This window comes from Lotus japonicus, chromosome 4, assembly GCF_012489685.1.
Source record: "Lotus japonicus ecotype B-129 chromosome 4, LjGifu_v1.2".
Lineage (NCBI taxonomy): Eukaryota > Viridiplantae > Streptophyta > Magnoliopsida > Fabales > Fabaceae > Lotus > Lotus japonicus.
The window spans coordinates 63,435,082-63,550,775 of NC_080044.1; the positions used below are offsets into that span (position 1 = coordinate 63,435,082).

Sequence of the window (115,694 nt, forward strand, 5' to 3'; positions counted from 1 at the left end):
TGAAAAATGAAAATAAAATAGAGATCAAGTAGTAGTCTCATAGGAAAAAAGCTAACTAATCCTCCTTGTTATAAGTTGAACGTTGAGATATGGCAAACACACAACCCTCTAGACTATAGAAGATAAACACCATCGCTTTACTGCCAAAATGTGAGATGATTTCATCTGTATTAGTTTAAAAATTAAGTTAAAAAATCCAGACACGGTACATACACAAAGAAATAGAACTTGGATAGGAAAATGCAAGATTATTTACTCCACCAACATGAGCATCAATTTAGAAAACAGATTCATAGGTAAACAATGACAAAGATGCATCTATATGTGTTCGTTGGATGTACGTCCAGGTGTTGTTATATTTCGTCCCACCATGGTAAGAGTATATCTGAACAATATGCCTAAAGTAAGCAACTCTTGTAAATTGATCAAGCTCAAAAATTAGTAATCGATCCGTTTGAGATTTAAAAGTATATAATTATGTTATCATATCGGTTCTTGACAAAAAAAAGAATTCAAAAATTCTCAACTCACCAAATAAACTCATCTGAAATGGCAATCAAAAGACACATAGGGACCATTATTAAAAAGACAGAGAAAGAGGTTAAAACTCAAAAAAAATTAAACAGAACGAAGAACAGTAGGGATGATGAAGAAATATTCTCGAATGAGCCACAATTTTGACGTACCTGAGAATATTCTAACAAATATATCAAAAGAGGATGAGGAAAATAATCTAATTACTCAACAACAATTATGACAAACACTTACACAATTATCAACTTACACAATTATCAGCATCACATGCAGCAAGTTGCATACTCGAGTTATCTTCCTCATTTTTCCTCTATGCCAACCGGTTCACAGTAGAGGCATATAGGAGAGGAGATGGCTCATGCAGTATTAGTAAGGAGTAATCTAGGTAAATCTTAGATAATTAAAACAAATCTTTTAAAATTTTAATGTTTTATAAAAACGTTTCTCAGATTTAAAATTACCTTTAAAATATCGGTTTCAAGATTTGTTATGGAAATAAATTTTAGGTGAAGAAAAAGTTTATTTTTAGAATATTAATTAAGTTTTATGTTATTTTTATTGAATTTTCGGATTTTTATTTAATTAAGAATTTTATGAGTTTTTATTGTGATTTGGTAGTTTTTATTAATTAATTTTATGGTATTTTTATTGAATTTTTAGTTTTTTATTTAATCTAGGTAAATATAAGATAATTAGGGAAAATATTTTAAAATTTTAATATTTTATGAAAAAATTTATCAGACTAAAAATTACCTTTAAAAAATCGGTTTCAAGATTTGTTATGACAATAAATTTTAGATGAAGAAAAAGTTCATTCTTAGAGTATATTTTTATTAAATTTTCATATTTTTATTTAATTCAGATTTTTTGAGTTTTTATTGTGATTTGGTAGATTTTGATAGTTTTTATTAATTAAAATCCTAATCAAATCTAAAATTTAAAAAGGTAATAAATAAAGATAGATAAAAAGTACAAAAATCTAGCAAATCACAAAAAAAACTCATAAAATCCTGAATTAATTAAAAATTTGAAAATTTAATAAAAATACCTTAGAAATTAATTAATACTCTAAAAATAAATAATAAGATAAATTAAGATAAAATCATGAAATAAACAATTTAAATCCAAATCAAATCTAAAATTTAAAAAAGTACTAAATAAATATAGATAAAAACTATCAAAATCTAGCAAATCACAATAAAAACTCATAAAATCTTGAATTAATTAAAAATCCGAAAATTAAATAATCCGAAAATTAAATGAAAATACCATAAAAATTAATTAATACTCTAAAATTAAATCAAAAATAAATTAAGATAAAATCAAGAAATAAACAACCTAAATCATAATCAAATCTAAAATTTTAAAATGTATTTTTTTATGAGAATTAACCCGAGAATGACACGTGGAATTTTTTTTATGAGAATTAACGTGAGAATGACACGTCACCAAGAATTAACGTGTGAACGACACGTCACTAAATCAGCCTGATAGGAGTTCTTCTTTTCTAATATATATTGATTGATATTGATATTGATATTGATATTGATTGATATTGATATTGATTGATATTGATATTGATTTTGATTGATTGTACTTTTGGTTTATATAGTAGAAGAAAAAACACAAAATTCACACTCCAAAGTTTACTTAAGAAAAATCAAAGAGCTCGTTTGGCACGCCGTATTAGGCATGATAGTATAAGCTTATACAATACATTATGAGTTTATCAATTGTTTGGTGATGACATTGTATTGTATAAGCTTATCCATCAAAGTCCCCTTATACGTTAAAATGACGTATTATTTAATCCATCATGTGAGTGATGGATAAGGCATGATAAGGTTGTGACGTATAAGTCACCATCACCACCACCCTCTATTGCTGCCAACTTACACCACCATTGGCACCGCCACCGCCACCACCCGATCACCGCCGCCGCCGCCACCACCGCCCTACCGTCACCACTGGTGTTGCCACCACCACCACCACCGCAGCCCTACTGCCATCACCACCATAATCACCGCCACCACAACCCTATCACCACCACCACCATAATCGCCGCCACCACCCTATCGCCACCACCACCACCATTACCTCCACCCTCTACCATCGCCGCCACCCTACTAAGCCGCCACCGCCTTACCACTACCATAACACCCTATCGTCGCCAACACCACAACCACCATCGCTGCCACCACCGCCACAACCCGATCACCACCACCGCCACCGCCACCGCCCTACCGCCACCACCGACACCACAACCACCATCCTATCGACACCACCACCATAATCGTCGTCACCACTCTATTGCCACCACCGACACCACAACCACCTCCCTATCGCCACCACCACCACCATTGCCTCCACCCTCCACTGTAGCCGCTACCGCCTTACCACCACCCTATCATCGCCACCACCACCACCACCATCGCTGCCACCACCACCACCAACCTATCTCCATTGTCACCACCACCGCCACCAACACCAACCTACCACCATTGCCACTACCACCACCAACCTACCACTACTTCCATCACCACCGCCACCACCGTTATAATCACCTCCATATTTGATTTTTATTATATACCATTATTCAATACTTCATTAAACATAAAATTGCATTAATTTAAACGATATGGTAAATTATACAAAGTATGTCCAAACGCTGGATAGTATAAGAAAGTTGTCAGAGCTTATACTATCAGGCCTAATACTATCAGGTCTTATACTATCAGGCCTTATACTATACGTCGCACCAAACGGGCCCAAATATTAAACCAACAACTCGTATAGATATTACTTGGATTTATATGAGAAACTATTAAATTATTTAAATTTAAATTTGTTAACTAATAACTATAATGATTTACTTCACTATACAAAATACCAAATCTAAATATGCATTTAACTAAAAAAAATATCCTCGGCTTTTTTCCAGGATCAAAGCAAATTAGAGTTTTAGTGTTTTACAGTAACATTTTTTTATAAATGTTGGTTTGACAAGAACATATTTTTAAACATCGGAAAATGACCAACAGAAAGAAACTAATAGACGCTTAGGGAGTCATTCAACATAAGAATTCTAACTCTAGGGGACACATATGGTGATTTCTTGGCCAAATATAAAACTTGTTAAGGACTTTTGGAACTTCATTTTTGAGACGTTAGCCTGAGTTTCGCTCGATATATTTTTTTTTTCTCTTTTCCATTTCCTTTCTTTCTAACTTATACCAAAAAATAAAAGATTTATTTGATAGTTAATATTTATGAAAGTATTTACTCACCACAATAAAAATTAAAATTAGTAAAACATAAATGAATTAAAATTCCATAAACCAAAATCATACCTTTTTTTTGTTGAACGTGGAATAAGTCCAAAATCGTACTTAATTAAAAAATAAAGTTCTTTAATATTAAACAAAAAATATGAAATTTTGATTGCAAGAGTTTTTCAGTTTCCAATTTATCGTTACAATTTTGTTAGTTAGTCCTTGATCCCTTTTATAAAAGTTTCAGTTCTTTAAAAACTAGTATGTTTACCCGTGCCGATGCACGGGGGCATATTTCCAAATATATAATAAATTATTTTTAATATATGGAATTTTTTTGTGTATAAATGAAAAAAAAAATTTATTTGATTAATTTGATAATGATATTACAATATAATAAATTGTAAGATTTTTCTATTTTTTTTTCGTTTTTTCTATCTTCAAATAATTGTACACAATTTATAATATATAAAAGATGTGATATTTTTTGGTACATCGGACTGATAAATTGCATCATCCAGGAATTGATCTATGGACCTCTCCCACTCAACGAATGAAATTATAATAAAATTTTATCTTCTCTTATTTTTAATTAAAAATATTTTAATGTAAACGTTCTTCCCTTTCGAATTTATATTCACAATCAAATTGTAATGCTTCAATATTTAAAAAGTCTAGAAAATGTTTAACAATTATATTAAAACATTTTCTATTAGTTTCAACTTGAAGGTATTTTCATGCTAAATGTTCCTCATCGTATCAGCTTTTTAATATATAACCCCTCTCTCTCTTCTCTCTCTCTCTCTCTCTCTAAGCTAGATATGTTCATTTAACTCCCCGCGAGAGCCTCATATTCACAATCAAATTAAAGTGCTTCTGTATATCTACTCTCATTATTTGAAATTGGGAGACATATACTCAACCACAAAGGCTAGGTCAAGAGTCAAGGTTTGCACTACCCTTTTAAAGGATATCTATGCTCTATCTCTAGCCAATGTGGGACTTCTAGAAAAAGTACTGAAATTATAGCAAAACATTTTCTATTAGTTTCAACTTAAAAGTATTTCATGCAAATTGTTTCTTCCCGTATGAGCTTTTCAGCATATGTAACGTAAACATAATTGAATATAAGCTATATATGTTCATTTATTCCAATTCCTTCAACATTTCTTTTATATATATATATATATATATAAATACTTTTAAACATATAAAAAAATTAAAAAATTATATTGAAAATTATAAAAAAATTTAATGTTCTTCCCCATGTAATCTATATTTTTACAATCAAATTAAAATGGTTTTGTATATCTTCTCTTAAAATTATTTAAAAGTATGTAAAAAGTACTAAAATAATATTAGTTTCAACTTAATTTTAACATCAAAATTCTATTAGTTTAACTAAAAACAATTTTAGTACTTTTTATGGAAGAGAATATTAAATTATATTAAAAAATTTCTTTAATTTTTTTTAACTGTAAAATATTTTAATATAAATATTCTTCTTCGTGAGATCCCTATTTTCACAATAAAATTGTAAAAAATGCACTTTACATTCATTTAAAAATAAATACGGTCCAAGGATGAAAAATCAAAAATATAACCTGTTTACTAAAATTTATTTAAACTTTCTGTTAACTATAGTGGAAAATCAAAAAATTAAAATATTGACAAATATACCAAAGTATATAAATTCTATATTTTTTATATATCTTTATAAATATTTTTTTATTCTATATAGCTATAATGTTTAAATTTTAGTTTCAGAAAAACAATTGTACATCGGAAACATAAATTGCACATTTGGGGATTGATTCCAGGACCTCCCACACCCAACCCACATGTCCCCTAGCTCTTACCACTTTAGCTATCATTTGAGGACAAAAAAAACTTTTTAATATATCCAACCACAATATAGCTGACATAAATGGTAAAATTTATAATTCAAAAACTAAACAAAAATTATAATAATCATCCGATCCGATGTACTAAAAAAATTATAATAAAATTTATTTTTTAATTTTTGATTTTTGATTCTAGAATATTTTAAAGTTATGAATAAAAATATTTTAGTCCCCATGGAAGTTTTCTAGTTTTACCTTCTAATACTTTTAATTAATTTCTTCATAAATAATAGACTATATTTGTTAATTTATTTCAATGCCACGTGAAAAAAATTATAAGTTTTAAAGTTATGAAAAAAAATCTTTTAGTCCCCCGTGGAAGCTTTATAGTTTTACCTTCTTATGATATTCTTAATTAATTTATTCATAAATAAATAGATTATATTTGTTAATTTATTCCGATCCGGCGTGAAAAAAATCTAAGTTTTAAAGTTATGAAAAAAAAATCATTTAATCCCCTGTGGAAGCTTTCCAGTTTTACCTTCTAATTTATGATACTATTAATTAATTTCCTTCTAAAACTATTTTAATATTTTTGAAAATAGTTATCAAATAATGATAAAAATTCTTTACGATATAAATTTTAACTTGAAAAAAAAAATTCCAATAAATCTAGTACATCTACATTCATGCTCCACTGTCATAATACTTTTCTTCCACAAAACATATTTTTGAATATCAATCACCATATCACATTAGTAACATACAATGATAGTCATAACTCCCTCTAAACTTCAACTACAACACTATCCCCGTTGATATCTTTACATAATTTTTTTAATTCATCAGCGTAGAACCTGTATCATCTATTAGACAGAAAATTAGTGCTACTTTGAAGGTACGGAGAAACTTCAGAAAAATAAGATGATCATAGAATTGAGACAAAAAAAGCACATTAAATCAAAATTTAACAAAACTGAAAGAAAACAAAAATTTAGGAATAAAAACATCAAAGAAATTGTCCAAGTCCTGCAAAACAATGAGATATATTGTCCCAAAAAATAAAATCATTGATAAGATTAGCCATTAATGGAAGCCATGGCCAGCATCATCAGCTATTTTATTCCCTTTCTTTGCATCCCCAATTACACACTGTGAAATAAGAGCAAACACAATTCTTTGAAAATTCACAACAGATTCCACTAAAATGTTGTATAGCTTATTGTATATGCCAAGGAAAGGGGTGAAGGAGAGAGCCCGTGAACTTTGACCAATCTCCAACATGAGACAAATCGGGCAATGATCTCGAAATATTGTTCTTTCAAAACTGATTGCCTTCACGAACACCTTATAATCTGTTTACTCTTAGCAGGTTATTAATTCCAATTATGATTATTATGTATAAAACATATTCAACTAATTCACAAAAACAATAGAAAGGAAAGTATACCGTAGACAATTGAATTTAATTTAGAAGGGAAAGCGAAGTACATATATAACTTCACTAAGAACATTATAACATCAAGATCAATTTGAACCCCCCATGAAACACAATTGTTATGCCAATTGTTTTAGGTTTCCAAAGATTTGGCTTCCCAAGAATTCAAGGTATGCTATATCAGGTAGAGCTAGCTACTCCACTTGCCATTTCCTTTCCCTCCCTCTGCAATTAGCTTCTCAAAAACCAGAAACCCTAACCTTTGAGAGGCGCAGAGACTGAAAACCTAGATCAAATTACCAATCACAACCGAATTTGAAACAAAACAGATAAAAAAAAAGAAAACAATGCATAAGAGGAAAAAATCTTTCCTAGTTTCGTAAATGAAGAGCCTTAAAAAATTAAAAAGTAAATGGGATAGAAGCTTGAGAAGTGAGAAAATAAAGGAATTTAAAATATAAATCAATAGCTTGAAAAGAGAGTGAAACAATAGAATTGAAGTTTCTCAAATATAGATTTAAGACACCGGCCTTATCATGCTAGATTGAAAACAATGGAGTAGTGAAGTCATATATATTGACATTAATTCTCAAGATATGATTGATGGGTTAATCAACAAAGGGTAGTAGATGGATGCTGATCACTTCACATTTGATCCGGGTGAATGATTGTTAGCTTCATCATACAATTCTTTGGATATGCTACTAAAGTTGATTCCATGGCATTACGCGGAATGAATTTATCATGGGATCAAACCACACATAGTAAGTAAATATGTTTGAACACATACTGATGGCACCATATATATCATGAAAATAGGGAGATTTCATGCATTAGAACTGGTGCGAGTCAATATATATCATGAAAATATGGAGAATGCCAGTAAAAATTCAAACTCACGATATACTTCAACAAACATCCCGGTGTGCAGAGATTTCAGATTTTGCTCCTTATTAGGGGATTTCCGCATTCATGCATGGTAACCTTTGTTGAGTACGAAATCTGATGCAAGGAGAAGCAAATAATTCATAACAACAACAAAAATTGTGAGAAAGATGAGACAAAAATATATAAAAATACAAAACTGAAAACACAGACTATTGGAGAAAGAAGGATTAATGTTTTGAACCCTAAAGATCATGGGTTATTTATAGGTGAACCCTCATGAATTGTATTAAAGTGGGTTGGCAAAATATACCAATCAAAGTAATAGGCGATAGAATCTAAAAAATTTAACACATATTTTCAAATCATGTCTAGGGAATATGGACAATTAATATCATTGGATTTATTTCCAAGACCATTATTAGGCACGTGATTGTATAAAATAGATGAGATGTGCCATTCGCTATTTACTACTGGTCAGATTGGGAGACTCTATTTTCTATTTATTATTATAAACAATATGAAATTAGGAGATGGTGAGTTAGATAAGAAAAAGACACGTTTAAAATAAAAAGAAATCATAAAGGAAATAAAGAGGGTTTCAAATGGGAATTAATGATTCTTAAATCTGATTGGCCTTGAATGAGGTGGTTTTTATTATAGTTAAAATCATGGTTGAATTTATTTATCAGAAAAAATATGATTGGTCAATAACTTGGTAGTGCTTTTTATTATTGTGATCAGATTTTTTAAATGGTTTAAGTTGTTAAATATTGATTGGCTTAGAAGTAGGTAGTGGATAATTAATGTGAATAAATAATGAATGTTAGTCAAATTTAAGGTTAAAAATATTTCGAAAATAAAATAATTTGTAGGTGCTATTACATGGCTACCCTTAGATAAAAAAACAATTAGCAAAGATGCCCCTCTCAACTTTCCAAAAGTGGAATTAACATTTTTTTTTGATTTATTTTATTCTTGAAAAAATGCTTGAAACCTATCCTAATGCCTGCCAAGTGTCAATACTTTCCATCTTTTAGGTTCTCTTTTATATTGTACTAGTATGTATACCCGTGCCGATGCACGGGGACATATTTCTGAGTATATAATATGTTCCGGTCAAGAACATAGAATCAAGGCATGGTGCCTAGAGTGTGTGGAGTGTGATCGGAAATTTTAGAGAGATGAACTCCTAATTGTTTAGAGAGAGAAAATATAACTGAATTTGAATGTTGTTATTGCCAAATGAGCTAAGAGTCCCTTACAATTGGTACTTCCCCCTATTTATAGGGGCTGAGTTGGGCCTTCGCGCCTTTAGTTTGTCCTAAGGGGCCAGTTGGGCCTCGGGGTGCGATGCCCAAAAGATCTGGGTCTATCCCGTGATTAAGTGTGAGCATCCTGGGCGAGGGACCTTAGGGGCTCACCCAGTCCATAATAAATTGTTTTTAATATATAGAATTATTTATTTTTTATAAATGAAAAAAAAACTATAAATATAATTTTTATTTGATTAATTTGTTTATGATATAATAATTAATATAAAACATAATAAAAAAAATTCCATAATTGACTCTGGTTGAAGAATTTATTCACGAAATTAATTTGTTCATGACTCTAACATGAATAATGTGTGGATCATCTTTATAAATTCCAAACCAAACATAATGATTCTCTGTAATGTTATTCGCTTTGATGAATTTTTTCCACCCCTTCTTGAAGGTGCACTCAGACTCTTTTCTTGTGCTCCAAACCAATTCACAGTAAAATCTTTTGTTTTTCTGATCTCGTAGAACTAACTTGTAATGTTTCTGTATATCTACTCATAAAAATATTTAAAAATGTTCCTCTTCGTATCAGCCTTTTTTTATTGAACCTAAACATTAACAAATATTGACTAATTGCTCTCTCTCTCTCTCTCTCTCTCTCTCTCTATGTGTGTGTGTGTGTGTGTGTGTGTGTGTGTGTGTGTGTGTGTATATGTATAAATGACTTGTTATTCCAACAACTTGTTCATTTGGAGGCTGAATTAATCTATGTTGTGAGATTGTTATGCTGATTGGATGCTTATAAAATTTGAATTTAGCGACTCAATAATTTATTTTAGTTTCTCATCGAAAAACCTAAACATAAAATAATATAAGCTATATATGTTCATTTATTCCAATTGTCGTCAAAATTTCATATTGTTATGTTATTGGTTTCAACTTGAAAGCACTTTCATGCAAAATGTTCCTCCCCGTATGAGTTTTTTAATATGTAACTTAAACATAAATAAATATAAGTGAAAATGTTCTCTCATCTGGCTTCCGAATTTTCACAATTAAATTATAATGCTTCTATATATATTCCCTTAAAATCATTTAAAAAGTCTGAAAATTGCATATAACATAAACTTATTTTATCGAAAATGTCTAATAAATACCGTGGAAAATAGCACGACATATTTATCATAGTTTAATATATTTTTACTTCTAAAAATATTTAATTATAACTCCATCATCTGAATTAGTAAAATATCTGAATTAGATATTTCTTGACAGCAATAATAATAATTAAAAGTTATTTCTGGTCAAAACATGAAGAAATTTTAAAAATTCAAAATTAATAAGATTAGAATATTATATAATATTACAATAATATTTAAAAATCAGAATAATTATTCATAATTTCCTATGCTAAAATAGTTACAAAATTATCAACTTTTAATTTTTAAGAAGTTTATTTGAAATTAATAAAAATGTTAGTATTTGAGTTAGCTTAAATATTTTACCAGTTGATTAATGTATCAATACGGTCATACATAAAAAATATTTTATTTATAAAATTTAATTGAAAATCTTCCTTCTTTAGAGCCGTTTCTACCGGCAATTATTTGCACCAGCAAAACCTTATTTCACGTAACTTGGCTTCTGTTTGCCAATCAATGTAAGCAAGTAGATCTTCTAACCTGATTCATGCCAAATAAAGAGAGCTTTTAGTAACAATAGACTATCATATTGCGTGTAAAACAAATATAGATCAGTAGATCTATCAATAGATATAGGAAACCACATTAACTTTTAGGTGTACCAATTTCAGTGTTTTTGAACTTGTAGCTCTGCTATTAATTTGTAATTATGTAGTCATATCATCATACCAAGGTGAGAGACAAAAGTGTACATATTAGAAATCATGAATGGCCGGAGGGTGTTTGAAAGAGTGGATAAGCATATTTGCTCAAGGCTTTTTCAAATCAGGTAGAACCTTAACTCTTACTTTACCTCACAACAGGTAAGCAAAATTTGTCTAATCCAAACCATGATCACTATCCCTATAAGAGATAAATAACCAAAAAAGAAAATTTATTTCAAAGAAAGACGGTGTATATTCTATTGGGGGTCATAAGAAGAGATCAATGAGTCAGTTTATGAAACCAAGATCAAGATTATTCATAAGGTAACATTTTTCACAACTTTTCCACAAATGGGCGTGAAAGCACTTTTTGTATTTATTTACTGCATCAAATAGTTAAGTTTTGAAAAATCAATTCAATTTTGTATATATTTATGTTGCAAGTAAAATGTTACTCATGTATGAGCTTTTTACTATATAATTAATAAATATACACGAAATATGTTTATTTTTCCCTATATCCCTGTGAGAGCCCTATGTTCACAATCAAATTATAACGCTTATGTATATCTACTCTTTTTAAAAAGTATGAGTAAAGTACTAAAATGATAAAAAACAAAACAATTTTCTATTAGTTTCAACTTGAAAGCATTTTCATGCAAAATGTTCCTCCCCGTATGAGTTTTTTAATATGTACCTTAAACATAAATAAATATAACTGAAAATATTATTCCCTATATATTCCCTTAAAATTATTTAAAAAGTCTGAAAATAGCATATAGCATAAACTTATGTAGAAAATTTTATCGAAGATACCATGGTAAATAGCACGACATATTTATCATAGTTTTATATATTTTTCTCTATTTCCCCGTGGGAACCCTACATTCACAATCAAATTATAATACTTATGTATATCTACTCTTAAATTATTTAAAATGTTTGGAAAATGTACTAATACTGTTTTTGAAAATGTAAAAGGTTTAATTTCAAAATGTTCCCCAAATAATGCATTAATCAGCTCCAGGATAATTACAGATCGTGTGGCTCAGATTGCACAATTTGAAAAATAAAATGCGAAATACTCGAGTTAATTGCTTTATAATCAATCAATTTAGTTTATATTAAACCAGCATTTAATAGCTCTCTCAATTTTTTTTGAACAGCTCTCTCAATATTTAATAGCTCTCTATATTTGTGTCCAAAATTTATTATGCACAAGACTCCAAATATTTTTAAAATTCGTACTTTTTAAAAACAATTTTTCACCAAAGAATTTTTAAGTAAGAGATACACATAATAGTTAGTTGTTATTTTCGAAGTTCAAATACTTGGAAAGAAAACGGTTAACATCTCTAATAGTATTAATTATATCAAAGATTTTCTATCTTGATTATTTGTAAATTTAAACCATAAAGATTGGAAGTACTATCGATTTTTTTATATTTCTTTGGTGAAATTGATTTCTTTGAAAAAAAAAAGCATCTAGCACTTGATTTTACAAATGGATTCTATTAGTTTAAACTTGAAAGTATTTTAATGCAAAATGTTTATTCCTGTATGAACTTTTTAATATGTAACTTAAACATAAATAAATATAAGCTACATATATTCATTTATTATAATTTCCGTTAAAAATTGAATATCCATGAGAACACACTTCTAATTAATCACTACGGATAGGACAAATATCCTTGAATAAATCTAGGATCTACCAAACATCACCCACATAAAGCAAAAAATACATGCTTGCATATATGCACCAACATACATATCCAGTAAAAATACCAAGACTGATGTTAACCATACACCTAAAACATGATTAATATATAAGATGGATAGATCTTATACCAAGTACAGTACAAAACTTTAGTAGCACACAAATAGTGTTCCAAAGCCCATCACTTTTTAAACTAAGGGCTCGTTTGGTGCGACGTATAGTATAAGGCCTGATAGTATAAGACCTGATAGTATTAGGCCTGATAGTATAAGCCCTGATAACTTTCTTATACTATCCAGCGTTTGGACATACTCTGTATAATTTACCATATCGTTTAAATTAATGCAATTTTATGTTTAATGAAGTATTGAATAATGGTATATAATAAAAATCAAATATGGAGGTGATTATAACGGTGGTGGCGGTGGTGATGGAAGTAGTGGTAGGTTGGTGGTGGTGGTGGCAATGGTGGTAGGTTGGTGTTGGTGGCGGTGGTGGTGACAGTGGAGATAGGTTGGTGGTGGTGGTGGCAGCGATGGTGGTTGTGGTGGTGGCGATGATAGGGTGGTGGTGGTGGTGGTAAGGCGGTGGTGGAGGCAATGGTGGTGGTGGTGGCGATAGGGTGGTGGTTGTGGTGTCGGTAGTGGCGGTGGTGGCAATAGAGTGGTGACGACGATTATGGTGGTGGTGGCGATAGGGTGGTGGTTGTGGTGTCGGTGGTGGCGGTAGGGCGGCGGCGGTGGCGGTGGTGGCAGTGGTGGTGATCGGGTGGTGGCGGTGGTGGCAGCAATGGTGGTTGTGGTGTTGGCGACGATAGAGTGTGGTGGTGGTGGTAAGGCGGTGGCGGCTTAGTAAGGTGGCGGCGACGGTGGAGGGTGGAGGCAATGGTGGTGGTGGTGGCGATAGGGTGGTGGTTGTGGTGTCGGTAGTGGCAATAAAGTGGTGGCGGCGATTATGGTGGTGGTGGCGATAGGGTTGTGGTGGCGGTGATTATGGTGGTGGTGGCGGTAGGGCGGCGGCGGTGGTGGTGGCGGCGGCGACGGTGATCGGGTGGTGGCGGTGGTGGTGCCAATGATGGTGTAAGTTGGCAGCAATAGAGGGTGGTGGTGATGGTGACTTATACATCACAACCTTATCATGCCTTATCCATCACTCACATGATGGATTAAATAATACGTCATTTTAATGTATAAGGGGACTTTAATGGATAAGCTTATACAATACAATGTCATCACCAAACAATGGATAAACTCATAATGTATTGTATAAGCTTATACTATCATGCCTAATACGGCGTGCCAAACGAGCCCTAAATCACCTTACCCAAAGCCAAAATTTAATAAATGTCATGACACCACAACATAACAACATATATAGCAGAGGATATAACAACAAATGTCACAGCTGTTCAAAAAACCTCCTCTAAAATTCGTGAATCAACCATCAAAAGAGCTTTCAATTCATCCAAGCCTTGTTGCCTGACGCACAAAACACAAACTTCATCTCCCATTCTCTGTCATTCAATATTCTCAAAGGGTCCGGTTCCAAATCATCCATTAAAAACTAAAAACACATCAGCAATCTCAGGGTTTATAGACTCAATATGTAAAAATATAGATGAAAGTATAATGAAATAAACACTACATAAGCATATTCCAAATACATTGATTAAATCATAACCAAAATAGTGAATCAAAATTTATCAATTGCTGCCAAATAGATACTTAAGCTAGCTATTAAAAACCCTTAAGTTAGCCCACAATATGCAAAGACGTGTTCCCATAAACATCACATTTGTATCTTTGCATTTGAAGATGCATTTTAACACAAAACAGTGAGAGTAAGAGTAAAGCATTATCAATAAATAGAAACAAATAAGCTCAAAGTTGAAGTCTTCAAAATCTCAAATAAAAAAGAAGAAATCAGGAAATATAAGGTAAAAGAATGAGGAAGAAGAACAACAGAAAAAGAGGAGGAAAGGAGGAAATGTAGAAAAAAATAAAAGTTCAAGAGTGATGAGGGAGAAAAAAACGTTGTTGAGTTAAAAATTAAGAGAGTAAAATAACATAATCAGTTTTTTTTGGTAAATGACATAATCAGTTTAAGATAACAAAAACCTCTAAAATTTGTTCTTATCACAAATTTAAATCTGTAAAGAAAAACAAATTGATAAAAAAAAGTTGGCCATCAAAATCTAAAATTCAAACCTGCAATGAACCATCCTTGATTATGGAAATCTCCAACAATTTGAAACTCAAGAGAAAGAGTAAAGTCCACAAAGCGCCAAACACCCAAACATTTGGAAAAACTTCAAAATTATCCAAAACACTGTACTGGACCACTCCTTTCAGTTCTCATTTTATTCAACTTTCACGAAGAATCAAGCTACAAACAACACCGTTAATAAGAAGTTACAAACAATAGTCTCCAAAATAGCATGTAGATTCAATAATAAATGTCCAACCAAACTACAATTTGAAAAAAAAATTGTGATGAGAAAGGTAAATATGCTATCAAAAGACTCAACCAAAATACAGTAAAATGAAAGAGAAATCAATATATACATCAATTAGGAAAAAAGAATGAGGAAGAAGAACAACAGAGAAGAAGAATAAAAGAGGAATGAAATAGTGGGAAAAATATTAAAAATCAAACCTTGATGCGTTTTAGACGATTGAGGAAGAAGAACAACATATTGATTTTCGTTTTCCTGTCAAAAAGAAAAGTAAAAATTAAAACTTCAACACAACAGAGGAAGGGAGAAGATAGAACTAACTAACCAAATGGGTGCAGAGAAGTGATGAAGTGAGAAGGATTGATAGGAAAGTAAGATTATTGGAAGCAATTTATAGTTGAACATTTACGTTCATGTGTATTTGGGTTGGGAAAAACAAACCAATCAAGTGAGTTGTTAAATAATGTAGAGAGATTATGAGTTTTAAATGAGATTTTGAAAAGAGATGAATTTTTTCAAATAAATTTGATAGTGGCATGTCATTGGTTAGTATAGGAGGCAATTTTGTTTAATTATCAGATATCTAGAATTCAAAATGGATATAATAACATCTAAAATTGATTGGCTAGTTTCATTTCAATTTTCCATATACATTGAATTGGGTAGAAAACATAAGTACAATTCAATTGAGACTTTTTTTTTTTTGAACTTTTCAAATGGGACTTAATCACGATTAAATTTGATTGGGCATTATTGAGGTGAGTTTTTTTAGTCAAAGTAATAGTTTAAAGTCATTAATAGGAGGCATTAAACTGATTAAAATAATTCAAAATATAAATAAATAAGATGGCTTATTACCTGGCTACCTCAACTTAATTCCAATTATCAAAAGTGGCACTTTGAAGTTTCCTAAAGTAGTAATACTAATTTCTTTATGATTTTTTTTAATCCTAGAAAAATAGTTGAAACATCTCCAAATGGATATCAAGTGTCAAAACTTACCATCTTTTAGGTTCTCTTTTATACTATTTAGATTTAGATGAACACTTTTTTTTTTACTTAAATAATTTTTTCAATATAAGTGAAAATCACGACCGATCAGTGTAGAGTGTAGTCCTCACTTCTGGAATCTGATAAAGCGACTAGTCTGACAAATTTCTGAATCGAAATGGCGTTTTTCATGCGGAGGGTTGCGAAGGCCACTCCGATCGCCTTCAGATTCAGCGCCGGCGGCGGCCAATCCAACAACAACAACTCCTCCTCTTTCCGGCTACCCTTCACGGCGATTGCTGCCATTTCCGGCGCCGCCTCCCTCTTTTACTGCTCTTCCTCTCCCTACTTGGTAACTTCCCTCTTCATCGCATAGGGTTTTTGTTCTGGTGATTAGATGAGCTTGATTACTTGTTCAATTTGGTTTCTCTTTGTTGTGTTTCTTCTTTATGGTAATCGATTGTTTGTCATGTGAATGAAGATTAACACAATGGTCAAGTTTTCATGGTGGTGATTGTTTTGCAGGTTCACTCTGAACAAATTGCAGAAGAGGAAACTAAAAGAGATATTGGTGAGTAAATATATAATCGTGGGAACTCTTTAACCCTGTGAGATGTGATATTGTGAATTTGTGATGGCAGCATTTTATATTTATCTAATGGAAGTGGTTAAGGTTTTGGGATTGTTCTGCAACATAGAGGTTTCGCTGCGAAGAAATGACTTTGAATGCTTGTTTTCTGGCTTGCATTGTGATTTTGTGATTTCCTTACACTTTCAATGTGTGACAAGGAGGATTCTGGTTTTTTTTCTTTTGCAGCGCTTAATCCTGATAAGTGGCTTGAATTTAAGTTGCAAGATACTGCTAGGGTTAGTCACAATACTCAGTTGTTCAGGTATGTCCTTATGCATATCTTTAAAATGCATCACCATATCTTGTTAAATGTATTAGTTGTGACTTTGTATTCATCTGATGCTGTTATTTTGTTTTTCTCCTGTAAATTTGTTTAGCTCTTTCAACTAGTTGTTTATGTGTTACTCAAATGGAATGGAATGTGAGAATGTATCCTCCAGAGAGACAGTTAATCCCAATCCCTCTTAAAACTGAACTTAGCAGTGCCCCTCGTATCCTTCTATGGGCCTGAACCTATAAAACACTGTTCGTTAAGATGATTAGTACTCAAATAAATAACAGTATCAGGTGTCTTTTGGAGCTATAGTGATGCTCTAGCTGGCCGAATCTCTGCTTAAATATGTTTTAAATCTCTGATAATATTACAATGACAAGTTTATTTTTAAAATTTACAAACTAATCTTGTATGAAAAAGATTCTTTTTCAAAAGGTCCCTTAGTTTTCTATTTCATATGTTCTTTAAATGCAAATGTAGTGTTCCACATAATCAACCAAATTATAATACTCATCATAGGAACTATAATCTCCATGTAGGATGCAACATATGCACTTAAAACAGTGATAGAAATGGAAAACTAACAAAGAGACCTTATGCAAAAGAAAAAAGAATTATGAAAGACTATTTTTTTTAATTTAGAAAAGGGGGGGACCAAATGGTGAAATTACAATATTTAGAAAGATCAAAACCGTTTTAAGCCAAGAATCTTTGTGATCTCACTCCCAAACTCACCATGGTATATCCCTAAATCCATGTTCTAGAATTCTATGAGAAATCTGGGTATGAGCTTCCATGAGAGGAGCAATTATGCTTTATATTTAGTCTTGGGTGAGCTATTGGGTGAACAAACACGAATAATAATATAATTTTTTAACACACCCTGTCATGCACGAGTCCATTGTGCATGAAGCATTAACAATTCATAGACCCAGTACCTTTATGCTGGAATTCAACTTTTTATTAGAATAAAGAGGGGCGACAATGATTGAACTCCAGACCACTTAGTCACAAAGGTCCTGATGTTATGAACCAACTATCCTAAAACCATAAACAGATAAACTATTGGATGAAGACACCTGATTGGTTTTATATTATATTATTGGTAAAAGTGCTTGTTAACCAAGTACAAAACTGAAATGCTTATCATCACATGTACTAATTCAAAATCGTTAGCTGCTAATTTAGAGATCATACATGACGTGAATTAACCAATGTTGGACGTATTTGTTATCAAATACAAAGTGAACTCAATATTCTGATTAGTATTTAATTTTCATGTGTGGAAATGCCTTAACAGGTTTAATCTTATATTTGTTAATCTGTTTCTCTGTGACTGTTCCTCAGGTTTTCGTTTGATCCCACTAAGAAGTTGGGTTTGGATATTGCTTCTTGCCTTCTTACCAGGTGTGATAGATTTTCAATCACTCATGGTTTTGCTATTGGTACCATATAATTTGTTTTGACTACTCTATGGACTCAAAAGCATCTTTATAATTACAGGGCTCCATTGGGACAAGATGCAGAAGGAAAACCAAAATATGTCGTACGCCCGTAAGTTTTCCTGTTGAGAGTGTACTTTATCTCCAGCTCCTCCTTTATTATGGCACCTGATCCGGTAACGGTCAGGCCGTCTTCAGTCTATAATCTTCACAACTGTTCTAACATTAAAATAGTACTCTCTTAAATTGTGGGTTTCATTTGCTTTCAGTTTTCACTGTCCTTAATTTTCTGTCTGTCAATGACAGCCTAGTGTGGTTAATTAATAAAGCTTTTCAAAATGCTTGTTGAAAATTGAAATCACTCTTAACCCTAGCATTGTTGGTGATGAATTTCTATGAAAGTCATTCATATGATGTGCATTTCTACCACTTATGTTGTTGACCTGATCAAGTGAATTTAGCTATGAAAAATTAAATAAACTCAGATTGGAGGGCGCCGTATATTTTATTTTCTGCCTTATAAGATAGTATTATATTTAGCTTTTCTTTTGTACATTTTCCTTGGCCAAATCAGCTAGCCCTTCGTAATCCTGGAGTTTGGCCTTGCTACAGTCTCGCTGTCTCGGATAATCAATCAGGCCCCTCTTTATTGGGCCACCCGTAGAAGTTTAAAGTTCAAGAATCAACCTGTCCTAGTTGTGCTAGGTAAAAATAATATCAATTTTTGAAGTCAATCGGGCTTTATAGATATCTCAAGATGGACATGAGGTCATTTTCATAAATATCAAGTCTGCAATCTTCACTCTCCTAATGTCCAACCTTGGGTGAGAGAATGTGTTAAAATTAAGACATTTACTAGAGATAAGTCTGCAATCCCACGCTCCGGATGTCCAGCCCTAGGCGTGACCGGGTGTGTTAAAGTCTCACATTGATGTTAAAGTCTCACATTGACTAGAGATATGAACAACGAAGTTCTTTAAAGTTATGAAGCGTAGAGAAGATTATCTTTTTGTATTCTAACAGTTACTTTGACTATAAATCATAAAAGAAATAGAAAGTTGTAGAATAGTAGTATTTAACAATTATAAGTACGGCTAGCATTGTAAAATTACTTCAAAAATAGATACTGCAAGAAGTACATTTCACCAGAAGTAATAAATTATGTTGATTCAGATACTTCTGAAGCATAAGGTTGGAAAGGCCTAGGAGTTTTCTTCGTGTGAATCTTCCCCTAGATTCATCAGAAACGCTATGTGATATACAATTTGTATTTGGCTTTAGTACATGTATACAACTGAAGGGTTGTATATTATTGCTATTACTATTTACATTTGGCAGACGGAGAAGGTGTTGTCCTGGGAAGGTCAGAAAACAATAAAATACTAAACTTTCCACTCAATTCAAGATCATGCTTTAGATACTAGTAATTTCTTGCTTACTATTAATGCTTCATGGAGATTAATTTAGGAGGGTGCTTGTGTCTGAATCTTCAGGTATACCCCTATATCGGATCCAGAATCCAAGGGATATTTTGATTTGTTAATCAAGGTACGTCATCATTTATGGCGGAGGGGGGGATCATTGCTTTTCTCATCTTGTTGATCATCTAGAAGGTCATTTTAAAGAGGCACTTCCATGATTGACTTTCAATTTGCTGCAGGTGTATCCTGAAGGAAAAATGAGCCAACATTTTGCCAGCTTAAAACCAGGTGATGTGGTTGAAGTGAAAGGGTATGTCATTTGCAATAGCAATTCAAGATCAGAAGAATGCTTTCCAAGCTCAATTTGTATAAGAATTTTTTGTTTATTTTTCCAGGCCTGTTGAAAAGCTCAGATATACTCCTAATATGAAGAAGCATATTGGAATGGTAAGCATTTTCACACTGGTAGACATTGACAATGATGGGATCTGGTGTTCAATATCATCATTTCAATATCCATTAACATATAAGTTAAAATTGTTTGGTAATGGCAACCAGTTAAAACTTAAGAGTCACTAACATGCGTTTAAAATGGAAAAGAAAGAAATTCATTACTTCCTTTCCCCAAAAGTGTGTTTGAAATGCCTGCACTGTTCTCTTCCAAACATGTGCTTTATTGTTGTAACTCGCTTTTTTTTTTTGAAGTATTTTATTTCAATAGAATGATGTGAATGCATTAACTTCATAAGAAATATCTTATTGTTTCTTTCTTGTGCTACACCTACTTCATTACCTTTTCTCCATATGTTTTATTTCATCACTCAGATTGCTGGCGGGTCAGGAATTACTCCTATGCTTCAGATAATTGAGGCTATATTGAAGAATCCTGATGACAACACCAAGGTAGGAAGCAAACCTCTAAATTACGTTCCTCATTATGTATAGCTTGTCTTTCTCTGGTCTTTATATAATAGTCAAATACATAAGTTATGAATAATTTTTATTTAATTTGTTGTAACTGTTTGGGAGCTTGATTCATATTGTTGGCTATGCACTAGGTTATTTTGTAATATGTATGAAGTATTAGAAATTCTTTTGTCATAAACACAAGAATATCAAAGCTTATGTTGCCATTGTCCAAATACAGATATCATTGCTTTACGCCAATGTCTCCCCAGATGACATTCTGCTTAAACAGAAGCTTGACGTTCTAGCTACAAGCCACCCAAACTTAAAGGTTGGAGTCTTGTTTAGAGAAGTTAATATTGTTAGTCAATCTTCATTATTATTTTTAAATAAATTAAAACCTTTTCAACAAAATTTGCAGGTATACTACACTGTAGATAATCCAACAAAAAATTGGAGAGGAGGTGCAGGTTACATATCAAAGGATGTGGTTGTGAAAGGCTTACCTGAGCCTAGTGATGATACTCTTATACTTGTGAGTTTTTTCTTTTTGTCAGAATTAGAAATATAATATAAAACCATTACTCATGGTACTTTTATTTTTAACAAGACTCTTCTTTTAGTGTCGTTACTCATGTATTCAAATAATTTAAAACCTCCATGGAAGTTATTAACATTTTTCTTTTTGTTCTATTTGTGTAGTGTAGCATTAAGTATTAGAGAAAATTATTGCTAACTATTAGAGATAGTAAACCCTCCTGCAGTTGAGAGGTGGAGGTTAAATTAAACTGACCTCAATGGGATTTGATCCAAGGATGAGGTAGTCCCCAAGGGGATCTGATGCTACTTGACTCGAGGAGTTCTTGGGCTATTAAATTCAGCATTTAGACTCAATGCAAGAGACTTCTTCAAATGTTAAGAGGCTAGAAGCTCATTCCATGGAAATTTATGGCCCATTACACTTGACTGTTGTTCTTTCACTAAACTTCTGAAGGCTGAAGCAAATAATTTGATTTGTATCAAGAGGCTCATGTCAAAGTTTCTACTTTTTTGTATTATTTAATGTTAATGTTTTCAGCTTTTGTTGGTAAGGTTTATTGAGAATGGATTGCCGTGGTGGTTGTTGCAAAGTTTCCTTCTTATTCAAAAGTTTAGTAGTTAATACCCCAATCATCACCTGCATTTCAGGTGTGTGGTCCCCCTGGGATGATGAAACATATATCTGGTGAAAAGGCCAAGGACTGGACACAGGGAGAGGTATGAAATTAATTTTTGTAAGGTGTGTCTGATTCTATTTCCTGGATCTCTAAAATGATGCACTTCATGGTTGATTTGTGCAGGTTTCTGGCATACTCAAAGAGGCTGGATATACTGAACAAATGGTCTACAAATTTTGAGAAATTTAGGTTTCAAGCATCTGAACCAGGCACGCCAAGCACTAGTTGCTGTTGAATTCGTCTTTTGAACTGGTTTTCTATAGAAAAATAGTTAGCTGCTGATGAGAATTTGAACAGGAAATAAATCTAGAATTGCAGGGCATAGAGCGTTGTTGATTCTGTCTTTCAAATTTTCAAAATTTTGTCGACAATTTGCCACAGGGTTTTGTCTAGCATGGATGCTAATAAAGGGTGTATCTCGTGGGGGTAAACTCTCCCACTCACTAACATTTTCTTGAAAAGAAGTTAAGCTACACTTGCCTTCTAAAATTTGGGGTTTGGTTATTTGCGCTTTTGTTAAACAAAAATGTTTAGTTTAAGAAACACCTAAAAATCTAAAATAAGAATGTAAGCATTGTGAAAAGATTTAAAATGTCAAAATTTGTTCTAGTGTTTTTTCATCAATAAACAGTAATTGAAGAATAACTTTTTATTTTTCAAAAACTAAGAGGTATCTTTAAAAAGGGATGTAACACTTCGGACACTGGCATAGTTAGCAAATAGCTGGTTTCTTCAAGCAAAGATGACCAAATTGAGAATGTTGGTTTCCCGCTCAACAAATGATTTTTCCAGAGTTTGAACTTGTATCATCAACCTCACATGATCTAGTTTGTCTACTATTAGACCAAAGACTTTGTTGATGTCCTTGTTTTGAAATTGAATTCAAAAAAATTATCATCACTTATATAATTTGAACATAACTATTTTTGGTTTAACAACATGTATTATCTTTGAGACAATCCTGTCGATCCAAGTGTGGTAAAGGCCAAAGATCTCCCCAAGAGTGTCTCTTAAGGATCAAACTCTCATCCTCAATGATTCAAATAGACAATTTTAACCACTACGACCGAAACCTATTAGGTAAATTGCTATTCTATTTTAGGCATCATGCAATCAATTCATTCAATTGTTGATTATCATTACAATTGGATTCAAAAGATTTACTTTTTTATTTTTACATCGGAAATTTAAATTGCACCATTCAATGATTGATCTATGAACCTTTTCCTCCCCAAGTCACATGTCCCCCATCTCTTACCACTTGAGATAGGTCAAAAATTTACTTTTCAAACAAATTCAACTACATAATACTCATAATCATTCAATTCATTTTTCTCTCCAAAATTTGAACCCTGAATGAATGAAGACTTCAGCCCAATTTTGAATGACTTTGGATAATAAGCCCAATCCCAGCCCAAACAAACCATTCTTGTTTTCTGAATTCTCATTCTGTCATTGTCGCTTGCAATGCCATCGTCATCTGATTGACAACATCACATACATACATCATTCATTCACATGCTGCATCATCATCATCTGCATGTAAGAAGAAAACAACGAAATCGAAGATCAATGGAAATCAAATGAAATACCCTCTTCTTCTTCTCTGAAAACCCCATTCATTCATCCATCATCATCATCACCATCACCGTCCTCGCACAATGGATGAAGATTTGCTCAAACGCAACACCGATTGCGTCTATTTCTTGGCTTCACCCCTCACTTGCAAGAAGGTGAATTCATTCTTCGTAAATCGTTCCTTCAATTTCTGCATTCTCTGATTCGGTTGCGAATTGCGATGCATGTGTTTGCGATTGATTCTCTCTGCTTCCATGCACTTTCTGTAACCCTACATTTCACTTCGATTCTCGTGAACGCCAGTTTCCGATTCGATTTCGTATCTGTATCCATGTTTGTTTCCAGTGCTTGAATTGCACAATGCTTGCTATTCTGGGATTTATAATGTGACTTTTTTGTTGTTGTTGTTGTTGTTGTTGTTGTTGTTGTTGTTGTTGTTGTTGTTGTTGTTGTTGTAATTGTTGAATAATGATTAGTCTTGTTGATGTTTCTAGTTTGAGATTGATGCATTTCTCACTGTTTATTGATTTGATTTTCTCAGGGGGCTGAATGTGAGTATCGGCATAACGAGGTTGCGAGGCTTAACCCGAGAGATTGCTGGTACTGGTTATCTGGAAGCTGCCTTAACCCAACTTGTGCTTTTAGACACCCTGTGAGTTCTTCATTTCACTTCTCTTTGGGTTTCACTTGCATTTGCATTTTTGTTTGATCTTCAATTTCTAGCTTATGTGAAGTGCAATGCATGAACCTGTGATATTGTTTTATAACTTGATTTGCAATTTTTCCTGATATGTTTGGGTCTGCTAGGTTCGTGTGGTTGAATCGTTGTTTTTGTTTTGATTTAATGTATTATTAACCATTTCTCGAAGATATGCTGAATAATGGATATGTTAAACACTGAAATTGCAACATGGCTAAAAGCTGGCTTGTAACAGCAGTCAGCTCAAGCATTGTGTTTCTTACTCTGAAAGTAGTCAGTGCTGCTTGTTCAAAGGTAAAGTGACATATTTATAATAGAGAGTATGAAATTTTTAGGTCTTCACGTCTGTAATGTTTCTTAAAAGATCAAACTGAAGGTCCCCGGAGTTTAGAAGGTTGCACCGAATTTTCTAAAATCTTGAGTTATTATACCCATATTCCAGCTGAGCATGGGAAGAGATGTTTTGCTCTGTAAGTAGGGTATAATGATGCAACATTGTAGATCAAAGATGCAATGTTGTGTTATGGTGCATTTATGTTTTTGTTTGCTGAGTAATATAAAAAAATTCCGTGCTCTGAACACACTTCGTAATGTTTATTAAAATATCAAAGTGAGAGACACAAAATCATACATCGTCTCCATGTTTAGTATAATGATTGTGTTCTTCTAAACGTTTTGAGTTATACCCATTGTTCACCTGGGAATGGAACAAAATAGTGTCTCGCATAGTTTGTTCCTTGTCGACTTGTCGTGCTAAATTATTTGGAACTGTTGTCACCTTGTAGTCTGTCTTGATGATTTGGGTTCCTTAATTGATTTTACTTGGTTGAATAGATTTGATGATTGAAAATATCAAATGTATGATCTGGCACTTTGAGTTTACTGCATGCATAATATACAGTGAAATTCTTTTGGTACTCATATCTCTTTCACCCCCCCCCCCCCACTGAAAAAAAGACATCTATTACTGCACTTGCTCCTGTTTAATATTAATCTGTTAGCTCAGGTGTTACCTCTTGTCATTTTCATCTAATTTTTAAATTTTGTCAGCCATTGGATGGGCATACTGGAGGGCCATCTGAACCCGCAAAATCTTCATTGCCTCCATACAAAACAATGGTTCCCTGTTATTATTTCTACAATGGATTTTGCAACAAAGGTGACAGATGCTCATTTTTGCACGGGCCCGATGATAGCTTTCTTAGTGCAAAGCCTGTGAAGAATGACAATGGCAGCACTACTAGTACACTCAAACTAGAAAATAAAACTTCATCAGGAAATAAAACAGGTGTAGCATCAACACCAAGTGAAACACATGTTGACCAATCTTTAACTGCCTCAAAAGCTTCTTCTGATTTTAAACTTCAGCCTAAGGAAGATCCTCAGCTACCATTACCCGAAAATGTAGGACAAAAAGGTGATTGCCTGGAGCTATCTGCTTTAGACTGCAAAGCAGCTTCAGTGACTGGTTCAGACTCTCTGCTTCCAGATGATGGCTTTGTTCGTAAAACATCTGATTTACACACTGAAGAGAGTTCAGAGGAACAAGTGAATAGTCACATAGAGCCTGAGGAGCGGTGGGAATCGTCCCCTGGATTTGATGTTCTTGTTCAGGATGAATCAGAGATCTTGGGTTATGAGGATGATTCTGAATATTTACCAGTGCTTGATATGGATGACCAGGAACTGAATGAGCAATACTCAGGGTATGAATTTAAAGATCCAGCTGAGTATGATACTATGTGCCCGGACGATGATATTCTGTATGAACAAGGAACAAATGATGTTTACAGATGCTTCGATAGAGATTTTATGTATGCTAATGGTGGAAAAAACCATGCTTACACCAGAGAGATAATCTTGGATTCCATATTTTCCAGGAAAAGGATTCATATTTCGGATGAGATGGCTGCTTGTGACAAGAGCTTAGATCTGCGTGATCATCTGAGGGGACGTAGGGAGATTAATGGTCCTCCTGGTACAGATTTCTTAAGAAGGGATGAATCACCTTTGATGTTTCAAAACCAGGAAAGGCATCAAAGGCGTAGCATTCATCAGCGGCTAAGTAGAAGGTTGACATCAGAATTGGGATTTAGCACTATAGACTCGACTGGACAGGTTGAAGCTCTTTCAATTGCTAACAAGCATGGGGCATTTAGGCATTCCCAGCAACATAGGCCAAGAAAGCACTATAGAGAAAAGCAGCAGTTTCCTTCATCTAAAGTATCCAAGAAACCAGCTTCAAAGCGAAGGAGATTTGTTCAGGAATCCACTGCATTTTCAGGACCTAAGACTCTTGCAGAAATTAAAGAAGAGAAGATGAAGAAGGCTGAAGGAAGTTTGCATTGTGAAAGCACATCATCTGGTTTTGAGAATCCAGAACCTCTGAGTGAAATTGTCAAGGGCAAAAGGACCACGGGTTGAGTGAGAGATGGCAATACCTGATGTTTTTTCCATTTTTGTGAGTGGAAGGTTGTTAAGGCATGTGGTGGAGATAATAGATAGTAGATAACAAGTGTTTTGACTAGAAGAGGTATCTTCTGTAGTTATTCGGACCTAAGAGTGGGTTACTGATATGCGTGAACTTTGTGATTTTGGCCTACTCGTTTTTCTCGTAGAGCTCTACTTTTAAATAGATAATACTAATGAGTGATTGGAAGAACTTCTCTAAAATTTATTTAGCTATTTTTTATAACAAAAACATAAGTAGGTATTTGATTAATTAAAAAGCCGCTTATTTTGAAAAAAATGAATGTGATTTTTAGTCTGTTTATATTTTCGAAAATTTTTAGAATGTGAAAAAAAGTTAATTGTTTTGAGAAGCTATTTGACAAGTTATTATAATTCATTGAAAAATAGTCTTTGCTTCACATAAATTTTAAAAATAACCATGTTTATATAACCTGAAAACCACATTTTGCAAAAATAACTTTTAACATATCTAGTTGTTAATTTAAGCTTATTTAATCTGATAAAGCTTATTGGACAAACATTTGTTAAGATGTTTACACATGTTCTTCTATTGGTCAATGTTATTATTAGTTTATTCCCATATTATCGTCCCATTGATTACCGTTAGAATCAAAGACAGGGTCTTCTCCTAACATTTTTGACTTTTTTTTTCCTCTCGTACATTTAATTCTAATGGTTTAACCTTGAACCATATACTTTGAGTTCCTTCTACTCACTAGTCAATGCTTTTATATGAGTTCCTTAGGTGTCGAGGCCCTTATGGAGCTCAGCTCAGCTCTCTTGGCTGAGCACATGTTCTGGTGCACACTTGAACCCTTCACCCATGCTTGCCTCTTATAGGAATCCTGACTGCAAGAGTCCAAGATAGGTGGGGTGGTTCAACCACCTTGACTTTGGCAGCCGCCTTTCTGGACGCCGGTGGGTCATGGGTGTGAACACTTCTGGATGGTGGGAACCCCTTTCATACTTATGCTTGATTTACATTTCTAACAATGCTTTAATTTCAAAAGGACTTGCTTAATTAATTGTCCCTCTGACAATATGTGGGTGTATTGCAGCTTAGCAACTAAGAAACATGATTAGAAAAAGTAAGGGAGCAGAAGGAGAGAAGGAAGGGGCCGGTAAGAGAGAGGACGAGTCCTTTGCTCAAAGTAGTGCAAGTATCTAAGACAGATGAAGTTCCATCAATGGTTAAGCACAATAATTAAAGTCAGCAGGCAAAGGAACATGGTGGGAGTGATGATTTCTCATACAACACTCAAGAAAAGAAACATGAAAAATTTATGGGGTACATGTGGATGGATGGAGGAAATTCCAGCTTATAATCTACTGGGACCAATGTCATAACAGATCTCAAAAGGACCATACAAACATAAAATTTCATAACAGAAGAGATTTCCCTACATGAAAAAAACTCAGCAACAGCAGGATCAATAAATGTAGAACCAAGAGCATAAAAATGGTCCAGTATCCACCACAAGTAGAATGACAAATTTTTCTGAAGAAACAGGCAAGTTGGCAATGAAGTCTAATGAGATTGAATCGGTGCCTGTAATAAGCCTTGTGGAACTCTATTAAATGCTTGATTTGGTAACAAACTTGGCCTTTAGTGACAAAGTCACAAGCATATGGTGGGCTAGTATAAAGTAATTGTCTAATAGAGACATGTGCCAATGTTTCTTCATACCCACATGTCCATCTGTGGGAGAGTCATGGAATTCAATAAGGAACTAAGGATCATAGGGTGGAAAGTCAAAGCCAGAGGAACAAAAATACAATCCTTGTAATAGCATGTTTGTCATTCTAAAATTTGATGTTAAAGCCAAAATTTATATCAACAGAAGCATGCATTTGTGATGAGATGAACTTCTACATGTCTACGTACATGTATCTTTGAAAACTCCTACAATTGGTTTTGAAATTAGTATCAATTTCGGGGAGAAGATTCTATGAGTAGTTTTTTGTTCTTTTTGAGTTTTAGAATTTATTTTGATGAAATAGAAGTGGATCCAAGCATGATATACATGTTTGAATAAACGGTGAAAAACTACGGTAAAGTTAAAATCATGATCGACAACCCTAAAAAGTTAAAAAAAGCTACTCCTGTCCACTGTGATTTTAACTCAGCGTTGTTTTCCCGTGTATCTAACCTTGCAGATAAATTGATTATGAGAGAAAGAAGCTGAACAACAAGAGATGCTATAAATGACTAAACATGACAACAGAGTGGTTAAGCCCCAGAGTCTCACAATGTTAAAAGAATTGGAGTAAATGAGAAATGCATCCAGTAGTGAGTCAAAGCTAGCATTGAAGTCAAAAGAAGTTAATGTCTAATTAATGCTAAGATTGGCAACAACTATAAGCAACTAGTATAACAGATTAACATAAGGCCAAACCTAGCATTTAGATTCCCCTAGTGGTTTTTCTTGTTTATATATCCTTATTTGTCATTTTCTCCCACCTCATTATCTCTCCAATAATCAAAAGTCATCAACATCATCATTTTCCAATAGTTGTTAGTTGTTGTTCACAATTTCCCTTCAAATTCAACCATCATCACATAGAAAGATAGAGAGAGAAACAAGAGGGAAGATGGCTGAGGGTCTGCAGAAATCAGTCTCATCATTCAGAAGAAGTGGGTCTTCTGGGTTGGTGTGGGATGACAAGTTCCTCTCTGGAATCACCGACCAGAGCCAAAACCAACAAGAGAATGAAGGAGGAGGTGGTGCCAGAGAACAGAGACAGGGTCTGCAGAGGAGCAGATCAGGATCAGCTTCAGCTGGCCCATATCGGACGGTCAACGTTGCTCCGCCGTTGGAGGACCCACCTTCTCCGAAGGTAGCAGCTTGTTGTTTCTTTGGTGGGAAACAGAAGCCAGCTGGTGGCGGCGGAGCTGGAACGCGTAAAGCCAATACCAAGTCAAAGAAACGAAGGTGAAGGTGATGATGGTGCTTCTTAATTTGTTGAAATTTTCCAATATGAATACTAGTCTTTCATGAACATGTTTTGTATCCTTGATTGTTTCAATTTTGTGTTTTTGATTTGGGATTGTTATTTGTAAATTCCTAGGACATATATGGGTGTTTTTCTTTCTTTATGTGTGTGATAAGCTTGTCCAAATTTCATCATATCATAACAGGGTTTCTTACAGTTCCCAGAACATAAAAATCTCAGTGGTTTCTATGTTCATCCTTGTTTCATGGTGAAATATTGTCAATTGAGTCAAGGATTTTATCTTTCTCTTATTCAGATATGACTTTGAATGCACAAAGTTAATTTTATTGGGAGGCATAATTGAGGACAAGGAAGGAAGTTAGTAGTTACTGCAGTATTTGATATCAAAAGTATAGGCCAAAGAAAAAATAGAAGGATAGTTACTGCAGTATTTGATATCAAAAGTATAGGCCAAAGAAAAAATAGAAGGATATGAGGTTTATGTTGTTGTTGAACCAAAAATTGATAGTGTGATGAGTTAGTTAAATACAATTGAATGGACTATGAGTATGAGGACTAGTTCTTGTGCTTTGATATTTGATCATGTTAAAAAAAGAAAAGCATGAACTATTACTTGGTCGGGTCGACGCGACCAATCTAGTTGACCAGACCCGACTCAGCCAAAAGAACGGGTTGGGCTGGGCTGGGCTCGCGGGTGAAATCAAAACTAGGGGTTTGGTTAATGTTATGGGTTCGAAAATAATTTTCTCTCACACTTGCGATGCGAAGCTGTCTCATCTCTCACCTCAAAGATCTAATCAGTCGTCGCCTCCTTCCGCACCACCTCCAACCGTCGTAGCATTTGTCCTCTCACCGCTTGCCCTCTGTTCTTGTTCTTCGAGTCAGTTCCACCATCGCAGAGGTAGGTACTCTCTTCTCTTCTCTTCTCTTTCCCTTAGCCAAGCCAATCTTTGTGATTTTAGGTTTTGTTTTATTATGCATTTGATTTGGTCTATTCTCCTCTAGCCAACGCCACCATTGTGCCACCCTATGCATCTTCTGTTCGAATTACCACCAAAATTATATGAATTCTAGAATTTTTTCTTATTTGGGAATATTCATACCCGATCCTAACCAACCTGATTATTATTGGTTCGATTCACTTTGAGTTCCAAGTATAAAATGTAAAATTTGAACCGAACCAACCAGGGCTCTTTTAATTCGTTCAGATTTTGATTGGGGATCTAAAAATGACATGCTTTGATAATGTTTGTTTCTCTGCTCAACTTACTGCAGAATCACGCTTCTAATTAAAAGCTAAAAGTTGTGAAACTAAACACACACTGAATGTACAATTTGTTATTTTGTAGCACTTAGTGGTAAAAGCAACCAACCAACCTTAAACTAATCGCCTAACACAAACAAGACAAGACGCTCTGTGTGTGGTGGTTCTTGGAGAAACGTCCACCAAAGGGCACTTTGCACATGTTTAATTCAGATGATTAATTCTACTTCCTCTTTAACATTGTGTGGTAAAGATTTAAACTTATCACTTCATGCAATCTTTTGTGGCTCTTAAATTATCCAATTCGAGTGAGCTATTTAAATATGGTAAATGATCATACACTAAGACTTTTTTTTTTTTGAAATTGAAAACAAAATAAGACTTAGTTGCATTTTTTTATTTTTCTAGTATAGTGTATGAATACTTTAGGCCCATTTAGCTTTTTACGCTTAATTTAAGTCCCATTAGTTTGGTATATGAGTGATTTTAGTCCCTCTTTACACGATAGGTAGTAGTAGTTCTGTAGTTATCATTGACTGAGAAAATCATTTTCTTTGTGATTAGGTGTTTCAAACTAGAAGGAAAGATTTAAAACTAAAACATATGAAGGTGGTTACATCCTATATGGGGAAAAACGAAAAGGAAGGCATTCCTATAATGCTGAATTTGTATCTTCACTTTTCTTAACGTAACCTAATTGAATTGGTTTTAGCTTATAAAAGGCAAAAACGGAACAACAAAACGTACATTTAGCAACCAACACGGGCATGCCAAAAACAACTAAAATCCACATGACACAAACATTGAAAAGGACACTACAATGGTGGAATTATAAAAATGCCACCCCCTCGACTCCGGAAAATTTGGGTATATATTTGATATTTCTATATCTTAAAACATGACACCTAACATGTATGGTAAATTATTCTTAATTTTAATTTTTTAAAGGCTTAAATAAGTTTTTCGTCCCTATCCTTTACAAAATGCTTGGTTTTCGTTCCTCGCCGGAGCAAAGGTGGGTTTTAGTCCCTAACATTTGCCAAAATATTTGGTTTTCATCCCTCCGAAGCTCTAGGTCAACGCCGGAGCTCCGATTGCCCATGTGACATTGCCACATGGGATTAATGAGGCCAAGTGTTATAAATTTTTTTAAAAAAAGGAAATAAATTGATTAATTTAAAACCCTCCTAAACATAGAAATTTAACCATTATCTTCATCTTCAAAACTCAGGCACCAATAATTCCCTTCATCTTCTTCTTCCTTCTTCTCATCCCACTCCCACCCAACACCACCATCACCAGCGAAACCCCCTCCACATGAGCACCGAGGCAAGTTAAAGGATGGTGTTACTGGTCATAGATCAACCTACAGACGACGCCGCATGTGGCAAAGTTGGGAAGCGCGTGGGTAAAACGAGTCTTCTCTTGTAATGCGTGAATGAGCTGATGGGTTGGGCTTGCCTTGAATGGGCTAATTTGGCCAAGGCGAGATAAGTGGTGGGTTCACAGGAGGATTCTAGCGGCGACGGTGAATGGGAACAGAAGAAAAATGAGTAGAAGAAAAATGTGTTCTAAATTAATAAAAAATTCGATGAGATATCTCTTGTTATCATGACTGAATTATAAACCAAATGAGCTGTGCTCAGATTCCCGGTCCATAAGAAAATGAAACCCAATTTTATAAGCTTTCAGATTTTATACTATTACTAATTTGACACATCTGAGGGAAAAAACAAGGAAGCAAAACCAAAAGAGAATCAATTTGTATGAATGAAACTTTGATTATATTTAAATTTTCATGTACAAACAAACATCTGAATACAAACTTTGCCAGCATGAAAAGTCGTTGCTATATCTCTCTATATATGATAATATATATTATGTACCTCAATCCACCGCCTTCTTAACTTTGGTCTTGAACAGTAGAATGTATAGATTTTCCATTGAAAAATAAAGAAAACACCCCCTTGAATGTGTCACAAAAGAACCAAAACCTGAGCCTACAATGCAATGCCAAACCGGACCATAGGCTTTATCAAACTCCTGCACATGAACATAACATGTAAATTTGTAATCAAATGAATTTACCAAAACATTTTTATTTTGGAAAAAGAGAAATTGTATGTGCATATTCAAATACATGACATAAAATTACAGTGTGGCAAAATCATGGTGGGTAAAAGCAAGTTGCTTTAATTTTTGTTTTTTTCCACCATAATTTTAGCTTTAGGGAGATTTTCTACTATGTATACAAGTATGCAATATATTTTATAAATCTTGCTGACCAAACACATAAATGAAGAAACCCTGTTTAATTATTTAATTCTGCTGTGCACATGGACTTGAGACTCTACCTGATAACTAATATTATTATATCATTAATTGGATGCATTTTTTTTCTGAGATCAATAGATGCATGATTAGCTACAACATTTGGGGCATGGGGGTTGAACACATGGGGTGTTGGGGAATTTTGTAATTCAGATTCAGATTTGATCAGATTAGCTTCTGAATGGTCAAGATCATAAGATCCATTCATAGGTGTTTGCTAGATCAGTGATATAAATATTGTATTGGACCATCTTCAATTATTCTATCCAATAAACACAGAAAGGAAGAGAGAATGAAAGTCTCAACACAAGGTTTCGTCTAGTCACCTTTCACCATTAAATCTTCTGTGGGGTTCATAGAACATATCTCAATCATCCAAAGAAGCAAACTTCCAAAAAGAAAAACCAAAAATATTCTCAATAGCATTCCTGGCTTTTGCATCTCAATCTACTGAACTAATAATTCTAACACCTAACTCCATACCCCTACAACACCATATTAAAGGGAATTTTGATGAAGTGAAATTGAACTCGTATTCTCTGCTGCCTATGCAGCAAACTGACAAGTGTTTACAACTTTTGACCAGTTTAACTTTTTACTAACCAATCTAAATCATTTAACTTAAGAATCAAGGCTAAGTACTTGCAGTAGGGAGCTATAGAGAAAATGGCGGCAGAAGTTTTATATTGAGTGAAATTAACCAATACCTTAATTCAAGGGTCATCAATGGTGAGGTCAAATTAAAGCATACTACAAGAGAAACTGTATCTATACTAGATTATGAAATATAAGTGATACCCAATTAGGAAACTATGTAATTAGCATTGCATTATCAAATTATATCTCTACTCAGATTCTCCTATACATACCTTCTTTATGTTATGAGCTATGTGTTTGCTGCTAAACTTTTCCTGGCTATCATGTGTCCTTCTAGCGCAACGAAAGGCGTGCACTTGCATGAAGCTTGGCATGTCTGAGACCAAAACCTTCACCTGAAGATATGCAGCCACAGAGGAAAATGTTTCAATTTGAGACACTGATTTTCTTCCCTCATCAAATCCTCCTCTTGCTTTTTCTGCTGCAGCATACTTTGTTTCAATGTGAGACACTGATTTTCTTCCTTCCTCAACTATGATCCCTTTTACAGCTGGTGAAGATGATGCCTCTATCATGCTTGACACTGATTTTCTTCCTACCTCAACTATGATCCCTTTTACAGCTGGTGATGATGATGCCTCTATCATGCTTGACACTGACTTTCTTCCCTCCACAAATCCTCCTCTTAATCCTAACTCTAAGCAAGATGTTGATTTCCTCGCCTCAACAAATCCTCCAACTTCCAAGTTTCTGTTGCCACTCTTTTCAACATTATTCAATGTTCGAGTCGGATTTCTTATCCTTTGCAACCAGCTTCGCGACTTCGATTTCTTTTCCTTCTCCACAGCATGCTCTAGCTCTTTGTTTCTCTGGTTTCCATTTCCAATGCCAACTTTGTAAATGTACATGAACCCTCTCTTGTCTTGGTTAGCCATTTCTGAGGCACACTCTTTAGAGAATCAATGAACAACAATTACTAGAACCACCACATGGAAACTACTAATGAGGCATTGAGAAATGCAAATACATACATATATAAATGTTTGACAGGGTATGTTTTGGAATCTCGAGCAATTATTATAATAATGCTTATTGAGAAGAAGTTGACATATTTGTAAAGGGAAACCCATGTGTTTGTGCCTGTGATCAAGGATGTAATAACAAATGAGAGTGTTAATATATTTCACCTATAAGATTTGATATATATTGGTCTGATGCTTCAAAATCGAATAATGATTAGTCTCTGGGGCATTTTTGTCCCCCAGTGGCATGCCTCTAGACAGCCAGCATACACGGACCCCTACCCTTGCCACCGTCTATTTGTTGGGTACCCCCATAAAATGGTCACTATCTTGTATCTGCCACTTTGTAGTTTCTACATTTTTCCCCATGTCTTTAGCAACAAGCATGAATGCTTACACGTTGTTGGATTGATATCGTTTTGGGGGTTAACCAACAATCAATAAGGACCAGGAAATAAGTTTGGTTGAACATTTATGAGAAAGAGATCGACTCTTTGGTAATTTGTGGTAAGGTTTTTGGACACTAGCTAGCACACCACACAGCATAGGCAGATGCTGTGATTTTGAACCTACGAAGTTAGTTGATTCAAGTCGTACATATTCGATTCAGGTTCGGGACTTGTCTATGGAAATAACCCTGTTGGGAGAGTTAACTCTACCAAAATGTGGATGTTATCAGGTCAAAATGGATTGCCTCCCGTGGAGGACATTTGTGAACATTTATGAGAAAGAGATTGACGAACTCTTCGGTAATTTGTGGTAAGGTTTTGGGACACTAGCTAGCACACCACACAACAGATGTTGTGACTTTGGACCAATTCATGGTTGATTCAAGTTATAGATGTTTGATTCTCCTTAAGTAAGGTTAGAGACTTGTTTATGGAATAAACAGCAATGTGAGAGCTAGTCCCACCATGATGTGGATGTTATCGGCTCGGAATGCACTGCCTCCTGTGTCACACCAAAAAAAGATTGAGATAGTTCACCCACTGCTATCAATTAAACTATCAAGCATCAAGTGTGCAGATGCAGCTAAGCTTCCACAAGAAGAAATATGTGAACAATATTGCAACAGCTATGATTTGCAAGATTGATAATTCTAATCAACAAACCCTTGATAAAAAATTAACATCAAGACAAAAATGAAAATAGACTGTTAGTTACAACTTACAATGTATGGAGCAATGAAATTACAGGTCAACTTGACTACTTGAACAACCCTTTAAAATAGGATTATCATTATTGTAGCAGCACAATAATCTTTCTATTCTTCTGCGGCTCTTTGTCTTTGTTATTATTACAGAAACATGTCTGATATATAGATTAAAAGATTAGGGCTAAAATGAGATGAATCGTTTCATGTGAGTTGTGAAGTAAAATATGTTTATGGGTTTGGCAGCATTGTGATTTTAGTAGCCAGACAGTGCTGCAAAATTCATAAATCATGACATACCTTCCAAACTTCCAATTTTGTTTTGTGTGCAGAATAAGTCTATGGGCTACGCTGTTACCCCACAACTGAATTTGTTATGTGGACTGTGGACCACTTGATTCGTTGGTCTGAGATGAGGATTTGCAGGGGGTTCATGAACCAAAGGAGGTGAAGCCAGCAGTAATGATTTTTGCACAGAATAGTCAAATATTTGGTTTGGTTTTACGAAAAAGATTTTGAGCACGCTCAAATTAGTAACAACCACCAGGAGACATTCCCCTTTGCGGCAATTTTTTACCGTCACAAAACTTTACGAAAGTTAAAAATCACCGCTAAGTGAGATGTGTGCAAGTGGTACACTACTATTTAGTGGGCTACGTATAATCACTTTTGGTGTTATGTGAGACTATATTGACCACTCTTAGTCTTAGGTAAAAGGGGTTCTCTACGGGTGATTTAGTTTCACCCTAGTTTTGTCTAAAAAAATCGACAAGAACGGCTCGTTTTAAACAAATGGGACCAAAATTAAACTATTGTGTTAGTTCACGGACCAAAAGTGCAGTTAAGCCAACAAAATAACAATTAGAGTCCCTTGCATACTAGTATGATCCCTCCACTTCTACCTCCTTAGACTTCCCTTCCTTTGGATCCTTTTCCTTCCTAGAGGTTGTTGCTCTAGCTCGGGAATAGCTTGGTTGGGAACGCCAGCGGTGCTCCTAGACAGTCATGTGTGTGGGGAAGAGACCCCTTTTATAGAAGTATACATGATAAGAGGTCCATCTCTTTGAGGGACAAGAACTAGTACTACTTATCAGACACATTTCACTATATGTACACGACCTTGCATAAGGGTTCACCTCCCATCTTCTTTGAACCACAAAATCAATGTGTATTGAGCCACTAGAGAAACTGGCATCATCAACTATGTCTCGGCACTAAAAAGGGAGTAGGACACCAACAAACAAAATATAAATCAATCACAATAAGATAAATATATCAATGTGCATGAATGCATCATGTCCAGCTTCGATATAGTAATCCAAGCCAGTGTTGTGATATGTGATACAATCCACTTTGTATCACATCACACTCAGGCTGAAGTACTAGTCCTAACCTCTTTCAATCAACACCACACATGATATACATGAAGGGCCACAAATCATCTTCAAGAAAGTATTGGGAACAAGTGAGTCGGATTCCTACCTCAAGCCACCTCTTTACGGACTAGAAGATCATATTGGAATTTTGTCTTAATTCTGAATAAGGACTCCATCTACTCGGAAAGTCTCCCAAACCTGAGATAAAGTCCCCAATGGCTGCATCATTACAACTCTTCCCTCAAATTTCTCAGCTTAAGCCATTGGGACCAGGTTGTGCACATGCGATCCACATTGGGAAGTTTCCTTTCTCAGTGGTTATCCCTTTACCTCTCACAAGACACAAATGACACAAGATAATTTTCACATATTAGATTGCAATCATCCCACCTTATCCTTCATTTCATAAGAATCTCATAATTGATAATTCTCCCTCAAAAGTTATGGGATCGCGTACCCCAATGTTTGCAACAATGGATTTGATGCGCACAGCTATTTTTCTTGTGCGTGTGTTAGAACATAGAAGTTCCATGTTTCAACAATTGAGACATTTTGAGGAATTTTATGTTTTAATCTTGATCATTTACGTTAGATCAAATAGTCGGGAGACAGTCATATCACTTGAGATGTTGTTAATATTTATATAAACTAGATCTATTTGAGGAGAGGGGGCACTTTTGAAATCTTGCTACAGCTAATTAAGGAGCTAAAACTATCTACTGGCAAAATTTTAAAGAGAGAAGGAGACTCAAATTCTTGAAACGGCTGGGGAAAGAGAATCATTAATGTTTGTTAGAAAGCAAATGCAGTTCCTATCATGTGGTTAATAAAGGCATCATGGTAGGAATTCAATCCTATCCCTAATCAATAATCATAGACTGAACACAAGGAGAAACATTAACTCTTATCAAATTCAAGACATTTTTCAAGCGCATCAGTGCATCAGGCCACAATCCGATGGTATAGTTGACCAAAGCATAACTAACAATTTTTTTAAAATTAGTGTCAAGTGGCAATTTTTTATAATTTTAAATTTAAATTTAAAAAACCAACCATACTGCATACATGTGTATGTGTAATCATTACAAGTAAAAAAGAGGTATGCATGTAATCTAGATTTTTCTGAGAGAGATGACTGATGACATTGATAATCTTGTTAAAGTGTTTTAATTCATACTACTACTTGTTTGATAATACACATAGTATTGTATGTTGCCTTTTGTATTATCCAATATATTTGATCTCCAAAAAAGAAAAGAAGTTACTATCAAGCATTTAAGTTTTACTTTGGCAGTTAGGAGGCTCAAACAAAGTCATGAATCATTTTCTGTCCTGGCTAGGTGCCCTTGCGTGGCTAAAGTCTCCCATGAGGGAAAATAAAGCCCGAATTGTCAAAAAGGATGCCCCTTGTGCTTAGTAACGGCAACTTCAGTCATAAATGAGTAGTTAGCTTTCATTTATAATCTTCTGATTTCTAGGAAAAGGAAGTTGAACTGAACTACGTTATTTTGTTCATTAATTGAGTCAAAGAGAAACGGAGTTCATAATTTATATATATATGAGCTCATTTACCCTCCTCACTCTCGTTCATTTGAGTTTCTAATAGTGAAAGTTGCAGAAATGGGAGCTCTTTGCAGCCCAAAACATCTAACTAGAACTTCATGTTGTTTTGGACTGAAGGGAGCTCCTAGTTCTTTACTTTCTCGGTGCTCAGTCTACAACTCACAAATGCTCTACAGTGCTTGTCATTAGTATTAGATGATGACTTTAATTCAAGTTTGTGTGAATGTTATCGGCCAATTCAGATTTCACGAATTCTATCATATGTAAGACTGTAAGTTTTGCAATAAATATAATACTGCGTGGTTAAGTTTAGTAGTAGGTTTTTGCAACGGAAGTGCTATTTTTTGTTCTTTTCTTCATGTTCAGATTGACACAAATTGGCCATAAGGCTCAATATTTCTCAGCTAGCCCAAAGGTCTTACAACCAAATAAACACCTAGCCGAGTAGCTAAGGAACATCTCGTCCCATTGCCGAGCGGATTTAGCCAACGCATTAAATGAAGCATCACAAAATAAAAATAATCATCATCTCATCCAAGCTTCTTAGAGAGACCTCATATAACAAAAATAGTGATCATGATTCATGATACAAGTTTGATCGTTTATTTACTCAAACATTACTCATTTTACCAACTCATTGTTTTATCTAGGCTACAAGATTTTCTATCTATTCTAAAAGTTGGATTAAGCACCAGAGTGCCTTTTGCAGGTATACCTCGCCGTTCCTAGTTGAGCTCTGTCATGGTGGTCACAACCGCAACTAGAGCATTCAGCCTACCACCATCACGCGAAGATCAGAGGAGTGTATTGTTCAATTTCTAGAAGAACATTTCATTTCCTCTGTTTCATTGTTGGTGGAATCATAGCAATGGATCATCTATATATATCACCTCACGTTTCCAATTGAATTAAAGAGAGAAAGTTTTCTGCTAATTTTACTTTTCACAAGAAATTTTATTACTATACAATTTTATACAAGAATTGATGGGAATTGTGGTCAGGGCTAGTCACCACCACTTGTTAATTACAAACTACATTGGGATCATTTGTTGAATCTGGTGCTGGTGATGTTGATTTTGAATATTGCAATTGAAACGCGAGCAAGACCATACTTTATCCTCTGATAAAGGCACTACTGGGATGCTGTCACAGTTGCAGATTTCAATCATGGAGCCATCTGGGTCATGGAAGAATAACTGATCAACATAGATTCCGCTTTCCTCTACTTTGCTCTTCACATACTCTATCTTCAATTGCTGCAGTTTATTCTCCACTGCTGCTATATTTTCACACTATACACAAAAAAAACAAATAGTTTCATTTACATAAGTACGCATTATATATAAATGATCTACACTGGGAGTCTGGATACCGAAAGTATGAAAATAGAAAAATAACACATCCCGGGGTTTATTTATGGAAAAATAAACATTTTGAGACACTTTTCTGTTCCCCACAAGTATCTCATGATATGTTACTTTTCTATTTTATACTTTCAGCTGACTGTGTATTCAAACGGACTTGGAACATCAAGAGACAAAGTGAGAAAGATACTTGGAAAGAGATGTGGTTGTCCTTTGGATTAATATGAGCATGCTTGGGCATGCCTTCAGGGTCATTTGATTGGAGGAGGTGTATGCCAATGCCATAATTGAATAACCTACAAAGAATCATAAATCAAATTAACCAAAATAGCATTCAATTAAAATTGCAAATTGTGTTTGACTAAATGTAATTGAGGCTCTCACGAATTTTGGCAATGATGTATACAATCATGTTTCAAATGATCAAACATACCATGCACCATTGAAGTCTAATGAGCTAGGCCTCTTAATTGGAATGAACCCAAGAACGTTTACATAAAAATCAACAGATTTTTCCACTGATCCACACACCAATGAGATATGATTCAATGACTTGAGTTGCAGGGGATTGGCCATTAGGTCCTTCTGACAAACAGGCAGAACAATGAAGAAGAAAACAAAAAGAGAATCAGGTTCTGAAGGTTATGGCGGTGCAAACAAAAACAGGCTTAATTGTATCAAGAATATTAATTATGGATTGGATAGAGATATCTATATATTTATAGGGACTTGGTGAGAAGAGAAGACTCTGAAATTTTCTGTTGCATGTGTTAGAAGTTTCATGTTTCAAGTTTCAACAATGGATATTTGATGTGCACGTACAGCTATGTTTTACACGTAGATTTCTTGTCTGGTGAATCAGGTCTCGACAGATCAAAACTTATCTGGTTTTTTGACACGTCAGTAATTGTTTGTCTTGGTCTATTCTATTCTCTATTGCGTTTGGCGGCTGAGAAACTCTCTGTCACTACTGAAGGGATCAAAACTTGAGATAAGCATTGCATTCCTTATGAAGAAAACGTGCAATTGCTGAGACGATTGTGTGCAGGAAAAGCTACCAACAACGAATTTTCAATGAACTAACATCCTCATCCAATGTTGGCAATGTCATGGTTTTAAATTTTAGTTACAAACTTACAGGCGGCATACATGAATGTGGTTGTGGTTTTGACTAAGCTATTACAAGACGGATGCAATGTTACTTTATTTAAATTTTGTACTAAGTGAATAGAAATCATATTGTTATATTTTTTATCAATACTGGATACTTTTTTAAATTTACATCATCTCTATAAATAATTTAAAAACTATAAAATTATAATTATTCTTACAAAAATTATATATAAAGTTTTTCAGTTTTATTGGAGTTGGATTTAGAATTACGTGTGTGGTTCATCATACCCATATTGATGCCTATGTTAACCAGGCGACCCTTCCATAACTCGTCGTTATGCACATCACCCATCGCACGATGTGCGGTAGTTAGAGCTAAGAGGGACAACTGTTCTATAGTATGGTTCACGGGCACATACCTATGCCAAGTTACAATTTATGGACTCACACAAGGGACACTAGACACAAATATTCTAACCCCCGTGAGATATTGTACATCCTTAAACCTGCCTATATCCTCCAAGCGGCTTAATCCCTCCCATTGACTTGGGCCACACAATTCAATGGCTTTCCCAATCGAATCCCTCGAGGCCAGAGGCCCACTAACCAAGGACTATTCATCCTTCAGAAAAGGTGAACGACATTTGACCCATGAAATCAATGAGCACTATGTGAACCACACGATCGATGCATATAGGCCCTTGGGTAACATTGACCGAACCTAGGATGGTTCTCCTTGGCTCCCTATATGACCAAGAGTCGAATAAACCAAGGTTCACACAATATATTCCAACCCATACTCATCACATGCTCTTGGTAACTTGGACTTCAAGGTGCCTTCGCAGAAGGGCTACACTCGACCTTAGAGCGACTGGCCAAATTTGTCTAATCAAGAATCCGAGGAATATCGTAATTTCATTTGATTGATTTGGCATGACCCCCCTCCACGTGAATGAACTTCATCATCACCACCACGTTGCTGCCTCTCGTAGTAGTAGACATTGTGGAAATTAATGATGTCGAAGATGTCATCTACATTAAATAGGGGATATCTTTTCAGATTCAAACTAATTCAGGGACTTTTTCTAACATCCCTTGGTGGAATTGATGCTGTGAAAATGTGATTGTTTTAGCCAAGTTATAATGACTCTTCTTCATTAGGTGTTTTAAACTATTCATGTGTTGCGTTCGTTGACTCCTCATATTAATGAAAGGTTCCACCTCCTAAAGATGTTTGTATTAGCTACGATGGAAGTGTTTCAGATAACTCATAACGTGTTGGTTTTGGAGACTTTCTTCGTGATCAAAATGACAATCGGGTAGTAAACTTTACTGAATCGCATGGATACAAGCTGCCGTCAAGAGCATGCCTTACCGTTCATATTAATTACAAGGTTACATGTTACACTCTAAAATTTATATTTACAATCTACCCTAATACTTTTACTTTTGTGATTAACTTAATTTTTTATAAAACACATTTTTCCAAATTCTTAATTTTAAAAAAATATAAGAATTGAGTTTATAGAGTGGGTTGTCTCTTTCCCTCAGACATCAAGGAACTGTTGTTCCTCCGAGTCCGACGATGGACGACGCCATGTCATTGCAGCTCTCACTCGACAAGCTCCCAATCAAGCGTTTGGAGTCTATCGAAGAAAACGGATTCGAACGATTCCCTTCGTAAACTCAGACTCACTCTCTCTTTCTTCTTCTAAATTTCTCAAAACCACTCTTTGGAATTTGAACCCTAATTTCACATTGCAGTGATGTTGATAACGAAGAGAAGCGACTCTCGTTGATCAGGCGAATTGACTTCGCTTGGGCCGTTGAGAAGGATGAGGAGAGGAAGAAGCAGAAGAAGAGCTCAAAGGAGCCCTCAACACCATGGCAATGGCAGGGCATGATCGAGAATTTGCAGTTGGCTCATCAGGAGCTTTCTGTCATCATAGATCTCATCAACACTGTGAGTACTTCAATTTATGTTGCTTTTTTGATTTTGCCTGCATTTTAGGAAGAAACCCTAGTGAGAAGTTTAGTTTGTTTATGTGAATATCTGTTTGTAATGATGAAAGAGATTTGGTTGAGGCTATTTGGTTTTTTATGTCTACTAAATTATCCATTTGGAACATGCTTTGGAGGGAAAAGTTTGTATGTAGATTACATAAATTAACTAGTGTCATTCAGCCCAGAATGAAATTAAGGGTTGTTAGTTATGAAGCATGGGTTTGCTGCCACACAAATTGGGTAGGAGTATGCGTTGGTACGTACCAAAACAATTAATTTTTTTTGGGTATGGGTACTTATGACTATGCTTGATTATTATCAATTATTAAACCCTATATGTCAATACTACCTGCCCTTTGCCTTCTCTTTAACCGATTGTCCTTGGCCCATCATTTGTCCGTTTGCCGCACATAATCACTGCCTTACAATGCCAGAGTAACTAATGACCATCACTAGAGTCTTAAATTGTGGTCTGCAACATTAAATGCGCAGTAATATTGAGGTTGCAAGCGGCGCCGCTTCCGCAAAGCGCCGCAATTGTGGTGTGAATCAAATTCACCTGTTTCTCCCGTAACTAATCCGTTTTTCTACCGCAACAGTGTTGTTTTTACCCCGCAACAGAACGAATCAGCTGCAATAGTGTTTCCAGTGGCGATCGGTATCTGAAACCTTGATCGAATTTGCTGTCCTTTCCTGAATTCTTGCTTGCATGCAGATCCTCCAACGGTGGCGAGATCTGTTTCTGGTCTGGGCATCTGGCTGATCCGGACTTCTGGATGATCTGGTGGCTAGTGGAGACTGGAGACGGGGTCATCGCGCCCCTGTTGCGATGCTGGTGCATGTGAGCGATGAAGTAGATAGAGATGAGGAGGGTGAGTGAGGGTTTGTTTGTGATTTGGGAGAGGTGAAGAAGAGCTAGTCATAGAGAGGCAGAGGCTATTTGTGTGGGTTTTAATTGATTGAATGTTTGGACTTTGGGGGAAAGATCAAAGAATTTAAAAACTGATCCCAAAGAGAATGTGTAGATCAAAGAATTTAATTGATTGAATGTTTGGACTTTGCGGTGTGAATCAAATTCACCCGTTTCTCCCGCAACGAAACCATTTTTCTACCGCAAGAGTGCCGTTTTTACCCCGCAACAGAATGAATCAGCCGCAACAGCGTTTCCGGTGGCGATCGGTCTCTGAAACCTTGATCGAATTTTATGTCCTTTCCTGAATTCTCTGTTTCTGATCTGGGGGTCTGGCTGATCTGGACGTCTGGATGATCTAGTGGCTGGTGGAGAAGCAGTCGTTGCGTCCCTGTTGCGGAGCTGGACGGTGAAGCTGGTGTGCGTGTGAGCGATGAAGTAGATAGAGATGAGGAGGGGGAGTGAAGGTTTGTTTGTGATTTGGGAGAGATGAAGAAGAGCTAGTCATAGAGAGGCAGAGGGTCTTTGTGTTGGTTTTAATTGATTAAGTGTTCGGACTTTGGGGGAAAATCAAAGAGTTTAAAAACTGAACACAGAGAGAATGTGTGGGTTATGAATTTTGATTTACTGGTTTTTTTTTTTGTTATGTGTGGTCGTGATTGCCAATTTTCTCAGAGGTCTAGTTAATTAATGTGTTAAGTAAAATGGAAACAAGTTAATAATTAAAGTTGGATTCTCTTGTCTGAAACCTTAATTGGAGGGAATGAAATAGGGATAAAATTATGGGAGGAACCTTTTTAGAAAATGAGGGAGGGAATGTGAAAGGTTTTGAGGTAAAGGTATGCGAGTGAATTTCTTCTTACTTTTTTGTTAAATATAATTTAAACTATTAATTATAATGATGCAAAGTCTTGAAAATTAAATAAAAACGAACACGATACTATAGGTAAAAGATGTAGCAATGATTACAATAGTTTTAGAATTTTTTTTACACATTTTGCGAGCGTAACACGCATTGCAGCGACTGCATCGACCGCAGCAACCGCAACCTCAACCTCTACCTCAATTTAAAGCCCTGATCATCACTTCATCACATGAGTTCTTGCATCATTTGATCTTAATGAAACCTTTGGTGTATAACCCAGTTATTTGCATTCTGGGGAGCTACCATATGTTGACTATTGTCTAAGTTTTTTCTTCTTCTTTTGTGGTACAGTTGGTTATAATGCAAGCTATGTGCAGACTGACAATGAAGATATGATGTTTTGTTGAACTTGTGCATAGGTGGAAGCAAACGATGCAGTGACTGTGGCTAGCATGACAAGGCCAAAACTATTGCCGAATGAAGCATTGTCTGACCTTGCTGTATCTGCAGCCACCAAGCTGCAATGCTACCGTGTAAATATTTTTTTTCTAATAAAAATTGCACTATTTTTATTTTCAGTTTATTTATTTTCACAACAGTAAGTTAAGTTTCCTTTCCAATGAAGTTAGCTTAAATTCTTTAATTAAAAGCATGCTTACAACTTGAGGCATCTTGCATGTCTCATAAATTGTCCATGACAAGCAAAATTGGTTTAGCTTTGTCTAAGATATGAGATGAAATCTTTATCTGAACTCCCTTCTCCATGCAGCAAGTTGGGAAATATTTCAAGCAATCTGCCAAGGCATTTGAACAGCAGGTTGCTCGGGAAGCTAGGTTTTATGGTGCCCTTATCAGGTGATTTTCCATTCGTATCTTTTTAACTTCAATACACTTATTTGGGTCAATGTTAGCAAGAAATTGGAAAACATATTTAGATCTTCGGTAACTGCATTTATTCGCCTTCAATAGCTGGCTCTTATATAATTTAGCAAAATTCCTATATTCATTTCGTCAAGGGTTATTGTTTACTAGCTTACATCACTACCTAAGAACCTAACACATGTCCTAATAAGTGAACAGGTTGCAGCAAAACTGGAAAGTAAAACGGCAACGTCAGCCAGCTATAGGTCCAGGGAATGAAGGCTTCACCTTTGATCTCTTTGATAACACTTATGACCAAGCAGCTATTATCCGGTCATCATTGATGTCCACTGTTCGTGTCAATCATGATGCAGCTGGAATGCTGGCTATAAATGTGTCTCCTAATTCATGCCATTCTCTCCAATTTGGTTTTGTTGGTACACAATCAGATGATACACAGGGGAAATCAAATGAAAACAAATCCGACAGTGAGCATCACTTAGGAGAAACTGGCAAAGAATCTTTAAGTGATGAAGGTTGTGTTAAGAAAACAAATTCACTCCTTCGAGAAGTTCATAAAGCAATTTTCAATGAACAGGTAGATTTCTTCTTTAATTGTTGTTGTTGGTTGGCTGTGTCTAGTTTGGAGTTTGTCCTTTTTTCATACGTTGAACATCTCCCTCTTATTGGTTTGTTGCTTTGGTACTTATGCTTGCAGGTGTTTGATCTGGTGAATCGTGAAGCATTTAACACATCTACAGTTGTCAGTGTGACCGGAATACGGGAAAATTATTTGCAATTAAGCTTAGGTCAACGAACCTCTGTGTACTTATCTTTAGTGTCCTCTGGTCAAGATCATACTAGAGTTGAAGGTGAACTCACCAATAATGTAGAAAATGCAATTTTACCTTTTGAATCTTCTGATGGAATGAAACATGATGCCAAATGGAACACCATCAAGAAGAAAGGGCAGTTTTCCAATTCTACCTGCTATGAGATTTACATTCAACAGATTTATCACGAACTTATATTTGGAAGAGGTAGTGAAAAACCAACTTCCTCTGGTAGTCGTTTATCTGGTGCACAGGCAAAGGATGGATCCAGTCTTCTTAGTCATTTTTTCATGTCTTTGGCTCATAGGATCTTTTCAACTAAAGTTCTTGCGGAACTGGAAAATGTGGTATTGCTCTTTTGAATTAGAGTTAAGCTGCTTGTAATGTAAAGTGGACATTTTTGTTTAATGAAGCCTTTGGTATCTGTAGGTATGCAAGGTCCCATATCTCCAGCTAATCTCTAATCCCACATGGCATTCTCGGGGGTCATCATGGACACTCTTCATGGAGGTTCCTCGGTCTATTCTTCGTGGTAGCCAAATCAAAACAGTAGAGTATTGTGAGAAAAACACTATCAAGCGTCAGTTTTGGACTAAGGTGGTGGTAAATGATGATTGCATCATTGTCAAAGCAGAAGGTTCTCCTAATGTTGCAGGCTTGTTCAAGGGAAAGTCTGAGGAAACCCACTCAATAAACAAGTATAACTGCAACTTAGCTGATCTTGGTGTGGTCATTTTGCAGCAGGTAAAAATGAGGGAAAAAGTTGATATCATTGCAGTAATATTTGTATTTGTAAGTAGAGAATTGCATTCATGTAGTTTGCTAGGATGTACTTGAGAGTCTTATATGTGATAATGGATGCTTATTATTACATTTGAAATCATACAGGTTGCAAGCCAAATTATGAATTGGCTCCATCAGGAAGCTTTGATGGTAGGGATAAAGGTGAATCGGGACTTTTTAAGCTTATCTTTTGAGCTGGAGCAGGGGGAAACCCTTGGCTTAGTTGCAAATGTGGATCCAGAAGATGTTGAAGGCGGTATATCTTGGTGGTTGGTCATGGAGGACAGTTTTGCAGAGGAGCAAAAGCTTCACATAAACGCCACCAATGGTGCATCTGAGTATAGGAAATTTTTAGGTCACTTGTCTCTTGATTTGTTATACGCAACGCTCATGGACTTCGTTAGCTTGTGTAGTGGTGGTAGCGGCCAATGAAGTTTTTAATCTATGTTTTCTGGCACTTTTCAAGTGGTAGATCTTCTGTTTGGTTTAAGTTTTGGCAAACCCAAACTCATGTTTATACCATACCAAACTTAGTTAAAAAATGAGCTACTGGTATGTGCAAGAAATTAAACTTATTGGGAGGATTGTGGCTTCTGCCAGCAGCCCCTTTTGGATACGTCCGGCCCAACATTTCATTCTACATGAACTATCCATCATTAGTTTAGTTATATACTTATATTATGCATATATTGCTCGACTCCCTTTAGATATTAGGTTCTCCCGCTTCGGAAGTTAGCCCCTTAAGGATGTGAGTGTTCAATGCTTGAACAGATTGCTTCCGGTGGAAGATACATGTTTTTGATAGATTAATCTAACAGTTAGTACTGAATCCATTTATCATTGAAGTACTTTGGTAAAGATTTGTAGTTGGTGCGCATAGCCCCACGGTGAGTTTGTAATCAAATGTCCTCTTTCTGTGTGTTGAATGAGTAGATTTTTAAGCCTAATCAGTAATCACCCTGCACCACAGAAAACTGATTGCATTAGGACTTTAAAGGCTCCCTTGCTGCAAGAGTGCCACAAAGGTAGCTGTCATATTGTGGCGGCTCCTCTTGTCATGGAGCTAGCTAAAGTCAGGGAGGGACCATGACCCCCCACCTCCTCATTAAAAATATAATAATAATAACTTTCACATGTTTATAATGAAAAAACTTAATTTGACAGTTGGCTTTTCTTCAAAGGCTAATTTTTGAAAAATAAGGAAAAAATATTAATAATTTCACGTGTTTGATTCAACGTATGGATAGCAAAACGTTCTGTTGGCCATACATGAGCTGGAATTCAAGCATTCACTTGAGTATCAAGCAAGAAATGCACATTGCTCCTTCCAAAAAAAGGGTGTTGGATGAAGATGCTATTATACAAGATATCTTTTTGGCAGAAATAGATTAGGGGAGCTGTTATGCTTTTTATGAGAACCTACCATTGAACCATCTCAATTATTATACCAAAAATGATGTCATTAAAATATGAAATAACGATATAATGATAGACAAATTCAATGATAGTATGAAAATAAGTTTTCATTCATTCACACATTTTTTACTCTATAATCTCATTTTTATTCATTTTATCTTCACATTTTACCTTCTTATTCTATCACAACAAATATTATATATCTCATTTATCTTTCTTCTTTACCAATCTCTTTTTTGGTGTAGCTTAAATTGAAGCGCGAAAGGAACATTATTCTATAAAAATTAAACTAACAAAGTATTTGAAAACTGATGGTTATTACTTACTACATAATTGTACTTGATCATGTTTATCCAATTACAAAAGTAAACATGCGCGCCAATAGCTAGCATGCCTCCAAGTCATATATCACTTATGGGGATACTTAGAGCATAAAAAAATTAGAAACAAAGATTGAAGTTAAAATGAGAAGAATTGTTTGTAAGTAACGTGCCTTTTTAGTCCATAAAAATATTACTAAGCATGCCAAATAAATAATTCCCATTGTGAATGATTTATTGCTCTTACATATCATCTACCGACATAATCTTCCTACCAAAAGCGATAATCGAACACATAACCTTTTAATGAGATGTGATATGTCATTACCGAGTAAGCGATAATCACACTACCAAGTACCAACTTAATCATACAAATATCATTATCATTGGTCCACATTTCTCTTCACATAGTTTTCTCAATCCAATAAATGAGCATTAATCAATTTCATAAAATAAACCAAAAGTTGAAAAATATTTTTTGGAGTAATAATATCAATGACTTCCTAAATAAGCACACGAAACGTATCAAGAAATTTCCTTTTTATTTTGAATGGATGAACTTGGAACAAGACTACCGTAACTCTGATACCTTTGTCCTCTCAGTACTCTTTCAGGAGAATTCATAAACGCTTCCGCATGCGCCACCCTCTGTCAAAATCCTCTCTTTCTTCAAGATTCACCGTTTTTGGCCCCTTAATCCAACTGGGTTCTCTTCAATTTCTCGTAATGGGTTCTCTTCACTTCCGCTAGATTATCCAATCCCCAATTCGTTTTGATCATTATTGGAAGGATTTTCATTTTCTTCAATGGATTTTGGAGGTGGGAACAGTCATTATCGAGTGTGATCGATTTTGGGTTGACCTTTTGATGTGTGACGATGATTTCTATGTCTCAATTGGTTCAGTGTGTGCCATTGTTTTTTTTTTCATGAATTTGTAGATTCTGAATCTTATTTAGCTGTAGATCACTGCTAAATTCTTGGAGGGATTAAATTTTAATTTGTGGGGTTTAGGAGATCAAGGGTGTTTTATTTTTTTGAATTTTGTGGGAATTTATTGCTTTTGCTGCATGATTGATTGGTTGGTTTTGGGTGAGGATCTAGAGAGGTTTTGGTGATTTGTTTTGTTGTTACTGGTGGGTGTGGTGAATGTTGTTTGTGTAATTTGTTGGATTGCAATGTCTGGCGGAACACCGGTTAAGGGAGGTGGATATATGAGGCAGAGGCATAGCCAGGGATATGGCAGTAGTGGTGATGACTTGGAGGATGATGCATGCTCCAGGCACCGTCCTTTTTCGCCTCCAAGTCCTCCGCGCAGGACATGGATTGAGATGCTGGAGAATTTTCTTTGGCTTGCTTCAGCAGCTTTTGTTCTATACTATGGTGATCAGCATTCCAATATGATATATCTCCTGTGCTATGACGATCGAATTAGAAGGTAACAACATTCCAACTTTACTCTAATGCATGATGGTTTGAATTATGTTTTTAAGTTGCCATCGGAACAACAGTGATCTCGAAGTTCATTATTTCTTTATAATTAGTGTACTTGCTGTCCATGGATTATTATTTTACAAAAGATGGTTGCAGAAAATGGTGCTTGAAGCCTTGACTAGGTTAACCCTCATGGCTTGACTTTGGGGGTATAGTTGTTTGTGAACATGTTAAATATGTGAATTATATGGGGTTGAATATATTTAAAGCTGCTTAAATATAATAGCATATTAGATGATGGTCTTGCTAACTATGAAGCTCACCACAATGTGAGCACCAATGATATTGGTCAACAGTGTTTAAGCTCTTATTCCTCTAAATTTAGCTTTCAAACAACTTATTGATTGATGCCCCTAAATGGTTGGAGGTGAATATTACTAGACCAGAGTACCAGACCATGAATGCAAAGGTCAAATCGAATCATCGATCCTGAACATAAAAGCAGTCAATAACCCACATCACAATCCTGTAATTGTTTTTGGCTATGCTTATTAACTCCTAGCTATCAACTTGTACATATCTTCTATGGATATATTAAGTGTTGTCATAATTAGCGTAAATATATCGTATTATAGGACAGAATATTAGATTTAATTCTCTCGTATATACAGCTGTAATATCGGGGTAGTTATTAGGACAGATTTTTTTTTCATTTTTACCTTTATTATCATTAATTAGGACTTATGTACAACCGGTCTATTAATTAGTTTTTATAATTTATATTAAATTAGTAAAGGAAACTAATTTTCTTCCTTCCTTTCAAGTTGATAGCAAAGCTTGTTCCACACTCTAAAGGTTAACTTGCATTCATTGCGGCAATTCTCCACTTCCTTCATTGTAGTCCTTTGGGCCATTTGCCATCTCCAGCACCTTCTTTATGCTGTGTTGTTGACTTCAAAAACACCGACCCAATTGTGAAAATCGAGATTCTACGTGGGATCAGAGAGGGGGTGCAAGATCGTAAATCGGATCTTAAGATTCTACCATAGATAAAAAAATACACTTAAACATATACATATCCATAAAAATGCATAGATAGAGAAACTATCATGTAAATCCTATCATTAAACTATAGTCGAAATAAAAATTCATAAGATTAACACCAAAATAAGTCATAAACTAAATCCATAACCACAAGATGTACGCTAACGTGAAAGTAAAACACAAAAGAATTAAAAAACCATAAATGTCCAGTAAGATTGACCAAAATTTTACCAATAGAGGGAAAAACTTCCAGCACCTGTCAAAAGCTCTGACCATATCCCACGAGAAAGAGATTACTCAACCGATTACACAACTGATTCCGCTCGGGACAGGGGTGTGGAAGCGTAAAATCATGGAATCTTACGACCTGAATCTAAGATTTTACCAGATCCCATGGAAAAAAGATTACACAATAGATTCAGCTGGGAACAGGGTGCAGAAGCGTAAAATCGTGGAATTTTAAGATTTTGCTAACATGCTGACCACCATTTAGCAGGTTCATATGCTGCTGTCCCCGCTGTTTGCCGTCACGAACCTGATCGATGACCCCACCAAAAGTAGTGTCTCCCTGAGACTGGCCCGTCTCCGGAGGCCTTCGCTGGTTGGACATCTCAAATACTCTCACGCACACCTACAGCAGGTTGTTCTTCACTCACCGGTCCATTTCATGCACTGCCCTCTCAGCATTGTACAACGCCGCTGACGGTACCTGTGTACTTGTCAGCTCATTCTAAGATCATTTTGGGGGCTGTCATTCAGATTCCCTTCCCTGTTTGTCTAGGTGTTGTGTAATCCAAGCATCCTCTTATATACAGCATATTTTTCCTGATCAGTTTCTGTCTTTATGGCTGACATGGAATTCATTGCGACATCTAAAAGTCCAGTCATCACCTTGACAGGTCCAACGTTCTCCACTCAGACCATTCCAGTAGCTCCTCCTTTAAATCCTAATGTGCAGTGAGCCCCAGTTACTTCCACTTCTTTTAAGGCCTAAGGGTTGTAGAAAAATGGACCACATTGAGGGAACTGCACCTGACAGGAAAGAAACTCAGTTTGCTGTCCGGGATGATGAAGACTCAGGCATTATGACTTAGCTTTTGAATTTGAAGACTCCTGAAGTGAGTAGAGATTGTATGTTCCTTCATTTTGTCTGTGAAATTCGGGATACTCTTCGACAAACTTTCTGCATGAAGCAGGACATTGCAACTTGCTATGAGTTTAAGACTAAGATTTTCAACACTAAGCTAGGACCCCTATCTGTTACAGAATATTACGGTACTTTCAATGGCCTTTGGTTTGAATTAGATCAATACCAAAACTTGAAGATGGAATGCAGCAAAGATTATTCCACCTTGGCTAAGTTCATCAAAAGAGATAGGATTTTTTCTTTTATTTTTGGTAAGCAAAAGAGATAGGGTTTTTGACTTTTTATCAGGTTTGAATGTGAATGTGGTCCTATATGACTGCATATTCTGGGAAATTAGAATCTTCCATCACTTTCAGAAGTCTCCTATACAGTTTGAGGGACGGAAACTCGTAGCACTGTTATGCTTGATGATAAATCCATTGATGGGTCAGCCCAAATAGCAGGTAGTCCACTGTGGTCCTCCAAATCTAGCAGAGAGAAGCCTTGGTGTTCCTACTGCAAGAGAATTTGGTGTTCCTTCATGGGAGGGAGCTGGTCATTAGCTGTATCAGAGGATTTTTAAGGGTGTTAAACATAATCAAGCACATGCCACTATTCAAGTTCTACGTCCTGGAACGAGCCTGTCAAGGTGGATGTTGTTCATGCAGCCCTGAGCAAAGCAGAGTTGGACTGTCTATGCACCTTCATTCAGCCCCTTAGTTAGCCATCTAGATCTTGTTCTCTAGCCATCAATGGTAAGACCGTTTGTTCTAAATCCTAACTCTGTCCTTGTAGATGTAGTGATGATTGACTCTGTGTCACCGGTCACATGAGTGTTCATCTCAAACATTTTGTCTTATAATTCCGCGTCTGATAATCATCACATACAAGCAAATGATTGCTTCATGTCCCATAACTCTCAATTGTGGTACCATTGAGCTTCCTTTCTCCTTACAGTCGAATGATTGCTTCATGGCCTATAACTCTCTAGTAACCAAGGACCAAAATTGTTATGTAACCTTTTTGACTCTTATTGTATTATATCTTCTATATTCCACGGGTAGGACGATTGGAGTTGCTAAGAAACAGGGAGGGTGTACTTTCTCACAAACAAAAGAACTCATGAAGATCCTTGTCAGATGTTATTTTCCTGTCATCTTCCCAATTCTGAGTATTCTGCTGTCTCTCAAGTTTGGCTTTAGCACCAACATCTTGGACATCGTTAGGGATATGGTCCAACAAGTGAGGGTAACAAGGTTTGTAGATTATGGAAGGCCCGATATGGGTTAAAGCATTCACCCAAAGCTTGGTTTGGAAGATTTGCAAAAACAATGTTGTCCATAGGATATTGACAAAATCAGGGTGATCATACCCTCTTCTCTAATCATTCACACAAATGTAAACTAACAGTTGTATCATACCCCCGTCTCTAATAATTCACACAAATGTAAACTAAGAGTTATACTGGTGTATGTCGATGACATTATTGTATAAGGTGATGGACATAGCTGAGAAACAGTTACTATGGGAGAAATTAGCTGCTGAATTTGAAATAAAGGATCTTTAGAAACTGAAGTATTTCCGTAGAATAGAAGCAGCTGACTCTAAATAGGATATCTTTATAATCCAAAGGAAGTATGTAGTAAGTATCTGTTAGATCTTCTTCCGGAGAAGGGAAAACTTGGGTGTAAAGCTACCGGTATTTCTTCTGAGAAGGACCATATAATGGGAGATGAAGAGGAGAACCTCAAGGTTGATAAAGCTCAATACCAGAGGCTGGTATGGAATCTAATATAGTTAGCACTAACCATACCTGATCTTGCATATATTTTTAGTGTCGTGAGTCAGTGTATGCCAAATCCAAGGACTTTAAGAACTTGCAAGTTGTAGTCGGTTTCTTGAATATCTTAAATCTACGCTAGAAAGAGGGTTATGTAAAAGAGGTAACGTTTAACTATGGAAGTATATACAAATGCTGACTACGCAGGCTCCATGATTGACCGAAGATGTATGAGGTTATTGCATGTTTTTTGGTGGAAAACTGGTTTCACAGGAAAGCAAGAAATAGAACGTAGTAGCTATGAGCTATTATGGGTGAAGATTGTGTTATATAATTTAGAGTATGCCATGAAAGTCCTATAAGGTTGTTATGCGATAAAAACCAGCTATTAATGTTGTTCATAGACGAGTTCAACATGACTAGACAAATCACATTGAGATAGACTGACACTTCTTGAAAGAAAAGTTGTATAGTGGTTTGATAACATTTCTTCAAGACTATCTAGCAGATGAATTGACTTGGGGACTCCCACTGAACAATTTCAGGAACTTGTCCTCCATTGCAAACTGAGAATAATTGATAATCCATTCACAAGCTTGAGGGGGTTCTGTCATAGTTAGTGTAAATATCTTATTTTAGGACATAATATTATATTTTAGTCTCTTACTTGTAGAGCTGTAATCAGGATAGTTGTTAGGATGTGTTTTGTTCCTTTTTACCTTGATTATCATTAATTAGGATTTATGTACAATGGGTCGCTATTTGAATGGACCTTTCCCCTCTCTGATTATAAGATAAGAATCTGGTTTCATGATGTATGCGTGTAATTTGAAGATATCTAAATTTGAAATGACGAAGAAATCTGTAAATTTTGTAATTGTGGTGATTCTTAGAGATTCTAAAACATGACTTCATATCAGTATCACAATTTTCATGATCTTCTCCTTAGTTCTTTTGCAGACTGCCTTTATATCTTGGGCTGATAGGTATTGGTTTGAACACATTGATATTCATTTATACAAGTATCTTAGCTTGGAGTGTTCGAAGGTTTGATGAAAAATGGGGATTAAAGAAGTGGGAAATAACAAGTATCACTGCGTTGCCATTCGCCACTGTATTTGGAATCATCTCTTTTTGCATGTAAGGAGCAACTGTGTCCTCTGTTTTTGTTTCAATTGCATGTTATGTTTTACTGTTTCTCTGTTTTGCCAACTGCTTTTCCTCTGCCTCTCCAGGTTCTCCTTTGCTTTGTGGCCAATATGGAGTTTCTTGACGCTTCCTCTTCTGGTATATAGTTTTGCTTTAACATTTTCTATTATGTTTTACTCCTACCCACCTTGTTCCTAACCACTTTATTTGCTCTCATTATGTTGTGCAGTTTACACTATTCATGGCATGCATGGTAGTAATCCCTTATCTCATTTTCGGGACACTACGGCCTCAATATGATGAACTCCGTACAGATTAGGCCTCACGATTCAAATGAGGAATAGTACTGACATAGATAAAGAGTTTCTAACCCATGTCAACGATTGATTGGTAGATGTTTCTTTGTGGTGGTTTGAAGTTTTGTCTCCAAGTAGCATCATTGATGTACTTACCTGTTATTGGTCTTTGTTTGCTACACTCACAGATATAGGACTTCCGGTTTAGGGTTTAGTTCTATCAATTGGATGCTTTCTGTTGATGATATCTTCACAGGTTTTTTGCACAATCCGTTTGTGTATGTGTTTATTTTCTGCTGCATCTTCATGTTAAAAGAGAGGAGCTCAATATTTCTGATTCATTACTCAAGTCTAAAATGTTATGAGGAATTTATTTGCCCGGTTCCCGTTGAAGCCAACGTGTTCAAATCCTACATTTCTGATTCACATTAAATTCAATGAGACAAATTTTAGCTTCTCCTTTGGAGCTTTAAGATACTTGAAATCACGTTTGTCTTGACTCTATTGTCAAACTAAACATGCACTTAGCATCAGATTGTTTACATCGTTGCGTTGACACAAAAAGTCATATCCCAACACATTGAGAAGTAAGATTTTCTCACATTGCTCAAACGGTCATCAACGTTCAGTTATGGAAATCTAAAGGAGTTACTTACCGCTGGGATACGGATGGTGTGAAATGTGATCAAGGAAAGTGCTTTTTTTAAAGTAGTTACTTTTGAACTCCTGACATGATAATGACCTCAACTTTAAGAAAATACTGGTCCGGTTAATTGGCCATGTGAGGGATATGTTAAAGCTGCATCAACCACCTTTATGTAATTTGACCCAAAAAAAGGTTCACCATAGTGCATGTTTGATTGTAAATTTGGACACAAATGTGGAAATGGAAAGGGAATCCGAACTAGGGATGGCACCCACGCAGGGCAGGGGCGGGGAGTGCCTTCCCGGTCCCCGTCCCCACATCTTTCTTTTGTCCCCATCCCCATTCCCCGCGGCGGGTTGAATTTTCACCCCGTCTCCATTCCCCATCTCCCCATGGGCCCCCACGGGGATCCTTAACATGCCATTAAAATTTTAAATTAAGTTGTAAAATATACAAGTTTTAGCAATAAATTTAAAGACCACAAGTGATAATGCAACTACATCAAATTCAAGATAAATATATGATAAAGTTTAAATAAAATTCATCACATAATGTGTGAAGTCTACAAAATGAACAATATGTACCGTAAATTACAACATTCAACTCATAAAAAATTTGAAGCCCAACACCCAAAGTATTCTTTCGAGCATTCAACTCATCTAAAAAGTGAAGTCTGTATCATAAGTAATTCAATATTTATAAGTGTGTTATTGTATTTTAACTTATATATATGGGGCGGTGACTCCGCAGGGCGGGGAGAATGGTCTCCATCCTCGTCCCCAAATTCTTATCAGGGGGGTTTTCGTCTCCGTCCCCATCCCAACGGGAAAAAATTTCTCAAGGTCGGGGTCCCAAACAGAGCAGTCCCCACGGGGATCCCCATCTTCAGATGAAAATTGTCATCCCTAATTCGAACACATAAAGAAGTGGACAGAAAAATAATATGCGAATAAAATACATTCCTATATATGCTACTTTATAGTAATTTTATCTGAAAAAAATATTATTTGACCTTATTTTATTCAAAAAATATTCATTTTTAAAATATAGAATTAAAGTGATGAGCGTGAATTACTGGAAACATTTTTACATTAATATTATTATTGTCAAGAAGCGCTACCATTGCTCTTTAATTTCTGAAGCGCAAAAAAAGCGCTACTAATCTTAATCCTATCACAATACAACTACTCTCACACACACAAAAAAACTACTATTTGGTCCTTACGGCCCAACACACAATCATTAGCCCACACACATCTAACCCTAAGTTATAATAGTTCACACTTTATAAGGAAAATGGAGGTGGCCGCACAGGGGAACACAGGGAGAAAGAGAAAGGAAAATGGAAGAGAGAGAGAGAGAGAGAGAGAGAGGGAGGGAGGGAGAAGACGAGGATGGAGTAGTTGGGAGAAGTATACGTATAAATAATTCCCGATCTTTCTCTCGATCTCTTTCTCTTTATGTTGATGATGATATCTTTATATGATCAAATATAAAGCTTGAAATTGTTCAGATCTGTTGATGATGTGTCTCGATTTATTGATGATGTTGTTGTTACAGGATCATAGGTAAATCTTGAACTTTTCCAAATCTGGATTTGTTGTATCTCTTTCTCAATCTCAATCGCATGCCTTGGGTGTGGGTTGAGGAAAGGTTTTGGAAGCACAAATTTATGGATTTGTTTATGTTTATGTTGGTTATGTTTTTGTTGGTTGATGATGTATCTCGATTTGTTGACGATGATGTTGTTACAGGATCAAAGGTAAAGCTTGAGCTTTTCCGAATCTGGATATGTTGTTTTTGTCTCTCTTTCTCTTTCTTGATCTCTTTCGCATACCCTTGGTGTGCATTGAGGGAAGGTTATGGAAGCACAAATTCGCATACAAGATCGAAGTTAAAGCTTGAACTTTTTCTAGATCTGTTGATGACGTGTCTCGATTCGTTGATGATGATGTTACAAGATCATAGGTAAATTTTGAGCTTTTCCAAATCTGGATTTGTTGCTTAATTTCTCTTTCTCGATCTCCATCGCATGCATATGGTGTGGGTTGAGGGAAGGTTCTGGAAGCACAAATTTATGGATTTGTTTATGTTTCTGTTGGTTACATTTTTGTTGGTTGATGGTGTGTCTTGATTTGTTGACGATGGTGTTGTTACAGGATCAATGGTAAAGCTTGAGCTTTTCCAAATATGGATATGTTGTTTTTCTTTCTCGATCTCTTTTGCATACCATGGGTGTGAAATGAGGGAAGGTTATGGAAGCACAAATTCGCATGCAAGATCGAAGTTAAGGCTTGAACTTTTCCAGATCTATTGAGATATGTCTCGATTCGTTGTTGATGATGTTGTTACAGGATTATAGGTAAATGTTGAATGGATTTGTTGTTTAATTTCTCTTTCTTTTTCTCGATCTCTCTCGCTTTCTCGATCTCCATCGCATGCCTTGGGTGTGAGTTGATGAGGGAAGGTTTGGGAGCACAAATTTATGGATTTGTTTATGTTTCTATTGGTCATGTTTTTGTTGTTTGATGATGTGTCTCAATTTGTTGATGATGATGTTGTTACAGGATCATAGGTAAATCTTGAACTTTTCAAAATCTGGATTTATTGTTTAATTTCTCTTTCTCGATCTCCATCGGATACCTTGGGTGTGAGTTTAAGGAAGGTTATAGAAGCACAAATTTATATATTTGTTTATGTTTATGGTGGTTGATGATGTGTCTTGATTTGTTGACGATGTTATTACATGATCAAAGGTAAAGCTTAAACTCTTCCAAATATGGATATGTTGTTTTTCTTTCTATTTCTATTTCTTGATCTCTTTCTCATACCCTCGTGTGAATTGGGGGAAGTTTATGGAAACACAAATTTATGTGTTTGTTTCATTTTATTTCTTAATGCTTAATTTTTTCATGACTTTCCTTATTCTACAGGTTAGTGAGAACAAGGGTTCATTTAGTCAAGACTAAGGTGAGCCTTATTTTCTTATATATATGATATTATATATTGATTTTGGTGTTAGATTATTCAATATACTAATTCATTCATCATCTCCCTAGTTGTACAAAGCATGTTTATGACATTGGCAAATGAGATGTCATGCTTCACTAATGACATGAAGGACTGCATGCAACTTTATGATCTCTTTAGTTTTAATTATGTGGATTTCCATTACACTATGACTAATCACTTTTATATCAGATTTTGTTGAATTGAAAGCTCACACTTATTTATTCACATTCAGGTTTCACTGAAGTTTTGAAGCAAAATTTGAATCGTTATTAGCTTCACTAGTTCAGGGATCGGGGACCAAGACATTATGCTGAAACATCACTAGTGCTTTATCCTGAACCAAGTCAACCGCCACATCAGAGTTCTAAGAAGTGTCCGGCGAAGAATCAACGCCTGGCTTCTCCACCACTGGCTGCAAAATAATGCCCGCCTATGTCTCCCCCAAAGCACTTGCATCTGAACCTGCATTCGCTCCATCTCCAGAACGAGAATCGCTAGAGCGTGATGAACCAACTCCTTTGTAAACAAATACAACACCCTTACCCACGTGAGTAATCCAGGGCCCATAAGGGAGCTGATCACACTCTTCAACGACGTGATCCAGGAACCCACAATGATAGCAAAAGTTGGAAAGTTGCTCGTATTTGAACAACACTTCAAAAGGAACAGTTTCCCTCTCAATTTCCATGAGAAGTTTAGTTCTCATAGGAACAGTAATTTCCATCCACACCCAAATACGAAGAAGTAAATCTTTGGAACTGTTTGAACGGTCTCAGTCAATGGTAGCTCTTTCGCGGGTTTCATTGACTGGGATCGTTCAAACAGTTCCGGAGATTTTCTTCTTCGTATTTGGGTGGGGGTGGACATTACTGCTCCTATAAGAACTAAACTTCACATGGAAATTGAGGGGGAAACTTTTCCTTTTGAAGTGTTGTTCAAGGTACAAGCAACTTTCCAACTTTTGCTATGGTTGCGGGTTCTTGGATCACGTCTCGGAAGAGTGTGATCAGCTCCCGTATGGGCCCTGGATTACTCACGTGGGTAAGGGTGTTGTATTTGTTTACAAAGGCGTTGGTTCATCGCGCGCTAGCGATTCTTTTTCTAAACTGGAGTGAATGCAGGTTCAGATGTAAGCTCTTTGAGGGAGACGGAGGCAGGCTTCGCAGCCAGTGGTGGCGAAGCCATACACTGATTCTTCGCCAAGGACTTTTTAGAACTCTGATGTTGCGGTTGATTTGGTTTAGGATGAAGCGGTGATGTTTCAGCACGATGTATTGGTCCTTGGTCCCTGAACTAGTTATATTTTCTTTCAATTAAACAATTTGATTTAGTTTGCCTTTGGAAAGGGATATTAGCATGGTTAATTCTATGTCCTATTAACATATTAATCTGCAATTCAGTGGTATAATTAATAACATACTTGAGCTTTGAGTGTGCATGATGTGATGTCTATCACATGAATGTTTTTATGATTGGGAACTGTAAAGTTTGGTCTTTTAATGTTTAGTCCAGTATATTATTCTGGTATCACAAACGTGCCAATATGTAGTTGCAGTCGATTGTGGTTGTGGTCCTCCATACTTCATCTGCTTTGGTCAAAAAATGCAAAGTGGAAGACAATGCAGGGTCGACCAAAGACATATGGTTTGGTAAATATGAATGTAGTAGAATCATTTTTCATTTTGCTTTGCAACATATTTTGGACATTACTTCGAAGATTTAGATGATGACTTGCAAGATAGCCTTTATGGTTTCTTGGAAGTAAGGGGTACAGATGATGAATTGCCCATTTTCTTGCATCAGTACATGAAACACAAGGATAAAACTGAGTTAATAGGAAGGATGGAGAGGGTTAAATCTTTCATTGAAAGGGAGTAAAGGCTTTAATATTTCAACACACTACAACAAAAACTACTTTTAGCGACAATCTTATAGTGGTAAAAGTACTATTGTCGGCATTTTATGTAAAAAAATACACTTGTTCTACGAATTGTGAACTTGCCATGATATATAGGTTTCCCCAACAAAAAACGGTGCTGTTAGGAATTAGCCTTTATGTTTTTTGGTATTTGACTTCTCGAGCCATTGATTTAGAATTCATTAATTGAGTGTGTTTTGTGATAAAATATACTTTTATATCATTCTTAAAAAACAAATTCATTCCTTTAAATTTATCCATGATTTTTCATTTTTTTCTTGAGAGGTGCGTGAGAAATTAAATGGGATCAAGATGAGAATTACATCTCTCCACACCAATTTCTCCTTCCTCAAAAAGGAATTTGTGCATACCATTATTGTCAAACATACACTGAATTCAGTTCTTTTTATATAAACAAAATGGAACTGTTTGTGATAGGGAGATGTTGGAGGCTTCGAATAAGACTTTGCTTTTATGGAATGGAATGAGAGCAATAGCTAAGTATGATTGGGACTATTGCGTTTTATGGCAAATCTCTATATTTTGTTAAGGTGATTAATATATAGATAGTAACTTTCTCGACAACGATAAGATTGAATAATGCAGCTTTTTTAAAAGTGCACATGGCCTTACGTTGTTAGATTTCTAACACCTCTCGAGTATGTTCAAATGAATCGGACAATTTGTTATGGTTTAGAATTTTCCAATCAACCAAGCTAATAAGCAATGTATTATATGATATGATCATATGATATTTTGTTTTATCATTTAGCTGTAGAGACAACAAGTAACGGTCAAGGAGTTCAGGTAGAGATCCATTGTAATTAGAAAATAGTCTATAGTAATATGCATCACAGATACAGAACATCATCATGATGAACTTGTGAATTGTTACTGATAGTGGGGTTTAATCAACATCTTTTTTCTCCATTAGCCGATCTGTCTTGAACTTTTGATTACTGTATATAAAGTTTTGAGCGGAAAGAAATACAGTTTAGTGGGGCCATTTTAGTTACTTCATGTAATGGAATTATTGCTTCAAATGGGGAATATTATAAAGGAGATTGTCTGCTTAATGGTCATATATGGAGGTTGAAAGATTATAACATGCTCCTAATAGCATGTTTGTAAATTATTGTATAGTTGATTTTAAAAAGCAAAATCAGTTCTGGTAATGAAATCTCAGTGATGTGGAAAACTATGGCACACTCGAGATACGAATCTTTGGAAATAAGGTAGTGTGCTGCACCCTTATGCCATATAGTTAAGGAGTTAAGAATTAGGATATTGAATCCTATTAGATATTAGTAGCATATTTTGGAAAAACTAGCTAGCTAAAAGATGCACCTTGAAAAATTAGTTCAGACTTACTAGAAGAGAACTGGATTAAATCCACGCGTAATTTATAATGATGGATATATTTTTTTGGTGTAGTCAATGATGGATGAATATAACAAAGTGAACAAGGTAATGCCCACCTTTATTAATTATTAGAGTTGAACCTCTGTCATCTATGGTTTACGTAATGATATTCAATATACTTCTTCACTTTTAATGATAGTTGAAGCTCAGGAATATCATTGGGAGGTTGATGATGATAAGGGGGAAACACGTGACAGTCATCTTATTGCTCAAATATGGTAGGACTAGGACCTTAGTAAATTTAGATGGAAGAAATGTCACTTAAAAGCTTCTTTTTCACACATTTTAATATGGGTTGTCTAATTAATGACCCAAGAAAAGTTTGGTTAAATAATTCATCATCCAATCACATTGAAGATAAGTGAGTTGAAATTTTTATATTTTATTTCTTAATTTATTTCCAACTCACTCATCTTCAATGTGATTGGATGATGAGTTATTTAACTCAAACTTTCACAAGAGTTATTTAGACAATACCCTTTTAATATATTTTTCACAATTTGTTAATTTTATTAAAAAATCACTCTAGTTAGATAATATCAGTTATAAAATAAATGTGTTCGCTAGTTTTAAAAAAGAAAAATCACAAAAAAATATGCTAGCATTTCTCTTTATAATAATAAAGATGGACAAAACACTTCCACCAAGAACACACAGGTCAATATAAATGGGTTTTGAGGACATTCAATCAAAACACATTGCAGTTTTTTATAATACACATAATTTGTGGTGGTTTAATATATGATTACCTCTCGCATCATCTTGCTATTGACCTAGCAATATTCTTATGTTGTCTTGACATTCAATCCAACATCTCATCAATAAAATGTGATTAAATTTTGATTAAATGTTAAATTGTCAAGTAATAATGAGATGCAATATCATCATTGAGATAATTTAAAATGATAACAAGCTTTGCATGATTGTTACATAAATCAAAAACATTATTGGGCAATTGAAATTAAAATACACAATAAAAGGACTCCAAATCCAATCAAACTAACTATGTGTCTAGAATAACAAAAGAAATCAAACAGCAAAAGTATGTGTAGGTACACTAGTTATAATTAACCAATCAGAATCAAAATAATTTTGAGAGCAACAAGGAGGGAAGTAGCAAGTAATTAGTAACTCAATGGTAAAACCATCATCATGGGCCATGGCCCAGTTTTAATCATATGTAAAGGTTGATAGGACACCCACCACCACCGGTACTAGCCGGCCAAGATAACTACCAAATTGCCCTTTGGTGGAGTAGGAATAGTGGCATATGATGTGTGTGTGTGTGAGATCATGGAGATGCACTGAAGTCATGCAAAATCTCAGCCTATTTTGAAACACAAATGTGATTTCATATGGAAAAGGATTTCTAGCCGTCAAGAAATTTATGTATTCACGTAATTTGAGTCATTCAATAAATTAATCTGAATTCATACATTCACATAATCATATGAACAATTGATCATATTGTGTGACTGCGTGAATGTAGGATATTCATAACCGAGTTTTGTTAGAGTATTAAAATTATAGTACTATGTTGAGTTCCACGCAAATTCACATGTAGTTCAACAAAAATTCAAATATACAATTATATTGATTTTTTTTTGGTATGGTAATTGTTTTTTTTTTTAAATGGTATGGTAAATTTAGCGTAAGGGATGATGCTTCATTTCAAGGTAGAAAAAATCAAATAACCAATTATCCTAATAACAAGTTGTTAAATAAAGATTCGAATTTACGACCTGTTAAATACGAGATCTGATTATAGTCTCTGTTGAACCACCCATTGAGCTAACAGTTATATTGTATTATTAAATTAATAAGTTGGTTGGGGGAGTTTTTTCTACATAGGTGGGCTCATATTATTTTGTCTATGAATCTTTGTCTGTCACTATTCTTCCTTGGGTTATGTTACCCTTTTGCAATGTTCAACTCAGTTGAGTAGCTGTTGCATGGGAGTTTTGACTTTCCCATTCCAAAACCCCTCCAAACAAAACAAAAGCTATCTTCCAAACCCAACTTGTCAAATGTCTCCCTTTTTTCTCCAATCTCCCATTTGCAACCACCAAGGTGTCATGTCATGTCATCATTTCTTCTCTCCTCTTTTCATGGTTTTGCTTTGATTTGCTTTTTCTCAATTTTCTACTACTAATTCTCATTTCTCTCTCTTTTTACCCTCCCTTCTTCTACTACTAGTTCTCTTGTTGAACACACTCTTGTGCTTGGTAGGTGATGGGCCCTAAACAGAAACTCCACTGAACTTTGATGGGAAGAACAACCAAAGTTCTCTCTTTTACCTCTTTCTGTGCTACCCCTTTGCCCCAATTTCCCTCTGTCTCACAATTTAGGTTTTTGCCCTCTTTTTACTCCAAAGATAAGATTTTTAGGGAATTTGATTTGACTTTGATTCTTGGCAATTTTCCATTTGGAGTTTATTGTATTCCTTCCACATGGGGTGTCATTGAATGATCGTGTTGTTTCACTGGCTTGCATAGTTCAAATCTCCTTCTCAAATCCCAATTTTGTAGTGAGTCAAAGTGAATTTGAAGAAGAAGAAAAAAGGGGTTTTAGGACTAGATTCTCTCGAATTTCGTGATGGGGATGAAGTTTGAGCTATGAAGACTTGATTTGTGAGGTTCAAGTCCAGGGAGTCATCTTTGGAGCCCAGGAAGATGGACAGAGTTATTCAACCTCCTTTGGTAATTTGCTTTTTGAGCTTTTTTTATCCTGTTTTTCTTCACTATTTTGCATGCCACTTCATGTTTTGTTCATAGCTGAATTGGTTTGACTTGCTTCTTTTGTATGGTCTTTTCTTTGGAAAGGATGGGAACTCTAATGTTTGGACCATTGGAGTTTGGTATTCATGTATCCAAGTCACTGGTGTAATTGTTGAATTTTACTTGCTCTAATATGCTGCTTGAATGAGCTTCAAAAGTTTTTTTTATCTAATTAAGAGCTTCAATATAGACTTTTTGTTAATGAGGTTGTAGAAATGAAGGGGAAACTTTAGGGGTCGATGCTCGAAGATTCTGGATGTTGTAAGGAGATGAGATTTTGTTCTGTTGATTGCCATTACTCGCTTAACGTTTATTATGTTACCCTTCTAAGTTATATCTTTGGCATTTGAGCCTCCCTGAAATATTGGTCAAATACTACTCTCTGTGTCAGTTTCTTTGAATCACTGAGAAATGAATACAAGTATGTGTTATAATTGGAGTGTTTAGATAGGGATAATATTTAGCATAACCCCCTGACAATTTTCAGTAATCCGAGATCACTTGCTAAAAAACAAGTGTGGTTTTCATCCTGAATTTTTGAGACTGTTGGACATGAAACTAATGGATTAAGTTGCCTTCTAACATGTACCAGTCATTTCTGAGGCTTGAGATTTGAGTAATGTGACATATTGCTATGGACTTGATGTGGGTCTCATTACATTAGACCTGCATTTTCCTTATTAAATTATTATTTGCATGCACCAGCTCATGCAGTTCATTTTTCACAAAAATGTCATAAAGCTGATTGTAGAATTTATTTCCTATATTGTAAAAGATAAGGTGATATGTATATATGACTTAATCTGAACCTGAAAGATTGCCCTCATATTAATTGTATGTTCAATCTATTAGTAAATAAGATGCTATATCTGCTGCTTCTGGAGTATTGTATACACAAGAAGCTGAGACATTTATGTTGTCTCATGTTTGAGTTCGCAAATCATAGCTTCACGTACTAAAAAAAAGATTGTGCTTTCATTTTTATTAAGAAAATAGCTAAACAATTTTCTGTTGGAAATGTGTTTGCAGGTTGATACGACTGCATGTTTATGCAGAGTAGATACAGGCCTGAAAACTGTTGCTGGGGCAAGGAGGTATGTCCCTGGAACAAAGCTTTGTCTTCGGCCTGACATTAAACCGTCCATTCACCCAACTAGAAGCAAGCCGGCACGCGGTGACCGAAGCCGCAATCAATCCCCTCTACTTCCTGGACTCCCTGATGATCTTGCTATTGCTTGCCTAATTCGAGTCCCACGGGTTGATCACCGTAAACTTCGGCTAGTCTGCAAAAGATGGTATCGTCTTTTGGTTGGTAACTTCTTTTATTCTCTCCGCAAGAGTCTTGGAATTTCAGAAGAGTGGATATATGTCATTAAGAGAGACCGAGATGGGAAAATCTCGTGGCATGCTTTTGATCCTGTGTACCAATTATGGCAGCCCCTGCCTCCTGTTCCTAAGGAATATTCTGGAGCTCTTGGTTTTGGCTGTGCTGTTCTCAATGGGTGCCACCTCTACCTGTTTGGCGGGAAGGACCCACTAAAGGGATCCATGAGACGTGTCATCTTTTATAGTGCTAGGACAAATAAATGGCACCGTGCCCCAGATATGCTTCGTAGGCGACACTTCTTTGGCTCCTGCGTCATAAACAATTGTCTGTATGTGGCTGGTGGGGAGAATGAGGGGGTGCACCGATCCTTAAGATCAGCTGAAGTGTATGATCCCAACAAGAACCGATGGTCATTTATTTCAGATATGAGCACTGCAATGGTCCCTTTCATAGGAGTTGTCTATGACGGGAAATGGTTCCTGAAGGGACTTGGTTCTCATCGGCAGGTTCTGAGTGAGGTCTACCAGCCAGAGAATGATAGCTGGTACCCTGTTTATGATGGAATGGTTTCTGGCTGGAGGAACCCTAGCACTACCCTAAATGGACAGCTCTATGCCTTAGACTGCAAGGATGGCTGCAAACTTAGAGTTTATGATGAGGGTAGTGATTCATGGAGCAAGCATATTGACAGTAAAATGCATTTGGGGAACTCGCGGGCCTTGGAGGCTGCTGCTCTTGTCCCTCTCAATGGAAAACTATGTATCATCCGGAATAATATGAGCATTTCCCTGGTTGATGTCTCAAAAATAGAAGATTTGAAAGGATCTTCTGCTGAACAGTTATGGGAAACGATTGCCGGTAAAGGACAGTTCAAGACCTTGGTCACCAATCTTTGGTCTAGTCTCGCCGGGAGAAACCGACTCAAAAGTCACATAGTTCACTGTCAGGTTCTTCAAGCTTAGAGGTTGTACAGTGCTAAAAAATCAACCAAGGTTGAGTTTGTTCATGTGTTACAGCATCTCATCTTGGTTTTATATGTCTGTGACAAAGTGGGCCAAATCTTGCAGAAACAACATGGTGGATTCTGTTGTTGCATTTCATCTCAATTTCTTGGGATAATGCTCATCACAAGAGGTGATATACATAGATGAGATGGTTTATTATCCATATAGTGCTCTACATATATTGATACAAAGCTGTTACATTTTGAAAATTGAGTAGGCTGTTTACTATCATTAGCTTGTGCTTTGTATTGCTGCCACCAATGTGTACCAGGATGATAGTTTGGATGGGGGAGAATAATAACTAAGTCAGTTTGGTTTTCTTATAAATCTGAGGGTGAAAAATTCAAGAGTTAGTTTTGAACATAATTTTTCAATATAAAACTTATCTATGAATTTTTCACCCTCATTTTCTGTTGTAACATCCAACTGACCTCAACTCTTAACATGTACAACTCTTGCATTGCATTTTCATGTACATGTACATGTACAAGTGGTATCGAGATTACTGGTGAAAAAGGTGGTGGGGTTGCCCTTGAAGTTTTGTACTATGATCAAACACTATATATAGACTATTTGGATTATTTCTGTGCCTCTCAAACTGTGTCTGCAACTTTTGTTTGTGTAAACTAATAAAATCAATTACTTTTTCGTTGGATCAAACAATAATTTTATGTGAACTATAATCTAAACATGATGTTGCATTGCCAAAGTGAGAAACCATTGCATTAACCATCAACTCATGGCTTGTTAGAAAAGAGAATTTAAGGGGAGGGGTGGAGTGCATGTTTTCCTTCTATAATTGATTCTGAAGCCAGAATCAATTATTTGGAGAAGCTTCTGATTGCAGCTTCTGGATTTCAAAGTTGACTCATGAACGAAAAACATACATAAACATCAACTCAGCTGGTGTGATCATTAGACTTTTTTGTTAAATGAACATTTGACTTTTTGTGATGCCACAACTGTGAGGTTAGGTACATAATACTTCAGCTGAATTTGTTTTGATTGGAGTATTATCAAGAGAGGATTTTATATCTTATTACGTACTTTTTAATTATGATTAGGTTTTTGGGCACTCTTACATAAGCCTTTTTAATAATCAATGTTTGAATGTCAAGTTTGATTCTTTACTTTTTGATTCTAAGGTTTTGGTTATTTCTTTCTCATTCTCAACAAACTATTTGACGTTTTTGACATTGAACATTTCTTCTTTTTTTAGTTTCAAATTTAAAATTTTACTTCTTATTATTCTTTTAAATGTCTTTTTTAATATTGTTCAAAATTATTATATTATTTAGTCAATTTTTTAATCAACCTACTCGATAATAAAAAATTTGCTCTAAATCTATGATCATCCATTCTCCATTTTCTTCTTTATTTACATATAATAAAGCATTGACATCTTCCAATATCTCATATGTGAAAGCACACAAACAAACAAAAATATTGGTTATAACTTATGAAGTTAGTCTTCCATTTGTTATAACTTGTGACCGATTTCTCAATTAACACTACACACACCTATCATAGATTTTCCACCTAAAATATTTAACTTTTGCATTTTGGTGTTGCTTTAGTCGATCAAGGCCACTTGCTAGTAGATTAAAGTCATAGATTTAATAAACTAACTGTGATATTTAGTCAACTAAAACCACGCTTATATTATTAGATCTCAAACTTAGTCAAATAGAACTTAAATTTATCGTTATTTTGCATGCGAGCTGACTAACTAAGTTTAGTCGAGTACTCGAGACTAATTTCATAATATATTTATCAAATTTTAGAGTATCTTATAATATCTGGGACTTATCTTAGAGGAATCAAAGTAATTTAGATAATTTTCTAGATTTGATTTGTATACTTGTTTCTTTATTTAATTAGGATTATTAATCTACTAATTACTATGAATATGGTTAAGTTCTTATCTTCTAGTGAACTCAATTATTCACAATGTAATCTCTAATTCATTCCGCTTCTCTTCCTATTCCTCTTTTCTTTACATTGTTTCTTTTTACATACAGTACACTTTTGAAGATTTTGGACATCAATTACATGAAATCCAAGAATCTCAAAATTGAAAATTCAATTCAAGCTCATGCATGTCTCCAATTTATGAAATTTCAACCCAAAAAACAAATTAGTTTCATGTAGTAACAAGGCCGGCCCAACACCAAATGAGGCCTAAAGCGTATTTTAATTTTGGGGGCCTTGAAACATGTTTGATCTAATATAAAATTTTGTTAATTTTAATTTTGGGGGCCTTTTTTACTTAAGAAAAAACAAAAAAAATTGGAGGCCTAAAGCCCTTGCTTGGGTGGCTTTACCCTTGGGCCGGCCCTGTGTAGTAAGAAAGAAGAACTCAGAATTTAAGGAAAAACCATAATAATAATCACTAATTGTCAAATTCCCAACAAGTTGGGGTGTTTACAAGCTAAGGTTGTTCGATTTAAGGTAAAATAGAATTTGAAATGATAAAATTTAATTAATTTAGTTTAGTTAATTAATTTTTTTAGCAGATCTAAACTAAATCAATCCGATTAAAACCAACAAGTATGAGTGCTTACGAGTTGATTTGGTTTGAATCATTGAGTTGATATATAAAAAATAAATCTCTAATTCTTACATTTACATTTAGTAAAAAAATTAATCTCATGTCATTACAAGGAAAAAGAGTTCTTGTCAAATCAATTCTAAATATTTATATCAATTCAAAAGTTCTCAAGTTCGTCGTCTCAAATAAGCACGAACCTAATTAAGCTGCTAAAGAGACGAAGAAAAATATGAAGGCTTTCGTTTCTGGGTTTGTTTTCTGTTCACTAGAATCTTTCAAAAAAAAATTCAATTATTTGGAATTGTGGGTATCCAGTGAAGTGTGCAAATTTTGTGGATAAAATTTGAAAGAGTTTGAACATTCTTGTGGCCTGTTTTGTTGGTTAGAGGACTATTCCTCAAGAGCTTGGCCAATTGGGTGTTGAAGAGGTTTTCAGGTCTTATAGGCATGTGTTTTTGAAGTTATATGTGATTTTGATGGTTTAACTATATTTTTTTCTCCATGGCCGGGAATTAATTACGTATGTTCTTCTAGAACTTTCACCAAATCTGATCTTTCTATGGATGTAGGCTAACACATGGTGGTGTGTGCAATGTCCATGGCAGAGCACGACGCGGATGTACCTGTGTAAAAGGGTCTGACGCTCAAGTCAACTTCCGAATTAGAGAGATGATCTTAAAGTCTTATAACAATGTTCATATAGTCAAATAATGATTAATGCTTATATAATTAATCAAACATGTATTTATAGAGTATAGTGTGACATATAGTTGAGGCGTTTGGCCTTAGTGAAACCTTTGAGGATGACGTCCGATATAATGGCTACGCTTGGGAAGTTTTTAAGTGTTTAATGATTGTGCCAGCTTTGTTTCACTAGATTGCTTGTTGGACGAGATAAATCTCGCTTTGGTTATCATGGTCGGCCAACAAACAGTCACTTGATTATGAGCTCTAGGACGTGCAGACAATATTACGCCTGATGGTCATCTGAGGTGGCCATAACATGAGTATTTATCAAGAAAATAGTTAAATGGAGATGCAACGTAAGCCAACACCCGAAAGTATACTCCGCTACTAGTCTCTACAAGCTTGGGTGGTACTTATAATTTGGCTAGACAAAAGAGTTTAGGAACACGCTAAAGGTTCTAATCAGAATCTAAAGTGAAGTTAAAAGATTTGAAGATAACCCAAAAAGTAAATGCTCCCAAAATGCACACATGTGTCCTCTTAAACAAAGGTGCTTGTGTCTGTGCCGAGCATCCTGGTGGATTTTTCATGCATACCTTCCTTTTTTTGAACTTGAGATAAGGGTTCCTTTAACCAATTTTGAGACGAACATCTTAGCCTTCTTTGCATTGCCCCTTCATAGTTGTGCCCAAATTCTTAGAGTTCTGTAAGAGGTTTTCAAGTCTTAGACCATGGCAGGAGGTGTCATTGTATTTTTTGGTACATCTGCGTGCCGCATATCATACAACCTAATTACTAAAAGAGGGTAATCTAATAATTTGGGTATGTCCAAATGATTCCTAGTCCCCCAATCTATTACAAACACATCAGCCACCACGAAGGAGACAAACGTCTTGTACGCCTCATACACCACTGGACTCATCCCCACAGGGATTTGAGATACTTTTCCAACTGAGAGTATACTTGAGTACATGCCTTGGTATATTCGGGGTATCACATTCGTGCATCATACCTAACTCTATACAGATGATTGTTGGTGTTGCGGTAAGTTGAGTGTCTATATGTAGAAGTAGTTGCCCATGATTATGATTTTACTTTTATCATTCCCTCACATCGAAATAGTGTTCTTTACAGGCTGCCCTGTGGCGAGTGGAGGAGTGGCTGAAAAAGGCGATAACAACTCATGATCCATCTCTATTTAGAGGACCCTAGCCGAGTCGTAATGAGAAGGGCCTTGGAGTTGACGGCGTGGAGGACCACGACCAGCTTCGTATATCAACAGAGGAACAAGAGAGTTGCATCCGTGTTTACTATTTAGTTCATTTATGACCATTGTATTGTTGGATATTTAAATTTTCAACTTCGAGTATTTTGACACATTTTAAAAAGTTTAAAATTCCATAATGGTCAAAACACATTTTGTGTTTTCAAGTTCTCGAAACTGTTGGAATTTGTCTTTCGAGAATTGCAAAACTCGTACACATATCACAAACTTTTACATTTTGGAGTTTCAAGATCTCAAGACATGTGACTTATTTTAAGAATTTGACCTTCGAGAATGTTACACAACTAAATATATTTTGGATTTTATATCTTGGGTTATGTTTTGGGTTTTAATTCCTAAAACTTTAACCTATCATACTTTTTGAGTTGTCGGAACACGATAGTTAATTTGATGGAGTACTAGAATATACTATCTCTGGTCCAATTTTATAAGAGCCACAAAACTACCTCACACAATTTAAGAAATTACGCTAAAGTAGTTAAATGTAATAAATTTATTCTAAATTAATGTTAATTTTTTAAAATCACCCTTATCATATTATGTGCAAGTAGCATAGAAAAATGTAATTAGCGTTGATGAGCCGGACAAAAGAGAATATAATCAATAACCTGCACATTTTACTAGTTCAAATTATTAAGAATGATAGTGTCCAAAAATAATTAATATCGTATACACAAACTTCAATTTAATTCTTACAAATATAATTAAAATAAATACCTCATTTGGTTCTTATAAATAGAATCGAATGTAGTATTTATTGTAATAAACAAATGAGAAATTGAGTGGTAAAAGAGTTAAATTTAACTTTAAAACAAAAACAAAAACGTACCTGATCCAATTGGGCTCTAGGATCATGGGTTTCTAGGGGCTAAGGACCCGTGATGATTGCCCAGCATGGGGAGTTTGTTTTACTCATCCATTTTTTACTATTTACCCTTCTAAATAGCATGTTTTTAGTTAGAAAAATATTTTTAGGAATAGTAAGAAATTTATACAAAGAAGAGACAATCAATAAATAGTTAATATCATCATCCAAATTTTTACTAGTAGTATCCAAAAAAAAAAAAACAATAAATAGCATCGTGAACCTGCGAATGAAAAAGGAATTTGAAGTCTCTTTTTGTGACCTCTGGTTTCTGTTGGTAACAGCAACATCACACCAGCATTCAATTCTCCTCCTGCAAATACCCACCCTCTGCCCCCTATGCAGCTACGCACCAGCTTTCTGTCCAATCCCCTTTCGCCACGTGTATAACCGGTCCCACCATTGCAGAAAAAGATACTTTACGTGACCAAACTGCAAAACAAACAAACGATCTCTCTTCCCATCTCAAAAACCCAAATTCAACTCACAAGTCACCACCCTTCATTTTCCTTCTCCAATAAGGTATGTTTCATTCAGGCTTTAAATTAAACTACTCTTTAATATAATAATGTGATGTGATTTAATAATGTCATAGATAGAGGAAAAAGTGGAAGAAATAAGAGATATAACTTGTGATGTAATAGAAAAAGTAAAAAGATAAAAGTAGAAAATAAGTGGATTTAAGATAAAAAGAAAGTAAAGTGAGAAAGAATAATAAATGAAACTCACTTTCTACTATTTTCTTTCTTTCTCTCACCCGTCATTTTCATTCTCACTTTATTATTATAGTTAGAGCATCTCCGATTATATTCCTTCCGGTCCTATTTATAAGCATGAAAGAGAAGAAAAATCTTGGTCCTTTTTATAAGAACCAAATGAAAGTTTGAGCTATATTAATTATTTTTTTCCAATGATGCCCTTATTAATTCTAGCTTGTAAAATGTGTCTCATTAATTATTCTCTCTCTTTCCCACTTTCCAACACTAATAACAAAGGGTAATTTTGGAAGTTTATTTTGATTCAAGACATATTTAATGCATTTTATCTAGTTTAACTACATTTCTTAAACTATGTGATTTTTTTTTTGCTGCTTATAAATAGGACCGGAGGGAGTAGTTCTTAAGTTTAAAACTAAAAATCAGATTCTCAAGTATTGGAGATGACTGACGTTGAGTTCTTAGTTCTTGAAAATAAGAATTAGCTCTTATATAAGCAACTTTATTTTATGAGTTCTAAAAAAAAATTCTTATCCAAATTGGTTTATTACTTTATGGGTTTTGTAAAAGTATAAATAATATGGTGTGGTAAGACTAAATGAATCGTAGTAAGAACTAATAACTTATAGTTGAAATAAAATCTAAAAAAATTGCTTAAGCACATATGACAATTATGCCATGAGGAAGATAAATAAATAAAAGACACTCATTGGTCTTGTTCATACTTGATACATGCTCAAATCAAAACTACACACACACTATTACTATAGCACTCTCTGTTGTGTTCCTGTCGTTTTCTTCAACAAACCGTTTTCTCTACTCAAATCAAAAACTATACAAATCACCAACAATGGCATGGCCTGATCCTTCTTCCACCCCCTTCACTCGCAAACCAACTCGTCCCCCTTACATTCCTCCTCACCGCGCCAACGACGCCGTTTTCCCTCCTCCTCCTCCGAACACCGATCCTTCCTCCTTCCATTTCTCCAACCCCAACCACTACGCCTCCCCCCGCCCCCGCGGCCGTGGCCGCGGCGGCCACTTCAATGGTCGCCAGTTCCCCCGTTCCGATGACCACCCTCCTCGCCACCATCACAACCCACCACCACCACAACAACGGTTCCCGGTCGAAGTGGACAACAACATCAACAGCAACAGCAACCCCGCCGGCGACGTCGCGAATTTCGATGCGTACGAATCGGTCCCCGTCGAGGCCAGCGGCGAGAATGTGCCTTCTCCGGTTGGTTCGTTCGCGGAAACTGAACTCGATGAGGATTTGAAGAGGAATATCGAGCGATGCAAGTACGTGAAGCCCACGCCGGTTCAGCGTCACGCTATACCCATTGTCGCCGCCGGACGCGACCTCATGGCCTGCGCGCAAACCGGGTCTGGTAAAACGGCAGCGTTTTGCTTCCCCATTATATCTGGGGTTTTGAAGGCTCGTTCTGGTTCTGGTTCTGGTTCTGGGTTTTCTTCCATTCCTCGTTCTGATGCCTTCGTTGCATACCCAACTGCTCTCATTCTATCTCCTACTAGGGAGTTATCTTGTCAGGTTTTTCCTTTACCATTTTTGCTCTGTTGAGTTTTCTTCATTTTTAGATCAAAACTTGCTTAAATCTCTGTTTGGTTTAATGCTAGATACATGCTGAAGCAACCAAGTTTGCTCATCAAACTGGAGTGAAGATTGTGGTTGCTTATGGGGGTGCTTCCATTGTTAAGCAGGTTTGTGTTTCATTTTGAGGCTTGTTTTCTGGTTGTACTAGTGTTGATTGCAATTTTCATTGTTTGATGACTGAAAACAGCTTCAAAATTTGGAGAAAGGTGTTGATATCTTGGTTGCTACACCTGGACGCTTGGTGGATATTATTGAGAGAGAAAGGGTTTCATTATCGAAGATTAAGTACCTTGCTTTGGATGAAGCTGATCGCATGTTGGACATGGGTTTTGAGCAGCAAATACGCAAGATTGTGCAGCAGATGCACATGCCTCCTCCAGGTGTTAGACAAACAATGCTTTTCAGTGCTACATTCCCCACTGATATACAGGTGAAGTTGTCTTTTGTGACGATGTTCTTCTATATGCTTTAATGGTTGTTTGGTTGTGTTTAGACTCTTTCAGTTGGTTCATGAATTGTATCATGTTGCAGAAGCTGGCTGCGGATTTTCTGTCAAACTACATATTCCTGGCTGTTGGAAGGGTTGGTTCGAGCACTGAACTTATTGTACAAAAAATTGAACTTGTACAAGATACAGACAAACGAAACCATCTTGCTAACCTTCTGTGTCGTCAAAGGGCAAATGTAGACCATGGGAAGGTAATGATTGTGTTTTTTGTTAAATGGGGGATGCTTTTAGTTGCTATTTTTATTATGTTAGCTCCAGTTTCAGCTTGTTTGTTAAGTATTGTGTGTTCAGGAACTGATTTATTTTAACTGTTCTCTGCAATGCAGCAAGCCCTAACTCTTATCTTTGTTGAAACAAAGAAAGGAGCTGATGCTTTAGAAATTTGGTTGTCCAGAAATGGGTTTCCAGCTATTGCAATACATGGTGATAAAGTTCAAATGGTTAGTGTCTTCTGGATCCATTGCTTCCTTTTTTCACCTAGTGTACTTAATGGGAATCCTCTGTTTGTGCTATATTGCATTGGCTACTATTGCAGTAAATTTGGCTTTATTTTGTAGAGATTCTTTGATCTCATGCATGCAAATGATGATTGCAACATTTGATTATGTGTTACTTAGAATAGTTGTCAGGGTATGAAATTATTCAATGATTGTACCATTAAGCTCTCCTCTAATATTGTTTTGCCATTTTTGTCATATTATTGTAATTTGATAAAGTAATATCTTGCTACATTGTATATGTAGGAGCGGGAGCGAGCTTTAAGATCTTTCAAACGTGGTTTCACTCCCATTTTGGTAGCAACTGATGTTGCTTCCCGGGGTTTAGATATACCACATGTGGCTCATGTTATCAACTATGATTTGCCTAGAGACATAGCTGACTATGTACATAGGATTGGTAGAACAGGCCGTGCTGGTAAATCTGGACTAGCCACTGCTTTTTTCAGCAGCAACAAGAACCCTCCTATTGCAAAGGCTCTTGTTGAAATTTTGCAGGAAGCAAAGCAGGAAGTTCCGGCTTGGCTCGGTCAATTTGCCGAGGGCTCATCATCTGGTGATCGTGATCATGGACCTCCGAGGCGAGGCAGAGGCAATTTCGGTGGTCGTGATTTCCGTAATGTCACTCAACCTGCTGTGGAGAATTACAACAACTACTATAATACTTATGGCAATGCTGACCATTATGTGGAGCCTTATGTCACTCAGCCTGATACAGTTTATGCGAGCAATAATCATTATGATACCTCTTATGACTACAACAACACAAACATCCCTAATTCTGTTTATGCAAGCAGTAATCATCATTATACTGATCCTAATGCTGAGTTTTGTGGAGCTGGGAGGGTTGAAAATGGGCCTTGGGGTCATGCATCTGTTGTTGCTACTGGATGGGACTAGATTGATAGTAGATGGCTCATTGCTTCTTTTTGTTATAGGGGTACGGCACCTTGTATATTCTATATATACAGTGATGCTGAGGTGCAAGTTGAGGTAGTTTAACCCTGTATATCCTTTAAACTAATTAGCTGCTTTTTTGGGGATGCATCATCTGGATCTAAGGATACATTGATTTACCAGAACCTAAATGTATCCTATATTTTGTTTTGCTAGAACCTGTTAGCTTTTTGGGGATGCATCATCTGGATCTAAGGATTAAGGATACATTTATCAGTATTTTCCTTATTATTATTTTGTGACTTTAATTCTCACCATTGATATTAAAGTTTTATTTATAACCAACTCTGTTTGACTGGCTGATGTGAATCGATAGAACTCAAAAGTTTGGGTTCCCCGCAGTTTATATGATTTTTTGTGTCATTACCATTGGTTCTTTAATGAATAATCATAATGATATGCTCTTGTTTTTTAGTTGAGCAAACTATTTTTTTTATGAAAGTCAGTAAGCATAAAAAGAAGCATAAATGCCTTCGTTTCTGTGGTGTAATTTTCGAAGAAGCAAAATAAAAAGCATAAATATGTCATTTTTATGTGGGTCCATCTCCTCTCATTTAGGGCATAAAAATAAGTTATTCCAACCACTAATTGAATTGTTTTATAGACATTATTACTATTAATAATTGTGATGAGTAATTTTACCTTTTTATGTTTTGTGAAAAGGAAAGAATTTGAAGAGAGAGAGAAAGGTTTAGGTGTTTTTAAGGGTAAAGATTAGGGTGGTCCCTTTTAATTTGGGACCACCGGGGGTCCATTTTGAAATCTATGAATATTTTTTAGATGAGTGGTTATGATTGAATTCGAGATAAAAGAGGAAAAACATAATATTCTCATTCTTGAAATCTCTAAATTTTCCCACTACGCCCTCGTTCTCTTTCTTTGCTTCATGAGGAAGACTTTGCAAGCCTCACAAAATTATCTCCTTTCCCTTATTGTTGGACAAACCACCACCAAGGAGCAAGGTCAAAGGCCACACCGTCGGAGGGAGGGAGAAATCTGCAAGCTCCACCATCTCCTTCCATTTTTTCGGTGAAGTTTATTATGAATGACGTTATTTGTGTCATGGAAGGAGGAGGAGGACAACCTAGAAACCACAAAAAAATGTTATTCCATTCAACTTAGACCTATAAATGGTTTTTGTGGCCAGCTCGTTGAGTTTTAGGGAAAATGGTCGCCACCACCGAGCTCTTGGCCATAAGAGCAAGATGATTCACTACTTAGTTTCAGCTTCGGCGATAGAGTTGCTGCATCTCCGTTGTGAACCGCCGCGATCTGATGAGAGAAGAAAGTGATGTTCCTTAGGAAGAAGAGGTGAAAGTGAACAGCGGAAAATGAAGAGAGAGATGCTTCTGAGGCACCGAGGAAGGTGAAAGTGGAAGCTTTTTGGAATTTTCTTGGAGGAAAGTGGAGACCCATGGTGGTGGTGATGGTCTCAGCCATGGTGGTGGTGTTCATGAGAAAGAAGAAGTGAATAGAAGACCAATAGTAAGACAATGGAAGTGAGATGAGAAAAGTTTAAGTGGAATAAGTTTAGTTTGGTTTGCACAAAATCTGTTTTGGAAAGTTATAGGTGTATTTGGGTAAAATAACTTTATTAAACGTTGGTACGTGCTTATAGATAAACAACAATCTAATAATTGTTTATGGTATGAGATAAACTTAAAAATAATCTTCTCAAAACCTAGCATATGTAAAAACATTGATCCAATCTAATAATTTTTCTTTTTATTTTCAATTAATTTTTTCAAATTTTATTTATTAGATTGGATAGGTTGAAAATCAGCAATGTGTGTATACTCTTCAAATACAGTCCAAAAGCTCAATAGAAGACGGATCACTTTTCAAAAATAACAATCAAGTTGTGTATTCTTAACAAAGACCAGAGACAACATATGAAATACATTGTTGTGAATGAAATCACCATGTCTATAGTTACATGAAAGAAACACCCTGGTTGAAATAGCCAAATATCTAAGGAAAAAACTAAATCTGCATTACCAAAATTGGCGCGCTGAGTTCATTCCCTCGTTCTATAAATAAACATTGGCAATCCCATGGAAATAATTTGCATTCATCCACTTGTTATTCATTCTCACATGTTGATTTAAGTTGTACATGTTTGATTTCCCTTAAGCAATGTCTCATTTTCAAGTATAGTGTATGGAAAACCTCCTCATTCCGATAGCTAGCCCCACTCGGATGTGGATGTTTCCGATTCAAACAAAGATGCCTCCAATGGAAAATACATGTGTTGTACCCAAAAAATGTACACTTGTCATTCATGTTGTTCATTTTCAACAAGTATCTTCTTGCAAGCTTCATAACACATGAAAGAGATTCCAGCAGCAGGAACTAACTTCAAGCAGCTTGGTCCCAATCCTCTATACAAACCTGAAACCCCTTCCTTTTCAAGTATACTCATGAGTGCATGAAGCATGTTGCTGTACTGTCTTCCATTCAGTGCCCCAGCTTGCATGTGCTTCCTAGCCACCTCAAGTGGAAATGTTGCACTGCTTGAAAATGCACCTGCAGCTGATCCAATCAGAAGAGTCATCACATTCCCAACTTCCTCCTTGTTGAAAGCTTTCTTGTAACCTTTCCTAAGTGTGTCATAAGCAAGATAGTTTGTGGCAGCATAAGGGATCACACCAATTAGACTAGGGGTGAGGCCTCTGTACAGTTCTGCAGGACCTTCCTCTCTAACAATTCTCATAAATGCATCTAAAAAGTTTTTGTACACTCCTCTCTGCAACCAAAGAAGTAATGTCATCACCAACTTACATCACTGGAAACTTAAATGCATGTTTGGATCAGCTTCTCTTTTCTTAGAATCAATTCTGACACTGGAAGCTACTCACATAAGCTTCTCCCCAGAATTGATTTTGACTTCAGAAGCAATTGTAGAAGAATTTCCAAACATGTGCTAAATGAAAAAGATATAAGGTCTGTTTGAGTGCATACCTGAACTGTGAGGCGAGTTTTGAGAAGCTCAAGAGGATATGTGCATAAGGTAGAGCTAACTCCAGCAACCGCACCTGCAATTGATGAAGGTGGAATTGGGATTTTTGGTTGCTCTCCAGGTTTTGCAGATAATTGCTTGTTGACAGTATCATAGGCATATAACTGCATGTTCCACCAGATTTCATTAACACTTGTATTGAAGTTTTAGGCTACAAAATGAAATGATAGACTTGTAGTTGATCAAGGCAGAATAAATGGTTACACCTTAATGCTGCTAATCATGTTTGGTTCTACGGGGAGGAATTCCATAATCATTTTAAAAGAGAATGTGCAAAGTATAACTTCCTAGTGTTACCGTATTTTGGATTTGTTTACCCATGCCAATCCAAGCACGTTATTAGACAAAAATGTGATGTTATCATGTATGTTAAACCAAAGGTTCCTCTTTCTTAACAATCCAAGTGAATTCCTAAGTCACTTACATTACAGGATTCGATATCCTTTTAAAATTGATTCTAACGTCAAAATTAACTCTGAAGAAAATCTTCTATGAGTAGCTTCTTAGTATTAGAATTGATTCTAAGAAAAAGCTGATTCACACATGCTATAAACTAAATACATTTAGGTTTTTAGCTTCCAATGAATCAATCAATCAAGTCATTCCAGATAATTGAAATTCCAGATAAAAGTTATGGTAATGTCAAATATCAATAACTCACATCTACCAACATCTAAGATCATGTCTACTCACCTCAATAGCCTTGCTTGGCGCAACTCGGATGATGTTTACAAAATTGCCTCTGAACAAGCCCTTCCATCCATCAGCTTGCATGATAGATTGAAACACCTGAGCACTATTATGGCCACAGCTCCCCACCATCAAATGAGTCCTTATCGTCTCCAATGGCGCCACCACAGTTCTTGACACAGCACCAGCAATTGCTCCACTCATCAACCTTCTTAGTGAAGGGTTTGCAATCTTAAATTTCAACTTAAACCCCTTCATCTTTTTCCCCTTCAATGCAAGACCTTCCTCAGCAACCTCACCATTCAATAATCCTTGAATCCCCGCAGCTCGAAAACCAGTTTCAGGCATTAAAACATATTGCATGGAAGAATTCACAAGTGGAAGTTTGGCGCCACTGTCTCTAGCAGTTAGAGGAGGATTTGGTGAAATCCCAATTCCAAATCCTGCTTGACCAACGCTTGCAAATAAGCCAGTTGGATGAACATTGCCACCATGTGAATCCCATTCAAGCTTTATTCCAGAGCTGCTTATCACTACATCTTTATCTTTATAACCAGAATCTAAACCTTGCACTTGCACCTTTCTTCCACCCATCACTCTTATTCTCCTAAGCAAGCTATTTCCTTTCCTCCAAGCTTTCAATACAGTGAACTGCTTCTCTGCTAGAAATGGAGGCTCTTAAAAGCACAAAGAGAGCTTGGAACAAATGGGCAACCAGGAATATGCGGATATTAGAAGAGATAACATGAACTAAGGTGAAGTGGAAAAGGTTAGTTGTAAAGGGATTTTGACGAAGAACACTAGCTAGAAGCTCTGTTTCTATCACTTACTCTGCTTTAGCAACAATGAGAAGAGAGGAAGAGATGGTGTAGTTTTCAATGCTATCTTAACCTGTCTGCGTGTGGGAGTGAGAGCCAAAAATAATTCAGATTTATTATCTTAAATGATGCTCAAATTTTCATTTGGAAAAATCTAAATTATCCATTTTTTCTGTTGGATTAAGGTCATTATTGGCCACAAAAGTTGGATAAAAGGACAGAGGAAAATGGAGAAACTGAACAAACATAGATACGAGTTTACGTTTGGAGGGACTCCTATAATACACGTGGCTAATGAGATATTGAGATATCATCTGTTTTTATGCAAGCCCAAAATAACATGCTAAATAATGAGCAAAGAACAAAGGATTTAATTTACATGCAATTTGTCATATATTTAAGGATTTTTTTTTGGTATATAGGAAAATTAAACAACAAAACTAAGGCTCAACCATATATTTAAGGATTGATTTGAAAAATCAATAAGGAGCTCTTTCGTCTATTAAAAAAAACGAATTGATTCATACAAAAAGGGGAATTTGATTATAAGGAGAGTAAATAAAAGGACACCAAATGATAGATTAAATAATTGTCTACAAAACTTCAAAAATAGTAAAACAGAGTTCAAAAAACTCTACACCCTGTGATAAAATCTAAACTACTGTTTTGGTTTTGCACTGCTTTTCTTGAAATCTCCTTTTCCACTGCTTTTCTTGAAATCTCCTTTTCCACTGCTTTTCTTGAAATCTCCTTTTTTAAAAGGCTTCTTCTTAGGTTTCAATTTGCTGTCAGTCGATGAAGCCCTAGCTTTATCATTATTTCGTTTTTTCTCCTTCTTCACAGTTTGCACAGTGACAGCCTGGAGTGCAAAAGAATTATAAAAAAAAAAAGGTAAACAAAAATGGGTAAAATTTGAAATCTATGTAACTAGATGACAAGCAATTTACCTTGTTGACATTGAGTATGTCATGGGAATTCTTGGACATGATCTTGTTCAATATTTTTTCAGTTTGCTGCCTCTCGAGTGATCCCATCCCTGTTCCTTCTGCCACCGGCAGGAACTAGATGAAAACAGAACAAAGGAAGCTAATTAGCCAATTTCATGAAATATGGGGGCTTCTATATAGAATAATTTATATGGATGAGAAACTGATTTCTGTAGCAGCACATTGTACAACCTTTCGATATTTTCCTTTATGCTGTGGAGGCTTTTCACCCGCCAATTTCTTGTCAAATTTCCCACCACTAGCTGTTGAAGTTGCAGCAATTCCTGCAACATTACCTAATTCATCCTTGGTAACTTTCTTGGGTGCTGCTTGAGTTCCTGTTATAGGCAAAGCTGTAGCAGCCAACTGAACATGGCTGTAAAAGATTCATTCAGATCTCATTACAAGATAAACAGCATGAATATGTGCAAAGAAGGGTGAGAAAAAGAATAAACATATGTATTTTGGAGAGTACAAAGAGCTAAAGGTCAAAACCCTCCACATAAAACTATTAGGAATGCTACCAACAGAGTCACAGAAATGGTTTGAAATGGTAGAAACCATTTCTGAACTAGTACAAGGTTGACACTCCATTTTTTTAGGAAGCTGCTTGTGGATTTTTCAGTGTTCCTAGAGTTGGGAACATCAACACATATGACTGAAACAGAGAAATAAAAAGCTGAGGCCTCTGACTCCACAACGGCCGTTTATTTTAAGGAAAGGAATCAATGATCCATGAAATAAATTATTCAACTATAAACCTGTGATGCATATCATGACGAATAGTAACAGATACTACAAATGCGCCAGGCTAACTGGAAAGGGTAGAAAAAAACCTTGGTAAAGCACCAAATTTTGCAGCTTCTTTCAAGTTCTGTAGTCGGTTTTTCTCCTGTTTATCAACTCTGTTCCTTTTATTTTCTTTTCTTTTGGCAAAAGGATCCTCTGTAGGATCTGCAAAGAGTTACAGTATCAATAAATGATATACCGTCCTTGTAGATTTGATCGATGTATAAAATCACACACCCAGAGAATGATAACTACAAGCATGCACCTAAATATGCACTGAGAAAATGATAGAGATGATAACATATGTTAGATAAATATTAACAGCAATCCCATATGGCCACACAAGACGTTAACGTAATATTTAACAATGATTTGAAATAGATAATTATAAACTACAATCTACCTCAATAAAGATAGTCAAAGACAAGAATCTTCAGGTCCAACATGGAGTATCAAGCACATACATAACAATTTGCCAAAAAAGGTACAAAAACATTTTCCAAATTTTGACGTTGTCACTGAATGCAACTCTATTAAATAGATGCATGGTATAATACTCTTGGAAACCCAGAAAGTCAACTATGGGCTACAATTGAGTATTGGGAGTTACCCCATATATTTAAATGTTCATATTTTATAGTTTGGATCTTCAAATGCCTAAATGGTGTGCTTCAATGTAAAATTTCCATTTAGCTTGTGCTGTCTGAGCATATGTGCCTTGTACAACTTTACCATGAATTGTAGAAAGTTAAATTTCAACCTATTCCTCTCAAATGTTTCAGTTATGCACCTCCAAGGGTGTCTACACACCATACATTGCCATTAAGAGAAACATGTAGCAGTGATTTCAATATTCATTCCATAATGACAAAAGACATGTTCAATTATTTACCGTCAGTTTCCTTTGCTTCAATGATAGGCACAGCATCTTCATCATTCGCACGATCATACCCGTATCTGCGTTTCCAAGTTCCAGATTGTTCATCATACAAAACCTTGTCTTTCTTCTTTTTTTGTATGCCTGAAAAACAACACAGTAAGGTTCGGCTAGTAAAAATAGGACAACAAACCAAACCCCAAATCAGACAACCCAAACAATGCGAAAAGAGACAGCATTAATACAATAAATAATACATTATATGAGAGCTACACATGCAACATCATGACTAACCTTTCTTTTTGGCAAAAGCTTCCCATTTAGTAGGAGGCTTTGGTTTTGGCAGCTGAAAAGCATTATAAAACATGATGAGCAAATTACTCAATACTCAAAATAACATCAAAACAGAGGCAAGTGTAAAACTCATTGCAAGACCATAATTATATAGCTATAGGCCCCGTTTGGAAGAGCTTATTTGAGCTTATTTGATAGCATAAGCGCTTGTGTAAGCCATAAGCTGTTTTGAGCTTATTAAGCTACTCAGGATAGCTTACGAAAAAGAGCTCATGCTTATATATAGCTTATTCTCAATTTATTTCAATAAATTTATAAAAATAGTGTGCGCTTATGGTCGCTTATGACCATAAGCGCTTAATTAAGTTGTTTTCCCAAACGGCACCATAGTATGTTTAAGAAACATAAAGTCATAACATTAACTATAAACAAATATATAATTGTAATGTGATTAACAAAAGGCTTTATTGGGCAGTTGAAAATTTGCAACTAGGGAGAATGGGGTTACATGTTTTTCTCTGGGCAATCTGGTGAGAGGTGCAGGAAGCTTAACAAGGGGTCCATCAACATCTTCAGTAGCTGGCAGAGTAAAGAGGGAATCTGCAATAGCTTGAACTAGCTCAGTGCCTTTTTGTAGAGCCTGCTTGACGAGATCCTCCCTGGAAAGAGGTGGTTGAGTAGGGAACGTGTGATGAGAATCGAACGCCATCAGGTGACCCAGGTCCACCTCAAACACCTTCTGGTGCTCGACGCCGTCAATCTCCATCTGCTTCAAACTTCAACAAATCAACACAAATTCAATCAAATAGTTAACAAACAAGCAAGGAGAGCACTGAACGAGCGAGAGAGAGAGAGGGATACCTTAAGAGAACCGGCGACAGTGGGCGGCGATGGGCGGAGAGCGGCGCTGCGAGACTAGTTCTTTCCGGTGGGGGAGGCGGGAAGGGGAACCCTAGGTAGAGTACATGAGATATTTAGATGAAGTAAGTAAATATAGGTTTCTTTCAAAGAAGAAAAAAACACATGTCAATCGGGTCAGGTCTATAATCCATGGGTTGTGGTTCACAAACCTGTGATCCGAAACTAATTGTATTTGGGTGTGTTTTGTTTGGTTCAGGTTGGGCCCAAACAGAGAAAATTTTGAATGACTTGCTGGCCCATTACATGCATTTGTCAAGAAGCTATTGGTGGCAAGTGAATCCATTTAAGGGTGAGGATAAAAACCGGACCGAACCGAACCCGGTTTACCCGAATGTGAAAAAATGTCTGCGTGTGGGTTTGGGCGGGTCAGCGGGTTATCGGGTGAATTAAATCAGATTGTCTCAGGTTCTTTCGGCCGGGTTCGGTTCTCAGAAGGTTCACCCATCGGTACCCGAATTAAACCGAGTACACTGACAAAAAAAATTAAAATTCAAAATGGTACAACTGTATGACATGTCATTTATCTGTTGCAATGAGTCAATGACTGAAGTTACACGCAATGTAAGACTTCCCCATACTTTCCAGTTTCCAATGTCAGACTTATCATGTCAAATGTCTATATATCTCTTATTTTTTATACCCTTTTGGGTTTTCATACTCTTTTTAGCAATAAAAAAGATAAAACAACTTTATCCTATTCATACCTGTGTTAATCTAATACGGTGAGAAAAAATCAAGTATGTGCATATGATTTGATACTATTAAATTAGAATTTCAATAGATATAATGAAAATTTAAACCTTTAGCTTTGTTATTATTTTATTTGCACATGTTGTTTTTACTGTACGTGTAAATTTCCATTACAAAACTTAGTATTTAATATGATATTTAATATTCAAATTTTACTCAAAAAAAGAAATCAGGTAGGTTGATGCTTTTTTTTTAACGTAGGTAGGTAGATGCTTGAGTTTTGTACAATATAATATAAGTTTGATACTATAAACTTCAATTTCTCTTTTTCTCCCTTAAATTGTTTACTTTTTTCACTAAGATACTAAAACATAATCACCATTTTTAAATTTTAATCCAAATAAAATTGATAAAGTTATTTGGATTTAGTTTTATTTGGCTTTGAATTATGCAAGGTCAAGCGAAAATTAAGAAATTAAGGTAGATTGAAAATAGCTATTCTATATCACATGAGATTTGGCTTTGAAAGTTACATTAAAGATAGCTATTTTATATCACATGATATTATTAATTATATGTTTAATTTGTGTTTATTTTTTCTCTACAAATATTTAAATGGTCTCTGCTCTTTGTTTTGAAACACAAAATCTCACAAATATAACATTGCCATGTAAAATATTTTTCACATGACCAAAGCTATTTGACTCACCAAATCAAAGATAAAAATGCAGGACAAGTTAATTAGACAGTGGAAATTTATCAACAAAGTTGGAAATCAAATCAACATGCTGAAAATTTACATAGGGTCGTACATTTTCGTTGTGCCATCCCTTGTGCCATATAGTTTTTTTTCTTTTCACATAAGAAAATGTAAATCTGTATCGTATAGTCTTATATTCATTATTTCTTGATTATATTGAGAAGCATAATCAAAGTACGTACTTTGCAACTCGAATATGTGCACCATTTTCATCCTTTTCGTCTATCCGATAACAATGGCGAATAAATGTTAATTTACACAACAGGCTTAGAATGTATATGGAAACTTTGTCAGAAATTAGTTAGTCTATCAATGTGTAAAGAAATTATTCCAATAATAAAGTCCACCACGTGAGAACACTTGAAGTACTGTCCAAATGAGTGATACCAATATACTACACCTATTTCTCTTAGAAATCTATGTCTATGGTCAAAAGAATCATGCAATTCATTATCCTACCTAATCTTTTATATGAACTTCAATACCTCAGGCTATGATTATGTCTCTGATTAAAAGCATTGTTTACTACTTAGTATAGTTGTCTTTATTTTATCTTGGCTTAATACATCAGAAGACCCCTGAATTTGTAAAGGGAATCCGTTCCAGGGCATGAAAAATTTTCGCATCAATTAAGAGACCATCATGCTATATTTCTGCCCCCCCCCCAGCAAACTCCCCCATTATGTTTGTAGTTAAATAATTGATTCAATTTTTCTTCTTGACACAGAGGCACCAACAGGTTCAACTTCTAAGAGGGGACGAGGAAGGCAAAGGAAAGACTCACAACCTGTTACCTCACCCTCTACGCGTTCTAATGAAGTTCCTTTGGTCACACATGTTTTTCAAGGTTTGCATTTGACACAAGTGCACCTTTCACTTTGAGTTTGACTTAATTGTTACAATTTCATGTTTATATTTATTATACTTTTTTACGTGGTTGTAGGGATAATTGTATCTCCGATTTCCTCAATGCATGTGTCACCTGTTACTCCTGTAGTTCAAGGTATGTAGCTCCATTGTCCTCAGCTCATGTATCTTGGAAGTTAAATTAAGGCAGAAGCTCTCTAATGAGCTCATCATGCTCTATTTATTTTCCCCCCGCAAACTCCCTTTTTATGTTAGTAGTTAAATAATTGATTCATTTTTTCTTCTTCACATAGAGGCTCTAACAAATTCAACTTCTAAGAGGGGACGAGGAAGGCCAAGGAAAGACTCACAACCTGTTACCTCACCCTATCTGAGTTCTAACGAAATCTCTTTGGTTACACCTGTTTTTCAAGGTCTCCATTTGACACAAATATACCTTTCGCATTAAGTTTGGCCTAATTGTTACTAATTTAAATTTCATTTTATGATACTTTTTAAGGGGGCGAATGCATTGCATCATCTTCAACTACTGCAATTAAAGAATCTAGGATTCCACTTCAACCAATACAAAGTAAGTTTGTTTGTTCATATTAGACGATTTCCTTTAATTTTTGGCTTAAAGGGTCCAAAGGCCCCTAAAATTACAAAGGGAATCAAATCCAGGACCTAGAAAAATTTTGCATCAAATTGGGTCCCTAGAATTTTTTTTTTAATTCAATTAAGGCCAAAGTGTGTCAGAGCCCAATTTTGTCCTAGTCAGCTTATCCACGTGGCTTTTTTAATTTTTTTTAATTCCAAGTAAGTTAAATAAGCAGAAAAAAAATTAATAAAATCATAATCTAAATAAAATTCCTAATCTAAACTAATAATATCAAATTCCTAATGTAATTCCCCTCAATTCAGCTTCATCCTCAACCCTTCTTCAGCCCCTATTCTAACTCTTTCCCATAAACCTAAACCTAATCTTCTTCATGATATACAACAAAAACCAAGATCCATTGAAACATTAACTGTATCTGCTTCTTCTTCCTCTGGTCCTCTCTCTCTCAGTCGTTCCTCACTTCCTCACCAAAACAAAACCCTAAGTCGTGAGATCAGAATCCATGGACGGTGATTCTCTTGGAGTGCTCGGCGATTCAAGTACTCATGGCGACAGAGCAGTTAATGGTCGCTGGCGGCCCCCACTGTGTTCAGATCGCCGGCCTCGCCTCCGACTCCGAGGGAGATATCTGAGCATTTTCGGGATTGGGGTTGAGAGACACCAAGGGAGGGTGAATGGGAGGTTGGTTGCGGCAATGGAGTGGAGTTTAAAGGGTTTCAAGGTAAGAGTTTTAATCTGATGTGTGGGTGACCGGATCTGGGGTCTAGGGTTTCGTGGTGTTGGTTGTGATTGAGGCGGTGGCGCAACGAACTTCACGGTTAGGATCGTGAATTCAGCCTGGTGTATCCCCTGTTCTTCAACTTTCCATTCCTTTTTATTGTTATTCTTCTTTTCTTGCCTTTACCCAGGTCAACAACACCAATTTGACAATCCCGTGTTCATAGTTGGATGATAGTGGCTTGGAAATTTTGGGTATTTGAGGTGTCTTCACCTCATGTTTCCAATCCATTGTATTGTTTGGTGCACCTCTGATTTCTATTTGCGTGTTGGCATGAGGAAGTGTTTCCGGCTGTGATTGTTGGTGGTGCTATGGTGGTTCTCTGGTGGTGGTGAAGGATGGCGGTGTGGGAGGAAGAAGAAGATGAAGATGAATAGATGATGATGATGATGATGATGAATAGATGATGATGATGATGATGATGATGATAAGGTTTTTAATTATTTATTTTAGATTAGGGATTTATATTTAGATTAGGATTTGATTAAGTTTTTTTTTCTGCTTATATATCTGACTTGGAATTAAAATTTTAATTTTAATTAATTTTTCTAATTAAAAATAAATTAAAAAGCCACGTGGATAAGCTGACTAGGACAAAATTGGGCTCTGGCACACTTTGGCCTTAATTGAATTAAAAAAAAAATTATAGGGACCCAATTTGATGCAAAATTTTTCTAGGTCCTGGATTTGATTCCCTTTGTAATTTCAGGGGCCTTTGGACCCTTTAAGCCTTAATTTTTTCATGCTTAAAAAACGAGATACATAAGATTTTGAAAATGTAGTGTTTACCGGAAAACATGAAATTAATTTGAGATTTAATTTTAATGTACAAAACTCAGCGGCAAGGGAAATCAATGGCTATAATAATAACAATTCATTGCCCAGTTCCAGTAACCCTTCACGTGCACAATCAAGGAATGTTCTAACTACTTCAGGTAAGTAACTTCAAAGGTTACAAGAATTGTTGTATCTTTATATTCAAAATTTGGTTCGGTTAAAATAATTGCATGCTTTCAATCATTTTAGGATCAAGAAAAAGGAAAGCACCCCGAAAGGAGAATGAGAAATTATCTTTATATAGTCAAATCCGTAGAGGGAAGACAAAGACCATTCACAAGACAATCGTCACATCCATTGCCGAGACTCAATATGCGTTTCAGAATAACATTGACGAACATGTTCATACTGGCACTATTCCAGGTATGCTAGATTCATAATTTGATGTGGGATGTTAATGCTTAAATATAAGTTCTTAATGCTTAAACATAGGATATTAATGGTTAAATATCACATAGCAGATAATCCTACTCATGTGTACAATCCTGTTCATGCCAAAGGAGAAATTGAAGGCATTTAATATTGTTTTCATATTTTAAAATATATGTCATGAAAGAATATAATAAGGAAATGATCCAAATTATATTTCCCTTTTGCAGAATTGTTGGATTTTGGTGAGCCGGGACATGAGTGTTCCTTCTGCTTTGCTACGATGTGGTATGAGGAAAGGAGTGAGAAATCTAAACATACTCCTAATCCGGAGTTTTCATTATGCTGCTTAAAAGGAAAAGTGCAATTACATTTCTTGCAAAGACCACCTGATTTATTGTTTAATCTAATGAATGGAGTCGATCCAATGTCTAAACACTTCAAAGAAAATATAAGATCGTACAACAGTGCATTTTCTTTTACGTCAATGGGTGGTAAAGTTGAGTCTGCAATAAATGATGGAGGTGGACCTCCGCAATTCATTTTGAGTGGACAAAATTAGCACAAGATTGGGAGCTTATTGCCTAACGAAGGACATGTGCCGAAGTTTGCACAGTTGTATATTTACGATACCCTTAACGAGACTTCAAACAGATTGCATCATTTTAGGTACGTTTCATACCTTCCAACATTAGATCAAAATTGAACAACTTCTTGGTCTTAATGTTGATGCCATAATATTTTCAGGAGGGACACAAACTGTTTAGACAAATCTCTGATTGAGGATCTTACAAAAATGATTGATATTGAAAATGGACTTGCTCAATCTTTCAGAAGAGTTAGAGATTTCATTACAACAGGAGGGCCACAAAAATTTTGTCTTAGATTATTCAGAGGAAGAAATACCCATAGTTGATGAAGTGGCTGCCTTAATTATGGGAGACTTTAATAATTTAGACTGTGAACGAGATGTTGTTGTAAAGGACACTACATGCACATTCACAAGGTTGCATGAGAATCATGTTTCTTACATCCCCTGCAGTATCCTTTGTTATTTCCATATGGAGAAGATGACTATCAATAAGACATCCCATACAGGGAACCTGTCGTGGAGGATCAATATAACAAAAGGGACGCAGTTATTCTTAAAGACATTGTTGCTTTTCGTATTCAGGATAGACGCATTGAATACGACAATGTAATTCGTGCTGGATGACTCTTTCAACCATTTATCGTTGATGCATATACCATGATAGAATCTCAACGGTTAAATTGGGTGAGATTTAATCAAAATACGATCAGAGCTGAGGTTTATTCTGGATTACATGACGCAGTAGCTAGGGGCGACACCGAAGCTACAACAACTGGAAAGCGCATCATATTGCCAGCTTCATTTATGGGAAGCACACGATACATGTTCAATAATTGTCAGGACACTATGGCAATTTGCAAGAGATTTGGATATCCAGATTTGTTCATAACTATGACATGCAACGCCAATTGGCCAGAAATCAAGTCGTTTGTTGAGTCGAGAGGATCTCGCCCAGATGAGCGTCCAGATATTTTAGTTCGCATTTTTAAGATGAAGGTGAATCAGCTGATGAAAGATTTCAAAAATGGTCATTTATTTGGAAAAGTGGATGCAGGTGCGTAATACATTCTCACTACATTACTATGCCTCACTTATGTTGTTTAATTTATTGCTCAGTTATCATGTTTCACGTCTCTAATCAACCAAATTTTTTGAATTATTCTACTTTTTTGAAGAAGAATATGTTTCTAATTTATAATAAGCTACGGAATATGTGAAGCTGTTACAGAATTTTTTTTAATCATTAATATGTTTTTTTAGGTATGTATACAATTGAATTTCAGAAAAGAGGACTTCCTCACGCGCACATACTAATTTGGTTGCAAGGAGAAAATAAGTTGAAGACTGGGGACGACATTGACAAAGTCATCTCTGCCGAGCTTCCTGATCCAGTGTTATATCCCAAATTGCACGTTGTAGTCTCTAACTTCATGATACATGGACCGTGTGGTAGTGCAAATAAAAAATCACCATGCATGGAGAAGGGTAGGTGCACTAAATTCTTTCCAAAAAATTTCAAAACACCACAATGATTGACGAAGAAGGCTATCCGCAGTATAAAAGAAGGCAAACATGGATTGTAATCAAGAAAAATGACATTGAAATAGATAACAGGTATGCAATTTTTTAAAAATGTAATATGCTTTCCGAGTAAACTAAATTGATACCAATTTAAAAAAATATAACTTCGTGAAAATATGAAAAATACATCAGATATGTTATTTAATACAATTGTAATCTATATTCGCCATAACCGACATTGCAGGTATGTTGTGCCTTACAATCCCACGCTCCTTATGAGGTATCAACCTCACATAAATGTGGAGTATTGCAACAAGTCCAATGCTATAAAATATTTGTTCAAATATATCAACAAAGGCGCAGACCGAGCAATGCTTGAAATTTCACAGAAGGACAACGATGCTCAAGCGAAAAAGCCAGTGGATGAGGTAAAGCAATATTATGATTGTCGTTATCTATCTCCGTGTGAGGCAACTTGGAGAACATTTGGCTTTACCATACACAAACGATGGTCGTCTGTGCAAAATCTAAATTTTCATCTCCCAAATGAATATTTGGTTTACTATAATGATGACGAAGACGTTGGAGATGTTCTAGAAAAGAGTGGTACAAAATCCACAATGTTTATGGCTTGGTTTGCAGCTAATGAAAAATACAGAGAAGGGAAGAATCTAACATATGCTAAATTTCCCGGTATATTTGTTTATCATAAAAAGGATAGAATCTGAAAACCAAGAAATAGGGGTTTTAAAATTGGCAGACTACAGTATATCCCTCCATGCATCGGTGAGTTATATTACATGAGAATCCTACTAACTATGCAAAAGGGTTGTACATCATATAGAAGTATCAGAACAGTGAAGGGAGTAACATATTATACTTTTAAGGAAGCATGCGATCAATTGAGAATATATTGATGCAATTAAAGAAGTCTCTGATTTAGCTTTCGGAGAACAAATGAGGAAACTCTTTGTAAGAATGTTGATGATGAATTCAATCTCAAAACTGGTTGATGTTTGGGAATCATGCTGGCTACTCTTATCAGAAGGCATTCTACACCATAGAAGAAAAGAATTGCATAATCCAGGTACGAAATTTTACAAGTTATATTATTATGATTTGAAATGCTGTTATAATAAGTTAATTATTGCTTGGATTTAATTTAATTGAAATTCACAACTTTAAAAAATCACACTGCGCAATATAATTAATGAATTATCTGTGAACAACATAAGTTATATTCGTTACAGTTAAAAATAATTTGTTAATCTTTATTCTCGACTGTAGGCATACGAATCGCAGATGCTGATTTGAAAAATTTATGTATCATTGAAATTGAGAAGTTGCTTCAAAGAAATGGTAGGTCATTAAATGATTAGCCATGTTTGCCAACTCCAGAATATGATGAAGTCCTGCAATTTGACAATAGATTTATTATTGATGAACTAAACTATGACAAAGATGCATTAAAGGTACAATATGAAGAGTTGCTTAGTATGCTTACACCTGAGCAAAAGTCTGTATATGAGAGGGTTGTCACATCTGTGTTGTCAAACTCAGGAGGCTTCTACTTTTTATATGGATATGGTGGAACTGGAAAGACTTTTGTGTGGAACACTTTATCGGCGTCACTTAGATCCAAAGGACTAATTGTTCTTACCGTTGCTTCCAGTGGCATAGTATCATTACTCTTGCCTGGAGGCAGAAGAGCTCATTCTAAATTCTGCATTCCATTAGATGGTACAAAGACCTCGACATGTAATATAAAGCAGGGAAGTCTACGAGCAAAGCTTCTACTTGAAACAAGTCTTATTATATGGGATGAAGCTCCAATGTTGAAAAAGTATTGTTTTGAAGCTTTAGACGTTACACTCCAAGATTTAATGAGTTCAAAAAATGAATATAACGCCCATAAGCCTTTTGGAGGAAAAGTAGTAATATTTGAAGGTGATTTTAAACAAATACTACCTGTAATAACTAGAGGAAGCAGACAGGAAATCGTCGAATCTACTGTAAACTCTTCCTCATTGTGGAAACACTGCAAAGTTATGAAATTGACTAAGAACATGTGCCTAACCGCAGCTGAGACGGCTGATGAAGCAAAAGAAATCAAACACTTTGCAGATTGGATTCTTAAAATTGGAAATGGCGACCATCCAGATTCCGGAGCAGGAGAGTACGAAGTCCAAATCCCGCCTGATCTGCTCATCCCAAATAGTCCTGACCCATTAATGGAATTGATTAAATATACATATCCTGACCTTGCGCACAAAATGAAAGACCCTCGGTTCTTTCAAGATAGGGCAATATTGGCCCCTACACTAGAGGCTGTTGAAATGATAAACACATACATGCTTGAGATGATAGCTGCACCAGAGCATGAATATCTGAGCTCCGACTCTGCCTTGCGATCTGATGAGGATTCTGAAATCCAAGGTGAGTGGTTTACCACCGAATTTTTGAACGACACTAAAAGTTCAGGAATGCCTAACCACAAACTTTTATTGAAAGTTGGTACTCCAATAATGCTTTTGAGAAATATAGACCAAGCAGCAGGTTTATACAATGGAACCAGGTTAATTGTGGACGAACTTAGTGAACGTTTTATTGGTGCAACTGTTATCACGGGAACAAATGTCAATGACAAAGTGCACATTTTAAGAATGGACTTGGTTCCTTCTGATTCCAAATTTCCAATTAAGTTCAGAAGAAGACAGTTTCCAATTGCAATATGCTTTGCTATGACCATAAACTAGAGCCAAGGACAAACACTATCTCAGGTTGGCCCCTTCCTTCCGAGGCCCGTCTTCACTCATGGTCAGTTATATGTAGCTCTTTCTAGAGTACGCTCAAGAAAAGGTCTTAAACTTTGTATACTCGATGAGGGGGGCAAACAACAGACCAGTACTGTAAATGTAGTGTTTAAGAGTGTTATTGGAAATGTTTGATGTACACAACACAATTACAATTACAATTATTTATTTCATTTTTCTCTTCATCTATCTTTACATGGTTGCCATATACAAAAATAGCTTATTTATTTATTAAAATATTACAACATAAAATTCCGTGCAACGCACGGGTTACGGAACTAGTTTTTTAAAATAATTTTAGTGGATCCTAATGGATTAATGTATTATTTAGATCTATCCATTATAATTCATATCCATATTCATCCAATCCATTCATTTACCACCCCTAGACTACATACATCGAAGGTTGTTATCGAACATTCTCCAATGTTCTTGGTTGACTAAAGTTGACCCTTAATTATGGATCAACATTAGAACTATTTGTTGCTAGATATTACTTCAACTATATGAAATTGGTGTTATCTTAATAATATATAAAGTCCATCCACCAAAGTGGGCCACATTGTTATTTAATTTCCACATGTTTTGATTATATTGGTTGATAATATTGAATTTCTAAATGTCTAATTTTGATTGGTCTCATATTGTTGACATAAATAATGGAAATGAAAACAAGGTGGCAGTTCCGTAAATAAGTAGAGTTTTAAGTGAAACAGGTTCTAAACTTATAACATGAGTCCATGATCGTGAGTTCGAATCTGGCTGAGATACAGAAATAAGAATTTTGACATTTGGTTCATTTGCACTTTGCAGTCTACATCAATAAAAGTATTCTTTTATACATTTTTTTTACAGCAAGTATTTTTGTATACTGTTTTTCATGCTGTCATCGATAAAAATAATGTGATTAGAGGACTATTTATACTGTTTTTGGTGTTGTCAATATATTAAATATGTATTATAAGTAGTATATTAATAAATGTATAGTACACAACAGTATTAACAATATACGTATTTGACCGTCAAAAAACAATATACATATTTACTTTTAAAAAACAATATACATATTTGCTTCGTAGAAAATAAATATACGTTTTTCCAAAAAAAATGGACCTAAACCATTGATAGAAAAATATATTTATATTTATATATTAATAGAAACACAAAAATCGTTAATATCTTTAAATACATATTGTAAAAAATTATTTACAAATTGTTCAATAATGAATAGACAAAAATATTATCCTAAAAAATATACAAAAAAATTATCATTATCCAAAAAAATTGAAATTTATAAAAACTATTCATTATTTATTATATTCAAATTATTTTATGAATATTATAGAAATAGTTGAATCAAACACATTTCCAATGAAGTTGCTTTCTTCTCTTATTTTTTTAGGCATTATGTTTCTAAGTCTAAGTATTTTTCTGCATGATGCTTCCAATGTACAATATACATGGAGGTGTGATTGGAGATGTTGATGAAAGATTTCGTGGCAAGCTATCCGCAATACTTGCTTCTATTAACAATGGAGCTAGCTGCATTTTAATGTCTTTGTTGCGAGAAGGCTAAATTATAGTCCAGAACGCATTTAGAGATATTCGTATCAGTTTAAATTTGTTATATTGTTGGTCTATCATACACTATTGAACTGATTTTCCCTTTATAAGAAAAATATACTAATATACTTCTTTTGTCTGACTATTCTGAAATGAATAGAAAAGGACTATGAATCTCAATTAGATTATAATCAAATTTATTATTTGAAATCTTTCTTTTAATTCTTATTTTTTTCTTTTATCTCTAATTAGGCTTTTCTTTTGAAAAACCAAGGGAAAAATACTAGATAATTGAATCACAATCTAAACCTAATTGTGTCCCCTTATAAAATAGCATCTTTTTTTTTGCATAATACAAAATGCATTCCATCATTGTTTTCTCTTTTGGTTGGTTGTAGACACAAAGTATAACAGGATCAACATTAGAACTATTTGTTGCTAGATATTACTTCAACTATATGAAATTGGTGTTATCTTAATAATATATAAAGCACATCCACCAAAGTGGGCCACGTTGTTATTTAATTTCCACATGTTTTGATTCTATTGGTTGATAATATTGAATTTCTAAATGTCTAATTTTGATTGGTCTCATATTGTTGACATAAATCATGGAAATGAAAACAAGGTGACAGTTCCGTAAATAAGTAGAGTTTTAAGTGAAACAGGTTCTAAACTTATAACATGAGTCTATGATTGTGAGTTCGAATCTGGCTGAGATACAAAAATAAGAATTTTGACATTTGGTTCATTTGCACTTTGCAGTCTACATCAATAAAAGTATTCTTTTATACATTTTTTTTTTACAGCAAGTATTTTTGTATACTGTTTTTCATGCTGTCATCGATAAAAATAATGTGATTAGAGGACTATTTATACTGTTTTTTGTGTTGTCAATATATTAAATATGTATTATAAGTAGTATATTAATAAATGTATAGTACACAACAGTATTAACAATATACGTATTTGACCGTCAAAAAACAATATACATATTTGCTTCGTAGAAAATAAATATACGTTTTTCCAAAAAAAATGGACTAAAGCATTGATAGAAAAATATATTTATATTTATATATTAATAGAAACACAAAAATCTTTAATATCTTTAAATACATGTTGTAAAAAATTATTTACAAATTGTTCAATAATGAATAGACAAAAATATTATCCTAAAAAAATATACAAAAAAATTATCATTATCCAAAAAAATTGAAATTTATAAAAACTATTCATTATTTATTATATTCAAATTATTTTATGAATATTATAGAAATAGTTGAATCAAACACATTTCCAATGAAGTTGCTTTCTTCTCTTATTTTTTTAGGCATTATGTTTCTAAGTCTAAGTATTTTTCTGCATGATGCTTCCAATGTACAATATACATGGAGGTGTGTTTGGAGATGTTGATGAAAGATTTCGTGGCAAGCTATCCGCAATACTTGCTTCTATTAACAATGGAGCTAGCTGCATTTTAATGTCTTTGTTGCGAGAAGGCTACATTTTAGTCCAGAACGCATTTAGAGATATTCGTATCAGTTTAAATTTGTTATATTGTTGGTCTATCATACACTATTGAACTGATTTTCCCTTTATAAGAAAAATATACTAATATACTTCTTTTGTCTGACTATTCTGAAATGAATAGAAAAGGACTATGAATCTCAATTAGATTATAATCAAATTTATTATTTGAAATCTTTCTTTTAATTCTTATTTTTTTCTTTTATCTCTTATTAGGCTTTTCTTTTGAAAAACCAAGGGAAAAATACTAGATAATTGAATCACAATCTAAACCTAATTGTGTCCCCTTATAAAATAGCATCTTTTTTTTTGCATAATACAAAATGCATTCCATCATTGTTTTCTCTTTTGGTTGGTTGTAGACACAAAGTATAACAGGACCTATGACATCTTTTGATAGTCATTTACCATTTCAGCTATTGTTAAATTCTGAGAGGTTTCCATTTTTATATAATTAGTAGTTTAAATGTGAAGCACTCTTCACATAGTGGCGGTATATTGTCCATACATGCCCTATATTTTCCCCTTTAATTTTAGCTTTTGGGGAAAACATAGTCATCCTCAAATTTTCAATGGGTAAGAGAATGCAGTATGTGAAAAATTATGGGTTCTTATGACATTGATGAAGTGGCATATAGAATTGCTCCAATTTCATGGATGACATGTCAGAAACAAATCAAGCCAAGTGATTGGTTGTAGTTCCTCTATATAATAATAGGCCCTCAAGTAATATGTGTTAATGTATTTTTATTTACAGGTTTTTTTACTGAAAGTATGGATCTGGAATGATCACATCTCACGAGATCATGCATACATGGCTGGGATGGCGGGAGGCAGGTCTATTTTGGTAAGTGGAAACTTAATTTAGTTGGCACTGTTTGATTAATGTATTAGTTTGTAGCTACTTTTGTGTCTGTTTTATATTTTGGGCCATGTGTGTGTTGGTTGGTTGAATTAGGCTAATCTGAAATCGGAACCTCAAAGAATCAAGGCGTCGCTGGACATACGCAACAAGAAGCTGAAAGAAGGAAATGGGCAGCAGGCAGGAGCATAGAGAGAGAGAGAGAGAGAAGGTTGATTGGATACAAAGAAAGCTAATAAAGTGGTTATATTATTGTCAAACAAAAGCTATACGGGATAAGATTTTAAAAATTATTCTAGAATTTTAAAATGTAAATTTAAAAAAAAATTATTGTGTATCAGTTTCATACTTTAGTCTATGTTGTCACTTATCAAGCACTCTCTTCACAACCTGATGCAGAATTGCACAAGATAGTGAGCAAAGAACTTCATTCATATAATTTTGGTCTTCTATATTGAATATTTTTCTACTTCTATTCTCAAATTTTAGGGGTAGTTGATTGTTGAAAGTTTTTTACCACTCTACGTTTGAATCTCTCAAGACTCAATTGTAGTATAGTAAAGGGTTTTGTCGTATCCACAAGGAGGTGTAATACTTATGCCGTTCAATAGCTAACAGACTCAAATGATGGTTAACAGAGATATTAGGGGTTTGTTTAAGAACATGAAAATATAAAGAAAGCAGGTAAAGTAGTTGGATTCACCAAGGTAGATAGTTTTGCTGGGATTAGAGTTTCCTTGTTTGACCTCTATGTATTCTATTGATTCACATACAAATATCGTTCTATGCAATTGATTCCTCCCACCATTTATTATCTTACTACCCAGTCCCCCGGTGTAGAAGATTATCAACTCCCTATATTAACCTTCAATCCCTTGATCGATTAACAATGGTGAGTAGCATTAAGCATAGATGTTTGAATAGACTAATGATCTAACCCTATCCCTAGACCTTAGAATCATTAGATGCTTTTACCTAATTCAGATTTAAATAGTTAGTTCCCACCATCCTATTAAATCTAAATTCATGTTCTAGGTGATCAATCCAAAACAAGCATGAAGCACAAGGTAAAAATCATTGAATCATGGAAAAGAAACATATGATTAACTCTAGTTCAGACTCAAGAACGTGTGAGTTCCCTACACAAGTTTGAATCAATCAAAATACCCAAGGGGATCAAACCTAAGATGTAGCATGAAGTAAAAGAGAAAACCATTGATTCTTTAGCATAGAAACATGAAATTTGCATGAAAGGAAATCAAATAGATTACATGAGCATCAAAACAACAAGTTCTAATCCCAACAAATGAGAAATTAGCTATCCATTTCCATGGATAGCTTTACAATCATAAAAGAGAATAAGAACGATGAAAAACCGAATACGTGACGGTTCCCCGGCGATGAAATCGGCTCCAAAGCCTTCTCCCAAGTCTCCTATACCTCCCTTGATGCTCTCCTTCGAATTCTATCTTTCCCAAAGTTGTGGGTTTCAGTTCTGGTCCAAGAAGTTCTCTTTTTTCTGATGGGATTTTGGTCTTTTTATATAAAATCCGTGTACAGGGTGCTGAGCATGTTTTATGGGCGCTCAGCACCCTGATTCCTTCACTGATGGGTTTTGCCACCGCCCTAATCATGCTGAGCGCACTTTTCATGTGCTGAGCGCATTTTGCACAGATTACCCTATCTATTGAAAAGGTGCTGAACGCCTTTAAAGTGTGTTGGGCGCCCTTTTGACAGAACTTCCATTTTCCTCTTCTGTGGCAATGGTGCTGAGCGCTCTTCAAGGGTGCTGAGCGCCTTTTTGACAGAAGCCTTCAAAACTATCCACTTCTCTATCAACTCTTGTATTTCTTTCTAATCACCTTCCTACACCAACAATTGAGATTGGAATCATATATAAAACATCTTCTAAATCAAAACTTTCATTTCTATAAATTCTAATCAAAATGGGGTCAATTTTCAAGATAATTTCCATAAATCACATAGATAAATACCTTAATAACAATGGAAAACTACGTAAAATTGGCACTTATCAACTCCCCCCAACTTAGCACTTTGTTTGTCCTTAAACAAAAGGTCAAGACTGCAATCAAGCAAGCATGACTGAAACATTTTCAAAGTTCAAATTGCAAGATTTCACACAAATTGTATGAATGATCCAAAATAGAAACATGATACCCACAAGAGAATTCATAACATTGATACAACTACTTATTCAACCTAAAATTCAATAGGCACACACTCAATTACTCTTGATCAGGAAACATTTAATCCAGCCTAGATATAGAATATGAATCAGGCAAGGTTAGTGTCTTACTCATGTACATCACTGAATCACAAAAGTCAAGATTGTTACCTGTCTCCACAATCATCAAAATCACATGTGCAATCAAGGATCACTTAGGACTTTTAGGGTTGTAATGAGGCTAGGCTTCAATGAATTTGGTTTTTCTGGATAATCAAAGAAACTCAACAAGCTTAGAGAGCAATCATAGCTTACTTTCATGATATTCACTCCCCTCAACTTGATTTAAACCAACTCTCATTCACCATTTTCTTTCAACTTAACCCTTTTCTTTCATCAATCTCTTCTTTATTCTCTTTTTGTTTTTTACACATTTTTTTTTCTTTTCTTTTACTTTTGAAGCACACACAAAGATATTGAATCCAAAGCATACATAAAATTTAGCACAAAAGCCTTCTCCCCCCAACTTGCATACAACTCACACTAGTGAATGCTCTCTTAGCCTATCAAGCTTAGGAAAGTCGTTGTTTTTCTTTTAGGGATAGGGTTATAGTGAAGAACAATACACAAAACATTCAACATTCAGGCTCAAAGGGGTAACAAATGGACTTCTATTGAAATAGGAAGGCTATTTAGCTAAGTAGCTATATATACATAACAAAATATGCCTTGATCCTTTCCTATCAATTCCATGCAGCCAATGATATCAGAGACTCAAACAAAATAAACCATGCAAAGAAGTGATGCTCTCTCAACTCACAGTGTATAGGAACACTCCCTCACAGGCTAAAAAGTTTCAAATAACCCTGATTTTCAAGTAATTTTCTTGTTATGCTTCAAGAATTCCAAGTGAATAATGCAATCATATCTAGTCATGACATCAATGAGTGCAAACACAACTTCTATCATAGAATCATTCATTTTTATATCATATATCAAGCAATTCTCACAACAGTCATGCTAGTATTGATAACAGTCAGAGAAACATGAAATCTAGGACACAAGTGCTATATATAAAACTATACTATTAAAAAGAAACTAGAAACAAGGTAAAGTGGACTCCCTCATGATGTGAATGCTTTGAATCCAAGATCACTAATCAAATCCTTGATGTCTCACTCCCTCCTTGAGAAATGGACTGTCCTCAGGCCAAACTGTATGATTTTCTTGTTAATCTGCCTTACAGTCTACAAGAGAGAAATTAGAAAATAAAAGTGTTATAATAGTAAAAACTCAAGTCCATATGAAAATAGACTTCAAGATCTTTCCAAAGAGTGGTCATTTGCTTAAATCCGATAAGAAATGAAGAAGTTATATACATTTGAAGTAAAGCATGTATTGCTGTTTCAGGGGTGGCGCTGAGCGCCCAAACCTAGCGCTGAGCGCTAAAATGGCAGTGAATCCATTATGCTTTGCAAAATTCAGGGCGCTAAGCACCCCAAATAACACGCTAAGCGTGTTTTGGACAGAAATAAGACTTGCATAATGGTGTTGCAGTTGAAAACTCTGGTTTTTCACAAGTGCTATATCCAATGCTTGTTCTAGACTAAGTTTTCACTCCTCACCTTCACTAATACACTCTAAACACTCATTTAAACTTGCTCAAATATTTTTCAAACTAAATTTTCAATCACAAATCCAAAATCAAAAGATCAAATTGACAATTTTCACAATAACTCAAAACTCTCTTAAATCACAAGTGGGTAGGTCAAATTTTGAGTTTTGAATTTTCAAAGCATGCCAATTGATTCTTTCACATCCATTCATCATATGAAACATGTCTAAGCCTTAAAAATCAACACTCAAGCTCAATTCATCAGTGATTTACAATCCAAGCTTCAAAGTCAAGTTTCATGCATTTCCACAACTCAATAGGCCAAATTTTGATTTAAACAATTTTAACACATGCCATTTGGTTCAAACACATTTATATACCCTATGAAACTTGTGCATAACTTAAGATTAGAAATTGAAACACATTTTGCACAAAAGTCACTCTAAGCTCCATTTAGGGTCAAATTTCACTTATTTCACAACTCAATACCTTATATTTTGAACTTCTTACATTTCCTTCATACTAGGCCTCAAAACCATATATTAACATTATTTAAAACTTGTTGAGAGCTTTTAGATACACAATTGAAGCGCATGGCATCATAACTCACTCCATGGACATGACAAGCACAAATAGACCTTCATTTTTGCAATTCCATCACACCATCAAGAAGTTCACTAAAACTTATCCTAAAACTTGAAAAACGACATTCAAAACACATTATGAGATGGTTCACAAGCAATAGGAAGAAACTTTGCACAGTTTATGAAGAAAATACCATAGTGGGACTTGTTTTTCACTTAAGACCACACAACCACATACCTCAGATTTTACAATTCATACAAACCTTGCATACCATCAATCCATATGCATGATAAACACTTAGTTGAACCTGTAGCAACCCCCAAACTCAAATTTTGAACAGAAATTTCACATGATCCAAATTCCATTCAAATTTCATGCATTTTCACAAGTCACCTCCTCAAATTCAAAGTTTATCATTTTCGTTGCTTCCAAAGCTTATGAACACACTCAATATATCTATCAAAACTTGTGAAGCACGTTAAAGCACACAATGAATCAAAGCTTCACAAAATCACATTACCACTTACTAAAACACATAAAAACATAAATATAACAAAAGCAATAAAAACACTGGGTTGCCTCCCAGGAAGCGCTTGTTTAACGTCATTAGCTTGACGCAAGCACTATCATGGTGACCACAAACAAGGATTATAGTATAACCCCTTCCTTTTTTTAGGCTTTTTGACTTGGATTTCACCTAGTTTTCTAACAAAGGTTTTCCAAGCCATCAAAAACTCTTTCTTTTTCTTTCTTTTCTCAATCAAACCCAATTCACCTACATTCAACTCACATGCTAAGGTATTTACATGCATATGAATGAATGCAAATTTAAAGTTCTTTGAAAAATTTGATGGAACTTTCTCATCAAGCCTATCACCAAATACAGAGTCTATATGCTCAACATTAATAATTTCATCATTGCATTGGTGATGTGATATGCTATCAAAATCTTCAACGCTTACCTCATCATCATCATGTTTTACCTGTGGAGGGCTTGAAGGAATCGGTAAATGGTGAAGGGTTGGATCTCTTTCTTCTTTTTTTGATTTTTCTTCTTCTTCCTCACTTTCTTCCACTTGTACTTCAACCATTGCTCTTCCATGTTCAGCTACCATATTAGCTAGCTTTCCCAATTGATCCTCCAAGTTCTTGATGGAAGCCTCAGTATTCCTTTGATTAATCATTGACAATTGCATGAATTGCACCAAGGTATCCTCAAGCTTAGAAATCCTGTCCTCTTCGGAGGGATAGTATGTTTGAAACGGTTGATACATTTTGAGAAGGTAGTGATTCAGAAGCTTCTCGTTGCTTCTCCTCTTGAACTAGCTAACTAACACAAAAGATTAGTAGCAATAAGGAAAATTAAACTGAAAACAAAGACTATACACTATATCACAATCATTCAAGAATGAAAACTATTGCAATGCAATAAGTAATGACACACCTCCCCGGCAGCGGCGCCAATTTGTTGAAAGATTTTTTACCACTCTACGTTTGAATCTCTCAAGACTCAATTGTAGTATAGTAAAGGGTTTTGTCGTATCCACAAGGAGGTGTAATACTTATGCCGTTCAATAGCTAACAGACTCAAATGATGGTTAATAGAGATATTAGGGGTTTGTTTAAGAACATGAAAATATAAAGAAAGCAGGTAAAGTAGTTGGATTCACCAAGGTAGATAGTTTTGCTGGGATTAGAGTTTCCTTGTTTGACCTCTATGTATTCTATTGATTCACATACAAATATCGTTCTATGCAATTGATTCCTCCCACCATTTATTATCTTACTACCCAGTCCCCCGGTGTAGAAGATTATCAACTCCCTATATTAACCTTCAATCCCTTGATCGATTAACAATGGTGAGTAGCATTAAGCATAGATGTTTGAATAGACTAATGATCTAACCCTATCCCTAGACCTTAGAATCATTAGATGCTTTTACCTAATTCAGATTTAAATAGTTAGTTCCCACCATCCTATTAGATCTAAATTCATGTTCTAGGTGATCAATCCAAAACAAGCATGAAGCACAAGGTAAAAATCATTGAATCATGGAAAAGAAACATATGATTAACTCTAGTTCAGACTCAAGAACGTGTGAGTTCCCTACACAAGTTTGAATCAATCAAAATACCCAAGGGGATCAAACCTAAGATGTAGCATGAAGTAAAAGAGAAAACCATTGATTCTTTAGCATAGAAACATGAAATTTGCATTAAAGGAAATCAAATAGATTACATGAGCATCAAAACAACAAGTTCTAATCCCAACAAATGAGAAATTAGCTATCCATTTCCATGGATAGCTTTACAATCATAAAAGAGAAGAAGAACGATGAAAAACCGAATACGTGACGGTTCCCCGGCGATGAAATCGGCTCCAAAGCCTTCTCCCAAGTCTCCTATACCTCCCTTGATGCTCTCCTTCGAATTCTATCTTTCCCAAAGTTGTGGGTTTCAGTTCTGGTCCAAGAAGTTCTCTTTTTTCTGATGAGATTTTGGTCTTTTTATATAAAATCCGTGTACAGGGTGCTGAGCATGTTTTCTGGGCGCTCAGCACCCTGATTCCTTCACTGATGGGTTTTGCCACCGCCCTAATCATGCTGAGCGCACTTTTCATGTGCTGGGCGCCCTTTTGACAGAACTTCCATTTTCCTCTTCTGTGGCAATGGTGCTGAGCGCTCTTCAAGGGTGCTGAGCGCCTTTTTGACAGAAGCCTTCAAAACTATCCACTTCTCTATCAACTCTTGTATTTCTTCCTAATCACCTTCCTACACCAACAATTGAGATTGGAATCATATATAAAACATCTTCTAAATCAAAACTCTCATTTCTATAAATTCTAATCAAAATGGGGTCAATTTGCAAGATAATTTCCATAAATCACATAGATAAGTGCCTTAATAACAATGGAAAACTACGTAAAATTGGCACTTATCATTGATGGAGCATGAACTTTATTCATAAGAGTTCATATCCTAGTGATTTGAAATGTGGAACTATTGACATTGAACATATTGGAGTGGAACATATACACTGTCATTTCCTCTGCTTTTTCTTATTTAATCACAAGTTACCCTCACTGATGTGTGCAATATAGAAAGGTAACAATATTTGGATAAGTGAAATCTTTTACTAATATAATTTCATAAGAAACTGACATTAGTAGCTACATACCAGTATGTGTAAGATCAAGATTTGGTCATGTGGTACAACTCTATGTTTTGATGATAACAAGTATTTATTTGTGGATGAACAACTATGATACTCTAATGTTTGTCTTGAGTGTTTTGACAAACAGGTTCTGATTCTGACACCAGAAGATATATTCGTCAGAAGATCAGAGGATCTGAAGATCAGAAGATCAGAGGATCAGAAGATCTGAGGATCAGAGGATCAGAAGATCAGAGGATCTGAAGATCAGAAGATCTGAGGATCAGAGGATCAAAAGATCAGAGGATCAGAAGATCAGAGGATCAGAGGATCAGAAGATCAGAGGATCAGAAGATCTGAGGATCAGAAGCTCTGAAGGTCCAGAAGCAGAAGTTACGAAGGTCAGAGGATCCAAGCATCCCTCTGACTCTGATCACCAAGCTTCACAAGTTCCAACACGAAGCATTCCTCTGATCAGAAGTCATTGGTTAAAGGCAAATGTCTCTATCAAGAAGTACAAGAGCAGTGTACTATTCTGAAAAGCCTACCTACCAAGGTTCAGCCACAGCAGGTTCTGGAAGTTCCAGAAATGCCCTCCAACGGTCATATTCTCTCAACAGAAATATCCTTTGCACCTTGGACTATAAAAGGCTGAAGAAAAGAAGAAAGAAGTAGAAAAAGAGAAAAATCAAGAGCTGCAATACAAGAAAAGATTCAGCCTCTACTTTCTTCATCTGTTCTTATTTAGTTTACACTCAGCTTATTTAGAAGCAAACCTTTGTAAACACCAACCTCAAACAGTTGTTTGATTTTCCTTAAGGGACCGGGTAGGTCAGTATCCTTAAGAAGACTAAGAGAGTGAATCTTAGTGGTGATTCCTTTAGGAGATCAAGGTTGATCGGATCCTAGAGAAGACTAAGAGAGTGAATCTTAGTGATAGCTAAGTCAGTGTATTGTTAGTCACTTGTAGGTTTCAAGTGCAGTTGTAACAATTATCTGATTAGTGGATTGCCTTCATTCTAAGAAGGAAGATATCACCTTAACGGGTGGACTGGATTAGCTTGAGGGATTTATCAAGTGAACCAGGATAAAATACTTGTGTGCTTTTCTCTTCTCTCTATCTTTATCCGCTGCACCATCTATCTTAGAGAAACCGAAAAGATTTACTTTAAATCTTAAGGGGAAAGTTTTTATATTGAAAACGCTATTCAACCCCCCCTTCTAGTCGTTTTTCACACCTTCAATTGGTATCAGAGCGCAGGTTCTGATTACCACACTTAACAGTGTTCAGTAGATCCGGGCCAGTGTGAAAAACTCATGGATTCCACCACTACTACAAGCAAATATCAATACAGTGCAAGACCACCTATCTTTGATGGTCAGAGATTTGATTTCTGGAAAGACAGAATCAAAAGCTTCTTTCTTGGCTTTGATCCTGATCTTTGGGATTTTGTTGTTGATGGCTACACCCCTCCTGTCGATGAACATGGTGTAAAGATCCCAAGGGAGAAGATGAGTGAAGATCAAAAGAAGGAGTTCAGAGATCATCACCGATCAAGAGCTATTCTGCAAAGTGCTATTTCATATGAAGAATATGAGAAAATTACTGATCGTGATTCCGCCAAGGGCATCTTTGAATCCTTGAAGATGTCTCATGAAGGAAACAAGAAAGTGAAAGAATCAAAGGCACTGTCCTTGATCCAGAAATATGAATCCTTCCAAATGGAAACTGACGAATCCATTGAAGATATGTTTTCCAGATTCCAGTTGATTATTGCTGGAATAAGACCCCTCAGCAATAGCTACACCACTGTGGATCATGTCATGAGGATCCTTAGAGGTCTTCCTGAAAGCTGGATGCCTTTGATAACTTCCTTGGAGCTAACTAGAGATGTTGAGCAGATGAGTTTGGAAGAACTCATAAGCATACTGAAGTGTCATGAACTAAAGCGTGCTGAACATCAGGATCAGAAGAAGAAGTCTATAGCCTTGAAATCCAAATCTGAAAAGGCTAAGGCTCTCCAAGCAGAAGCAGAAGAATCTGAAGAAGCCTCTGAAGATTCTGATGAAGATGAGCTGACTCTGATATCCAGAAAGCTCAACTGCATCTGGAAGCACAGGCAGAGCAAATTCAAAGGCTCATCAAAGGACAAAAAGTCAAAGAAGCATTTCAAGACCAAGAAGAGTCTGATGGTGACTTTTGATGAATCAGAGTCAGAGGATGTTGACTCTGATGGTGAAGTCCAAGGACTCATGGCTATTGTCAAAGACAAAGGAGCAGAGTCAAAGGAAGCTGTTGACTCTGACTCAGAATCAGAAGGAGATCCAGACTCTGACGATGAAAATGAGGTATTTGATTCTTTCTCAACTTCTGAACTTAAAGATGCTTTGTCTGAAATTATGGATAAATATAACTCTCTCTTGACTAAGCATAAAAGGTTGAAAAAGAATTTCTCTGTTGCCTCTGAAACTTCTTCTGAACATGAGAAAATTATTTCTGATTTGAAAAATGATAACCATGCTTTAGTTAATTCTAACTCTGTGCTTAAGAATCAAATTGCTAAGTTAGAAGAAGTTATTGCCTGCGATGCCTCTGATAGTAAGCATGAATCTAAGTATGAAAAATCTTTTCAAAGATTCCTGGCTAAAAGCGTAGATAGAAGCTTGATGGCTTCATTGATCTATGGCGTGAGCAGAAATGGAATGCGTGGCATTGGGTATTCTAAACCAATGAGAAATGAGCCCTCTGTGCCTAAAGCTAAATCTTTGTATGAATGCTTTGTTCCCTCTGGTACCATATTGCCTGACCCTGTACCTGCTGAAGCTGCTAAACCTCCTCTTATAAAGGGATCTTTCTCCATGTCTAAATATCATGCAAAAATTCCTGTATATTATCCTGTTGAAAGACCCAAAGTTGTAAGAACTTCTGGGCTAACTAACAAGAAAGGACCCAGAAAGTGGGTACCTAGGGATAAGATTATATATGTTGCAGATATCTTCAGTAGGTCCATCGAAACTCCAACCATGGAACTTGGACAGTGGATGCAAGCAACACATGACGGGAGAAAGGCATATGTCCCAAGATCCAATACTTGAACCTGAAGGTGAAGTTGATCTTGGAGGCATCAGTAGAGTAAGATTTGGTCAAGTCAAAGCTAGCTGAAAAAGCTTGCAGAGATGAGCATGACCGTTTCAGAAAGAGACAAAGACTCAGAACTTGTCAAACCAGAAGCAACAACATCAGAAGATGCTACTACAACTTCTGACTTGCGTCATCAGAAGAAGAGTAGTTTCATAGCTTGTCATTCTGAAGCATCTGAAGATGGAATTTTTTCCAGAACGGAGATGTCACCAGAACCACACTTCTGCTCTCATCAGAAGATATGCTAATCAGAAGCCAAGTATCCCTTGGTATTCCTTCTGAGGGGGAGTATTTCGTCTTATGCTCTTACTATTTTTTTTCCCACCTTCATTCTTTTTGCTTATGACAAAAAGGGGGAGAACTTATAGTATCTTGACAACTCCTATTTTATTTAGCTCAGAATCTAGATATTACTAACATTGATATTAAGTATTAGATTCAGGGGGAGCTTAGCTCAGAATCAAGCACGAGTCTTGGATTCAGAAGGAGCAAGATAAACTATACACATCAGGATAAGTTTTAACTCTGATACCCTATACTCTGAGTGTATTCAGTTTATTTGTTTAGAGTTGTTCATCAAAATACATGGTTTTGTCATCATCAAAAAGGGGGAGATTGTAAGATCAAGATTTGGTCATGTGGTACAACTCTATGTTTTGATGATAACAAGTATTTATTTGTGGATGAACAACTATGATACTCTAATGTTTGTCTTGAGTGTTTTGACAAACAGGTTCTGATTCTGACACCAGAAGATATATTCGTCAGAAGATCAGAGGATCTGAAGATCAGAAGATCAGAGGATCAGAAGATCTGAGGATCAGAGGATCAGAAGATCAGAGGATCTGAAGATCAGAAGATCTGAGGATCAGAGGATCAAAAGATCAGAGGATCAGAAGATCAGAGGATCAGAGGATCAGAAGATCAGAGGATCAGAAGATCTGAGGATCAGAAGCTCTGAAGGTCCAGAAGCAGAAGTTACGAAGGTCAGAGGATCCAAGCATCCCTCTGACTCTGATCACCAAGCTTCACAAGTTCCAACACGAAGCATTCCTCTGATCAGAAGTCATTGGTTAAAGGCAAATGTCTCTATCAAGAAGTACAAGAGCAGTGTACTATTCTGAAAAGCCTACCTACCAAGGTTCAGCCACAGCAGGTTCTGGAAGTTCCAGAAATGCCCTCCAACGGCCATATTCTCTCAACAGAAATATCCTTTGCACCTTGGACTATAAAAGGCTGAAGAAAAGAAGAAAGAAGTAGAAAAAGAGAAAAATCAAGAGCTGCAATACAAGAAAAGATTCAGCCTCTACTTTCTTCATCTGTTCTTATTTAGTTTACACTCAGCTTATTTAGAAGCAAACCTTTGTAAACACCAACCTCAAACAGTTGTTTGATTTTCCTTAAGGGACCGGGTAGGTCAGTATCCTTAAGAAGACTAAGAGAGTGAATCTTAGTGGTGATTCCTTTAGGAGATCAAGGTTGATCGGATCCTAGAAAAGACTAAGAGAGTGAATCTTAGTGATAGCTAAGTCAGTGTATTGTTAGTCACTTGTAGGTTTCAAGTGCAGTTGTAACAATTATCTGATTAGTGGATTGCCTTCATTCTAAGAAGGAAGATATCACCTTAACGGGTGGACTGGATTAGCTTGAGGGATTTATCAAGTGAACCAGGATAAAATACTTGTGTGATTTTCTCTTCTCTCTATCTTTATCCGCTGCACCATCTATCTTAGAGAAACCGAAAAGATTTACTTTAAATCTTAAGGGGAAAGTTTTTATATTGAAAACGCTATTCAACCCCCCCCCCCTTCTAGTCGTTTTTCACACCTTCAGTATGTGCTTGAAGAAGTAACAATATAAAAAAATGAGGCCCCCATTTGAGTTGTTGAGAAATGGAGAGAGGGTGTGATTGCCCGTGCTTACTTTGTGCTTTTCACTGTGGAATTCATATATGTAACTTTTGTACAAAGAGCTGTTAATTTGTTTAGATTTCAAATGATTGATTCTGAAAATATATTTAAAAGATATTTCTTTGGAAGATATAAGATCACTTCTCTATCAGACCCTGGAAATTTGTGTTGAAGATAGTTAATTTTGGAGAGTACAATTGTTTTAGGAAACAAGGTGGTGTCTATTCAGTAGGAGCTGCTCCTGATGGTGTTTTTGGGGTTCGAAGTATTTCAGTTCCAAATTTGCTGGAAAATAGATTGATTAGAAATTCTTCCTCAAGTTGTTTAAATGAAAATGGGTTTGGGATGATTCTTTTCTATTATGATTATAATTGATGTATCAAATGATGTTTCACATTTTGTATGTTTAATATAATTTCAATATTTTTTAGAGTACAAAGACCCGGTGGAAAGGAAAATTTTAATGAAAATATTGTGATGTTAAAACTAACATGTTAAGCACATGTCATTGACTCTCGAGCTTTGCTCTTTTTTTTTTAAAGTACCTTGAAATTAGACAATTTATAAAGAGCGTGGTTTTGACACCATATCGAGCTAATTCTGATGAAGAACTTGAGCTTTTCAAATCAAATTTGTTTTTCCACTACAAGCATGCTTATGTTGCATGCTTATGTATGAATTTTGCGATTTGAGGAAACTTACTATTCGTGCTAATGTACTATAGAATATAAAGGAATTTTATTGCTTTTTATGTCAGGAAATTTCCAGATTAAATTTTGTTTTATAGGAAATCGTAATGGCATTAAAGTCTCAATTAAAAAACTAGAACAAGAGAGAAATAAAGAAAGAATCAATTAAATTGAATAATCATAAGATTAATTGAAATTTAATTTTGAAAATATCAACTTAACTACTTCACCGTCATATTTGTTAAAGATTTCATTTGTAACCCCAAGATAAGGGAACACTTTAGTTAGTATTAAGAACAAATTCTATAAGGAAAAATAATAAATTTGGACTAACATGAGTTTAAGAAATTCTAAAAGTGAAACTAAAAGCACCAGTGTATCACTTTCATTAACTAAAAGTAGGAAAAGAAATTCATCAAATAATATAATGTACTCTTATTTTTGTACAAATTACAGGGTTAAAAGTTCCAACGGGGAGGTACATTTTAAATGAAATTACTTTCATGATAAAACTAACATAAAAAAAAATTCTTATAGTTTATGTACATTGTTTATAACTTTTCAAATAGTTTTAAGAGTAAATATAGAATAAGTATGAACGAGCATATTAGAAAAATCGTTAATATCATTCCAATAACTTTTTCATTATTGTAAAATAATTTTAGAAGTAAATTTTACATGAAAATACTAGAAATGTAAATTTTAAGAAAATCTCACTGCTTTGAAATATAATTTCATGTAAACATAGTTTTCTTTTATTTTTGTATAAATTGCAGGATGAAAATATCTCACGAAAGAAACATTTTACATGAAAATCTATTCCTATTAAAACTATTAAAAATTATTTTTTCATAATTATGATATAATGAAAATGTAGTAGTAAAATTATGTTATATGAGGATTAGAAAAAAATTCAATGTGTGTATATATATATATATATATATATTAAGTTTAAATTACATTGTTAAAAACTTTTACGATAAGATATATTTTCATGTAAAAAATAATTTTGATATAATTTCAATGTGTTTTTTTAATTTTTCAAAATATTTATGTAAATAAAACTATAGAATATCTCCAATGCATGAGTATAAAACTAGATATGTCAGATGAGCTTATCCCAATTAGTCTTGAATCAATAAATAGATTAAATGTACATATCTTGACCTTCCGCACAGAATGAAGACCCGCAATTATTTCAAGATAGAGTAATATTAACTCCTACACTGGAGGCTGTTGAAATGATAAACACTTACATGCTTGGCTTGATAGCTGCACCAGATCATGAATATCTGAGCTCCAACTCTGCCTTGCGATCTTATGAGCGTTCTGAAATCCGAGGTGGGAGGTTTACCACATAATTTTTGAACGACACAAAAGTTAAGGAATGTCAAACCAAAAACTATTATTAAAAGTTGGTATTCTAATCATGCTTTTGAGAAATATAGACCAAGCAGCAGGTTTATGCAATGGAACCAGATTAATTGTTGATAAACTTGGTGAACGTTATATTGGTGCAACTGTTATCACTGAAACCAATGCTAATGACAAAGTGCACATTTCAATAATGGACTTGGTTCCTTCTGATCCAAATTTCCAATTAAATTCAGAAGAAGACAGTTTTCAATTGCAGCATGCTTTGCGATGATCATAAACAAAAGCCAACGACAAACACTATCTCAAGTTGGGCTCTTCTTTCTGAGGCCCGTCTTCACTCATGGTCAGTTATATGTAGCTCTCTCTAGAGTACGCTCAAGAAAATGTCTTAAACTTTGAATACTGGATGAGTTAGGCAAACAACAAACCAGTACTATAAATGTAGTGTTTAAGGAAGTTTTTGGAAATGTTTGATGTGTACAACACAATTTCATTTATTTATTCTATTTTTCTCTTCATATCATGATTGACTTATGTATAATTTAAAAATTACATATATATGAAAACTAATTTATTTATTACAAAATTCTAACATAAAATTCCGTGCAGCGTACGGGTTATCGTACTAGTG

The 115,694-nt window shown here is 35.3% G+C and overlaps 11 protein-coding genes and 1 long non-coding RNA gene across 13 annotated transcripts; 8 read left to right on the plus strand and 4 right to left on the minus strand.

The window, feature by feature from the left end:
- Positions 1 to 16,326: 16,326 nt before the first annotated feature.
- On the plus strand, positions 16,327 to 22,629 carry LOC130711736 (NADH-cytochrome b5 reductase-like protein). The gene is made up of 13 exons (XM_057561457.1): positions 16,327 to 16,601; positions 16,775 to 16,820; positions 17,067 to 17,142; positions 18,502 to 18,561; positions 18,658 to 18,708; positions 20,090 to 20,144; positions 20,257 to 20,327; positions 20,413 to 20,464; positions 20,843 to 20,920; positions 21,165 to 21,254; positions 21,345 to 21,458; positions 22,112 to 22,180; positions 22,264 to 22,629. Exons 1-13 carry the CDS (start codon positions 16,428 to 16,430, stop codon positions 22,318 to 22,320), a joined length of 993 nt encoding a protein of 330 aa, XP_057417440.1. The 5' UTR covers positions 16,327 to 16,427; the 3' UTR covers positions 22,321 to 22,629.
- Positions 22,630 to 23,588: 959 nt separating this feature from the next.
- Positions 23,589 to 27,080, plus strand: LOC130714170 (zinc finger CCCH domain-containing protein 34-like). The gene is made up of 3 exons (XM_057564064.1): positions 23,589 to 23,873; positions 24,260 to 24,370; positions 25,469 to 27,080. The coding sequence occupies exons 1-3, from the start codon at positions 23,802 to 23,804 to the stop codon at positions 26,840 to 26,842; spliced, it is 1,557 nt and encodes a 518-aa protein (XP_057420047.1). The 5' UTR covers positions 23,589 to 23,801; the 3' UTR covers positions 26,843 to 27,080.
- A 2,216-nt stretch (positions 27,081 to 29,296) lies between these two features.
- Positions 29,297 to 30,040, plus strand: LOC130715180 (MAPK kinase substrate protein At1g80180). The gene has a single exon (XM_057565252.1). The coding sequence runs from the start codon at positions 29,483 to 29,485 to the stop codon at positions 29,825 to 29,827; it is 345 nt and encodes a 114-aa protein (XP_057421235.1). The 5' UTR covers positions 29,297 to 29,482; the 3' UTR covers positions 29,828 to 30,040.
- A 2,797-nt stretch (positions 30,041 to 32,837) lies between these two features.
- On the minus strand, positions 32,838 to 35,448 carry LOC130715772 (uncharacterized). Its single transcript, XM_057565891.1, has 2 exons — positions 34,310 to 35,448; positions 32,838 to 33,152 (listed from the first exon to the last, which is right to left on the minus strand). Exons 1-2 carry the CDS (start codon positions 34,970 to 34,972, stop codon positions 32,997 to 32,999), a joined length of 819 nt encoding a protein of 272 aa, XP_057421874.1. The 5' UTR covers positions 34,973 to 35,448; the 3' UTR covers positions 32,838 to 32,996.
- A 4,625-nt stretch (positions 35,449 to 40,073) lies between these two features.
- LOC130713543 (glyoxylase I 4-like) lies at positions 40,074 to 41,247 on the minus strand. Its single transcript, XM_057563313.1, has 3 exons — positions 40,949 to 41,247; positions 40,706 to 40,811; positions 40,074 to 40,443 (listed from the first exon to the last, which is right to left on the minus strand). The coding sequence occupies exons 1-3, from the start codon at positions 41,089 to 41,091 to the stop codon at positions 40,183 to 40,185; spliced, it is 510 nt and encodes a 169-aa protein (XP_057419296.1). The 5' UTR covers positions 41,092 to 41,247; the 3' UTR covers positions 40,074 to 40,182.
- A 1,907-nt stretch (positions 41,248 to 43,154) lies between these two features.
- On the plus strand, positions 43,155 to 48,500 carry LOC130712686 (mediator of RNA polymerase II transcription subunit 17). Its single transcript, XM_057562504.1, has 8 exons — positions 43,155 to 43,308; positions 43,393 to 43,591; positions 45,827 to 45,940; positions 46,177 to 46,262; positions 46,488 to 46,866; positions 46,987 to 47,448; positions 47,531 to 47,845; positions 47,990 to 48,500. The coding sequence occupies exons 1-8, from the start codon at positions 43,214 to 43,216 to the stop codon at positions 48,314 to 48,316; spliced, it is 1,977 nt and encodes a 658-aa protein (XP_057418487.1). The 5' UTR covers positions 43,155 to 43,213; the 3' UTR covers positions 48,317 to 48,500.
- A 1,641-nt stretch (positions 48,501 to 50,141) lies between these two features.
- Positions 50,142 to 56,840, plus strand: LOC130711037 (uncharacterized). Its single transcript, XM_057560474.1, has 4 exons — positions 50,142 to 51,056; positions 55,963 to 56,142; positions 56,238 to 56,289; positions 56,381 to 56,840. The coding sequence occupies exons 1-4, from the start codon at positions 50,797 to 50,799 to the stop codon at positions 56,468 to 56,470; spliced, it is 582 nt and encodes a 193-aa protein (XP_057416457.1). The 5' UTR covers positions 50,142 to 50,796; the 3' UTR covers positions 56,471 to 56,840.
- A 1,596-nt stretch (positions 56,841 to 58,436) lies between these two features.
- On the plus strand, positions 58,437 to 59,763 carry LOC130715794 (uncharacterized). Its single transcript, XR_009011783.1, has 3 exons — positions 58,437 to 58,661; positions 58,848 to 59,061; positions 59,253 to 59,763. It is a non-coding gene; the product is annotated as an uncharacterized LOC130715794 (long non-coding RNA).
- A 5,610-nt stretch (positions 59,764 to 65,373) lies between these two features.
- LOC130711314 (F-box/kelch-repeat protein At1g55270-like) lies at positions 65,374 to 69,144 on the plus strand. Its single transcript, XM_057560873.1, has 2 exons — positions 65,374 to 66,144; positions 67,252 to 69,144. Exons 1-2 carry the CDS (start codon positions 66,118 to 66,120, stop codon positions 68,509 to 68,511), a joined length of 1,287 nt encoding a protein of 428 aa, XP_057416856.1. The 5' UTR covers positions 65,374 to 66,117; the 3' UTR covers positions 68,512 to 69,144.
- Positions 69,145 to 75,380: 6,236 nt separating this feature from the next.
- On the plus strand, positions 75,381 to 78,468 carry LOC130714558 (DEAD-box ATP-dependent RNA helicase 52C-like). Its single transcript, XM_057564464.1, has 6 exons — positions 75,381 to 76,209; positions 76,296 to 76,379; positions 76,460 to 76,702; positions 76,804 to 76,971; positions 77,107 to 77,220; positions 77,524 to 78,468. The coding sequence occupies exons 1-6, from the start codon at positions 75,508 to 75,510 to the stop codon at positions 78,175 to 78,177; spliced, it is 1,965 nt and encodes a 654-aa protein (XP_057420447.1). The 5' UTR covers positions 75,381 to 75,507; the 3' UTR covers positions 78,178 to 78,468.
- A 1,648-nt stretch (positions 78,469 to 80,116) lies between these two features.
- On the minus strand, positions 80,117 to 82,882 carry LOC130711410 (adenine nucleotide transporter BT1, chloroplastic/mitochondrial-like). The gene is made up of 3 exons (XM_057561006.1): positions 81,947 to 82,882; positions 81,196 to 81,357; positions 80,117 to 80,980 (listed from the first exon to the last, which is right to left on the minus strand). The coding sequence occupies exons 1-3, from the start codon at positions 82,535 to 82,537 to the stop codon at positions 80,510 to 80,512; spliced, it is 1,224 nt and encodes a 407-aa protein (XP_057416989.1). The 5' UTR covers positions 82,538 to 82,882; the 3' UTR covers positions 80,117 to 80,509.
- A 349-nt stretch (positions 82,883 to 83,231) lies between these two features.
- LOC130711411 (ribosome biogenesis regulatory protein homolog) lies at positions 83,232 to 86,716 on the minus strand. Of its 2 annotated transcripts, none has more exons than XM_057561007.1 (8): positions 86,569 to 86,716; positions 86,216 to 86,483; positions 85,708 to 85,759; positions 85,429 to 85,557; positions 84,584 to 84,701; positions 83,940 to 84,123; positions 83,709 to 83,822; positions 83,232 to 83,620 (listed from the first exon to the last, which is right to left on the minus strand). In XM_057561007.1, the coding sequence occupies exons 2-8, from the start codon at positions 86,471 to 86,473 to the stop codon at positions 83,420 to 83,422; spliced, it is 1,056 nt and encodes a 351-aa protein (XP_057416990.1). In that variant the 5' UTR covers positions 86,474 to 86,483; positions 86,569 to 86,716; the 3' UTR covers positions 83,232 to 83,419. The 2 variants fall into 2 exon arrangements, with proteins under 2 accessions (XP_057416990.1, XP_057416991.1); XM_057561008.1 differs by having other exon boundaries at positions 86,216 to 86,473; positions 86,569 to 86,698.
- Between the last annotated feature and the right edge of the window lie 28,978 nt (positions 86,717 to 115,694).

Bases quoted from the DNA above. Each gene is read 5' to 3' on its own strand.
- LOC130711411 (XM_057561007.1), bottom strand. From the start codon at position 86,473: ATGGAGATTGACGGCGTCGAGCACCAGAAGGTGTTTGAGGTGGACCTG. The intron at 84,702-85,428 runs GTAAATAATTGA...AACTCTTTGCAG, and splicing joins TGAAGCAAAGGAAACTGACG to ATCCTACAGAGGATCCTTTT. The intron at 83,621-83,708 runs GTAAATTGCTTG...TTTGCACTCCAG, and splicing joins ACATACTCAATGTCAACAAG to GCTGTCACTGTGCAAACTGT.
- LOC130714558 (XM_057564464.1), top strand. From the start codon at position 75,508: ATGGCATGGCCTGATCCTTCTTCCACCCCCTTCACTCGCAAACCAACT. The intron at 76,380-76,459 runs GTTTGTGTTTCA...GACTGAAAACAG, and splicing joins GTGCTTCCATTGTTAAGCAG to CTTCAAAATTTGGAGAAAGG. The intron at 77,221-77,523 runs GTTAGTGTCTTC...TTGTATATGTAG, and splicing joins ATGGTGATAAAGTTCAAATG to GAGCGGGAGCGAGCTTTAAG.
- LOC130713543 (XM_057563313.1), bottom strand. From the start codon at position 41,091: ATGGCCAATCCCCTGCAACTCAAGTCATTGAATCATATCTCATTGGTG. The intron at 40,812-40,948 runs GTATGTTTGATC...GATTCTTTGTAG, and splicing joins TTAGACTTCAATGGTGCATG to GTTATTCAATTATGGCATTG. The intron at 40,444-40,705 runs GTATCTTTCTCA...TTTTGTGTATAG, and splicing joins ACAACCACATCTCTTTCCAA to TGTGAAAATATAGCAGCAGT.
- LOC130711037 (XM_057560474.1), top strand. From the start codon at position 50,797: ATGTCTGGCGGAACACCGGTTAAGGGAGGTGGATATATGAGGCAGAGG. The intron at 56,143-56,237 runs GTAAGGAGCAAC...CTGCCTCTCCAG, and splicing joins GGAATCATCTCTTTTTGCAT to GTTCTCCTTTGCTTTGTGGC. The intron at 56,290-56,380 runs GTATATAGTTTT...TATGTTGTGCAG, and splicing joins TCTTGACGCTTCCTCTTCTG to TTTACACTATTCATGGCATG.
- LOC130711736 (XM_057561457.1), top strand. From the start codon at position 16,428: ATGGCGTTTTTCATGCGGAGGGTTGCGAAGGCCACTCCGATCGCCTTC. The intron at 16,602-16,774 runs GTAACTTCCCTC...ATTGTTTTGCAG, and splicing joins GCTCTTCCTCTCCCTACTTG to GTTCACTCTGAACAAATTGC. The intron at 18,709-20,089 runs GTAAGTTTTCCT...CTGAATCTTCAG, and splicing joins CCAAAATATGTCGTACGCCC to GTATACCCCTATATCGGATC.
- LOC130714170 (XM_057564064.1), top strand. From the start codon at position 23,802: ATGGATGAAGATTTGCTCAAACGCAACACCGATTGCGTCTATTTCTTG. The intron at 23,874-24,259 runs GTGAATTCATTC...TGATTTTCTCAG, and splicing joins CACCCCTCACTTGCAAGAAG to GGGGCTGAATGTGAGTATCG. The intron at 24,371-25,468 runs GTGAGTTCTTCA...AAATTTTGTCAG, and splicing joins CTTGTGCTTTTAGACACCCT to CCATTGGATGGGCATACTGG.
- LOC130715772 (XM_057565891.1), bottom strand. From the start codon at position 34,972: ATGGCTAACCAAGACAAGAGAGGGTTCATGTACATTTACAAAGTTGGC. The intron at 33,153-34,309 runs GTATGTATAGGA...GTTCATGTGCAG, and splicing joins TAGCTCATAACATAAAGAAG to GAGTTTGATAAAGCCTATGG.
- LOC130715180 (XM_057565252.1), top strand. From the start codon at position 29,483: ATGGCTGAGGGTCTGCAGAAATCAGTCTCATCATTCAGAAGAAGTGGG.
- LOC130711314 (XM_057560873.1), top strand. From the start codon at position 66,118: ATGGACAGAGTTATTCAACCTCCTTTG. The intron at 66,145-67,251 runs GTAATTTGCTTT...ATGTGTTTGCAG, and splicing joins GAGTTATTCAACCTCCTTTG to GTTGATACGACTGCATGTTT.
- LOC130711410 (XM_057561006.1), bottom strand. From the start codon at position 82,537: ATGGGTGGAAGAAAGGTGCAAGTGCAAGGTTTAGATTCTGGTTATAAA. The intron at 81,358-81,946 runs GTGAGTAGACAT...TGGAACATGCAG, and splicing joins CGCCAAGCAAGGCTATTGAG to TTATATGCCTATGATACTGT. The intron at 80,981-81,195 runs GTATGCACTCAA...CTTTGGTTGCAG, and splicing joins AAACTCGCCTCACAGTTCAG to AGAGGAGTGTACAAAAACTT.
- LOC130712686 (XM_057562504.1), top strand. From the start codon at position 43,214: ATGGACGACGCCATGTCATTGCAGCTCTCACTCGACAAGCTCCCAATC. The intron at 45,941-46,176 runs GTAAATATTTTT...TTCTCCATGCAG, and splicing joins CCAAGCTGCAATGCTACCGT to CAAGTTGGGAAATATTTCAA. The intron at 46,263-46,487 runs GTGATTTTCCAT...ATAAGTGAACAG, and splicing joins TTTTATGGTGCCCTTATCAG to GTTGCAGCAAAACTGGAAAG.